At 41.6% G+C, this 144,179-nt stretch overlaps 2 protein-coding genes across 2 annotated transcripts; one reads left to right on the plus strand and one right to left on the minus strand.

The window, feature by feature from the left end:
• Nucleotides 1-8,769: 8,769 nt before the first annotated feature.
• Nucleotides 8,770-89,000, minus strand: LOC120032231 (protein phosphatase 1H-like). The gene is made up of 10 exons (XM_038978223.1): nt 88,771-89,000; nt 71,133-71,298; nt 68,214-68,570; nt 29,403-29,515; nt 27,369-27,453; nt 26,965-27,083; nt 11,940-12,003; nt 11,668-11,775; nt 9,117-9,268; nt 8,770-8,917 (listed from the first exon to the last, which is right to left on the minus strand). The coding sequence occupies exons 1-10, from the start codon at nt 88,998-89,000 to the stop codon at nt 8,770-8,772; spliced, it is 1,542 nt and encodes a 513-aa protein (XP_038834151.1).
• A 24,599-nt stretch (nt 89,001-113,599) lies between these two features.
• Nucleotides 113,600-127,937, plus strand: il17rel (interleukin 17 receptor E-like). The gene is made up of 10 exons (XM_038977597.1): nt 113,600-113,789; nt 120,031-120,140; nt 120,433-120,547; nt 121,180-121,224; nt 121,476-121,618; nt 125,213-125,284; nt 127,173-127,227; nt 127,345-127,508; nt 127,690-127,734; nt 127,863-127,937. The coding sequence occupies exons 1-10, from the start codon at nt 113,600-113,602 to the stop codon at nt 127,935-127,937; spliced, it is 1,014 nt and encodes a 337-aa protein (XP_038833525.1).
• Nucleotides 127,938-144,179: the final 16,242 nt, after the last annotated feature.

The following is a 144,179-nucleotide window of genomic DNA, read 5'->3' on the forward strand; positions in this document are numbered from 1 at the left end:
CCAGTGCATAGCATGGTCTCCGAGTAGACAAAACATAGCACATGTAAATCTGGGACACTCACCATAGTATGATATGTAACCATGCCAAATGACTGATGGTTACTTAAGGAAAAAATGGGGGGGGGGGACAGGTAAGACACACACACTTCAAGGTGCACAGTGTTTTCATATTCCAAATAGAGTAAGTAGGGGTCTCCAGTCTTTCTTGAAAAAACGAATCAGATGCATCTAAATGCATTTAAAGTAATACATATAACGAAGAAAACAAACTTTCTGTTTTAGGTGATATACCCGACATAAAATCATTTTCACTGTTTTGCTGCAGCAATCACTTACAGTGCCTTGCAAAAGTATTCATCCCCCTTGGTGTTTTTCTTATTTTATTGTATTACAACCTGTAATTTAAATGGATTTTTATTTGAATTTCATGTAATGGAATAGTCAAAAAAATATTTAAAAATAATGGAAAAGTGGTGTGTTGTATATGTATTCACCCACCTAGATTTCAGACAGGTGGACTTTATTTAACTAATTATGTGACTTCAGAATGTAATTGGTTGCACCAGATCTTATTTAGGGGCTTCAAAGTGTCACATAATCTGTCACATGATCTCAGTATATATACACCTGTTCTGAAAGGCCCCAGAGTCTGCATCACCACTAAGCAAGCGGCACCATGAAGACCAAGGAGCTCTCCAAACAGGTCAGGACAAAGTTGTGGGGAAGTACAGATCAGGGTTGGGTTATAAAAGAAATATCTGAAACTTTGAACATCCCACGGAGCACCATTTAAATCCATTATTAAAAAACTGAAAGAATATGGTACCACAAGAAACCTGCCAAGAGAGGGCTGCCCAACAAAACTCACAGGCCAGGCAAGGAGGGCATTAATCAGCGGCAACAAAGAGACCAAAGATAACCCTGAAGGCTCTGCAAAGATCCACAGCGGAGATTGGAGTATCTGTCCATAGGACCACTAAGCTGTACACGCCACAGAGCTGGGCTTTTCGGAAGAGTGGCCAGAAAAAAGCCATTGCTTAAAGAAAATAATAAGCAAACACGTTCGGTGTTTGCCAAAAGGCATGTGTAAGACTCCCCAAACATATGGAAGAAGGTACTCTGGTCAGATGAGACAAACATTTTGCTTTTTGGCCATCAAGGAAAACGCTATGTCTGGTGCAAACCCAACACCTTTCATCACCCCGAGAACACCATCCCCACAGTAAAGCATGTTGAAGCATCATGCTGTGGGGATGTTTTTCATTGGCAGGGCCTGGGAAACTGGTCAGAATTGAAGGAATGATGGATGGTGCTAAATACAGGGAAATTCTTGGGGAAAACCTGTTTGTCTTCCAGAGATTTGAGACTGGGACGGAGGTTCACCTTCCAGCAGGACAATGATCCTAAGCATACTGCTAAAGCAACACTCGAGTGGTTTAAGGGGAAACATTTAAATGTCTTGGAATGGCCTAGTCATAGCCCAGACCTCAATCCAATTGAGAATCTGTGGTATGACTTAAAGATTGCTGTACACCAGCGGAACCCATCCAACTTGAAGGAGCTGGAGCAGTTTTGCCTTGTAGAATGGGCAAAAATCCCAGTGGCTAGATGTGCCAAGCTTATAGAGACATACCCCAAGAGACTTGCAGCTGTAATTGCTGTAAAAGGTGGCTCTACAAAGTATTGACTTTGGGGGGGGTGAATAGTTATGCACGCTCAAGTTTTCAGTTTTGTTTGTGTTATTTCTTGTTTGTTTCACAAGAAAAAATATTTTGTAGCTTCAAAGTGGTAGTCATGTTGTGTAAATCAAATGATACAAATCCCCCCAAAAAAATCAATTTTAATTCCAGGTTGTAAGGCAAAGGAATAGGAAAAATGTGAAGGAGTGAATACTTTCATAAGCCACTGTACATTAAATCATCATCAGGACTGAACCCCCTCCATGTCCAAACCCCTCTGACAATTACCTGTTAGAGCAATATTGATTTGGTATGTTGATTTTACTCTCCTCAAGAAGAAGTGGGAATGCAAAGAGCAATGGCATTGATTTGTTTTTGTGCCTCAGCGCCATTTTAATGCCACTTCAGATTGATTGATTGGCCTCCAGATTTGGACTGAAACTTAATGCTTTCTGGAACTACTACTATTTCTGGCCAGGCCTGCTGACAGTCTCTGGTCCCAATAGAAGTCCTCTAATAATGCAAGATACAAGACACACATTTTGGGTTCAAGTGTTCACATACATTTAATTTTATTGTTTTTATTCTCTGAAAAAAAACACAAGGTAAAACATTTCCCCAAAGTCGTCATTGCACATAAATACATACCATAAAACATTTACAAATATTATTTGACTTAAATTACCTCTAGTTTACAAAATAAATGAAATGGGTAGGAGTGTAGAAGAAATTAGATTAGTCAAAAATTGTCATGAAAATGTATAGCGTTTCACCACTCTCCTTCATTTGTTCTGAGAAATACACAAAGACATTCCTCAATCTTCTCATCACCAGGGAATGGCCTAAATTCTAATCCCTTTCATTATCAGTCACATGGATGAGTTTGGGTTTGCGAGATGATTTGGAACAAAACAACAGCAATTGGTAGGCTACTAAAATATACAGCAACAGGAGAGGCAAATATAGCCTGGTACCAGCCCAGTTTGTGCTTTATAACCAACTCCACTGCCGTGTAAGCAACAGTTTATGGCATACAAAGACTAACAGAGGAGTTTGATAAAAAAAACATACAAATCTGCTACCAGGCTAGGTTAAATATATCTCCTGATACAGAGTAATAATGTCAAAATGCACTTTTCGTTTCATACCCTTTCTGTTTTACTTGTTGTTCTACTCTAGAAAATGTACAAATTCATAAACAAATACTTCATATCAAATAGTCCACTGCCTTCAGCAATGTATTAATTCCAGTACAGCTATTATATTTTTGACTTCCAAACTACCAAAAACTTGAGTTGGCCTCCATGTGCAGGTGTGGGTGGCACAGTCTTCATTCTTTCTTCACATATAGTAGTTAAGTAGTTAAGGCTTAACACATTAACTATAAATTCATACCACATAGTTAAGTATGAACAATCCATAAATAGGTTACAACGTAAGTTATATTACAGTACATTAGTCAGTCTTCTGGACACTTTGGGATAATAAATACAATACTGCATATCCAATTTCCTCACTTTCTTTGAAACCCCCATTCCTAGAAATACCCCCAAAAAACATACAGAAAAAAATATATATTGTGGATGATGTTTTAGTCACTCAAAATGATATTTTAAATGGGAATCAGAATGATTGTTCAGGACTTTAAATCATGTTTTGTATTGTAATGGTTTTGACTTGAGGTTAATTGTTTTTGTGGGGGTGCCAGGTAGGTTGTGCCTACCAGAGAAAATATAGATTTCTCCTTTTTGGTTGAGAGGTAATGTGTCCCATCTGGTCCATCAAGTCTACACCAAGACAATGGACTCATGTAAAAGTCAGTATGGACATACACTTTTCATAAACCCATAAAACATTGGAAATAACTTTAAAACAAATGTGTTCTTTTGCATTGGTTATATTACCAAAATAAATGATCGGTCACCCCTACAAACAATTAGTCAAAACCGTTACAATACAAAACATGATTTATGGTCCTGAACAATCATTCTGATTCCCATGTAAAATAGCCTTTTGAGTGACTGAAACATCACCCACAATATATATATATTTTTACAATAACAATGCTCAATATCTGAGTAAAAGTCATTTTTCTCTCATGTCAAACAACCAGGAAGCCTGAAAAGACACACTGAGTGGGCAGGGAGCTAATAGGCTGAGTGGGTGGGCAGCTCACCTTTACTGACAGTTCTTGGGAAAAAGCCTACAGTTGAAGTCGGAAGTTTAGATACACCTTAGCCAAATACATTAAACTCAATTTTTCACAATTCCTGACATTTAATCCTAGTAAAAATTCCCTGTCTTAGGTTAGTTAGGATCACCGCTTTATTTTAAGAATGTGAAATGTCAGAATAATATTAGAGAGAAGGATTTATTTCAGCTTTTATTTCTTTCATCACATTCCCAGTCGGTCAGAAGTTTACATACACTCAATTAGTATTTGGTAGCATTGCCTTTACATTGTTTAACCTGGGTCAAACGCTTCAGGTAGCCTTCCACAAGCTTCCCACAATAAGTTGGGTGAATTTCGGCCCATTCCTCCTGACAGAGGTGGTGTAACTGAGTCAGGTTTGTAGGCCTCCTTGCTCGCACAAGCTTTTTCAGTTCTGCCCACAAATGTTCTATTGGATTGAGGTCAGGGCTTTGTGATGGCCACTCCAATACCTTGACTTTGTTGTCCTTAAGCCATTTTGCCACAACTTTAGAAGTATGCTTGGGGTCATTGTCCATTTGAAAGACCCATTTGCGACCAAGCTTTAACTTCCTGACTGATGTTTGGAGATGTTGCTTCAATAAATCCACATAATTTCCCTGCCTCGTGATGCCATCTATTTTGTGAAGTGCACCAGTCCTTCCTGCAGCAAAGCACCCCCACAACATGATGCTGCCACCCCCATGCTTCACGGTTGGGATGGTGTTCTTCGGCTCGCAAGCATCCCCCTTTTTCCTCCAAACATAACGATGCTCATTATGGCCAAACAGTTCTATTTTTGTTTCATCAGACCAGAGGACATTTCTCCAAAAAGTACGATCTTTGTCCCCATGTGTAGTTGCAAACCGTAGTCTGGCTTTTTTATGGCGGTTTTGGAGCAGTGGCTTCTTCCTTGCTGAGCGGCCTTTCAGGTTATGTCGATATAGGACTCGTTTTACTGTGGATATAGATACTTTTGTACCTGTTTCCTCCAGCATCTTCACAAGGTTCGTTGCTGTTGTTCTGGGATTGGTTTGCACTTTTCGCACCAAAGTATGTTCATCTCTAGGAGACAGAACGCGTCTCCTTCCTAAGCGGTATGACAGCTGCGTGGTCCCATGGTGTTTATACTTGCGTACTATTGTTTGTACAAATGAACGTGGTACCTTCAGGAAATCGCTCCCAAGGATGAACCAGACTTGTGGAGGTCTAAAAAACAACAAATCGGAGGTCTTTGCTGATTTCTTTTGATTTTCCCATGATGTCAAGCAAAGAGGCACTGAGTTTGAAGGTAGACCTTGAAATACATCCTCAGATAAACCTCCAATTGACTCAAATGATGTCAATTAACCTATCAGAAGCTTCTAAAGCCATGACATAATTTTCTGGAATTTTCCAAGCTGGTTTAAGGCACAGTCAACTTAGTGTATGTAAACGTCTGACCCACTGGAATTGTGATACATTGAATTATAAGTGAAATAACACAAAGTAGATGTCCTAATCGACTTGCCAAAACTATAGTTTGTTAACAAGACATTTGTGGAGTGGTTGAAAAACAAGTTTTAATGACTCCAACCTAAGTGTATGTAAACTTCCGACTTCAACTGTATGTCAAGCAACATGGACGCAGTGTTGCGGTGAGATTATCTCAAGTAAATTTGCTGATACACAAAGCAATGGCACATGGTGACACAGACACTGAGTGACATGGCCGTGGCTTGCTATATAAAGTAGGCAGACAGGCATTGAGCCATTAAGTTTCTGTTCAATTGAACGTTAGAATGAGCAAAACAAGTGACCTATGCAACTTCGAGCGTGGTATGATCGTCTGTACCAGGCGCACCGGATCCAGTATCACAGAAACGGACGCCCTACGGAGCTTTTCACAAACGACAGTGTCTAGGGTTTACCGAGAATTTCGCAGCAAACAAAAAATATCCAGTCAGCGGCAGTCCTGTGTGCGAAAACAGCTTGTTGATGAGAGAGGTCAAAGGAGAATGGCAAGAATCGTACAAGCTTTCATGATGGCCACAAACAGACAAATAACGGCGCAGTACAACAGTAGCGTGCAGAACGGCATCTCGGAACGCACAACTCCTCAACTCACCATGTTCCACTCCTATCAGCTAAAAACAAGAAGCGGCTTCTCCAGTGGGCACGCGATCACCAACAGTGGACAATTGAGGAGTGGAAAAACATCCTCTGGTCCGAGGAATCCCAGTTCCTGTTGAGTCAGGAGTTGGCGTAAGCAGAATGGGTCTATGGACCTATCCTGCCTGGTGTCAACCGGTACAGGCTGGTGGTGTACTGGTGTGTGGAATTTTTTCCTGGCACACACTAGGTCCCTTGATACCAATTGAGCAATGATTGAACGCCACAGCGTATCTGAACATTGTCACTGACCAAACCTGTTCACAGCATGAACGTACCAAACGTTCCGCCGTCCAATCTGCTGCAACTGCGTGGTGCTGTGGAACATTTCCGACACCTTGTGGAATCCATGCCACAAGGAATTCAAACTGTTCTGGAGGCAAAGGGTGGTCTGACCCGGGACTAAATGAGTGTACCTAAAAAAAAAAAATGTCCGGTGAGTCAGGCAATGTCCATATATCATGACTATTAACGATAGTCAAGAAGTTTAGATGAATCTCCCGTTTGACATGTGTAAGTACTGGACAACTGTATCTGAGTTTTGGGCAACCCTTCCCCCGCTTTTGTTCCATGCTGGCTGAAGACCGAGCTAGCCAGTTCCTAGCTAACACCAGACACAGATGAAAGTACAAACCTAAGTATATTTGCCTTAGATGAATAGGGGAAACCTCATATTTGCAGACATGCTGCAGTCAAATTTTAGCACCACTAAACTAGCTACCTAAACCACTCCCCTCTGCGATATTGGTTACAAGGCGGTACCTATTTAAATTGGTGTATTAAAATGAGAGGATTTTGTGATGTCACAAAAAGCCCTTAATAATCCGCCTCCTGAATCCAAATGGGGGAATGGACCAGTAACTATATGATCAAACTTTTATCAATGTAGAAGCAATAGTCATTTTTCATACTTTGGCCATCCTACTTTGATCTGGTTTCATCCAAATATCATCAAATTTCATTAACATGATTTTGACTGTGCAAGACCTTTCAGGCCTATTCAATCAGTTTCAGTGTAAACCTGCCATGACCGACAACTGCATAGCAATTTCCTTGCTTTTGTTTAGGTGATGTCAGAGGTGTAACTGCATTGGAGCAGCTCTTGTCATCATGTCACCAAACCACACCCGTCTATAAAACCCACCCGCATTGGAAGTTCAGAATGAGAAAGTGGAGGCTATATAGAAAGTGACACTCAAATTGAAACTCATTAAACAAATTAATAAGGATTGATGTCAGCCTAATTGAGGTGTAGATTACAGCACACATTCCAATGTTTCAGCTTGAAACAACAAGGCTGCATGGGATTTATACTAATGCGACTCGTGCATCCAATGGCAATGTCTGCTATAGCTATAATGCCGGGAGTCACTTGCTGATTTGACAGCTCCAACGATGTTACACCTCTAAAATCCTCGAAATAAAAACACAACCTGCTATGCAGTTGTCGGTTATTGCGGGTTAAGGATTGGAAATAGCCCTAAATGTAGCACATGGTCTACTGATTGGTAGATAGCAGAGTCAAGAGCCAGAACTGAGTATCTTATGTTAGGAAAGCATCTTCGAGCACGGCATCTGTGAAAACTTCAGCCACCCTCAACAATACATCAAAGCTACCAATGTCACCAAAATATGTAATGTAACATGTAGGAAATGATATAGTATGTTTACATCAATTCATATGTTTTATCATGGTATGTATGAAAATAATAAAACAATGGTGCCGTATGACATATGTGGATTACTGGCACTGAATTGAAGGATCAAGTGTGACAATAGATCAGTCAGTATAAATAAATCCTCTTACAATATTGAAAAGTAAAAGACGCATAGAATGGCACAAACTGAAGTGGCAATGGTGTAGGCCAACATACTTAATAATCCATTGAGTATATGACACCTAAAAACATCCTTCAGCAAAGAGATCTCTTTTCTTTGGGTTCAGTCTGAACTACTAAAACTATTTCCCAAAGCAAGCAGCATTACATGCAAATAAACATATTGAACATTATCAGCCTAAAATAATGATCTAACAGAAATAAATATACAGCTACATCATACGATTTGTAACAGAACTTGGGTCTTGGTCTATGAATACATAAGATAGAACTCTTAACTTATTGTTTTTTTAATGACTATGACCATTTTTACACCAATGAGGAAAAACGAGATCAAGTCATACAGAAACAGTACCATAGTAAACTATTGCACCTTGCTCAGTCAGATTACGGTGAGGGATACAGAATCTATCTTCATTACATAGGCTACGTCAAGTCAAAAAATGTGATCTTCACTACGTTCAGCCTCCCTTTCCAGTTGAGATGAGTGACATGTTTTAGAAAACTACATACATAATAATTTTAGTAGAAACCATTTTGTGCCAGACAAACACCTGTCTGTACTGAACCTTGGTAGGTCTGAAAGAAATACTGTACTTCAGGAAGTGACTCCTCTGAAGCCACACTGTGGCAAAGCAGGAAACAAAGCTGCACAGGTCAGCACAGTCCAACATCACATGACTGGGATCTCAGGTCACATACCACAATCTGAAGCTCATACCCGTTTAGGGAAGAAGGGAACATTGTAACATCTTGAAGGATTAGTTTCTTGAATATCACTTATAGTACAGCACTGAGAGGGGGGTGATACACAGAGAGAGTCAAAAAGAGAGGAGTACAGTACTGCTGGTTGAGGAGGGAGCCTGCCATAGAGATGGGAGTCTGCTCCAATCATGGCCTGTAGGTGGTTCTAGGGCTGGCGGTTTCCGTACATCAGAGGGATGATGTAACAGGAGATGTCGTCTCCAGATCCCAGCCGTTCATTAGTGATCCGCCAGCCTCGGTCCTTCAGTACTCCTCGCGCTCTCATCACCAGATCCTGAGCAGCCATCGTGTACCTGGTCACAGACATGAAGTGGAGGGGTGTTATGGCAAAAATGGTCCACTGTCAATAGTTGTATTTACTTTGTAAGATGTTGGATGTTTACTCAATTTACAAAATTGCATAATACAATGTCAGAAGGATGTCATGGAAAACTATTGAAAAATGTACTTTTACACGCACGCAGGTCCACTTGCACACAGACACACACCTACCTGTATAAGTCGTCGGGGTCACAGTTGGCCAAGAAGGTGGAGACTGATTCGTTGACTTCCTTGTTGGACAGGACGTCCCAAAGGCCATCTGTTCCCATCACCAGGACGTCGTCAGCACCGTGCTCGTATTGGTTTAGGTTGTACACCGTCACCTAGAAAGAATAACAACAAAATGGGTCAGGTTGTGCACAATAACAGCAATAGCAGACTGAGTTAGCGCCATGCTCGTACTGAGTCAGGTTGTACACCAGGGATCATCAACTAGATTCAGCCATGGGCCGACTGCAAATTGACTGCAAGAAGCCCAAACATATATAAAACATAATCATCTCAAAACATGCTTAAATTTGTATACGATCACGTGTATCTCTATAATGCTTGGGAATACTTGGGAACAAATTTCCCAAATTAAAATCATCTGGAGCTAATTTCCTGGTGTTTTTAAAGTCTTATGTCCAACAATAAAAATTTGAAAACTTGGCGGTGCCAGATAAAACCACCTGCGGCCTGCCCACCAGTTAGAGAACCCTATTGTACACCTTCACCTGTAACAAACAACAGGGTCTTATTCAGGAGAGAACACCAATTACATATATAATCGAATAGGATCTCTGAGTCTGATATCAGACAACCTTGGTTTGACCATGACAGAGGAACTGTGGTACTGTACACCCTAAACCCGTAGTGTATGTGCTTTAGCCAACTCTTCTATCATCATACCATACAACAGTGTGGGAGCAGGCTACTGTAGACCCTGAAGCTAATTGCGCCAACAGTTGTTTAGAACTTCTTCCATTTTCTAATAATTGCGCCAACAGTTGTTGCCTTCTCACCAAGCTGCTTGCCTATTGTCCTGTAGCCCATCCCAGCCTTGTGCAGGTCTAGAATTTTACCCCTGATGTCCTTACACAACTCTCTGGTCTTGGCCATTGTGGAGAGGTTGGAGTCTGTTTGATTGAGTGTGTGGACAGGTGTCTTTTATACAGGTAACGAGTTCAAACAGGTGCAGTTAATACAGGTAATGAGTGGAGAACAGGAGGGCTTCTTAAAGAAAAACTAACAGGTCTGTGAGAGCCGGAATTCTTACTGGTTGGTAGGTGATCAAATACTTATGTCATGCAATAAAATGCTAATTAATTACTTAAAAATCATACAATGTGATTTTCTGGATTTTTGTTTTACATTCCGTCTCTCATAGTTGAAGTGTACCTATGATAAAAATTACAGACCTCTACATGCTTTGTAAGTAGGAAAACCTGCAAAATCGGCAGTGTGTCAAATACTTGTTCTCCCCACTGTATGTGAGTAACTTAATTGTTAAATGACAGTTAAATGACAGCTCTAAAATAAATCAAGGATAGAGTGTGGCTGTTACACATCCAGCTGGGTGTCCTCTTTAGTCAGGCAGAATGACAGACCAGGTAGCAGCAGGGTTTGGCCCTCAAATGATACTTTAGCCTAATTTGCTACATAGGTCATCTGCCTTTTTTCAATTATTTTCCATTAGACAAATGATTTAACCCACATGTTGGCTTAGTTTTTTTTTGCCACACTAACAATGTCTTACTGTATTTAAATTATTTTATTTTATTTCAACTAACTTATGTTTTAATTCAATTAAGTTACTTACTGAGAACCACTTTCCAGGTTTTTATTTTTTTAGAATTTTTTGAAACAAGTAATTTATTTCACCCAGTCGATTAGGACATCTACTTTGTGCATGACACAAGTCATTTTTCCAACAAATGTTTACGACAGATTATTTCACTTATAATTCAATGTATCACAATTCCAGTGGGTCAGACGTTTACATACACTAAGTTGACTGTGCCTTAAACCAGCTTGGAAAATTCCAGAAAATTATGTCATGGCTTTAGAAGCTTCTGATAGGTTAATTGACATCATTTGAGTCAATTGGAGGTTTATCTGAGGATGTATTTCAAGGTCTACCTTCAAACTCAGTGCCTCTTTGCTTGACATCATGGGAAAATCAAAAGAAATCAGCAAAGACCTCCGATTTGTTGTTTTTTAGACCTCCACAAGTCTGGTTCATCCTTGGGAGCGATTTCCAAACGCCTGAAGGTACCACGTTCATTTGTACAAACAATAGTACGCAAGTATAAACACCATGGGACCACGCAGCCGTCATACCGCTTAGGAAGGAGACGCGTTCTGTCTCCTAGAGATGAACATACTTTGGTGCGAAAAGTGCAAACCAATCCCAGAACAACAGCAACGAACCTTGTGAAGATGCTGGAGGAAACAGGTACAAAAGTATCTATATCCACAGTAAAACGAGTCCTATATCGACATAACCTGAAAGGCCGCTCAGCAAGGAAGAAGCCACTGCTCCAATTTGTACTATTTTGTGTATGTCCATTACATGAAATCCAAATAAAAATCTATTTAAATTACAGGTTGTAATGCAACAAAATAGGAAAAACGCCAAGGGGGACGAATACTTTTGCAAGACACTGTACAAGATAGTGTGTGTGTGTGTGGGTAGAATGGTGCCAGGATGCTACACACAGTGTGTCATAATTGGATTTACCTCTGGACAGCAGGACAGGAAAGGCTTGATGTAGATGTTGGAATCGTGGACTTTAAGATCATGGTCACCAAGGCCTCTGGTCACTCCTATAGTGGCCATTACTCTGGCCTGAGGAAAAGTTTTAAAGACACCAGTTAGTATACTATTAAACTAAGATATACATCAGTTTTTCCTATGTAATAAACTCTGTTATAAATTCTGTTCACATCCACATTTAAACACAGACACACACACTCTCTCGCATTCACGCACGTTACACACACACAAACAACCTTTTTCCCTTTGCCGTAGACCAGTGGGAACCTCAGGTCCTCATCTTCTATGGTTTTATACGCCCTGTGTGGAAAGAGGAGACAATAATGGGTTTTTATTTCATGGTTTATAGCGCTGAGCATTACACACTGTATTTGATGTTCCTCATTATACCTGTCGCTGAAGGGAGGAGAGGGAGAGCGAGGTGGAGAGAGAACGCGAGAGATGGAGCGAGATGACAGAGAACGAAAACAGTGAAAATCAGCTGAGAACGAGGGAAGCAGATGGAGACCTCAGAGAGCTCTTTCAATTATGTTAGAGTTCATGTAGTTTTAGCCAATATGGTTCTTCAGAGCCACAGTCAGCAAGTTTAATCATGACCCTTCCTCTAGTTTCACATACACACACTGTGGTCTAAGGCACTGGATCTCAGTGCAAGAGGCATCACTACAGTCCCTGGTTCGTATCCAGGCTGTATCACATCCGGCCGTGATTGGGAGTCCCATAGGGCGGCGCACAATTGGCCCAGCGTCGTCCGGGTTTGATCAGTGTAGGCCGTCATTGTAAATAAAAATTAGTTCTTCACTGACTTGCCTAGTTAAATAAAGGTTAAACAGGAGTTTGCGTGAATTTCACAGTAATTTCCAGGCGGCTCACTAGCAAGTAAGTTACTGTATTTCATATTGCAGTACACCTATTGTAATCTAAATACACTCAATGCAAGCACTGTGTAATGACACACATTACAATACCGTAGAATTGATTGTATTATGCTGTAAAAAGTAAATGTTACCATAATCCCCCCCCCCCCCCCCCCCCCATGGCAGAGAGAAACATTTGTTTTAAAGTTAATTTCCTGCAGTTCTACAAATTTTGCCATGGGGCAGAGACATTTTTTGCAGTTTTACAGCAAATTTCCTGCAATTCTGCCCATTTTACCATGGAGGGAGTGGAGATTTGTTTTTGCAGTTTTAATGGCTAATTGAGTGACTGTCAGTGACTGACATGAGATAAAAACTGCTGATGCACAACCGAATTTCAAAGTTGCACCCTGTATATTCTACTATTCTAACTCTCATCAATAAATTGAGACCTCGACTGACTTCCAAAAAACTGCCGGCGACCCCTTCACTTATGCCTGTGTTTCCATTGAATTACATTGTCCACTCTACCGATAGTTTTGTCACACAAACTTTTGCGATAAATGACAAACTTGCCCAAATTGGTTTTCGCACATGGTCTCTAGACAGCAGTTCGCTGATAAAGTGGACACGGGACAGATTATGAGATAGATAATTGTTTGTTAATGGCAGCTAAGCATCGATCATCATGTCACTAGCATACAAATTAAGACCCTTGATATTTATTGGAAAGGAGCATTGAGCTCATCACCGTGCACTTTCACCAACCTGTAGCCTAAACTGTGCATGCTTTTTCAATTCGCACACAACATAATATCGCATGACTGCACATTTACCTTGAAATGATTATGGTTCTATCAGCAATTGTGCATTTCGTTGCATTATTAATTTTACCTACACAAAAAGGTCATGTCGAACGAACAAATTGTCTGTCAACATTTATGAAATTGTACCGACACTTCCTGTTTCCATTACACGTCTTGATTTTTTTTCTTATACGCCAGGAATTTACTAGCATAAAAACTGTGGAGGAAACGTGGTTAGTGACTGATATGAAGGCTTGTTTACTACTGTGACTGTGACACAAAGAACGTTGCAGTAGTACACAATACCGAAGATGGAATAGAAATAGATTGTCATTCTATTCCTGTAACTGGAGTTACACTGGAAGGGCAGATCATGTTGACTACTCCAATAATAACAATATAATAACAATAAAATAACATTTAATGTGACCCATAGAGAAACTGTACCATCCAGAGCAATAGCTGTAAAAAATATCAGTACACATCCATATATTGGAGAGCGATACTGAACAAGTTCCCCCTCCTCATCTAGCCTCGATTGAACCTTCCTGAATCAGCTCACTGTGGTAATGATAATATACTGTACTCACATAACATCAAACAGCATATTTAAACAGACAGGCTCTGCCCAGCCCACATCTCTCCGTTATGTCTACCTTTCTCTCGTGCAAGACCCAAGGCTCTGGGTATACTACAGAGATGAAGGTGAAACACTGTCTCACTCATTATAACCACTCTGCCTTCCCAAGGACATTAATTAGTGAATGGAGTGCGTAGACGTATGCACATCCCAGCAGAATGCCGGATCTCTCTAAACCAACAAGATCTCACGATCTCACTTCAAAACTCAACAGTTAAATTAAGGCATTCATTCCGACTGGTTAAAGTAAGGGTTAAGGTTTGGGATAAGGTTAAAACAGAAAAAATACAAATTAGGGCCTCGCACTGGGAATGAACCCGTAATCCTCTGAGCTGTAGCTCATGGTTTAGAGACGGTTAAAAGAGGGATTTCACCCTGGGGGACCATGGGTTTGTTTTGATCATGACAGAGGGATTTCTATGTCAGTGATAGGGTGCATTGTTTGCACGCCAAACAATGCACCCTATGACGACTTTCAGTGTATTGGGATGGAAGGTGCAAGATCTGAAAATAAATCTAGTCATGCTTGTGGCATTTTGCGGAGTCTCTATTTCATACTGATCGCATGGTCATGGTCATGATATGAGAACTGAGGATGGATGAACAACATTGTAATTACTCCACAATACTAACCTAAATGACAGAGTGAAAAAAAGGAAGTCCGTACCGAATAAAAAAGATTCCAAAACATGCATTCTGTTTGCAACAAGTCACTTAAGAAATACTGCAAAAAATAGAAAACAAGGTTGTCCACTATCGGCATATCTATTTATTATTGGTATCAAAATGTTAGCTGTTAAAATTAGATCCAACAATAATATTAAGAGATTAGAAATCTGTGGCTGTACGCTGATGATTCATGTTTCTTTTTAAACCACAATTAGAATCCTTCCACAGGAGGGAATCTAGATAATTTTGCTAAACTTCCTGGATTAAAAGTGTACTTTATTACTTATTGTATCACAAAAAAAATTCAACTTTTACATTACCGTGTAGTTTACCAATAAAATGGTCTGACGGTGATGTGGACATACTCGGTATACATATCCCGAAAGAAAGAAATGATCTCACTCCAATAAATTTTAATAGAAAGTTAACAAAAATAGATAAGATCTTGCTACCATGGAAAGAAAAATACCTGTCTATTTGTGGAAAAATCACCATGATTAACTCTTTAGTCATATCACAGTTTATCTATTTGCTTATGGTTTTGCCTACACCTAGTGACCTGCTTTTTAAATTATATGAACAAAAAATATTCAACTTTATTTGGAATGGCAAGCCAGACAAAATTAAAAGGGCCTATTTATATAATGAATATGAATTCGGAGGGCATAAATTATGAAATATTAAAGCATTAGACCTCTCACTAAAGGCATCAGTCATACAAAAATTATACTTCAATCTGAAATGGTTCTCACCCCATGTTCAAGAATGGCCTTTTTCCTTTTATTCAGATTACAACTGCTCACTTTCGGTTATTAGAAAACGAAATCTCCAAAATATCGTTATTTTTAAACAAGCCTCAGAATTGGTTGCAATTTCAGTTTAATCCACCTGAAAAGATAGAACAAATATTACAACAAATATTGTGGTTAAACTCAAATATACTAATTGATAAAAAAAAAAACGATTTTTCAATAAAATGTTTAAAAAAGGTATAATTTTTGTAAATTATATCATAAATAGGACTGGTGGAGTTATGTCACACATGCAGGTAACACAGACATATGGAAATGTCTGCTCTACCCAAAATTACAACCAACAAATTGCAGCATTACCACAAAAATGGAAGAGGCAAGTAGAAGGGGGAAAAGTAAGGAACTTGTCTGTCGGAGACCATAAATGGTTAAAGAAAATTGTGATGAATAAAAATATATACCAATTTCCTTTAAGGACCAAAATATCGACAGCTGTGCCATATAAATCGCAAAACATTTGGGAAGAGATTTTCGATGTACCGATTCCACGGCACTGTGATAACATACAGGAACTCAAGTCCTTCTGTTCATCCGACCTAGAATATCTTCACAATCAAATTCCCGACTGTACTATCTCCCGAGATCATTTTCGTCAATAATAGCCACAGTGGTCTATCCCCCCTCAAGCCGATACCACGACGGCCCTCAAAGAACTTCACTGGACTTTATGCAAACTGGAAACCACATATCCTGAGGTTGCATTTATTGTAGCTGGGGATTTTAAGGAAAAGGCTCCCGAAATTCTATCAACATATTGATTGTTGTACTCACACTGCTAAAACTCTCGACCATTGTTATACTACCTTCCAGAATGCATATAAGGCCCTCCCCCACCCTCCATTCAGGTAAATTGGACCACGATTCCATCTTGCTCCTCCCCTCCTATAGGCAGAAACTCAAACAGGAAGCACCCGTGGTAAGGACTATTCAACGCTGGTCTGACCAATCGGAATCCACGCTTCTAGATTGTTTTGATCAAGCGGACTGGGATTAGTTCAGAGTAGCCTCAGAAAAAAATATATACCGATACGGTGAAATAGTTTATCAGGAAGTGCATAGGAGATGTTGTATCCACTGTGACTATTAAAACCTACCCCAACCAGAACCTGTGGATAGATGGGAGCATTCGCGCAAAACTGAAAGGGCAAACCACCGCATTTAATCAGGGTAAGAAGACTGGGAATATGGAAGAATACAAACAGTGTAGTTATTCCCTCCGCAAAGCAGTCAAGCAGGATAAACGTCGGTATAGTGACAAAGATGAGTCCCAGTTCAACGGCTCAGACACGAGACGTATTTGGCAAGGTCTACAGACAATCACGGATTATAAAAGGAAAAAGGACACCGACGTCTTGCTTCCAGACAGGCTTAACATCTTCTTCGCTCGCTTTGAGGATATAATACAGTGCCACCGACGCGGTCCGCTATCACGGACTGTGGGCTCTCCTTCTCTGTAGCCGACGTGAGAAAGACATTTAAGCATGTTAACCCTCGTAAGGCTGCCGGCCCAGATGGTATCCCTAGCCACATCCTCAGAGCATGCACAGACCAGCTGGCTGGTGTGTTTACAGATAAATTCAATCTCTCCCTATCCCAGTCTGTTGTCCCCACATGCTTCAAGATGGCCACCATTGTCCCTATACCTAAGTCATTTAGTTCAATTACCTTTGCTTTCTATCGCCCCGTAGCACTCACCTTTGTCATCATGAAGTGCTTTGAGAGACTAGTCGAGGATCATATCACCTCCACCTTACCTGCCACCTTAGACCCACTTCAATTTGCTTACCGCCCCAATAGATCCACAGACGATACAATCGCCACAACACTGCACACTGCCCTGTCCCATCTGGACAGGAGGCATATCTACGTCAGAATGCTGTTCATTGACTATAGCTCTGCATTCAACACCATAGTACCCTCCAAGCTCATCATCAAGCCTGAGGCCCTAGGTCTGAACCCCGCCCTGTGCAACTGGGTCCTGGACTTCCTGATGGGTCGCCCCCAGGTGGTGAAGGTAGGAAACAACACCTCCTCTTTACTGATCCTCAACACTGGGGCCTCATAAGGGTGCGTGCTCAGCCCCCTCCTGTACTCCCTGTTCACCCATGACTGCGTGGCCAAGTACGCCTCCAACTCAATGTCTAGTTTGAGAAACAGACGCCTCACAAGTCTTCAACTGGCAGCTTCATTAAATAGTACCTGCAAAACACCAGTCTCAACGTCAACAGTGAAGAGGCGACTCCGGGATGCTGGCCTTCTAGGCAGAGTATCAAAGAAAAAGACATATCTCAGACTGGCCAATAAAAATAAAAGATTAAGATGGGCAAAAGCACACAGACACTGGACAGAGGAACTCTGCCGAGAAGGCCAGCATCCCGGAGTCGCCTCTTCACTGTTGACGTTGAGACTGGTGTTTTTTATGAGTACTATTTAATGAAGCTGCCAGTTGAGGACATGTGAGGCGTCTGTTTCTCAAACTAGACAGTAATGTACTTGTCATCTTGCTCAGTTGTGCACCGGGGCCTCCCACTCCTCTTTCTATTCTGGTTAGAGCCAGTTTGCGCTGTTCTGTGAAGGGAGTAGTACACAGCGTTGTACGAGATATTCAGTTTCTTGCCAATTTCTCGCATGGAATAGCCTTAATTTCTCAGAACAAGAATAGACTGATGAGTTTCAGAAGAAAGGGCTTTGTTTCTGGCCATTTTGAGCCTGCAATCAAACCCACAAATGCTGATGCTCCAGATACTCAACTAGTCTGAAGAAGGACAGTTTTATTGCTTCTTTAAATCAGGACAACAGTTTTCAGCTGTGCTAACATCATTGCAAAGGGGTTTTCTAATGATCAATTAGCCTTTTAAAATTATAAACTTGGATTAGCTAACACAATGTGCCATTGGAACACAGGTGTGATGGTTGCTGATAATGGGCCTCTATACGCCTATGCAGATATTCCATTCAAAATCTGCAGTTTCCAGCTACAATAGTCATTTACTACATTAACAATGTCTACACTGTATTTCTGATCAATTTGATGCTATTTTAATGGACAAAAAAGGTGCTTTTCTTTCAAAAACAAGGACATTTCTAAGTAACTCCAAACTTTTGTAAGGTAGTGTATATATTTTCTATACATAAAGTACCATTCAAAAGTTTGGACACCTACTCATTCAAGGGTTTTCCTTTATTTTTACTATTTTCTACATTGTACAAGACACCAAAACCATGAAATAACACATACACTATGGAATCATGTCGTAACCAAAAAAGTGTTAAACAAATCAAAATATGTTTTATATTTGAGATGCTTCAAATATCACTGGAGGCTTCGTGCCATGGATCATCACTGGAGGCTTCGTGCCATGACTCCTCACTGGAGGCTTCGTGCCATGGATCATCACTGGAGGCTTCTTGCCATGGATCATCACTGGAGGCTTCTTGCCATGGATCATCACTGGAGGCTTCTTGCCATGGATCATCACTGGAGGCTTCGTGCAATGGATCATCACTGGAGGCTTTGTGCCATGGAGCATCACTGGAGGCTTCTTGCCATGGATCATCACTGGAGGCTTTGTGCCATGGATCATCACTGGAGGCTTTTTGCCATGGATCTTCACTAGAAGCTTCTTGCCATGGATCATCACTGGAGGCTTCGTGCCATGGATCATCACTGGAGGCTTCTTGCCATGGATCATCACTAGAGGCTTCGTGCCATGGACCATCACTGGAGGCTTCTTGCCATGGATCATTACTGGAGTGAGGAGACGTATGGGCAGTCTGGTACGTGGAGCTGCCACAGTGCTCACAAGGCTGGGGAGACACACAGGAGGATTAGTTATAGGCGCAGGCACAGGACTCACCAGGCTGGAGAGACATACAGGAGGCCCTGTCCTTCTGGGGACAGGCACAGGATACACTGGGCCGTGGAGGCGCACTGGAGGTCTTGAGCGTAGAGCCTGCACAACCCGTCCTGGCTGGATGGTTATTTTTGCCCTGCAGATGTGAGGCACTGGCACAGGACGCACTGGGCTGTGCAGATGCACAGTGGATATCCTGGGCCGTAGTGACGTACTGCCGGCATCCTCCAACCTGGCTGGATGCCCACTCTAGCCCGGCCGATTCGGGGAGCTGGAAGGTAGCGCACCGGGCGCTCTGCACGCGCACTGGAGACACTGTGCGCTCCACCGCATAACATGGTGCCTGACCAGTACGACGCTCGCCAAGGTAAGCATGGGGAGTTGGCTCAGGTCTCCAACCTGACTCAGCCACACTCCCCATGTGTGCCCCCCCCCCCCCCCCAATATATATATTTTTTTGGGAGCTGCCTCTCGGGCTTCCTTGCTAGCCGAGTCCCTTCGTAACGCTGCCGCTCTGCTCTTGCTGCCTCCAGTTCCTCCCGTGGACGGCGATACTCCCCAGCCTGCCTCCATGGTTCCTTACCGTCCAGGATCTCCTCCCAAGTCCATGAATCCTGGACACGCTGCTCCTCCTTACCACGCTGCTTGGTCCGTTGTTGGTGGGAAGTTCTGTCACGGCCGTCAACAGAAGCAGACCAAGGTGCAGCGTGGTGAGCATACATTATCCTTTTTATTATAAAAATTACGCCAACAAAACAATAAACAAAATAAACAACCGTGAAGCTTAAGGGCTATGTGCCACAAACAAAGTTAACTCCCCACAAACACAGGTGGGAAAAAGGGCAGCCTAAGTATGGTTCTCAATCAGAGACAACGATAGACAGCTGTCCCTGATTGAGAACCCTACCTGGCCAAAACATAGAACTACAAAACATAGAACATAGAATACCCACCCCAACTCACGCCCTGACCAAACCAAAATAGAGACATAAATAGGATCTCTAAGGTCAGGGCGTGACACTCGCATTTGTAACCTGTTAGCAAACATGTGTAACATCAACACCTGTAAATAATTTTACTAGCTAGCTATGGAACATAATTGACAAAGGTTGACATTGAAATGCATCCACTATCTTAATCATAACCAATCTAAAAACTATAAGCATCACACATGATAGCATTCCAAACAGATGTAAATAACAATTATTGGCTATCCAGCCAGCTAGGTTTACTAACAGTGAGGAGAAACAATAATGCAATAATTTACTGTTGTTGTCACGCCCTGACCATAGAGAGCTTTTATTCTCTATGTTGGTTAGGTCGGGGTGTGATTTAAGGGTGGGTTATCTAGGTGAATTATATTTCTATGTTGGCCTAGTATGGTTCCCAATCAGAGGCAGCTGTTTATCGTTGTCTCTGATTGGGGATCATATTTAGGTAGCCATTTCCCATTGTGCTTTGTGGGATCTTGTCTAGGTATAGTTGCCTGTGAGCACTACTCTGAGCTTCACGTGTCGTTTGTTTGCTTTATTGTTTTGTTCTTTAAGTTTTCTATTCCAAAATAAAGGATGGAAACATACCACGCTGCATCTTGGTCCGCTCATTTCAACGATCGTGACAGAAGATCCCACCACAAACGGACCAAGCAGCATGGCCAGGAGGAGAAGACATCCTGGACTTGGGAGGAGATAATGGCAGGAGACGAAAGCCTTCCATGGAAGCAGACGCAGGAGGCAGCAAAGGAGGATCAACGGCGACTCCGAAGTTCACGACCACGACGGAAGCCCGAGGTTGGTCGGCAAAGCCGAGGGACGCGTCTGAGAGCGAAGAGGAATATTGGGATAGACTGAGCGAGGAGTATTGTGAGATATTTGAGGGGAGTGATGAGGTAGAGTGGATGTTTTGGTGTCTGGAGCAAGACAGTCGCCGTGAGGAGCGTGGGACCAGTCAGGCACCATGTTTTGCGGAGATACGCAATGTGTCTCCAGTGCGCATCCACAGCCCGGTGCGTTCTGTGCCAGCTCCTCGCACTTGCCGTGCGAATGTGAGCATCCAGCCAGGACGGGTTGTGCCGGCTCAGCGCTCCTGGTCTCCAGTACCCCTCCTCGGTCCAGGATATCCTGCGCCGCCCCTACGCACTGTGTCGCCAGTGCGCCTTCACAGCCCAGTGCGTCCTGTGCCAGCGCCCCGCACTTGCCGGGCTAAAGTGAGCATCCAGCCAGGACGCGTTGTGCCAGCTCTACGCTCCAGACCTCCAGTGCGCCTCCACGGCCCAGTATATCCTGGGCCGGCCATACGTACTGTGTCTCCAGTGCGCCTTCACAGCCCAGTGCGTCCTGTGCCTCCTCCCCGCACTCGCCCTGAGGTGCGTGTCATCAGCCCGGTGCCACCTGTACCGGTCCCACGCATCAGGCCTCCAGTGCGCCTCCACAGTCCAGTACGTCCTGTGCCTCCTCCCCGCACTCGCCCTGAGGTGCGTGTCATCAGCCCGGTTCCACCTGTACAGGTCCCACGCATCAGGCCTCCAGTGCGCCTCCACAGTCCAGTACGTCCTGTGCCTCCTCCCCGCACTCGCCCTGAGGTGCGTGTTATCAGCCCGGTGCCACCTGTACCGGTCCCACGCATCAGGCCTCCAGTGCGCCTCCACAGTCCAGAGCTTCCGGCAACAGTTCCCAGTCCAGTGCTTCCGGCGACAGTTCCCAGTCCGGAACCTCCAACGACGGTCCACAGTCCGGAACCTCCAACGACGGTCCACAGTCCGGAACCTCTTACGACGGTCCACGGTCCGGAACCTCCTGAGACGGTCCGCGGTCTGGAGCCCGCAGCGACGGTCCGCGGTCCGGAGCCCACAGCGAGGGTTCTCAGTCCGGAGCCTCCGTCGTCGATCTACGTTCCGGAGTCCCCGGCGACGATCTACGGTCCGAAGTCCCCGGCGACGATCTATGGTCCGGAGTCCCCGGCGATGATCTACGGTCCGGTTCCTCCGGCGACGATCCACGGTCCGGAGCATCCGGCGATGATTCACGTTACGGTTCCCCTGGCGACGACCCACGTTCCGGTTCTTCCGGCGACGAGCCACGGTCTGGTTCCTCCGATGACGTGTCCACGAGCGGAGTGGGTACTTCACCCCGCACCGGAGCCGCCCCCGACGGTAGATGCCCACCCGGACCCTCCCCTATTGAGTCAGGTTTTGCGGCCGGAGTCCGCACCTTTGGGAGGGTACTGTTGCCGCCCTGACCATAGAGAGCTTTTATTCTCTATGTTGGTTAGGTCGGGGTGTGATTAAGGGTGGGTTATCTAGGTGAATTATATTTCTATGTTGGCCTAGTATGGTTCCCAATCAGAGGCAGCTGTTTATCGTTGTCTCTGATTGGGGATCATATTTAGGTAGCCATTTTCCCATTGTGCTTTGTGGGATCTTGTCTAGGTATAGTTGCCTGTGAGCACTACTCTGAGCTTCATGTGTCGTTTGTTCGCTTTATTGTTTTGTTCTTTAAGTTTTCTATTCCAAAATAAAGGATGGAAACATACCACGCTGCATCTTGGTCCGCTCATTTCAACGATCGTGACAGTTGTAAATCTATTTTTGTCTTACAGACAATACCATGTGGTACCTGGGCTTCTTCCTGGAGTGGATTCTAGATAGAGAGAAACATAATTCCTTTGCCTGTGTGTTTTCATTGGAGCAGAACTGTATCCCTCTCAATGGATTGGACATTATGCTAGATTTTAAGCAATAGATGACAAGAGGAGCTGAATGGCAGTTTAATCATGACAACACCCCTCCCATCATTTGCTAATCAACAGATGTCTGCACTTTACACCTCAAGACATATATTCCCTGCACTTTACTACATTGATCATACTGTATTTTCTTCCTGAATATTTCTTTGTGAATGGCAATTTCATCATGACCATCTCTCTCATCATCTGCTGATCCATCAGTTCTCATTTTGAGTTAGCATTAAATAGTGTACATTCCCCTGTATTTTAGAATTTGACAAATCTTTTTGGGGGGGATATCTGAATGTCTAAAGGCCAGTTTATACTCCGGTGGTGGAATGTCTGTAAACATGAAAAAAGTTTAAGTCTCTGCGACTGTCGCAATGTCCATTGACGTGGTTACCAGACTGCCACAGCAACCAAACCAAATCCTCCTGAGACCAGATGATGTAGGAGTTCTAAAATTGTCAGATAGAATGACCGACTTTTATTTCATCACACTGTGGCAGTAACCTATTTTCTGTAAGCTCGCCATTAGCTTGTAAATAATGATGTTGTGGGTTTATTTACCTGTAATAATGAATAAAAAGTAACTAAAGTCTAGACGTTTAGACACTAGCTAGCAACAAACCAAAATATTGTTTAGAAAATTGCTTTTAGTTGCCTGGCTTGATTGGTTGACATTTACTGAATATATTTTTAAACAAATGTGTTTAATCTCTATTATTAAAATAGAGAAAGTATGCTATTTGGAGCACCGGGCTGCTGATGTCATGCAGAGGCTGTCATTTTGTGTTTATACTTTTTCAGAACGACAACGACAAGTTTGATGTCGGACGACAATAGAATGTTCATGATGTTGCTACGACAATTGTCTACAGGCATGTCAATATACGGACTGTAAACCAGCCTTAACATCTGTTTGATGCTATAAAGCCCTGTATAACTTAAATACAAATATTGTGTGAATCCAATAAAGGCAGACACATTTTTAAGATTAATATAAAATATCTGTATTTATTTTATGGTGGTTCTACATGGTCTTATGTTGAGCCACACTGTCCTTTATCCGGCTTCGGTACACTGGCAATGGTGTTGTTTGGCATGGTGGGCTGGGGAAGCTAAGATTCTTTGTGCTTGTGGTGAATGGTCTTGTCCTGTCTGCGGTGTACAGCCAGCTGGATAAGACTCTGCCAGAAGTGGTGAGTGCAGGGCTCGTAGACGTTCTTAAACACCAACTGTTTGGATCTCTTGCAGAAGATTTGCTGGTACTGCACGTCTCCTGGAAAGACATGGTTGTGGTGTTAGCATTTTACACTCATTTGGGGGAAGGGACGTAGGGCACTACTTTATTGATAAAAGTGTCAACTGAATGGGACCTAAGTGTTCAGAGACAGGCTAGTGTATTGTTTGGGACAATTAGGGACATTGGGAGCTGCATTTAAGAGGAAAGGCTGCAATAGGTCTGAAAATTCTTAGGAGTGCAGTTCTTACACTGATTGAGGAGAAATGGCACCTCAATACCTCTCATACACAACAGTACATGTTCTGTCTCTAAACACAACCCTGCGCAACCAAAAAAAACTCCCTCATCTCAAAGACCTGTTTGTAAACTTCCCCCAGCCCATTGACTTTGACAGATCATTCTTGTCAATAGTTGCTCTTGGCAGGGGGATTTTTGTAGTAATGTTTTTGTATTGTGTTTTTTGAGAATCTGCCAACTTACCTTCACCTTGTGCAGAGCCAGCGGTTGGAAAAGCATCCTGGTGGAATCAGATTCTGTACCACCTAAAACAAAATGCATACCAATACACAATTAAACCACACCACTAACTGTATTGATCTGTATTAGACTGGCTAGCTTAGCACACCTAACATGGACATTTTAATATTGTCAGCTTGCTGTTAGCTAGTTAGCATCACTAAATTGGCAGCAAGATGTCTAGCCAGCTGAGAACCGACAAGCTAACCAACCGTAGACAATTGATACACATTCATCATTGCTAACAACACACAAACAGAGAGTGAGTTAGCTATGTTGGCAATTCTATTTTTAGTAACAAGTGTTTTCCAGACAAGAGTGAAAATTCTGGCTACAAGATTCACATACTCTTATTTGCAAATGTTAGCTAGCTTACATTAACGTTAGTCAAAGATGTTTAATCTGCTGAAGGTAGCTACCAGTCTAGCAGTGACTAGCATTGCTTAGGCTAAATTGATTGACAGTAGTGTGTATCCAAAAGATAGCGATTTAATTGATGGCTTTCAGAGTTCAATACAGCACTGTAGCGAGCTAGCTAATTTAGTCCAGCTAGGCTAGCAAGCTAGCTAATGGTAGGTTACCTTAAATTGAGAATATTCTGTTTTGTTGTGAAGGAAAAAAAGCTGGCGTCGAAATGAATTCCCCATCAGTTCAGCCTAAAAAATCCCTCTGATAATCTTTGGTCACCGTAAACTTCATTCTTCATAGCCACAAGCCACTGGAAGCATCAGGTTAAATCTCTGGTTGGTAGAACGGTGAAAGATAACTCATTTTTAATTAGCACAGCCAGGCACAGAGCAAACACCACACTGGCATGATGACAAACGTTATCAAACGTTTCCCTGTGGTGTTCTTTTGAGGTAACAACACTATCTAAATCCAAGTTTGTGGGCACGCCCCATCGACCTAGCGGTGCTGTATCTGCATTCGCTATGAATGTCGGACTTTGTGCTTCACTATGAGCAGACAAATACACAGGAAGTCAAAACTTCCTGACTACCAGTGAAATGCTTGTGGTATGGATAATTGTTTATGTTTATGACAAAAACTTAATGTTGTTAACATAGTAATGACTATATGCAGAGCCAGGGTGAAGTGTCCCTTTAAGTTAAACATGAATTCAAACTGGATAAGGTAAGGGACAGGGTTAAAAGAGAAAACATTTAAACAAGTGCCTAGCACCGGGATTGAACCCGTGATCCTCGGAGTCGTAGTGAGGTTTAAGCCATTCCTCTATGGTAATAGGTGCTTACGTTGCCCCTAGTGACCAGTATTGAAGGCATCTCCTGACATCCCGGGGACCCCGACACACGTTGAATACTGAAGTGGATTTGGTGTGACCTGGCTGCCTTAAACACAGAGGATTCGACATAACGCATTATGTGACATGGCCTGCTTCCCCACAGTGAGTTGTCTAGTCCATCCTGGTCCAATCTGAGCTGCATGCTGTGTCCCAGGAGAGCAGAGCTTCATCACTGTATAAAGGAGCTCCACACTGTAGCACCAGCCACATGCTCCCTCTGCCGTCATCCCCATCCCAGCCTCTCTCCTCCTCTCCCCTACCCATGCCTCTCTTTACCTCCCTCTGTCTCTCCCCCTGTTTCTCTCTCTCCCCTTCCTCCACGGTTCATCTAAAGAACAGGGAGGAAGGGTGTTTGTACATGCACTAGGCACACACCATCCATCCCTTTAACACACTGCAGAGACACAAAACAGAGAGAGCACCGCCCATCCTGCCTGGCGGGCCTAACAACCATGCTAGTACTGCACAGAGCACCCTGCCTGACACACACACCAGGGGAGTAAAGGGGGGGATAGAGGGAGAGATACTTAGGGTGAATTACGATGGAGTGAAAAAGGGGAGCAATAGTGATAGATACTTGGTATGAATGGAGATGGAGAGGGAGAGAAAAAAGGAGGGTGATAAGTATAGCTATATATAGTGATTAACAATGAAGGAGATAGGGTAGAGAGAACAGGCACACAATAACTATAGGTAGGCCTACATACAGTACAGTGGATAAAGATGATGGAAAGATACCCATACAGAGACTGCTTTTAGAAGGCTGTATTGTTCAGTTTACATGTGTTTTGTAACAGATTGGGAGGATTCAATCTGGTAGATGAAGTGTACTGACCATCCATTCATTGTGAAGTCTCTGTAGAGCATCCTCTTGCCCACCTCCTTCCTCTGTACTCTCCTGGGGAACTCCAGATGGGTGAACTCTCCTCCCAATAGGTGAGGCTGCATGAAGCCCTGCACACAGACAGAAAATGTTACATTACATTGGCTATGTTCAGACAGGGCAATCTATGCCCTGACAGCCAATGTAATCTGTCAAGACATTTCTAAAAGATCCTTGTTGAAAAAAATCAATAAGGGAGTCTCATGATATTGTATAGAATCACACACTGTAACCTTTCATGCAGAGAAAGGAGAGCAAGTCCAAGGTATCCTGACCTATAATCACAGCTAGCTATATATTATAAATGTAAATGACTGGTGTCCATGAAAAAAAGTGAGCCACGGTTCTCTTCTCACCAGGAACTGTAGCCGTTGTCTCTCTGACTCTGGAGTGAACTCTGTGGACATGGGTATGACCTTCCCGTCCCTTATAATGATCGCCCTGGGGATACACGCACAAACGCACGAGCACACACACACACACAAAATAAAGATATTAAAGGTCCAACCAATAAATAAAAAAATTCAAGCAGAATGGCGCAAATCCCCAATTGAGCTACATTCTGCCAGAAAATAATCATCAAAAGAAAATACAGATTGTGCACATTTCCTTTCATTTTTATTTTTATTTTATTTAACGCTTATTTAACTAGGCAAGTCAGTTTCCCTAGCAGCCAACCTGCTTGAACCAATCCCTTGTAATTATAGTAAAATACTGAAATACAAACCCCTCTTCTCTTAAGGTAGCATTGACTTTTTTACAGTATAATAAAGTAAATTTTATGGTATTGTACTGTGTCATTACACAGTACTTGCTTTGATACCGTATTTATATTACAGTAGGTGTAATGCAATATTAAATACTTAATTTTACTTGCCACTGAGCTGCCTGTAAATTACTGTCAAATTCATGGTAACCCCTTTACAGTGTGCATGTAGGAAGTTACAGTATATACCTGGATTTGACTGGTTTGACTGAGCATAATATTATGTTCACATCTCCTGGGTGCGTACAGTACGGTGTCAGTGGGCCCGAGGTATTTAGACATACTGTAACTGCCAGGCTTCTCCACACATACTCTTTCATTTACAACACAATATATTATGGTGCCTTCAACACTTAAGGGTACAATTAATAACGTACACACAGATTTTTTTCAGCAGGGGATGGCAAATGTAGCCAAATGCATGAAAATGTAATTATGTTGGACCACCTGAAATACGATACATGCCTCTGCACTTGTAGGGCACTCATTCGCGCCACTGTTCACTCTGTTTGCTAAAAATATACAGTACCAGAACAGCTAACTTCAAACTGCAAGCAGAGACATGAAAATGGTATCCATGAATTAATCTGACTCTGGGTAAGTAGGAAAAAAATATTGTACTAACCCATTAAAGTCTAAGCCCTATCTAAACTGGGGTGGGGGGGTGGGGGGGGGGGTTCTACTAAGCTACATGGAAGGTCATACCAAGGATCCTTTTGCTATTTGATTTTTAAGACTGCTTGAAGTATAAAAAAAAGATATACCAAAAATGACTTGATGAAAATGTTTTTGGGGGCCTTACTGCTATTAGCCCATACAAATACATTGCATAACAGATTCACTACATGGAATAACAGACAGTCCCCCCCAAAAAAATCTAGAGGGCGTTTGTTCTGAAGTGTCTGTCCTATATCAGAGATATAAGATTATATATATATATATATATATATATTTACATGTATCTAACCCCTTATTTTGGCACTAAACTGTCTCCATATATACTTCCATTGATTTTTTTTAACTGGTAGTGAGAACCTTCAGATGAGTCTTGTGAGGCCTGTGGGCATTAGCGTGTAACCCAAACTGTTTGGACGCTACAAACAGAAGTGTGCAGATTGGCTGTACCAATTCAGATGAGTCTCAAGACGCTTGTGGGGGTGAGATTCTCCCCTTTACATAGAGGGGTCATAATAGTTTGTAGTCCAAACCGTTCGAACACTACAGACGATTTTGTAAGAAGACAGATTTTTGGGATGTCTCATGGTCTGACAAACACTGCTCTAGCGCTGTCACAGATCCATGGATTGAGACTCATCCAATCCGCAAAAAAATAAAATATCTCTAGCTTAAACTGAGGGATTTTTATGGGGATTTTTGTATTATGCTAATTCGATTTCCGTGGAAGCGAGTACATTGACCTTAATTGCCAAAATCTAGTACTTATCCCTTTAAAAAGAGCCTCTTGGAAGAAATATTAACAACATGGAAAAAATGAATATAGGGGAAACACTGACACGTTAGATTAGCCTAGCGTACCACCAATATGTTAAGAGTAGGTTTGTGCATTTTTGGGACAAGGCAGCTCAGGATCAAATCAGGATAGATACAACACACACACACTAACCTGCTGTCTCCTGCGTTTCCCACATATAGCTTTCCAAGCAGATAAACAACACACAGTGCTGTGCATCCTCCAGTGATATTATACACATGCTTCTCCCTCTCTATCTGGGCATCCTGAAAACACACGCACACACACAGACACACACACATTAGTCAACCTAAAATTGGGTTTGTGAATACAGTGAATAACATGTATGTTTTGAATTTGACCCCCAAAAAATCTATGAAACTAATAGGTGACAGAATACAAATATAACATGCAATTAACACCTAGTTCAAGCAATAAGACTTCCTTCAGAGGTTTCTGAGGAAGAGAATAAACTAAAAGGCAAGAAACAGTGATCTGGGGCTAAGCAGGTGCCGTCTGTGCAGAAGGTGTCTGTGCGGGAGAGAGGAGCTATGGTGTGGTTTCTCTCCTACGCATTCTGCTTGTATGCTGATCGGCCATCTGATGACTCTGACCAGCACAGACAGGGGGCAGCTGAGGGCACTGCCAGGATAATGCCCTTCCACCCTCACCAGACCGGAGTTCAAAGAGTACATCATTTTTTGCTTGATCTTGCCTGGCGCAACGGAACCAATGGAACACTGGGAAACGCAGGACATTCTGAGACAAAGTAAAGATATGCAACAATAAATAGATCCTTTCAAACTCTGTGGGGGTTAGAAGACAGTTTAAGTCGGTATGAGTTTTTAAAAAACAGCCAACGCATACAGTAAGGTCAGCCGGAGTAAGCCTACAGTGTGCTCAGTCTAGAGAAAGGATATGTTCATAAATTCATCTCCCATACTACTGTACTATACATCCTTTCTGCCCTGATGGATAGTATAACTAAGCAGTGCAGCAGGTGATGCTCTTTAAAGGTTACAGTATCTTGCTCCTGGGTGATTGAGCCTCAGGCTCTTCAAAATGCAGGCAGTTTCACTGGCCTTAGCCTTACTAAATGTTAAGGGAACATGAGATGGGTTAAGCTTGAGTAAGGCAGATTAAATTTACATGGGAAGGAGCTCAGGGTGGGAGACTTGAGAGCATCCTATATTAACTTACATTGCCATCTAGAGGCCATATACAGTATACAATTTCTGAGAGATGACGAGCGTTGAGTCTGAATATGAAAAATACTATAAGTAAAGTCACAAGGAATAGACAGCTGCCTAGCTGCCTACAAAACAGCTGTTGGTAACTGACTGTAATCAGGGCTGGGCAAAAATGACAAAATACAATGACAAAATAATATTAAGATCAATGTCTCAAAATAAACTACAAAATACTTGTATTTTAAAATCTATTTAATAAAATAATTAGGCAGCGTTGTGGACGGAAGCTGACGTGTGTCTAGAAATAGGAGTGGGGACAGGTAAATGGCACATGACAGGTAAATAACTATATACAAAACAAATCTTCAACATTATCACGTCAGTGTATAGAGGCAACATGAAAAATGAAAAATGAAGGCAACATGAAAAATAGCACACAGGAATGTATACAAAGGACATGGGTAAAGAGATACTCTATCAGAGTTGCGTGCGTAAAAGACAGACTATGCACTGGTGCGTAAAATACATTGTACAAAAACACACACAGAAAGCACACCATGGCGATAATCAGAAACTCAACAGAGCAAGGAATTACACAAAAGGCTATATACTGGTCAGTATAGGAAAAACGATGTATACTAGAGAAAACAGTTCAGCTCTAGTTGTTGTTTAATCCGTAACGGTTACATAAACTTTTTACTTGCTATGACTGTGATATGTTGTTGTTAATCTACCTTAGTTGAATGTACTCTGGATAAGAGTGTCTGCTAAATGAACAAAATGTACATGTGAAAATAAACATACTTCTATTGGCCACGTTCCAGGCGGAGCTCACTAGAATAATTCCCAGCATGCTTTGCAATTGTTCATTTTTACATATACATTTAACAGGCGCTCTTATCACACCATAGTGCATTAGACCTCTGATACCAATGCAGGTTGAAAGGGGGCCACAAAAGTGTGAACCGTTATAAAAAACGGTATAGAGAAGTATTTTGTATGTTGTTACAAAATACATTGGGGTGTAGTTCAGCCAAGTGTATTACAAATTACAAAATACTTAGAAGTAACTGAAATACATATCTCAAATACATGCAACACAAATACTGCCCATCTCTGACTGTAATTATCTGCCACTTGGGATTTTATATGAATGTGTTGCATAAAATGCACTTAATCATTTGTGTTGTGTCATGAAGTTGCCCTGTTGGGTGAGGTTTATGACCCCCCATAAATACCTTTCCCCCATTTCTCTCCACTCTACAGAATGGACTCTTGGAAAGCCTTGTGTTACCACAGAGAAAGTACGGTAACATCAAAAGGCTGGGGAATGGAACAATATTTCACTTTCTCAACCAGTTGAAAGTGTCCGTTGGTACTTTTAAAGAATATGATGTCAGATCAGTTCGTGTCTGGGACATTATATCTGATGATTGGACGACATAAATTGTATCTTGGAAAGTCTACACATTCTAGTTATCAGATTCACATGGGATTGTTGTGCAATTTAAATGTTTAAATATGAAACTATTTGTGAAATGATGAAATGTAACTTTAGCCTCCTAAATAAGATTGTTTCATAGTAAAACGTAGGCCCAGTCAGTGGCCACACCCAAGTGAACAGACATCGGTTGAGAACTATGAAACACGCCCTTCTCTCCCCCAATACAAAAGCCCGTTGACGGATGTAAACCTCAGTTCCCGATGACGTGAGGACTGGTGTCCGTACGTTTAAAAGGGCTAATTTCAACTACACCCTAACAAAATTAACATTTAGTTCCAGAAATGTTAGGACTGCTGTCCTAACGTTTAAAAGGGCGAATTTCAACAAGGAGATGACCACGCTGGAATGGTGAATTTTGAATAGACCAGCCAGAATACAGCTCGAGCTGATTATGGCAACTTGGTATAAACTTTGAACTATTATTCACTAAAGAAGAAGTGATACCTCCTAGATGTTGAATTATCAGCTGCAGCTGTAAACGTACGTGGCCTAGGAAAGGACAGACAATCTCCTAAGAACAACAGGGAACTTTACGTATCCGCTCTACAACACTACGACCAGAAAGATTCTTCAAAAGGACAATGGTGATCTCTGCTGGGAAAACCAGTCTTCAATCTTCGACCCATCTATCGAAGTGCAGCTCAGAGTAAATATATATCTTGCATTTTCCTTTTCAGAAAGGGCGGTTATTAGAATGCATAATATTCTGTATTTACGGTAGCATAGCGTCTCAAGGTCCGATAGAGACCCAATCCCTTTGTCCCTCAGTCTTCCCGCTCTTTCATTCAAACCCAACCCCCTTCCTTTGTGTAACCAGCCGTCACATCGGGTTAGCCCACTAGGGGCTTTTCATGACATGATTAGTAATCGATGTATGATCTATCCTGTGTATATATATATGTGATTCTGTGTGATTATTTAGGTATTTAGTAAATAAATAATTAAGCCAATTTGTGTATTGCTGATTCAACTTGTTAGCTAGGGTTCATGCAGATAACCAAGTACTCAGAATGAGACCGATCGAGGTGACGATTAATAATTGACTGCTATTGATATAAAAGATCTTCAGGTCTTTAAGAGAGTTGATTCAGGAGATAACCGCTCTATATAAATGAATGCTTCCGTGGTGCCCCAAGTTATTAATGGTTTAATTGTTGCATGGTTTAATTCAATCACGTAATCAATTAAACGTTAGGTAATCGATTTGATAAAATAGCATGTCATAATTTAATCATAGTCAGAGACGACAGTTGTGTGCATTGGGATTAAAAAGGGGCAATCTGCGATAGATTTTCTAAAGAACATCATTTATAAATGCCTCATGAGCTTAGTTCAAATGTGCTAGGCCATCAGAACCCACAATATACGCTTGTTTTACTCCTTTGTTTGTAAACAAAGTAATTGTAAACTAACACTGTATAGCCTCAAAACATCGTTAAAACTATCATTTTGATCTTGTGAATGGTCCGTCCTTGCATCCATAGTCCTGTCTATGAATTTGAGAGTGGTTATATTTCTCCAGCCCCATCCCTCAGCTATTTACCAAGTCAGTGGTGGGGTGTTCGCTTTGCTATTGTTTGAACTGCAGATTTCTCCTTTAAGGATATGTAAACCACAAGTATGATAAAGAATAGATAAAGAAAGTAGAGATAAAGCCATATCCTCAGGAAGACAACAGGAGGAAACAATCTAGGAAGCTATCACATTTGAGTTGTTTTAAAGAAATACTGTACAGCGATTTAGATGGTTGATAACATGGTTCAATAATCAATTACTCTTTAAGTCAAACATACAGATGGAACTGAAGCTATCAATTTATTAGGTCTTAGTACACTCAGTGACAATCAGTTGTATTGTTAGGCTGAGCATTGTATGTACTGATACATATGTCACACTCAGGGGCGAAAATCTGATATCAACCTTGGAGGGGACAATTACATGAAATTTTCTCAGGAGCAATTCCTGAGGGGGACACCAAAAGTAGTGCTGTAACACAGCCTACGTTGTAATATGTTAAATGTATATTGAGGGACCATAATCACTACTACTGGATAATTGTAGGTACAGTAGTTAACTGAAGGGTTGTCCCAACTTGTTTAAATCATTATAATACTACTACTAATAATAGTTATAGCAGTGTTCCTTATCAGTCCAGTATGTATGCAGGTATTCGTACTTACAACCAGCAATATCAAGAAAGGCCAGTAGGCGGCAATGGTACTGTACACTGTATGGGAGCAGTTTTCATAAATACAATGAACATGGTGTGATCTCATCGTAAAGAATCTCCATTGAGAACCATCACAAAGTTGGTCTCCGTATTGAATTGACCTTTTAATTTGACTTTGTGATACATTTATATAGTCATTAAATATGTGCACCTGGCCTGAGTCTACTACAATATCTTTACAAGAACAAAAAGCTTAAAATAAGTACAGTTCTAAAAGCAAAATAACTACTTCAATGAAAAACCCAAATAAATCAAACAAAATATCCTTCAGTCAGTGTCTCAACTCTTCAAACAGCAGCTATGGACAAGTATGTCACACAAATTATGCAATTTTAAATAAAATAACATGAAATAAATAATTTGTAAGTGTACTGTCATGTACTAAAAACTGAAAACGACTAAACAAAAGAACAAATATCAATTACACCAGGGGTTCTCAAACAGGGGTCCATGGACTAATTGCAAGGTGTCCGTGAAATAAAAAAGTGTAATGAATGTAGTCAGTACCACAAGGTTTCCAGTAAGTTTACATATAATATAGAAGGGGTGGTGGTCCCTGAGGACCGCTGAAAACCTTGCCTGCCTTGCCTCAAAATATGCAGGGGTTCCAGTACCCAAAAAAGGTTGAGAACCACTGCTATACACACTACTGAACAAAAGAACCGAACATATGTTTGCGGGTTTCAATGGATCCAACAAATTGCTGGCAGATATTTTCCCTCTTGAGACTGTCCAGCCTGTCTCTATGTACATTACAGACAACTACACCGTTCAGTCTCTCTTGGCCCATGCTAGCCCGTAGCCAAGTCTTTAACCTGCGGAGTGCACTGAAACTCCTCTCAGCCTCACATGAAGACACTGGCACCACAAACAAAATTCTGATCAGCACCTCAACTTGGTCAAACAACCCCCGTACCTCCACTGGAAGCCTCCTAAGGACCTCTGCTGCCTCTCCACTGCTGCTACAGGGGTATTTGTTGTGAAAGAGAGGGATCTGCACTGAAAGAGAATCTATGTTCAGCTCAGGGTACTGATCTAGAGACTCATCCAACTCCCCCGTGAGAAGCGCTCTTTCCAACTTTTGCAGGACGTTTAGACTGTCCTGGTCAAAACGGTCGCCAAACTGAACCTCCACACCATCCAACACTTTAAAAAATTCTGCCCTATAGTGATCCACTGCTTTGCCAGCAAATCGTCTTGAGTGCGTCTCAATGGATTCAATAGAGTCAATCAAAGTTGTTGCTTTCTCATACAGTGCAAGGTAGCTTTCGTCATTTCTCTTGCCCCTAAGAGATGACCGCACACACTCGACTGCAGCCTGCATACCAGAGACAGTCTGAGTTTTCTTCTGCAGTGAAATGTTTCGACATTCAAGCTCTCCAAGAACAGCAGAGGCAAGTGTGAGGCCCAACACAGTCTTGTCTTTGCTGAAGTGCTCGAATAAGCCACTGGCAGTTGAAGCTGTCTTGGATGCAGTTTTTGCCATCTCCTCTAGGCTGCTGAGTACCCGCTCATACTGCCCTAGCACAGCTCTAATAGCAGTATTCCGCACAGTCCACCTTGTTGGACATAGGGGTTTCAGGGTGGTCAGATTTGTATCTTTGGACGTGGCAATTGATTCAAACATGCTCTTAAACTTTCCTGACTGGCCATAGAGGACACCTAACTGATGGACCCAAGAAAGGGAATCCCGGACCAGTGGGGAGGCTGAGCAGCCAGCCTGTGTAATCAGATTTACACAGTGTGCTCCACAATGGACATAGAGGGCTAATGGCTGCTGCCTCCTCACAATTGCCTGTGCACCTGTGTATTTTCCTGCCATGTTTGAGGCACCATCGTAACTCTGCCCACGTAAGCCAGACATGGGCAAATTGAGCCTCAACAACACATCAGTTGCCACTTTCGCAATGCCCTCGCCTGTTGTCTCCGACACCCTGTATAGCCCAATAAACTCCTCGTGAGGGACAAGGTCATGGTCAACATAACGCAGACAGACACTCTCCTGTTCAGCACCAGAGACATCTTGAGTACCATCAACAATTAATGAAAATTGTACAATCGGAAGAGACCTAATCTCAGCTGCAATGCCTCGAATGACTGTATTGGCCATGATGTTCAGAATTTCATTCTGTGCTTTGGGGCCTGTGTACATTGTGGTACGCTCTGTTAACCACTTCAGTAAAATGGGGTCATCCTCTTCTGCCCTGAGTTTCAAAAGCTGGTATAAATTCCCACTGTCATCCGTGTGGCCTCTAAAGGCTTGTCCCTGTCTTACTACATGCCACACCGAACTAACAATTTTCATCAAGCAATGCCTTGCGTCCTCCTGCTGTTTACCCCACGCGCTGGATAACTGGACACTGATTGGATTTAGCTGGTGTGCTGTTACAGTTACAAAGTGGCGGTGGGTTTGGCAGTTTTGATGTGCTGTGAATTTTTCAATGGCTTTTCTCCAGTTCCTAAATCCTGCACTAATGAAGGCAGCATCTGCTCTTTGGCCAAAAGATGGCTGGCTTAAAAACCCTTGGCTACAGTGAAAACACAACACTCCTTTTATTGATGGATTATAATGTAGCCAGGGGAAATCGCGAAACCATCTCTTGAAACGTCAACACTCTGTTTGCAAGAGTTTGCGGTTCTATAAATTGTGGGTGTGGCTGATATGGTTTTGTGCCATCACTGAGGTAACTGGACGATGCTGTGCCACTGTCCCCTATACTGGTGCTGCTGGCAACAAGGGTGACACCTGGTCCTGCCGTGGCTGTGACACTGTCCTCTGAAGTCTCTTTCCTTGGCTCTTTCCCTTTCACCACCCTCACAGTCTGTCTCCTAGAAAAGAAATAAGGTGTTTGCTGTACTCCTAACTACCGGTACCCAAAACTACACAATTAATCACAACAGCAATACCATTGCCTTAAACAAATCTTAGTTTAGTCACCAGTTTAAGTTGAGTGGGGGTATCCATGGCATTTTCCAATTATGTCCCTATTTTACAAATCAAAAAAATTGAGAACCTTTCATAATGTTGCCAAACAAAGACTCAACAAACTTACCTGAGACTCTGTCTCTGCCAATCTGTCCCTGCATATCTGTCCCCAGCTCTGCTGTCTGTGTGCCATCTGTTGCCTGCTCTGCCTAATGACATCATTGTGAAACATTTCCATTAGCATTTCACTTCTTTCTTATGAAAATTTTATCAACTCGTCTTTGAGATATTAGGCTACTAGAGTTCTTACTTTGCGTTTTGGTGTACTGAAAAATACTCTGATGTCCGTCTTTTAACTTTTTTCTGACATGTTTCTACCTGGCTGGCCGGTCTAGCTGCACACACACACATTTACACAACACATGCTGCAACGTTTTGAAATTTTAACATAGTTTGTTTCATATTGGCAGGTTTCCAACAATAGCTGAATTTGCAAAGCTAGCGAGCACCAATTCCGTTTCTGTGGTGTTTGCTATAATCTTTGCTACCTGGTTAAATAAAGGTGAAAAAAAAAAAAATTCACTAGCGACAATTTAGCTTTTGCAACGAGACCATTAAATATATTTAAGACAATGGTATAAGAGAGTGTAGTTCTGTTCAGTTTGGACTTCAGTTTATCGCTAACCTTATCACAGGGACTTTGAAGCACTACAGCTGCATGCTAATCTTGGAATAAACTGACGATAGCAAATATTCCATCTTTGACGACGCCACATAAATGGAATAGGTACTAGCTAGCTTGATAGTTAATGTTTGCTTTAGTTTGCGCGCTAGCTCTGCAAATTCAGCTAGTGTGTGAACCCTGCAACATTAAAAAAATATATACATTGCTATGGCGCGATTGACTGGATTACCTCACGTCAGTTACGTACATTGAGTGCCTTTCGGACAGTAGATACAAACCCTCTATTACCTTGCAAGCTAAAGAACTGGCAGTGGATCAAATCATTGAGAGGCAAAGGGCGGGGGGGTCGCAATCTTGTGAAACGTAAAAACGCGCTATTAAGTGTCTATAATCAGCACAAGTGCTTTCATTGCGTATTATTAATATTATTGAAATTACATAGTTATGTTTACAGTGATATATTGGGGGGGACAAATCATATTTTTCCCAGGATGGGGGGGTCGTGTCCCCCCCGTCCCCCCTGGGATTTCCGCCTATGGGACTCACACTGCACCAGATGGTGGGCAATTCTCTGTGTGGATTGAGACCTGGATGATGTGATGAGATGAATAGACATGGTGAAGAAATGATATGGAGAGGATAGAAAGAGGATTTGTGACTAGATAAGTTAGAAATGGGTGAAGGTGGTGGTGGGATGAGGGGTCGGGGTTGAGGAGGGAGGGAGAGGTCTGTGAGGAAAAATACCTACAAGGCACATCTAACCAGGACAGAGGCAACATCTCTGCAACTCTGATAGTCTCCCTCAAACAATAGCGCCTCATTGAGATTTACACAACACAACAGCCATGGTAGGTACTCACCATCTCCTTGAAGGCGTTCTCCATGGCTCCCATCACCAGGCTATCGTGCTGGATCTTCTTCTCTGTGAAGAACCTCTGTGGTGGAGGGGTGCAGGGGGTGCTGGGGGCGCCAGTGGCTCCACGGAGTGACGCGGCCCGGGTCAGGGTGGCCCGGTGGATCCCGGGGGTCATGTGGTGGTTAGACTCTTCACCGAAGATGGTGGGCGGTAAAACGGCATGGTTCCTTAGGACCTCGAGGACAGACTGGAGATGCTCAACGATGTGGTGTTGGAGGAGCTTGGAGGCCGCTACTGCAGCCCCGGAGCCGGCGTGGCCGTCGAACAATGCCCAGTAGTAGAATACCAGACTCTCTGAGTCCTGTAGCGTTGTGGGTGTGTGTGTGTGGGGGGGTACAATATAAATATGTTTGCTTAGAAATAGAATAGAATGGATACTTTGTAGTCTATTTTTCAATAGCCTTGATTTGCTATCAGAATAATAAATAAAAAATTTAACCTTTATTTAACTAGGCAAGTCAGTTACAGTGATGGCCTACACCGGCCAAAGCTGGGCCAATTGTGCGCCACCCTATGGGACTCCCAATCACGGCCGGTTATGATACAGTCTGGATTCAAACCAGGGTGTATGTAGTGACGCGATGCAGTGCCTTAGACCACTGCGCCACTCAGGAGGCTATTGTGTGTTTAATTTGATCAAATATTTTCCTGGAGGTGGCCGTCGGGAGCATGTCAGATTAATATGCTTAATCTCATTTAAAATGATTACGTTCATCGCTCTCTCTCTCTCTCTCAACTATGTCAGAAAAGATGAAGGGAATGTATTGCATGAGTGGATAAGAGCAATGAAAAACGAAGCTGAAATGTTGGTGTTAAGACATTTCGGTTTGTTTTGTAATTTTGTAGGAGTCATGTAACGAGCTCGCTCTGTAAGACAGCGATACTGGAGTAACGCATCATGACTCACTCTGACCAATCACATGTGTACGCTACAGAGGTCAAACCAACCACTGAGCAGCGCTGTGGTGTGCCTGCTGGCACTGGCTGAGTGACAGTCACCCCGGCCTGCTCAGGGCAATAGGCAACACAGGAAGCAGTAGATCAGAGACCACTGACATCCTCTCTGGAGAAGGTATAGGATTCTGAGAAAAAGAAAGGCCAGTGGATGTGCATGGCCTCTGGGTTAAATCTATCATGGATTAAAGGAAAGAGACAAGTGTGTCTGTGTGCTTACGCATCGATAGAGAGAATGGGTGGAAGAGAGAGAGAGAGAAAGAGAGACAAAGAGAGTGTGTGTGTATGTACAGAGCATTCGGAAAGTATTCAGACCACTAGACTTTTTCCATATTTTTTGGCGTTACAGCCTTATTTTAAAATGGACTAGTTTTTTCCCCCTCAATCTACACACAATGCCCCATAATGACAAAGCAAAAAACAGGTTTTTAGAAATGTCACATTTCCATAAGTGGTCAGACCCTTTACTCAGTACTTTGTTGAAGCACCTTTGGCAGCGATTACAATCTCAAGTCTTCTTGGATATGACGCTACAAGCTTGACACACCTGTATTTGGGGAGTTTCTCCCATTCTTCTCTGCAGATCCTCTCAAGCTCTGAGAGGTTGGATGGGGAGCGTCACAGCACAGCTATTTTCAGGTCTTTCCAGAGATGTTTGATCGTGGTTCAAGTCCGGGCTCTGGCTGGGCCACTCAAGGACATTAGGAGACTTGTCCTGAAGCCACTCCTGCATTGTCTTGGCTGTGCTTAGGGTCTTTGTCCTGTTGGGAGGTGAACCTTTGCCCCAGTCTAAGGTCCTGAGCGCTCTGGAGCAAGTTTTCATCCAGGATCTCGCTGTACTTTGCTCATCTTTCCCTCGATCCTGATTAGTCTCAAAGTCCTTGTCGCTGAAAAACATCCCCTAAGCATAATGCTGCAACCACCATGCTTCACAGTATGGTTGGTGAAGACGTGACGCTTGGCATTCAGGCCAAAGAGTTCAATCTTGGTTTCATCAGACCAGAGAATCTTGTTTCTCATGGTGATGAGAGTATTTAGGTGCCTTTTGGCAAACTCCAAGCAGGCTGTCATGTGCCTTTTACTGAGGAGCTGCTTCTGTCTGACCACATAAAGGCCTGATTGGTGGAGTGCTGCAGAGATTGTTATCTTTCTGGAAGGGTCTCCCTTCTCCACAGAGGAACTCTGGAGCTCTGTCAGAGTGACCATCGGGTTCTTGGTCACCTCCCTGACCAAGGCCCTTCTCCCCCGATTGCTCAGTTTGGCCTGGCGGCCAGCTCTAGGAAGAGTCTTGGTGGTTCCAAACTTCTTCCATTTAAGAATGATGGAAGATACTGTGTTCTTTGAGACCTTCTTTTGGACCTGCAGAAATGTTTTGGTACCCTTCCCCAGATCTGTGCCTCGACACAATCCTGTCTTGGAGCTCTACGGACAATTCCTTTGACCTCATGGCTTGGTTACTGCTTTGACATGCACTGTCAACTGTGAGACCTTATATAGACAGGTGTGTGCCTTTCCAAATCATGTTCAATCAAATTAATTTACCACAGGTGGACACCAATCAAATTGTAGAAACATCTTAAGGATGATCAATGGAAACAGTAGGCACCAGAGCTCAATTTTGAGTATCATAGCAAAGGCTCTGAATACTTATGCAAATAAGGTATTTCTGTTTTTTATTTTTAATACATTTGCAAAATTTCTAAAAAGCTGTTTTTGTTTTGTCATTATGGGGTATTGTGTGTAGATTGATGAGGGATATTTATTTATTTATTACATTTTAGAATAAGGCTGTTGCGTAACAAAATTTGGAAAAAGTCATGGGGTCTGAATACTTTCCGAATGCACTGTACATGTATGGGCACCCATGCGTGTGTCTGCCTGTGTGTGTTTGCCTCTGTCTCTCACAGCGCTGTTCTCCTTCAACCCCAGGCCTTCTCCGTTGGGCAGCGAGGATCTTCTCTTGGCGGTGGGGGTCTTAATGGGGGTGGTGGAGTCTCCTGGTCTCTTTCTCACCACCACCACCTCACAACACGCCTGGTCCTCATTCAGGGAACTCTTACCTGCGTTTATCACCCTGGAGGAGAGGGGAGCACATACCAAACACACAGGATTAGCTACTTACACTCTTAGAAATAAGGGTAAGGGGTCATTCTATTTAATTGTAATCACTTTTTGACCGCACCCCATTTGATTTGAACAAAACTTGCCATGCGTAGAATTGGTCAGAAAGTTACATTTTTTAACTGAATGACAAAACATTAAGGATATAGAGGTGCTCAAAGTTGAACCATTTTGCATTCCCCACCCTACCATTAGACGTTGATATAATTTAAAAGCTTACAAACAGGGTTTTCAAACAACTGAATAATTTATTGAAAAAAAGGGTTTTAATAAACATGCAATTTTTAAACCTTTAACATCAATTATCCAAAAACGCTTCAACTCCAATTTTTTTCACCCTACGGTTAGGCTACAAATAGTTCCCTTGGCCAAGTTTTCCAAAAGTTTTCTGATTTGGATTTCAGGAATTGGATAGGATTAAATGCATAGAAATATAATGAATAGAATGGGTGTCCCAATTCTAGTCAACGATATGCCCATTCTATTCATTGTATGTCTATGCATTTAATCCTATCCGAGTGCCGAATCCGATTAGATAATATTTTAAAAACTGAGCCCGGTTGTACAAAATACACATCATGTACCTTCAGAGGCACACAATGATCTCACAACGTTCTGTTTGGTATCCTTTTGGGTACTTGTATGGATAATCTAGTATAAATGGTACATTTCTGTGACCAATATTTTGAATATAAAAATGGAACAATCACACTCCAAGGTGAAGGTACATTTCTGTTTCCCAGGGTACAAACATATTTTGTGAACCCTCAATATCCATCATAAAGTACAACGAGGACTTTATTCCACTTAAAAGGAACTAACAGCTTTGTCACTGTGGCGATATCTTAAAAGGCAAATATGTATTTCCCAGCATGCTCTATATAAGGTAGATTTTTTATTTTTTGAATATCTGTGCTTTTGCATATACATTGATTAATCTTATGCTACACAAAGATAAATAACATACATTTTTCTCAACTAATCCAATCAGTTAGTCGGATATTTTGCACCCGTTACTTAAATAGTTCCAGTTTAAATGGCTTAGGTACTCTCCTGTATGTTTCTAACGCTGGCAGTCATACAAATTCCAACTGTTGGATAGCCTAACTCTGGCTGGAGTCCAATAGGAATTACACATCACTTTGTAATCCAGAATAATGTGACTTGCAGGTAGGGTAACTACTTACAAGCCTGATATGACCTGTAAACCATGAGTTTCAGGCCACTGAATTAGGGTAAAACTAGGCCTCAAAATAAGGCCTTATGAGCTATGTAATTTGTCATAAAGAGTTACATCTGAATGCTGTTTGTCTAGAAACTCACTCAGGCCACAGGACTGAAAATTAACGAATTAAGAACCGTCACAAAAAAACTGTTATGGGTGGAAATTAACAATTCACTTGAAAAGGCAAGGCACACTGGGAAATTATATTGGAGGCGTGGCTTTCAGTCAGTTATTTTTTGCCAACCGTTAGTGGAAGTGTTGTATCAGTTTAAGTGGTCTATGGTAGAGTGGTCACAGGTACATTTTTGCCATTTACAATAAATAAATGGCTCTTTCACTGTGGTGGTACCCTACAAAGGCAAAATGTACCTATTATAAAAGGCATTATTCTGTACCTGTGGACTATATGTAAGAAAGGAAATATCTGAAGTATTATGTACCTATAACTAAAGGTACAAAGGTGTATCTTACATGGTACCACTACAGTGACTAGTGTTTGTACCCCTTTAAGAACAAATCTAAACCTTTGTTTCTAGGAGTGTAGCAGGGGAAAAAATTAACTGGTCTTGGAAAAGCATCCAGAAGTTACAGCCGTACAGGCAACAGATGATAAACATGAGCGTGCAAACGCACAGCTCTGACTCATCCTTCCCCTATAGGGAGATGCCATCTAAGAGTTCTTTCATGAGTTTTCATCCTTTTACCTTAGCACATTTAATTGCAACTATGATGGTGATACGATATTGATTACAATTATCACCATGAATATTAAGGCTATACGCACTACATGTTACACACATAGACACTCAACCATGCAAATTGGCAGGGTTATTATTTATTTGGACAGCACACATTATAGTCTTACTCTTATACAGACATCGTACACACTCTCACTAAATCACATCCAATATCATACACATCAACTTACTCAGATTTACTACACACATAATATTTTGTCTCACTTTTCAAACATCTGTGGCATTGGCTTACAGGCAAACAGGCAAGGGAATAAAACATATTGCTAGAACCTATTTCTTGAGTTCTAAATATCAGACATTTGAAAGCTCTAGTTTTGAACTTCATAATACCTCTGATGGCAAGTAACTTTACAAGCACTAATTATGGTCAATTTAGACTGAAAATGTCACGAATCCCGCTTCCTGAGTCTGGGTTTGCCTGTGTGTCTGTCCTGGAGTGTGTTTCAGGTGTCCTGGAAAGCATCCTGTCTGGTTGCCGGGCGAATTAGCTCATTGGGAGATTGATTTCACCCGCACCTGTTTCCCGTCAGTAATCTGCACACCTGTCCTGATCATCATCTCTACCCTTCAAAGCTCTGACCTGACTTCCATTCCCTGCCGGATCGTTAGCCATGAACAGTATGTTGTGCCTGAGTACCAGACTCCAGTTGGATAGAATTTGTTTTGTTGTTTTCATTTACGTATTGCTTGCCTTGAACTTACCTCCGTTTGTTTTGTCTTCAGTTACTCACCTGGATCATTCACTCCATTCCCCGCCTGGTTGACAGAGGATTCTGCTACTACATTGGATTCACCTATTTCCTCTCATCTACTCACCACCGCTGCCCGCTACGCCATCTGGATATATCTACCTTTCACATTTCACTGTAAATAAATACTCACCTTCTTCCTACGCTCCTTGTCCGGGTCTGCTTCTGGGGTTCGATCTTGAAAGATCGTGACAGAAAAAAGTATCCTAGTTGTGGTACATCATTTTTTGCTTGATCTTGCCTGGCGCAACGGAACCAATGGAACACTGGGAAACGCAGGACATTCTGAGACAAAGTAAAGATATGCAACAATAAATAGATCCTTTCAAACTCTGTGGGGTTAGAAGACAGTTTAAGTCGGTATGAGTTTTTAAAAAACAGCCAACGCATACAGTAAGGTCAGCCGGAGTAAGCCTACAGTGTGCTCAGTCTAGAGAAAGGATATGTTCATAAATTCATCTCCCATACTACTGTTACTATACATCCTTTCTGCCCTGATGGATAGTATAACTAAGCAGTGCAGCAGGTGATGCTCTTTAAAGGTTACAGTATCTTGCTCCTGGGTGATTGAGCCTCAGGCTCTTCAAAATGCAGGCAGTTTCACTGGCCTTAGCCTTACTAAATGTTAAGGGAACATGAGATGGGTTAAGCTTGAGTAAGGCAGATTAAATTTACATGGGAAGGAGCTCAGGGTGGGAGACTTGAGAGCATCCTATATTAACTTACATTGCCATCTAGAGGCCATATACAGTATACAATTTCTGAGAGATGACGAGCGTTGAGTCTGAATATGAAAAATACTATAAGTAAAGTCACAAGGAATAGACAGCTGCCTAGCTGCCTACAAAACAGCTGTTGGTAACTGACTGTAATCAGGGCTGGGCAAAAATGACAAAATACAATGACAAAATAATATTAAGATCAATGTCTCAAAATAAACTACAAAATACTTGTATTTTAAAATCTATTTAATAAAATAATTAGGCAGCTGTTGTGGACGGAAGCTGACGTGTGTCTAGAAATAGGAGTGGGGACAGGTAAATGGCACATGACAGGTAAATAACTATATACAAAACAAATCTTCAACATTATCACGTCAGTGTATAGAGGCAACATGAAAAATGAAAAATGAAGGCAACATGAAAAATAGCACACAGGAATGTATACAAAGGACATGGGTAAAGAGATACTCTATCAGAGTTGCGTGCGTAAAAGACAGACTATGCACTGGTGCGTAAATACATTGTACAAAAACACACACAGAAAGCACACCATGGCGATAATCAGAAACTCAACAGAGCAAGGAATTACACAAAAGGCTATATACTGGTCAGTATAGGAAAAACGATGTATACTAGAGAAAACAGTTCAGCTCTAGTTGTTGTTTTAATCCGTAACGGTTACATAAACTTTTTACTTGCTATGACTGTGATATGTTGTTGTTAATCTACCTTAGTTGAATGTACTCTGGATAAGAGTGTCTGCTAAATGAACAAAATGTACATGTGAAAATAAACATACTTCTATTGGCCACGTTCCAGGCGGAGCTCACTAGAATAATTCCCAGCATGCTTTGCAATTGTTCATTTTTACATATACATTTAACAGGCGCTCTTATCACACCATAGTGCATTAGACCTCTGATACCAATGCAGGTTGAAAGGGGGCCACAAAAGTGTGAACCGTTATAAAAAACGGTATAGAGAAGTATTTTGTATGTTGTTACAAATACATTGGGGTGTAGTTCAGCCAAGTGTATTACAAATTACAAAATACTTAGAAGTAACTGAAATACATATCTCAAATACATGCAACACAAATACTGCCCATCTCTGACTGTAATTATCTGCCACTTGGGATTTTATATGAATGTGTTGCATAAAATGCACTTAATCATTTGTGTTGTGTCATGAAGTTGCCCTGTTGGGTGAGGTTTATGACCCCCCCATAAATACCTTTCCCCCATTTCTCTCCACTCTACAGAATGGACTCTTGGAAAGCCTTGTGTTACCACAGAGAAAGTACGGTAACATCAAAAGGCTGGGGAATGGAACAATATTTCACTTTCTCAACCAGTTGAAAGTGTCCGTTGGTACTTTTAAAGAATATGATGTCAGATCAGTTCGTGTCTGGGACATTATATCTGATGATTGGACGACATAAATTGTATCTTGGAAAGTCTACACATTCTAGTTATCAGATTCACATGGGATTGTTGTGCAATTTAAATGTTTAAATATGAAACTATTTGTGAAATGATGAAATGTAACTTTAGCCTCCTAAATAAGATTGTTTCATAGTAAAACGTAGGCCCAGTCAGTGGCCACACCCAAGTGAACAGACATCGGTTGAGAACTATGAAACACGCCCTTCTCTCCCCCAATACAAAAGCCCGTTGACGGATGTAAACCTCAGTTCCCGATGACGTGAGGACTGGTGTCCGTACGTTTAAAAGGGCTAATTTCAACTACACCCTAACAAAATTAACATTTAGTTCCAGAAATGTTAGGACTGCTGTCCTAACGTTTAAAAGGGCGAATTTCAACAAGGAGATGACCACGCTGGAATGGTGAATTTTGAATAGACCAGCCAGAATACAGCTCGAGCTGATTATGGCAACTTGGTATAAACTTTGAACTATTATTCACTAAAGAAGAAGTGATACCTCCTAGATGTTGAATTATCAGCTGCAGCTGTAAACGTACGTGGCCTAGGAAAGGACAGACAATCTCCTAAGAACAACAGGGAACTTTACGTATCCGCTCTACAACACTACGACCAGAAAGATTCTTCAAAAGGACAATGGTGATCTCTGCTGGGAAAACCAGTCTTCAATCTTCGACCCATCTATCGAAGTGCAGCTCAGAGTAAATATATATCTTGCATTTTCCTTTTCAGAAAGGGCGGTTATTAGAATGCATAATATTCTGTATTTACGGTAGCATAGCGTCTCAAGGTCCGATAGAGACCCAATCCCTTTGTCCCTCAGTCTTCCCGCTCTTTCATTCAAACCCAACCCCCTTCCTTTGTGTAACCAGCCGTCACATCGGGTTAGCCCACTAGGGGCTTTTCATGACATGATTAGTAATCGATGTATGATCTATCCTGTGTATATATATATGTGATTCTGTGTGATTATTTAGGTATTTAGTAAATAAATAATTAAGCCAATTTGTGTATTGCTGATTCAACTTGTTAGCTAGGGTTCATGCAGATAACCAAGTACTCAGAATGAGACCGATCGAGGTGACGATTAATAATTGACTGCTATTGATATAAAAGATCTTCAGGTCTTTAAGAGAGTTGATTCAGGAGATAACCGCTCTATATAAATGAATGCTTCCGTGGTGCCCCAAGTTATTAATGGTTTAATTGTTGCATGGTTTAATTCAATCACGTAATCAATTAAACGTTAGGTAATCGATTTGATAAAATAGCATGTCATAATTTAATCATAGTCAGAGACGACAGTTGTGTGCATTGGGATTAAAAAGGGGCAATCTGCGATAGATTTTCTAAAGAACATCATTTATAAATGCCTCATGAGCTTAGTTCAAATGTGCTAGGCCATCAGAACCCACAATATACGCTTGTTTTACTCCTTTGTTTGTAAACAAAGTAATTGTAAACTAACACTGTATAGCCTCAAAACATCGTTAAAACTATCATTTTGATCTTGTGAATGGTCCGTCCTTGCATCCATAGTCCTGTCTATGAATTTGAGAGTGGTTATATTTCTCCAGCCCCATCCCTCAGCTATTTACCAAGTCAGTGGTGGGGTGTTCGCTTTGCTATTGTTTGAACTGCAGATTTCTCCTTTAAGGATATGTAAACCACAAGTATGATAAAGAATAGATAAAGAAAGTAGAGATAAAGCCATATCCTCAGGAAGACAACAGGAGGAAACAATCTAGGAAGCTATCACATTTGAGTTGTTTTAAAGAAATACTGTACAGCGATTTAGATGGTTGATAACATGGTTCAATAATCAATTACTCTTTAAGTCAAACATACAGATGGAACTGAAGCTATCAATTTATTAGGTCTTAGTACACTCAGTGACAATCAGTTGTATTGTTAGGCTGAGCATTGTATGTACTGATACATATGTCACACTCAGGGGCGAAAATCTGATATCAACCTTGGAGGGGACAATTACATGAAATTTTCTCAGGAGCAATTCCTGAGGGGGACACCAAAAGTAGTGCTGTAACACAGCCTACGTTGTAATATGTTAAATGTATATTGAGGGACCATAATCACTACTACTGGATAATTGTAGGTACAGTAGTTAACTGAAGGGTTGTCCCAACTTGTTTAAATCATTATAATACTACTACTAATAATAGTTATAGCAGTGTTCCTTATCAGTCCAGTATGTATGCAGGTATTCGTACTTACAACCAGCAATATCAAGAAAGGCCAGTAGGCGGCAATGGTACTGTACACTGTATGGGAGCAGTTTTCATAAATACAATGAACATGGTGTGATCTCATCGTAAAGAATCTCCATTGAGAACCATCACAAAGTTGGTCTCCGTATTGAATTGACCTTTTAATTTGACTTTGTGATACATTTATATAGTCATTAAATATGTGCACCTGGCCTGAGTCTACTACAATATCTTTACAAGAACAAAAAGCTTAAAATAAGTACAGTTCTAAAAGCAAAATAACTACTTCAATGAAAAACCCAAATAAATCAAACAAAATATCCTTCAGTCAGTGTCTCAACTCTTCAAACAGCAGCTATGGACAAGTATGTCACACAAATTATGCAATTTTAAATAAAATAACATGAAATAAATAATTTGTAAGTGTACTGTCATGTACTAAAAACTGAAAACGACTAAACAAAAGAACAAATATCAATTACACCAGGGGTTCTCAAACAGGGGTCCATGGACTAATTGCAAGGTGTCCGTGAAATAAAAAAGTGTAATGAATGTAGTCAGTACCACAAGGTTTCCAGTAAGTTTACATATAATATAGAAGGGGTGGTGGTCCCTGAGGACCGCTGAAAACCTTGCCTGCCTTGCCTCAAAATATGCAGGGGTTCCAGTACCCAAAAAAGGTTGAGAACCACTGCTATACACACTACTGAACAAAAGAACCGAACATATGTTTGCGGGTTTCAATGGATCCAACAAATTGCTGGCAGATATTTTCCCTCTTGAGACTGTCCAGCCTGTCTCTATGTACATTACAGACAACTACACCGTTCAGTCTCTCTTGGCCCATGCTAGCCCGTAGCCAAGTCTTTAACCTGCGGAGTGCACTGAAACTCCTCTCAGCCTCACATGAAGACACTGGCACCACAAACAAAATTCTGATCAGCACCTCAACTTGGTCAAACAACCCCCGTACCTCCACTGGAAGCCTCCTAAGGACCTCTGCTGCCTCTCCACTGCTGCTACAGGGGTATTTGTTGTGAAAGAGAGGGATCTGCACTGAAAGAGAATCTATGTTCAGCTCAGGGTACTGATCTAGAGACTCATCCAACTCCCCCGTGAGAAGCGCTCTTTCCAACTTTTGCAGGACGTTTAGACTGTCCTGGTCAAAACGGTCGCCAAACTGAACCTCCACACCATCCAACACTTTAAAAAATTCTGCCCTATAGTGATCCACTGCTTTGCCAGCAAATCGTCTTGAGTGCGTCTCAATGGATTCAATAGAGTCAATCAAAGTTGTTGCTTTCTCATACAGTGCAAGGTAGCTTTCGTCATTTCTCTTGCCCCTAAGAGATGACCGCACACACTCGACTGCAGCCTGCATACCAGAGACAGTCTGAGTTTTCTTCTGCAGTGAAATGTTTCGACATTCAAGCTCTCCAAGAACAGCAGAGGCAAGTGTGAGGCCCAACACAGTCTTGTCTTTGCTGAAGTGCTCGAATAAGCCACTGGCAGTTGAAGCTGTCTTGGATGCAGTTTTTGCCATCTCCTCTAGGCTGCTGAGTACCCGCTCATACTGCCCTAGCACAGCTCTAATAGCAGTATTCCGCACAGTCCACCTTGTTGGACATAGGGGTTTCAGGGTGGTCAGATTTGTATCTTTGGACGTGGCAATTGATTCAAACATGCTCTTAAACTTTCCTGACTGGCCATAGAGGACACCTAACTGATGGACCCAAGAAAGGGAATCCCGGACCAGTGGGGAGGCTGAGCAGCCAGCCTGTGTAATCAGATTTACACAGTGTGCTCCACAATGGACATAGAGGGCTAATGGCTGCTGCCTCCTCACAATTGCCTGTGCACCTGTGTATTTTCCTGCCATGTTTGAGGCACCATCGTAACTCTGCCCACGTAAGCCAGACATGGGCAAATTGAGCCTCAACAACACATCAGTTGCCACTTTCGCAATGCCCTCGCCTGTTGTCTCCGACACCCTGTATAGCCCAATAAACTCCTCGTGAGGGACAAGGTCATGGTCAACATAACGCAGACAGACACTCTCCTGTTCAGCACCAGAGACATCTTGAGTACCATCAACAATTAATGAAAATTGTACAATCGGAAGAGACCTAATCTCAGCTGCAATGCCTCGAATGACTGTATTGGCCATGATGTTCAGAATTTCATTCTGTGCTTTGGGGCCTGTGTACATTGTGGTACGCTCTGTTAACCACTTCAGTAAAATGGGGTCATCCTCTTCTGCCCTGAGTTTCAAAAGCTGGTATAAATTCCCACTGTCATCCGTGTGGCCTCTAAAGGCTTGTCCCTGTCTTACTACATGCCACACCGAACTAACAATTTTCATCAAGCAATGCCTTGCGTCCTCCTGCTGTTTACCCCACGCGCTGGATAACTGGACACTGATTGGATTTAGCTGGTGTGCTGTTACAGTTACAAAGTGGCGGTGGGTTTGGCAGTTTTGATGTGCTGTGAATTTTTCAATGGCTTTTCTCCAGTTCCTAAATCCTGCACTAATGAAGGCAGCATCTGCTCTTTGGCCAAAAGATGGCTGGCTTAAAAACCCTTGGCTACAGTGAAAACACAACACTCCTTTTATTGATGGATTATAATGTAGCCAGGGGAAATCGCGAAACCATCTCTTGAAACGTCAACACTCTGTTTGCAAGAGTTTGCGGTTCTATAAATTGTGGGTGTGGCTGATATGGTTTTGTGCCATCACTGAGGTAACTGGACGATGCTGTGCCACTGTCCCCTATACTGGTGCTGCTGGCAACAAGGGTGACACCTGGTCCTGCCGTGGCTGTGACACTGTCCTCTGAAGTCTCTTTCCTTGGCTCTTTCCCTTTCACCACCCTCACAGTCTGTCTCCTAGAAAAGAAATAAGGTGTTTGCTGTACTCCTAACTACCGGTACCCAAAACTACACAATTAATCACAACAGCAATACCATTGCCTTAAACAAATCTTAGTTTAGTCACCAGTTTAAGTTGAGTGGGGGTATCCATGGCATTTTCCAATTATGTCCCTATTTTACAAATCAAAAAAATTGAGAACCTTTCATAATGTTGCCAAACAAAGACTCAACAAACTTACCTGAGACTCTGTCTCTGCCAATCTGTCCCTGCATATCTGTCCCCAGCTCTGCTGTCTGTGTGCCATCTGTTGCCTGCTCTGCCTAATGACATCATTGTGAAACATTTCCATTAGCATTTCACTTCTTTCTTATGAAAATTTTATCAACTCGTCTTTGAGATATTAGGCTACTAGAGTTCTTACTTTGCGTTTTGGTGTACTGAAAAATACTCTGATGTCCGTCTTTTAACTTTTTTCTGACATGTTTCTACCTGGCTGGCCGGTCTAGCTGCACACACACACATTTACACAACACATGCTGCAACGTTTTGAAATTTTAACATAGTTTGTTTCATATTGGCAGGTTTCCAACAATAGCTGAATTTGCAAAGCTAGCGAGCACCAATTCCGTTTCTGTGGTGTTTGCTATAATCTTTGCTACCTGGTTAAATAAAGGTGAAAAAAAAAAAAATTCACTAGCGACAATTTAGCTTTTGCAACGAGACCATTAAATATATTTAAGACAATGGTATAAGAGAGTGTAGTTCTGTTCAGTTTGGACTTCAGTTTATCGCTAACCTTATCACAGGGACTTTGAAGCACTACAGCTGCATGCTAATCTTGGAATAAACTGACGATAGCAAATATTCCATCTTTGACGACGCCACATAAATGGAATAGGTACTAGCTAGCTTGATAGTTAATGTTTGCTTTAGTTTGCGCGCTAGCTCTGCAAATTCAGCTAGTGTGTGAACCCTGCAACATTAAAAAAATATATACATTGCTATGGCGCGATTGACTGGATTACCTCACGTCAGTTACGTACATTGAGTGCCTTTCGGACAGTAGATACAAACCCTCTATTACCTTGCAAGCTAAAGAACTGGCAGTGGATCAAATCATTGAGAGGCAAAGGGCGGGGGGGGTCGCAATCTTGTGAAACGTAAAAACGCGCTATTAAGTGTCTATAATCAGCACAAGTGCTTTCATTGCGTATTATTAATATTATTGAAATTACATAGTTATGTTTACAGTGATATATTGGGGGGGACAAATCATATTTTTCCCAGGATGGGGGGGTCGTGTCCCCCCCGTCCCCCCTGGGATTTCCGCCTATGGGACTCACACTGCACCAGATGGTGGGCAATTCTCTGTGTGGATTGAGACCTGGATGATGTGATGAGATGAATAGACATGGTGAAGAAATGATATGGAGAGGATAGAAAGAGGATTTGTGACTAGATAAGTTAGAAATGGGTGAAGGTGGTGGTGGGATGAGGGGTCGGGGTTGAGGAGGGAGGGAGAGGTCTGTGAGGAAAAATACCTACAAGGCACATCTAACCAGGACAGAGGCAACATCTCTGCAACTCTGATAGTCTCCCTCAAACAATAGCGCCTCATTGAGATTTACACAACACAACAGCCATGGTAGGTACTCACCATCTCCTTGAAGGCGTTCTCCATGGCTCCCATCACCAGGCTATCGTGCTGGATCTTCTTCTCTGTGAAGAACCTCTGTGGTGGAGGGGTGCAGGGGGTGCTGGGGGCGCCAGTGGCTCCACGGAGTGACGCGGCCCGGGTCAGGGTGGCCCGGTGGATCCCGGGGGTCATGTGGTGGTTAGACTCTTCACCGAAGATGGTGGGCGGTAAAACGGCATGGTTCCTTAGGACCTCGAGGACAGACTGGAGATGCTCAACGATGTGGTGTTGGAGGAGCTTGGAGGCCGCTACTGCAGCCCCGGAGCCGGCGTGGCCGTCGAACAATGCCCAGTAGTAGAATACCAGACTCTCTGAGTCCTGTAGCGTTGTGGGTGTGTGTGTGTGGGGGGGTACAATATAAATATGTTTGCTTAGAAATAGAATAGAATGGATACTTTGTAGTCTATTTTTCAATAGCCTTGATTTGCTATCAGAATAATAAATAAAAAATTTAACCTTTATTTAACTAGGCAAGTCAGTTACAGTGATGGCCTACACCGGCCAAAGCTGGGCCAATTGTGCGCCACCCTATGGGACTCCCAATCACGGCCGGTTATGATACAGTCTGGATTCAAACCAGGGTGTATGTAGTGACGCGATGCAGTGCCTTAGACCACTGCGCCACTCAGGAGGCTATTGTGTGTTTAATTTGATCAAATATTTTCCTGGAGGTGGCCGTCGGGAGCATGTCAGATTAATATGCTTAATCTCATTTAAAATGATTACGTTCATCGCTCTCTCTCTCTCTCTCAACTATGTCAGAAAAGATGAAGGGAATGTATTGCATGAGTGGATAAGAGCAATGAAAAACGAAGCTGAAATGTTGGTGTTAAGACATTTCGGTTTGTTTTGTAATTTTGTAGGAGTCATGTAACGAGCTCGCTCTGTAAGACAGCGATACTGGAGTAACGCATCATGACTCACTCTGACCAATCACATGTGTACGCTACAGAGGTCAAACCAACCACTGAGCAGCGCTGTGGTGTGCCTGCTGGCACTGGCTGAGTGACAGTCACCCCGGCCTGCTCAGGGCAATAGGCAACACAGGAAGCAGTAGATCAGAGACCACTGACATCCTCTCTGGAGAAGGTATAGGATTCTGAGAAAAAGAAAGGCCAGTGGATGTGCATGGCCTCTGGGTTAAATCTATCATGGATTAAAGGAAAGAGACAAGTGTGTCTGTGTGCTTACGCATCGATAGAGAGAATGGGTGGAAGAGAGAGAGAGAGAAAGAGAGACAAAGAGAGTGTGTGTGTATGTACAGAGCATTCGGAAAGTATTCAGACCACTAGACTTTTTCCATATTTTTTTGGCGTTACAGCCTTATTTTAAAATGGACTAGTTTTTTCCCCCTCAATCTACACACAATGCCCCATAATGACAAAGCAAAAAACAGGTTTTTAGAAATGTCACATTTCCATAAGTGGTCAGACCCTTTACTCAGTACTTTGTTGAAGCACCTTTGGCAGCGATTACAATCTCAAGTCTTCTTGGATATGACGCTACAAGCTTGACACACCTGTATTTGGGGAGTTTCTCCCATTCTTCTCTGCAGATCCTCTCAAGCTCTGAGAGGTTGGATGGGGAGCGTCACAGCACAGCTATTTTCAGGTCTTTCCAGAGATGTTTGATCGTGGTTCAAGTCCGGGCTCTGGCTGGGCCACTCAAGGACATTAGGAGACTTGTCCTGAAGCCACTCCTGCATTGTCTTGGCTGTGCTTAGGGTCTTTGTCCTGTTGGGAGGTGAACCTTTGCCCCAGTCTAAGGTCCTGAGCGCTCTGGAGCAAGTTTTCATCCAGGATCTCGCTGTACTTTGCTCATCTTTCCCTCGATCCTGATTAGTCTCAAAGTCCTTGTCGCTGAAAAACATCCCCTAAGCATAATGCTGCAACCACCATGCTTCACAGTATGGTTGGTGAAGACGTGACGCTTGGCATTCAGGCCAAAGAGTTCAATCTTGGTTTCATCAGACCAGAGAATCTTGTTTCTCATGGTGATGAGAGTATTTAGGTGCCTTTTGGCAAACTCCAAGCAGGCTGTCATGTGCCTTTTACTGAGGAGCTGCTTCTGTCTGACCACATAAAGGCCTGATTGGTGGAGTGCTGCAGAGATTGTTATCTTTCTGGAAGGGTCTCCCTTCTCCACAGAGGAACTCTGGAGCTCTGTCAGAGTGACCATCGGGTTCTTGGTCACCTCCCTGACCAAGGCCCTTCTCCCCCGATTGCTCAGTTTGGCCTGGCGGCCAGCTCTAGGAAGAGTCTTGGTGGTTCCAAACTTCTTCCATTTAAGAATGATGGAAGATACTGTGTTCTTTGAGACCTTCTTTTGGACCTGCAGAAATGTTTTGGTACCCTTCCCCAGATCTGTGCCTCGACACAATCCTGTCTTGGAGCTCTACGGACAATTCCTTTGACCTCATGGCTTGGTTACTGCTTTGACATGCACTGTCAACTGTGAGACCTTATATAGACAGGTGTGTGCCTTTCCAAATCATGTTCAATCAAATTAATTTACCACAGGTGGACACCAATCAAATTGTAGAAACATCTTAAGGATGATCAATGGAAACAGTAGGCACCAGAGCTCAATTTTGAGTATCATAGCAAAGGCTCTGAATACTTATGCAAATAAGGTATTTCTGTTTTTTATTTTTAATACATTTGCAAAATTTCTAAAAAGCTGTTTTTGTTTTGTCATTATGGGGTATTGTGTGTAGATTGATGAGGGATATTTATTTATTTATTACATTTTAGAATAAGGCTGTTGCGTAACAAAATTTGGAAAAAGTCATGGGGTCTGAATACTTTCCGAATGCACTGTACATGTATGGGCACCCATGCGTGTGTCTGCCTGTGTGTGTTTGCCTCTGTCTCTCACAGCGCTGTTCTCCTTCAACCCCAGGCCTTCTCCGTTGGGCAGCGAGGATCTTCTCTTGGCGGTGGGGGTCTTAATGGGGGTGGTGGAGTCTCCTGGTCTCTTTCTCACCACCACCACCTCACAACACGCCTGGTCCTCATTCAGGGAACTCTTACCTGCGTTTATCACCCTGGAGGAGAGGGGAGCACATACCAAACACACAGGATTAGCTACTTACACTCTTAGAAATAAGGGTAAGGGGTCATTCTATTTAATTGTAATCACTTTTTGACCGCACCCCATTTGATTTGAACAAAACTTGCCATGCGTAGAATTGGTCAGAAAGTTACATTTTTTAACTGAATGACAAAACATTAAGGATATAGAGGTGCTCAAAGTTGAACCATTTTGCATTCCCCACCCTACCATTAGACGTTGATATAATTTAAAAGCTTACAAACAGGGTTTTCAAACAACTGAATAATTTATTGAAAAAAAGGGTTTTAATAAACATGCAATTTTTAAACCTTTAACATCAATTATCCAAAAACGCTTCAACTCCAATTTTTTTCACCCTACGGTTAGGCTACAAATAGTTCCCTTGGCCAAGTTTTCCAAAAGTTTTCTGATTTGGATTTCAGGAATTGGATAGGATTAAATGCATAGAAATATAATGAATAGAATGGGTGTCCCAATTCTAGTCAACGATATGCCCATTCTATTCATTGTATGTCTATGCATTTAATCCTATCCGAGTGCCGAATCCGATTAGATAATATTTTAAAAACTGAGCCCGGTTGTACAAAATACACATCATGTACCTTCAGAGGCACACAATGATCTCACAACGTTCTGTTTGGTATCCTTTTGGGTACTTGTATGGATAATCTAGTATAAATGGTACATTTCTGTGACCAATATTTTGAATATAAAAATGGAACAATCACACTCCAAGGTGAAGGTACATTTCTGTTTCCCAGGGTACAAACATATTTTGTGAACCCTCAATATCCATCATAAAGTACAACGAGGACTTTATTCCACTTAAAAGGAACTAACAGCTTTGTCACTGTGGCGATATCTTAAAAGGCAAATATGTATTTCCCAGCATGCTCTATATAAGGTAGATTTTTTATTTTTTGAATATCTGTGCTTTTGCATATACATTGATTAATCTTATGCTACACAAAGATAAATAACATACATTTTTCTCAACTAATCCAATCAGTTAGTCGGATATTTTGCACCCGTTACTTAAATAGTTCCAGTTTAAATGGCTTAGGTACTCTCCTGTATGTTTCTAACGCTGGCAGTCATACAAATTCCAACTGTTGGATAGCCTAACTCTGGCTGGAGTCCAATAGGAATTACACATCACTTTGTAATCCAGAATAATGTGACTTGCAGGTAGGGTAACTACTTACAAGCCTGATATGACCTGTAAACCATGAGTTTCAGGCCACTGAATTAGGGTAAAACTAGGCCTCAAAATAAGGCCTTATGAGCTATGTAATTTGTCATAAAGAGTTACATCTGAATGCTGTTTGTCTAGAAACTCACTCAGGCCACAGGACTGAAAATTAACGAATTAAGAACCGTCACAAAAAAACTGTTATGGGTGGAAATTAACAATTCACTTGAAAAGGCAAGGCACACTGGGAAATTATATTGGAGGCGTGGCTTTCAGTCAGTTATTTTTTGCCAACCGTTAGTGGAAGTGTTGTATCAGTTTAAGTGGTCTATGGTAGAGTGGTCACAGGTACATTTTTGCCATTTACAATAAATAAATGGCTCTTTCACTGTGGTGGTACCCTACAAAGGCAAAATGTACCTATTATAAAAGGCATTATTCTGTACCTGTGGACTATATGTAAGAAAGGAAATATCTGAAGTATTATGTACCTATAACTAAAGGTACAAAGGTGTATCTTACATGGTACCACTACAGTGACTAGTGTTTGTACCCCTTTAAGAACAAATCTAAACCTTTGTTTCTAGGAGTGTAGCAGGGGAAAAAATTAACTGGTCTTGGAAAAGCATCCAGAAGTTACAGCCGTACAGGCAACAGATGATAAACATGAGCGTGCAAACGCACAGCTCTGACTCATCCTTCCCCTATAGGGAGATGCCATCTAAGAGTTCTTTCATGAGTTTTCATCCTTTTACCTTAGCACATTTAATTGCAACTATGATGGTGATACGATATTGATTACAATTATCACCATGAATATTAAGGCTATACGCACTACATGTTACACACATAGACACTCAACCATGCAAATTGGCAGGGTTATTATTTATTTGGACAGCACACATTATAGTCTTACTCTTATACAGACATCGTACACACTCTCACTAAATCACATCCAATATCATACACATCAACTTACTCAGATTTACTACACACATAATATTTTGTCTCACTTTTCAAACATCTGTGGCATTGGCTTACAGGCAAACAGGCAAGGGAATAAAACATATTGCTAGAACCTATTTCTTGAGTTCTAAATATCAGACATTTGAAAGCTCTAGTTTTGAACTTCATAATACCTCTGATGGCAGTAACTTTACAAGCACTAATTATGGTCAATTTAGACTGAAAATGTCACGAATCCCGCTTCCTGAGTCTGGGTTTGCCTGTGTGTCTGTCCTGGAGTGTGTTTCAGGTGTCCTGGAACGCATCCTGTCTGGTTGCCGGGCGAATTAGCTCATTGGGAGATTGATTTCACCCGCACCTGTTTCCCGTCAGTAATCTGCACACCTGTCCTGATCATCATCTCTACCCTTCAAAAGCTCTGACCTGACTTCCATTCCCTGCCGGATCGTTAGCCATGAACAGTATGTTGTGCCTGAGTACCAGACTCCAGTTGGATAGAATTTGTTTTGTTGTTTTCATTTACGTATTGCTTGCCTTGAACTTACCTCCGTTTGTTTTGTCTTCAGTTACTCACCTGGATCATTCACTCCATTCCCGCCTGGTTGACAGAGGATTCTGCTACTACATTGGATTCACCTATTTCCTCTCATCTACTCACCACCGCTGCCCGCTACGCCATCTGGATATATCTACCTTTTCACATTTCACTGTAAATAAATACTCACCTTCTTCCTACGCTCCTTGTCCGGGTCTGCTTCTGGGTTCGATCTTGAAAGATCGTGACAGAAAAAAGTATCTAGTTGTGGTACATCATTTTTTGCTTGATCTTGCCTGGCGCAACGGAACCAATGGAACACTGGGAAACGCAGGACATTCTGAGACAAAGTAAAGATATGCAACAATAAATAGATCCTTTCAAACTCTGTGGGGGTTAGAAGACAGTTTAAGTCGGTATGAGTTTTTAAAAAACAGCCAACGCATACAGTAAGGTCAGCCGGAGTAAGCCTACAGTGTGCTCAGTCTAGAGAAAGGATATGTTCATAAATTCATCTCCCATACTACTGTACTATACATCCTTTCTGCCCTGATGGATAGTATAACTAAGCAGTGCAGCAGGTGATGCTCTTTAAAGGTTACAGTATCTTGCTCCTGGGTGATTGAGCCTCAGGCTCTTCAAAATGCAGGCAGTTTCACTGGCCTTAGCCTTACTAAATGTTAAGGGAACATGAGATGGGTTAAGCTTGAGTAAGGCAGATTAAATTTACATGGGAAGGAGCTCAGGGTGGGAGACTTGAGAGCATCCTATATTAACTTACATTGCCATCTAGAGGCCATATACAGTATACAATTTCTGAGAGATGACGAGCGTTGAGTCTGAATATGAAAAATACTATAAGTAAAGTCACAAGGAATAGACAGCTGCCTAGCTGCCTACAAAACAGCTGTTGGTAACTGACTGTAATCAGGGCTGGGCAAAAATGACAAAATACAATGACAAAATAATATTAAGATCAATGTCTCAAAATAAACTACAAAATACTTGTATTTTAAAATCTATTTAATAAAATAATTAGGCAGTGTTGTGGACGGAAGCTGACGTGTGTCTAGAAATAGGAGTGGGGACAGGTAAATGGCACATGACAGGTAAATAACTATATACAAAACAAATCTTCAACATTATCACGTCAGTGTATAGAGGCAACATGAAAAATGAAAAATGAAGGCAACATGAAAAATAGCACACAGGAATGTATACAAAGGACATGGGTAAAGAGATACTCTATCAGAGTTGCGTGCGTAAAAGACAGACTATGCACTGGTGCGTAAAATACATTGTACAAAAACACACACAGAAAGCACACCATGGCGATAATCAGAAACTCAACAGAGCAAGGAATTACACAAAAGGCTATATACTGGTCAGTATAGGAAAAACGATGTATACTAGAGAAAACAGTTCAGCTCTAGTTGTTGTTTAATCCGTAACGGTTACATAAACTTTTTACTTGCTATGACTGTGATATGTTGTTGTTAATCTACCTTAGTTGAATGTACTCTGGATAAGAGTGTCTGCTAAATGAACAAAATGTACATGTGAAAATAAACATACTTCTATTGGCCACGTTCCAGGCGGAGCTCACTAGAATAATTCCCAGCATGCTTTGCAATTGTTCATTTTTACATATACATTTAACAGGCGCTCTTATCACACCATAGTGCATTAGACCTCTGATACCAATGCAGGTTGAAAGGGGGCCACAAAAGTGTGAACCGTTATAAAAAACGGTATAGAGAAGTATTTTGTATGTTGTTACAAAATACATTGGGGTGTAGTTCAGCCAAGTGTATTACAAATTACAAAATACTTAGAAGTAACTGAAATACATATCTCAAATACATGCAACACAAATACTGCCCATCTCTGACTGTAATTATCTGCCACTTGGGATTTTATATGAATGTGTTGCATAAAATGCACTTAATCATTTGTGTTGTGTCATGAAGTTGCCCTGTTGGGTGAGGTTTATGACCCCCCATAAATACCTTTCCCCCATTTCTCTCCACTCTACAGAATGGACTCTTGGAAAGCCTTGTGTTACCACAGAGAAAGTACGGTAACATCAAAAGGCTGGGGAATGGAACAATATTTCACTTTCTCAACCAGTTGAAAGTGTCCGTTGGTACTTTTAAAGAATATGATGTCAGATCAGTTCGTGTCTGGGACATTATATCTGATGATTGGACGACATAAATTGTATCTTGGAAAGTCTACACATTCTAGTTATCAGATTCACATGGGATTGTTGTGCAATTTAAATGTTTAAATATGAAACTATTTGTGAAATGATGAAATGTAACTTTAGCCTCCTAAATAAGATTGTTTCATAGTAAAACGTAGGCCCAGTCAGTGGCCACACCCAAGTGAACAGACATCGGTTGAGAACTATGAAACACGCCCTTCTCTCCCCCAATACAAAAGCCCGTTGACGGATGTAAACCTCAGTTCCCGATGACGTGAGGACTGGTGTCCGTACGTTTAAAAGGGCTAATTTCAACTACACCCTAACAAAATTAACATTTAGTTCCAGAAATGTTAGGACTGCTGTCCTAACGTTTAAAAGGGCGAATTTCAACAAGGAGATGACCACGCTGGAATGGTGAATTTTGAATAGACCAGCCAGAATACAGCTCGAGCTGATTATGGCAACTTGGTATAAACTTTGAACTATTATTCACTAAAGAAGAAGTGATACCTCCTAGATGTTGAATTATCAGCTGCAGCTGTAAACGTACGTGGCCTAGGAAAGGACAGACAATCTCCTAAGAACAACAGGGAACTTTACGTATCCGCTCTACAACACTACGACCAGAAAGATTCTTCAAAAGGACAATGGTGATCTCTGCTGGGAAAACCAGTCTTCAATCTTCGACCCATCTATCGAAGTGCAGCTCAGAGTAAATATATATCTTGCATTTTCCTTTTCAGAAAGGGCGGTTATTAGAATGCATAATATTCTGTATTTACGGTAGCATAGCGTCTCAAGGTCCGATAGAGACCCAATCCCTTTGTCCCTCAGTCTTCCCGCTCTTTCATTCAAACCCAACCCCCTTCCTTTGTGTAACCAGCCGTCACATCGGGTTAGCCCACTAGGGGCTTTTCATGACATGATTAGTAATCGATGTATGATCTATCCTGTGTATATATATATGTGATTCTGTGTGATTATTTAGGTATTTAGTAAATAAATAATTAAGCCAATTTGTGTATTGCTGATTCAACTTGTTAGCTAGGGTTCATGCAGATAACCAAGTACTCAGAATGAGACCGATCGAGGTGACGATTAATAATTGACTGCTATTGATATAAAAGATCTTCAGGTCTTTAAGAGAGTTGATTCAGGAGATAACCGCTCTATATAAATGAATGCTTCCGTGGTGCCCCAAGTTATTAATGGTTTAATTGTTGCATGGTTTAATTCAATCACGTAATCAATTAAACGTTAGGTAATCGATTTGATAAAATAGCATGTCATAATTTAATCATAGTCAGAGACGACAGTTGTGTGCATTGGGATTAAAAAGGGGCAATCTGCGATAGATTTTCTAAAGAACATCATTTATAAATGCCTCATGAGCTTAGTTCAAATGTGCTAGGCCATCAGAACCCACAATATACGCTTGTTTTACTCCTTTGTTTGTAAACAAAGTAATTGTAAACTAACACTGTATAGCCTCAAAACATCGTTAAAACTATCATTTTGATCTTGTGAATGGTCCGTCCTTGCATCCATAGTCCTGTCTATGAATTTGAGAGTGGTTATATTTCTCCAGCCCCATCCCTCAGCTATTTACCAAGTCAGTGGTGGGGTGTTCGCTTTGCTATTGTTTGAACTGCAGATTTCTCCTTTAAGGATATGTAAACCACAAGTATGATAAAGAATAGATAAAGAAAGTAGAGATAAAGCCATATCCTCAGGAAGACAACAGGAGGAAACAATCTAGGAAGCTATCACATTTGAGTTGTTTTAAAGAAATACTGTACAGCGATTTAGATGGTTGATAACATGGTTCAATAATCAATTACTCTTTAAGTCAAACATACAGATGGAACTGAAGCTATCAATTTATTAGGTCTTAGTACACTCAGTGACAATCAGTTGTATTGTTAGGCTGAGCATTGTATGTACTGATACATATGTCACACTCAGGGGCGAAAATCTGATATCAACCTTGGAGGGGACAATTACATGAAATTTTCTCAGGAGCAATTCCTGAGGGGGACACCAAAAGTAGTGCTGTAACACAGCCTACGTTGTAATATGTTAAATGTATATTGAGGGACCATAATCACTACTACTGGATAATTGTAGGTACAGTAGTTAACTGAAGGGTTGTCCCAACTTGTTTAAATCATTATAATACTACTACTAATAATAGTTATAGCAGTGTTCCTTATCAGTCCAGTATGTATGCAGGTATTCGTACTTACAACCAGCAATATCAAGAAAGGCCAGTAGGCGGCAATGGTACTGTACACTGTATGGGAGCAGTTTTCATAAATACAATGAACATGGTGTGATCTCATCGTAAAGAATCTCCATTGAGAACCATCACAAAGTTGGTCTCCGTATTGAATTGACCTTTTAATTTGACTTTGTGATACATTTATATAGTCATTAAATATGTGCACCTGGCCTGAGTCTACTACAATATCTTTACAAGAACAAAAAGCTTAAAATAAGTACAGTTCTAAAAGCAAAATAACTACTTCAATGAAAAACCCAAATAAATCAAACAAAATATCCTTCAGTCAGTGTCTCAACTCTTCAAACAGCAGCTATGGACAAGTATGTCACACAAATTATGCAATTTTAAATAAAATAACATGAAATAAATAATTTGTAAGTGTACTGTCATGTACTAAAAACTGAAAACGACTAAACAAAAGAACAAATATCAATTACACCAGGGGTTCTCAAACAGGGGTCCATGGACTAATTGCAAGGTGTCCGTGAAATAAAAAAGTGTAATGAATGTAGTCAGTACCACAAGGTTTCCAGTAAGTTTACATATAATATAGAAGGGGTGGTGGTCCCTGAGGACCGCTGAAAACCTTGCCTGCCTTGCCTCAAAATATGCAGGGGTTCCAGTACCCAAAAAAGGTTGAGAACCACTGCTATACACACTACTGAACAAAAGAACCGAACATATGTTTGCGGGTTTCAATGGATCCAACAAATTGCTGGCAGATATTTTCCCTCTTGAGACTGTCCAGCCTGTCTCTATGTACATTACAGACAACTACACCGTTCAGTCTCTCTTGGCCCATGCTAGCCCGTAGCCAAGTCTTTAACCTGCGGAGTGCACTGAAACTCCTCTCAGCCTCACATGAAGACACTGGCACCACAAACAAAATTCTGATCAGCACCTCAACTTGGTCAAACAACCCCCGTACCTCCACTGGAAGCCTCCTAAGGACCTCTGCTGCCTCTCCACTGCTGCTACAGGGGTATTTGTTGTGAAAGAGAGGGATCTGCACTGAAAGAGAATCTATGTTCAGCTCAGGGTACTGATCTAGAGACTCATCCAACTCCCCCGTGAGAAGCGCTCTTTCCAACTTTTGCAGGACGTTTAGACTGTCCTGGTCAAAACGGTCGCCAAACTGAACCTCCACACCATCCAACACTTTAAAAAATTCTGCCCTATAGTGATCCACTGCTTTGCCAGCAAATCGTCTTGAGTGCGTCTCAATGGATTCAATAGAGTCAATCAAAGTTGTTGCTTTCTCATACAGTGCAAGGTAGCTTTCGTCATTTCTCTTGCCCCTAAGAGATGACCGCACACACTCGACTGCAGCCTGCATACCAGAGACAGTCTGAGTTTTCTTCTGCAGTGAAATGTTTCGACATTCAAGCTCTCCAAGAACAGCAGAGGCAAGTGTGAGGCCCAACACAGTCTTGTCTTTGCTGAAGTGCTCGAATAAGCCACTGGCAGTTGAAGCTGTCTTGGATGCAGTTTTTGCCATCTCCTCTAGGCTGCTGAGTACCCGCTCATACTGCCCTAGCACAGCTCTAATAGCAGTATTCCGCACAGTCCACCTTGTTGGACATAGGGGTTTCAGGGTGGTCAGATTTGTATCTTTGGACGTGGCAATTGATTCAAACATGCTCTTAAACTTTCCTGACTGGCCATAGAGGACACCTAACTGATGGACCCAAGAAAGGGAATCCCGGACCAGTGGGGAGGCTGAGCAGCCAGCCTGTGTAATCAGATTTACACAGTGTGCTCCACAATGGACATAGAGGGCTAATGGCTGCTGCCTCCTCACAATTGCCTGTGCACCTGTGTATTTTCCTGCCATGTTTGAGGCACCATCGTAACTCTGCCCACGTAAGCCAGACATGGGCAAATTGAGCCTCAACAACACATCAGTTGCCACTTTCGCAATGCCCTCGCCTGTTGTCTCCGACACCCTGTATAGCCCAATAAACTCCTCGTGAGGGACAAGGTCATGGTCAACATAACGCAGACAGACACTCTCCTGTTCAGCACCAGAGACATCTTGAGTACCATCAACAATTAATGAAAATTGTACAATCGGAAGAGACCTAATCTCAGCTGCAATGCCTCGAATGACTGTATTGGCCATGATGTTCAGAATTTCATTCTGTGCTTTGGGGCCTGTGTACATTGTGGTACGCTCTGTTAACCACTTCAGTAAAATGGGGTCATCCTCTTCTGCCCTGAGTTTCAAAAGCTGGTATAAATTCCCACTGTCATCCGTGTGGCCTCTAAAGGCTTGTCCCTGTCTTACTACATGCCACACCGAACTAACAATTTTCATCAAGCAATGCCTTGCGTCCTCCTGCTGTTTACCCCACGCGCTGGATAACTGGACACTGATTGGATTTAGCTGGTGTGCTGTTACAGTTACAAAGTGGCGGTGGGTTTGGCAGTTTTGATGTGCTGTGAATTTTTCAATGGCTTTTCTCCAGTTCCTAAATCCTGCACTAATGAAGGCAGCATCTGCTCTTTGGCCAAAAGATGGCTGGCTTAAAAACCCTTGGCTACAGTGAAAACACAACACTCCTTTTATTGATGGATTATAATGTAGCCAGGGGAAATCGCGAAACCATCTCTTGAAACGTCAACACTCTGTTTGCAAGAGTTTGCGGTTCTATAAATTGTGGGTGTGGCTGATATGGTTTTGTGCCATCACTGAGGTAACTGGACGATGCTGTGCCACTGTCCCCTATACTGGTGCTGCTGGCAACAAGGGTGACACCTGGTCCTGCCGTGGCTGTGACACTGTCCTCTGAAGTCTCTTTCCTTGGCTCTTTCCCTTTCACCACCCTCACAGTCTGTCTCCTAGAAAAGAAATAAGGTGTTTGCTGTACTCCTAACTACCGGTACCCAAAACTACACAATTAATCACAACAGCAATACCATTGCCTTAAACAAATCTTAGTTTAGTCACCAGTTTAAGTTGAGTGGGGGTATCCATGGCATTTTCCAATTATGTCCCTATTTTACAAATCAAAAAAATTGAGAACCTTTCATAATGTTGCCAAACAAAGACTCAACAAACTTACCTGAGACTCTGTCTCTGCCAATCTGTCCCTGCATATCTGTCCCCAGCTCTGCTGTCTGTGTGCCATCTGTTGCCTGCTCTGCCTAATGACATCATTGTGAAACATTTCCATTAGCATTTCACTTCTTTCTTATGAAAATTTTATCAACTCGTCTTTGAGATATTAGGCTACTAGAGTTCTTACTTTGCGTTTTGGTGTACTGAAAAATACTCTGATGTCCGTCTTTTAACTTTTTTCTGACATGTTTCTACCTGGCTGGCCGGTCTAGCTGCACACACACACATTTACACAACACATGCTGCAACGTTTTGAAATTTTAACATAGTTTGTTTCATATTGGCAGGTTTCCAACAATAGCTGAATTTGCAAAGCTAGCGAGCACCAATTCCGTTTCTGTGGTGTTTGCTATAATCTTTGCTACCTGGTTAAATAAAGGTGAAAAAAAAAAAAATTCACTAGCGACAATTTAGCTTTTGCAACGAGACCATTAAATATATTTAAGACAATGGTATAAGAGAGTGTAGTTCTGTTCAGTTTGGACTTCAGTTTATCGCTAACCTTATCACAGGGACTTTGAAGCACTACAGCTGCATGCTAATCTTGGAATAAACTGACGATAGCAAATATTCCATCTTTGACGACGCCACATAAATGGAATAGGTACTAGCTAGCTTGATAGTTAATGTTTGCTTTAGTTTGCGCGCTAGCTCTGCAAATTCAGCTAGTGTGTGAACCCTGCAACATTAAAAAAATATATACATTGCTATGGCGCGATTGACTGGATTACCTCACGTCAGTTACGTACATTGAGTGCCTTTCGGACAGTAGATACAAACCCTCTATTACCTTGCAAGCTAAAGAACTGGCAGTGGATCAAATCATTGAGAGGCAAAGGGCGGGGGGGTCGCAATCTTGTGAAACGTAAAAACGCGCTATTAAGTGTCTATAATCAGCACAAGTGCTTTCATTGCGTATTATTAATATTATTGAAATTACATAGTTATGTTTACAGTGATATATTGGGGGGGACAAATCATATTTTTCCCAGGATGGGGGGGTCGTGTCCCCCCCGTCCCCCCTGGGATTTCCGCCTATGGGACTCACACTGCACCAGATGGTGGGCAATTCTCTGTGTGGATTGAGACCTGGATGATGTGATGAGATGAATAGACATGGTGAAGAAATGATATGGAGAGGATAGAAAGAGGATTTGTGACTAGATAAGTTAGAAATGGGTGAAGGTGGTGGTGGGATGAGGGGTCGGGGTTGAGGAGGGAGGGAGAGGTCTGTGAGGAAAAATACCTACAAGGCACATCTAACCAGGACAGAGGCAACATCTCTGCAACTCTGATAGTCTCCCTCAAACAATAGCGCCTCATTGAGATTTACACAACACAACAGCCATGGTAGGTACTCACCATCTCCTTGAAGGCGTTCTCCATGGCTCCCATCACCAGGCTATCGTGCTGGATCTTCTTCTCTGTGAAGAACCTCTGTGGTGGAGGGGTGCAGGGGGTGCTGGGGGCGCCAGTGGCTCCACGGAGTGACGCGGCCCGGGTCAGGGTGGCCCGGTGGATCCCGGGGGTCATGTGGTGGTTAGACTCTTCACCGAAGATGGTGGGCGGTAAAACGGCATGGTTCCTTAGGACCTCGAGGACAGACTGGAGATGCTCAACGATGTGGTGTTGGAGGAGCTTGGAGGCCGCTACTGCAGCCCCGGAGCCGGCGTGGCCGTCGAACAATGCCCAGTAGTAGAATACCAGACTCTCTGAGTCCTGTAGCGTTGTGGGTGTGTGTGTGTGGGGGGGTACAATATAAATATGTTTGCTTAGAAATAGAATAGAATGGATACTTTGTAGTCTATTTTTCAATAGCCTTGATTTGCTATCAGAATAATAAATAAAAAATTTAACCTTTATTTAACTAGGCAAGTCAGTTACAGTGATGGCCTACACCGGCCAAAGCTGGGCCAATTGTGCGCCACCCTATGGGACTCCCAATCACGGCCGGTTATGATACAGTCTGGATTCAAACCAGGGTGTATGTAGTGACGCGATGCAGTGCCTTAGACCACTGCGCCACTCAGGAGGCTATTGTGTGTTTAATTTGATCAAATATTTTCCTGGAGGTGGCCGTCGGGAGCATGTCAGATTAATATGCTTAATCTCATTTAAAATGATTACGTTCATCGCTCTCTCTCTCTCTCTCAACTATGTCAGAAAAGATGAAGGGAATGTATTGCATGAGTGGATAAGAGCAATGAAAAACGAAGCTGAAATGTTGGTGTTAAGACATTTCGGTTTGTTTTGTAATTTTGTAGGAGTCATGTAACGAGCTCGCTCTGTAAGACAGCGATACTGGAGTAACGCATCATGACTCACTCTGACCAATCACATGTGTACGCTACAGAGGTCAAACCAACCACTGAGCAGCGCTGTGGTGTGCCTGCTGGCACTGGCTGAGTGACAGTCACCCCGGCCTGCTCAGGGCAATAGGCAACACAGGAAGCAGTAGATCAGAGACCACTGACATCCTCTCTGGAGAAGGTATAGGATTCTGAGAAAAAGAAAGGCCAGTGGATGTGCATGGCCTCTGGGTTAAATCTATCATGGATTAAAGGAAAGAGACAAGTGTGTCTGTGTGCTTACGCATCGATAGAGAGAATGGGTGGAAGAGAGAGAGAGAGAAAGAGAGACAAAGAGAGTGTGTGTGTATGTACAGAGCATTCGGAAAGTATTCAGACCACTAGACTTTTTCCATATTTTTTTGGCGTTACAGCCTTATTTTAAAATGGACTAGTTTTTTCCCCCTCAATCTACACACAATGCCCCATAATGACAAAGCAAAAAACAGGTTTTTAGAAATGTCACATTTCCATAAGTGGTCAGACCCTTTACTCAGTACTTTGTTGAAGCACCTTTGGCAGCGATTACAATCTCAAGTCTTCTTGGATATGACGCTACAAGCTTGACACACCTGTATTTGGGGAGTTTCTCCCATTCTTCTCTGCAGATCCTCTCAAGCTCTGAGAGGTTGGATGGGGAGCGTCACAGCACAGCTATTTTCAGGTCTTTCCAGAGATGTTTGATCGTGGTTCAAGTCCGGGCTCTGGCTGGGCCACTCAAGGACATTAGGAGACTTGTCCTGAAGCCACTCCTGCATTGTCTTGGCTGTGCTTAGGGTCTTTGTCCTGTTGGGAGGTGAACCTTTGCCCCAGTCTAAGGTCCTGAGCGCTCTGGAGCAAGTTTTCATCCAGGATCTCGCTGTACTTTGCTCATCTTTCCCTCGATCCTGATTAGTCTCAAAGTCCTTGTCGCTGAAAAACATCCCCTAAGCATAATGCTGCAACCACCATGCTTCACAGTATGGTTGGTGAAGACGTGACGCTTGGCATTCAGGCCAAAGAGTTCAATCTTGGTTTCATCAGACCAGAGAATCTTGTTTCTCATGGTGATGAGAGTATTTAGGTGCCTTTTGGCAAACTCCAAGCAGGCTGTCATGTGCCTTTTACTGAGGAGCTGCTTCTGTCTGACCACATAAAGGCCTGATTGGTGGAGTGCTGCAGAGATTGTTATCTTTCTGGAAGGGTCTCCCTTCTCCACAGAGGAACTCTGGAGCTCTGTCAGAGTGACCATCGGGTTCTTGGTCACCTCCCTGACCAAGGCCCTTCTCCCCCGATTGCTCAGTTTGGCCTGGCGGCCAGCTCTAGGAAGAGTCTTGGTGGTTCCAAACTTCTTCCATTTAAGAATGATGGAAGATACTGTGTTCTTTGAGACCTTCTTTTGGACCTGCAGAAATGTTTTGGTACCCTTCCCCAGATCTGTGCCTCGACACAATCCTGTCTTGGAGCTCTACGGACAATTCCTTTGACCTCATGGCTTGGTTACTGCTTTGACATGCACTGTCAACTGTGAGACCTTATATAGACAGGTGTGTGCCTTTCCAAATCATGTTCAATCAAATTAATTTACCACAGGTGGACACCAATCAAATTGTAGAAACATCTTAAGGATGATCAATGGAAACAGTAGGCACCAGAGCTCAATTTTGAGTATCATAGCAAAGGCTCTGAATACTTATGCAAATAAGGTATTTCTGTTTTTTATTTTTAATACATTTGCAAAATTTCTAAAAAGCTGTTTTTGTTTTGTCATTATGGGGTATTGTGTGTAGATTGATGAGGGATATTTATTTATTTATTACATTTTAGAATAAGGCTGTTGCGTAACAAAATTTGGAAAAAGTCATGGGGTCTGAATACTTTCCGAATGCACTGTACATGTATGGGCACCCATGCGTGTGTCTGCCTGTGTGTGTTTGCCTCTGTCTCTCACAGCGCTGTTCTCCTTCAACCCCAGGCCTTCTCCGTTGGGCAGCGAGGATCTTCTCTTGGCGGTGGGGGTCTTAATGGGGGTGGTGGAGTCTCCTGGTCTCTTTCTCACCACCACCACCTCACAACACGCCTGGTCCTCATTCAGGGAACTCTTACCTGCGTTTATCACCCTGGAGGAGAGGGGAGCACATACCAAACACACAGGATTAGCTACTTACACTCTTAGAAATAAGGGTAAGGGGTCATTCTATTTAATTGTAATCACTTTTTGACCGCACCCCATTTGATTTGAACAAAACTTGCCATGCGTAGAATTGGTCAGAAAGTTACATTTTTTAACTGAATGACAAAACATTAAGGATATAGAGGTGCTCAAAGTTGAACCATTTTGCATTCCCCACCCTACCATTAGACGTTGATATAATTTAAAAGCTTACAAACAGGGTTTTCAAACAACTGAATAATTTATTGAAAAAAAGGGTTTTAATAAACATGCAATTTTTAAACCTTTAACATCAATTATCCAAAAACGCTTCAACTCCAATTTTTTTCACCCTACGGTTAGGCTACAAATAGTTCCCTTGGCCAAGTTTTCCAAAAGTTTTCTGATTTGGATTTCAGGAATTGGATAGGATTAAATGCATAGAAATATAATGAATAGAATGGGTGTCCCAATTCTAGTCAACGATATGCCCATTCTATTCATTGTATGTCTATGCATTTAATCCTATCCGAGTGCCGAATCCGATTAGATAATATTTTAAAAACTGAGCCCGGTTGTACAAAATACACATCATGTACCTTCAGAGGCACACAATGATCTCACAACGTTCTGTTTGGTATCCTTTTGGGTACTTGTATGGATAATCTAGTATAAATGGTACATTTCTGTGACCAATATTTTGAATATAAAAATGGAACAATCACACTCCAAGGTGAAGGTACATTTCTGTTTCCCAGGGTACAAACATATTTTGTGAACCCTCAATATCCATCATAAAGTACAACGAGGACTTTATTCCACTTAAAAGGAACTAACAGCTTTGTCACTGTGGCGATATCTTAAAAGGCAAATATGTATTTCCCAGCATGCTCTATATAAGGTAGATTTTTTATTTTTTGAATATCTGTGCTTTTGCATATACATTGATTAATCTTATGCTACACAAAGATAAATAACATACATTTTTCTCAACTAATCCAATCAGTTAGTCGGATATTTTGCACCCGTTACTTAAATAGTTCCAGTTTAAATGGCTTAGGTACTCTCCTGTATGTTTCTAACGCTGGCAGTCATACAAATTCCAACTGTTGGATAGCCTAACTCTGGCTGGAGTCCAATAGGAATTACACATCACTTTGTAATCCAGAATAATGTGACTTGCAGGTAGGGTAACTACTTACAAGCCTGATATGACCTGTAAACCATGAGTTTCAGGCCACTGAATTAGGGTAAAACTAGGCCTCAAAATAAGGCCTTATGAGCTATGTAATTTGTCATAAAGAGTTACATCTGAATGCTGTTTGTCTAGAAACTCACTCAGGCCACAGGACTGAAAATTAACGAATTAAGAACCGTCACAAAAAAACTGTTATGGGTGGAAATTAACAATTCACTTGAAAAGGCAAGGCACACTGGGAAATTATATTGGAGGCGTGGCTTTCAGTCAGTTATTTTTTGCCAACCGTTAGTGGAAGTGTTGTATCAGTTTAAGTGGTCTATGGTAGAGTGGTCACAGGTACATTTTTGCCATTTACAATAAATAAATGGCTCTTTCACTGTGGTGGTACCCTACAAAGGCAAAATGTACCTATTATAAAAGGCATTATTCTGTACCTGTGGACTATATGTAAGAAAGGAAATATCTGAAGTATTATGTACCTATAACTAAAGGTACAAAGGTGTATCTTACATGGTACCACTACAGTGACTAGTGTTTGTACCCCTTTAAGAACAAATCTAAACCTTTGTTTCTAGGAGTGTAGCAGGGGAAAAAATTAACTGGTCTTGGAAAAGCATCCAGAAGTTACAGCCGTACAGGCAACAGATGATAAACATGAGCGTGCAAACGCACAGCTCTGACTCATCCTTCCCCTATAGGGAGATGCCATCTAAGAGTTCTTTCATGAGTTTTCATCCTTTTACCTTAGCACATTTAATTGCAACTATGATGGTGATACGATATTGATTACAATTATCACCATGAATATTAAGGCTATACGCACTACATGTTACACACATAGACACTCAACCATGCAAATTGGCAGGGTTATTATTTATTTGGACAGCACACATTATAGTCTTACTCTTATACAGACATCGTACACACTCTCACTAAATCACATCCAATATCATACACATCAACTTACTCAGATTTACTACACACATAATATTTTGTCTCACTTTTCAAACATCTGTGGCATTGGCTTACAGGCAAACAGGCAAGGGAATAAAACATATTGCTAGAACCTATTTCTTGAGTTCTAAATATCAGACATTTGAAAGCTCTAGTTTTGAACTTCATAATACCTCTGATGGCAGTAACTTTACAAGCACTAATTATGGTCAATTTAGACTGAAAAAAGTATCTAGTTGTGGTAAGGGGTGAAATAAGTATAGCCAGTTATAATTGTAACGGTTTAGCAGATTATAGAAAAAGAAGTTCAGTCTTTACATGGCTAAAGGAAAAGGAATATAACATATACTGTTTACAGGAAACTAACTCTACATCCTTAGATGAAGTTGCGTGGGAAAAGGAATGGGATGGTGAAATAATTTTCTGTCATGGACAAACGAACTCAAAAGGTGTGATGAAATTAATTAACATAAACTTCGATCTGAACGTACAAATAGTTAGGAATGATCTTTTTGAATATGAAAGTCATCGAAAAATAGATTTGGCTCATTAATCTATATGGTCCAAATCAGGATGATCCATACTTCTTCGAAAATATTTATACCAATTTATTGAACCTACAGGCAACAAATTATCAAATAATTATGGTAGGATGTTAAGCACCTTAATGGACCATATGTCACGTTCCTGACCTGTTTTCCGTTGTTTTTGTATTTTGTTTAGTATGGTCAGGGCGTGAGTTGGGGTGGGCATTCTATGTTATGTGTTTCTATGTTGGGTTCATGTTAACTAGCCTTATATGGTTCTCAATCAGGGACAGGTGTTTTACGTTTCCTCTGATTGAGAACCATATTTAGGTAGGCTGTTCACACTGTTTGTTTGTGGGTGATTGTCGCTGTGTCTGTGTTTTGTTGCGCCACACGGTACTGTCTCGTTCGTTCATTCGTTTTTCCTGTTCGTTTTATGTAGTTCTCATGTTCAGGTCTGTTTAACGTTGTTTTATAGTTTATTCAAGTGTATTTCGTGTCAGTGTTCGTCTTGCCAATTAAATTCATTATGTATTCATCACCCGCTGCGCCTTGGTCCACTCATTGTCCTCAAGACGATCGTTACACCACAAAGGAAATCACTCTACAAACTATCATCACCGTGCCCTTAACGAAATCATAAATATTATGGACACATTAGAAATAGTGGATATTTGGAGACTAAAAAAACCAGACATAGTGAGATATACATGGAGGAGACTTAATTAAGCTAGTCGTCTTGACTACTTTCTTGTCTCTTTCTCTCTTGCATCAAAGGTTAAAAAAGTTTCAATAGGAGACAGAATGCGATCGGACCATCATCTAATTGGCCCTCACATAACTCTTATAGAATTTCCATGTGGACGGGGATATTGGAAATTCAATCAAAGTTTACTGGAGGACAATTTATTTTTAAATTAGACAAAAAATGTATAACTGAATTTTTCCAGTATAATATAGGAACAGCAAATCCACTTATTGTTTGGGATATCTTCAAATGTACCTTCCGAGGTCATTCAATTCAATATTCATCAATAATAAAAAATAAGTTTCTGGCTAAAGAGACAAGACTAACAAGGGAAATACATGAACTAATAGCACTGGTAGATAGCAATAAAAAGGATACTACAGAGATACAAAATAAGTCAGAAGAAAAACAAAAAGAACTTGAGGAACTTATTCAAGAACGATCTAAATGTAATCTATTACAAAAATAAAGCAAACTGGAGGGAATATGGAGAAAAATACACAACATTCTTCCTGAATCTCCAACACAGGAACGCTAACAAAAATAATTTGCAGAAACTCGTTACTGAAGACGGAGTCATCTATGATTGTCCAAATTATATTTTAAAAGAGGAAGCAAAATATTTTAAGCAGATGTTCTCTTTTCCATCTCATCCTCTCCCATTGAATGAAGATTACAGTAAAAAATGATTTCCAAATAATACTAAAATATTGAAAAATAACAAATGTACAGAAAGATCAGTGCGAAGGCCAAATTACAGAGGAAAAACTTTGAGGCTATTAAATCCTTACAATCTGGAAAAACCCCAGGGCTTGATGGCATACCAGTAACAGTCTACATTAACTTTTTTATTGCTGTGACTGTGATATGTTGTTATTTATCTATCTTAGTTGAATGCACTCTGGAAAAGAGTGTCTGCTAAATGACCAAGATGTAAATGTATATGTGAAAATGAAGATACCTAAATGAACAGCAATGTACACTGGGTATTATTATTGGCCTTGTTTGAGGGTGGAGCTCATTAGAATAATACTCAGCATGCTTTGCAATTGTTCAATTTTACATATACTTTTTTTATTTAGTTCATTTAGGAGACACTCTTATCATACCATAGTGCCATCAGACTTCTGATACCAATGCAGGGTGAAAGGGAGCCACAAAATATGAACTGCTATATATAAAAGAAATTACAGCTACCGAAAGTATCATGTTATAAAATACATTGAAGTGTTGTTCAGCCCAATGTTACTCAAATTACAAAATACGTAGAAGTAATTTAAATACATATTTCAAATACATGTAAAATACTAAAATAGAAATACTGCCAATGTATGATCAGAAGAGGAGGATTAGTTGAGACAGACAGGAAGAAGGGGCAGGTTAGTTGACACAGACAGGGAGAAGGGAGAGGTTGGTTGACACAGACAGGGAGAAGGGAGAGGTTGGTTGAAACAGACAGGGAGAAGGGAGAGGTTGGTTGACACAGACAGGGAGAAGGGAGAGGTTGGTTGAAACAGACAGGGAGAAGGGGGAAAAGTGTGAGGTTGGAGAAGAGGGAGGTTAGTAGAGACAATGATCAATGAGGAGTGAGAAAGTTACAAACCATGTTTCCATCCACAGTTTTTATGCGAGTAAAGTCATACCGTATATAAAAAACAAATATTATGACAGCTGTGATGGAAACAGGAAATTTCGGTCCATTTGATCGTTAGACATGGTGGGATCTTTTTGTGTCAGTAAAATGAATTATGCGAGAAATGGCGGTGAAAATGCCTTTATAGGCAAATATGGATATAATAACCATCATATTGAAATAAACTTGGAGTCATGTGATGATATGGTGTGTGGTCCTCCCACTACAACTCAGAAAATCATGCAGTTTATTATGCTACAGATGAAAGTGATGAAAGATGAAAGTGCACGGTGATGTTGATGCTCCTTTCCAATAAATATTGAGGGTCTTATTCTGGTGACATATTGATCGATGCTTGACTGCCATTTGACAAAAACAAACATTTTCTCTCTTATCCATAATAAATCTCATCATGTAGGCTAGCCTATCCGCACAGCCTTCACACACTGTATCTGCGAGCTGTTGGCAAGAGTGCACGTGTCAACACCAGAGTAGACACATTTGCTATTTAAAGCAACAGTTTCTGTGACAAATGCGATGGAAACACATTGAACTTTAGATTTGTATTCGGCATATGAAAACTTAAGCAAAAAAGTACATTTTGTGTGGACTATGTCATCACACACTGACTTTTATCTGCAACAAGTCGGTTTGCTGGAAACACCCCACTGGTGGGAAAAATTGCATATCTTCTTCATGTGGATTTTAGAATATTCACATGAAAATCTAGCTACAGAGGCATACATATTGTATCATATCCCCCCCCCCCAAAATGCTATCCTAGCATGTCTTGGGGGTATGATCTTTGTGCCTCTAACTTTCTCACTCATCAAAATTCACAATTCATTCAGGATTATCCAGAATCATGGTAGCATCCACATTAACGTAGAAGTGTTCAGAAACATATTCTATTCTTATTTACAATAAAAGTGACTCAAAAATGACACAATACATTATTTACTATTGGGCAGAAAATATTCTGAAACACAACCTAAACAAATCACAAATGCATCCAATAAATTTGTACAGTCACAAGCCTGATGTAGTCATTGCGTGCTAGGAATATGGGACCAAATAATAAACTTTTGACTAAGTTTATTATGTGGGCTCGCGAGGGGCGCAGCTGTCTAAGGCACTGCATCTCAGTGCAAGAGGCCTCACTGCAGTCCCTGGTTTGAATCCAGACTGCATCACATCCGGCTGTGATTGGTAGTCCCATAGGGCTGTGCACAATTGGCCCAGCATGTTCGGGGTAGGCCGTCATTGTAAATAAGAATTTGTCCTTAACTGACTTGCCTAGTTAAATCTATATATTTTTTATATGTATACGTGAATTTGACCAAATACTTTTGGTTCCCTAAAATGGGGGGACTATGAAAAAAAAGTGCTGTATATTTTTATGGTTCACCCGATATGGATGGAAATACCCTCAAATTAAAGCTGACAGTCTGCACTTATAGTTATACTCATTGTATAATTTCAAATCCAAAGTGCTGGGGTAGAAAGCCAAAACAACAACAAAAAACTGTCACTGTTCAAATACTTTTGCACCTCACTGTAGCACCAGTCTGTGGGTGTCTGCTCTGCAAATGTAGCAGCATCACCCATACTCATGATCTACTGCTCAGAGCAGAAACCTTGTTCACTGTGTGTGAGTGTGAGTGTGTGTGTGTGTGTCTTTGTGTGTGTGAAAATCACCCAAGGGTCAGACAGAGCGAGAGAGAGCGAGAGAGATAGTGTCACCTCTGTCAGTCAAACACTTCTCTCCTCTTCAATGAGTCTTAGGGATGCTATGCCACAATGTGATTACTCTAGTGGCTGTTCTCCAAGAAGGACACAGGGAGAAAAACAATGGTATGGAGTAGTCTGGATGAACCCCACAGTTTCTTCCAGATCAGACAGTCAAATTGTCATATTACTCATTACTGCCGATTATCAGCCCTCCTCCCATTACATAATTTAGCAGACGCTCTTGTCCAAATCAATTTACAATCAGTGCATTACACTAAGGTTGATTAAAAAGACATCACAATAGTGTAAAATTATCCTACTATACTTTTAGAAATTAAATGCTACTGTAAACTTAATATTAGTATTTAACAGTAGTTGACTGTAATTACATGGGATTGGTGCAAGCAGGTTAGATATTAGGCATTTGTATATTACAGAATATTTTGTTTTACTATCACTTGCAGTTATAGAGGCCTAAACAAAGCCAAACTGGCTGTGATTACAGAGCAAACCACTCAACTTAAAGGTTTTAAACCTTGCTGACATTTCGATCTGTCCCCTATAACCATACAAAAGTGTTAGGGCACTACTACTATATATAATTAAAATTGGTACATGATTCTTACTAATGGTTGCAACAAATAGCGCCACTTACAAGGCACGCCTCGAAATAGGTTAATGAGCCAGCAATTCTTTACCCTCTCACAAAATGTGTCCACTGTGCACTGTAATTTACAGAATGCTACAGTAAATATACACCAAAACAGCAATACAGTACTTTGTTAAATTGTCATGTAAAAAAATTACAGCAATTGCTAACAGTGAATATGTAATCATATATTACAGCATACCAATAATATGTGGTGCTTTATATCACTTGCACTTGTAAAGGTCTTAACAAAGGCTTCTAAAGTGGCAGGGACTAAACACTCAAACCATTAAAGATTTGAGTCTTGCTGCCACTCTGATATGTCCCTTATACACATTACATTGTTAGAGAACTACTACCACATTTCAGTTCAATTGGTACAACACTCTCACTAAAAGCGCAACAAATATAGCCTCTTACAAGGCACGCCTCAAAACATATTAATGAGGCAGAAACAACAATATCATGCACCCACAAAATGTTTTTGGCACTCAGAAAATACAGTATGGTACTGTATTCTGTGTGGTGCTATTGAATTAGAGCAAATTACTGGCAGCACAGTAGCCAGGAAGTTACTGTAGATTTGCAGATCAAAGATTTTAGATTAGAAAAAATATGGTATTGCTCTGTATTCTGTGGGGTACAGCATTCACACTAACGGGTACAACAAATATAGCCTCATACAAAGCACGCCACAAAATATGTTACAGAGGAGTAGCGGAATGCCATTGAGCCCCCACAATGCATTGCTCTTTACAGTACTGTAATATATAATTACAGTAGCTAACTACATTTTTTGTTAGAAATGTACAGCAATTTGTTAGTGTAAGCTTTCTAGATGGTGTCTGCCTAAGTATTCAGACCCCTTGACTTTTTCCACATCCACGTTACAGCCTTATTCTAAAATGTATTCAATCGTTTTTTTCTTCTCACAATACTCCATAATGACAAAGCAAAAACAGGTTTTTAGAAATCTTTGTTCATTTATTTAAAAACAGAATATCACATTTACGTAACTATTCAGACCCTTTACTCAGTAATTAGTTGAAGCACCTTTGGCAGCAATTACAGCATCGAGACTTCTTGGGTATGAAGCTACAAACTTGTCTTAATCGAATAAATATAGATGGGTGCCAGCCCCACCCATCTCTTTAAGGATTCACACCCATTCAGCATAGTTCACACTCTCTTATGCCAGCCCCACCCATCTCTTTAAGGATTCACATGTGAGGTCATGTGCTAAACAGTGAGTAGTGTAGTAAAGATTAAGACTAAAAGTGGTAAAAGTAGTAGCCTACAATAAGGGAAAATTACAGGTAAACAGAAATTGTCCGGATATAAATATTTTATAGTTATTAGATGACACTTACCCAGACACACTTGTCTAAATTGATGGGTCACGTGAAAGAAACGCTATCACCCCCAGCCACATCCAGTCGTGGAAAAAGTACTAAATTCTCATACTTGAGTAAAAGTAAATAAATAATTTCAAATTCCTTATATTAAACCAGACGGTACAATTTTTTGTTATTTTTATTGATGGATAGCCAGGGGCACACTCCAACACGCTAGCCAGCGGCTCGCCGACCCTAAGCACACAGCCAAGACAACACAGGAGTGGCTTCTGAAAATAGCTGTGCAGCAACGCTCCCCATCCAACCTGACAGCGCTTGAGAGGATCTGCAGAGAAGAATGGGAGAAACTCCCCAAATACAGGTGTGCCAAGTTTGTAGCTTCATACCCAAGAAGTCTCGATGCGGTAATCACTGCCAAAGGTGTTTCAACTAATTACTGAGTAACGGGTCTGAATACTTATTTAAATGTGATATTCTTTTTTTAATAAATTAACTTCTCTGGGATATGTGGGACGCTAACGTCCCACTTGGCCAAAAGCCAGTAAAAATGCAGCGCGCCATAATTTACAAACAAAGCATTTGTGTTTAGTGAGTCTGCCAGATCAGATGCAGTAGAGATGACCAGGGATGTTCTCTTGATAAGTGTGTGAATTAGACAATTTTCCTGTCAAAATGTATATGAGTACTTTTGGGTGTAAGAGAAAATGTATAGAGTAAAGAGTACATTATTTTATTTTGGAATGTAGTGAAGTAAAAGTTGCCAAAAGTATAAATAGTAAAGTAATGTACAGATATCCCCCAAAAAATACTTAAGTAGTACTTTAAAGTATTTTCACTGAAGTACTTTACACCACTTCCCAAATGCATTCACACCAAACATTAGCATACTTTGGATACGGTTACACATGCACTTATCACATAGTATTCCATACATAAGTTAACTTCTACTTGGTCACAATCCCGGATCCGGGAGCACCCTCATCAGTAAAAAAGCTGACTAGCATAGCCTAGCATAGCGCCACAAGTAAATACTAGCATCTAAATATCATGAAATCACAAGTCCAAGACACCAGATGAAAGATACACATCTTGTGAATCCAGCCATCATTTCCGATTTTTAAAATGTTTTACAGGGAAAACACAATATGTATTTCTATTAGCTAACCACGATAGCAAAAGACCCAACCGCATATTTTCACAATTTTTTTACTGCATAGGTAGCTATCACAAATTCGACCAAATAAAGATATAAATAGTCACTAACCAAGAAACAACTTCATCAGATGACAGTCTGATAACATATTTATTGTATAGCATATGTTTTGTTCGAAAGATTTGCATATTTCAGGTATAAATCATAGTTTTACATTGCAGTAGTCTCACCAAAGCAGCTAGAATAACTACATAAACCAACGTGAAATTCCTAAATACTCATCATAAAACATTTATGAAAAATACACGGTGTACAGCAAATGAAAGACAAACATCTTGTGAATCCAGCCAATATTTCAGATTTTTTAAGTGTTTTACAGCGAAAACACAATATAGCATTATATTAGCTTACTACAATAGCCTACCACACAGCCGCATTCATTCAAGACACGTTAGCGATAGCGAATAAACCAGCAAAAGATATTAATTTTTTCACTAACCTTCTCAAATTTCATCAGATGACAGTCCTATAACATCATATTACACAATACATATATGGTTTGTTCGAAAATGTGCATATTTAGCGGCACAAATCGTGGTTGAACAATGTGAATACGTAGTGAAAATGCAGAAATATTGTCCGGAGAAATCTTGGAGAGGCACCTATTCTAATCAAATAACTAATCATAAGCTTTACTAAAAAATACATGTTGGACAGCAAATTAAAGATCCACTAGTTCTTAATGCAACCGCTGTGTTAGATTTTTAAAATTAACTTTAGTACGACTTACAGCTTACGTTATAGCGATACAGCACCCAAAATCAGCGCCCAAATTACGTCTAAACATTTGACAGAAATACGAAAAAACATCATAAATCGTTCCTACTATTTGATGAGCTTCCATCAGAATCTTGTACAAGTTGTCCTTTGTCCAGAATAATCGTTGCTCGGTTGTAGAATGTCGTCTTCATCTGTAGAACGCTAGCCAACGTTAGCCATGCGGCACAGAAGTGTCCAAATCCCCAGAACGCATCACAAAGAAAATACCGAAAATCGGAATAAACTTATATAAACTGATATAAGTCGGTTTAATATAACTAGTTGATGATGTTTTTAACACATATATCGAATAAAATCAGAGCCGGATATATCTAAGGCCTATAACGACAGCTTTTCAGAACGCAATCCAGGTGACCGATTCGCGCCATGGTGAAGAAATGAAAGAGTGGTCGCGTCATTCCAACAGGTCTTATTCGGCCTCAGATAGAGCTATACACCCCATTCCAATCTCACTGCCTACTGACATCTAGGGGAAGGCGTATGCAGTGCATGTAGACCCATAGATTCCATGCAAATTAATAAACTGACCCTGGAACAGAGCCCTCGATTTCAGATTTCTCACTTCCTGACAGGAAGTTTGCTGCAAAATGAGTTCTGTTTTACTCACAGATATAATTCAAACGGTTTTAGAAACTAGAGAGTGTTTTCTATCCAATAGTAATAATAATATGCATATTGTACGAGCAAGAATTGAGTACGAGGCAGTTTAATTTGGGAACGATTTTTTACAAAGTGAGAACAGCGCCCCCCTATTGAGAAAAGGTTTTAAGGCTATGCAACCTGAGTTGAAAGCTGAGTGAGGTGTACATGTAACAGTACATAAACAGATGCATGTTCCATATACACTACCGTTCAAAAGTTTGGGGTCACTTAGAAATGTTCTTGTTGTCCATGAAAACATACATGAAATGAGTTGCAAAACGAATAGGAAATATAGTCAAGACGTTGACAAGGTTGTAAAATAATGATTTTCAGTTGAGATAATAATTGTATCCTTCAAACTTTGCTTTCGTCAAAGAATCCTCCATTTGCAACAATTACAGCCTTGCAGACGTTTGGCATTCTAGTTGTCAATTTGTTGAGGTAATCTGAAGAGATTTCACCACATGCTTCCTGAAGCACCTCCCACAAATTGGATTGGCTTGATGGGCACTTCAACGTAACATACGGTCAAGCTGCTCCCACAACAGCTCAATAGGATTGCGATTCGGTGACTGTGCTGGCCAGTCCGTTATTGACAGAATACCAGCTGACTACTTCTTCCCTAAATACTTAATGCATAGTTTGGAGCTGTGCTTTTGGTTATTGTCCTGTTGTAGGAGGAAATTGGCTCCAATTAAGCGCTGTCCACAGGGTATAGCATGGTGTTGCAAAATGGAGTGATAGCCATCCTTCTTCAAGATCCCTTTTACCCTGTACAAATCTCCCACTTTACCAGCACCAAAGCACCCCCAGACCATCACATTGCCTCCACCATGCTTGACAGATGGCGTCAAGCACTCCTACAGCATCTTTTCACTTTTTCTGCATCTCACGAATGTTCTTCTCTATGATCCGAACACCTCAAACTTAGATTTGTCTGTCCATAACACTTTTTTCCAATCTTCCTCTGTCCAGTGTCTGTGTTCTTTTGCCCATCTTAATCTTTTCTTTTTATCGGCCAGTCTGAGATATGGCTTGTGCTGCTCTGTGAAGGGAGTAGTACACAGCGTTGTACAAGATTTTCAATTTCTTGGCAATTTCTCGCATGGAATAGCCTTCAATTCTCAGAACAAGAATAGACTGACGAGTTTCAGAAGAAAGTTATTTGTTTCTGGCCATTTTGAGCCTGTAATCGAACCCACAAATGCTGACGCTCCAGATACTCAACTAGTCTAAAGATGCCAGTTTTACAGCTTCTTTAAATCAGAACAACAGTTTTCAGCTATGCTAACATAATTGCAAAAGGGTTATCTAATGATCAATTAGCCTTTTAAAATGATAAACTTGGATTAGCTAACACAATTTGCCATTTCAACACAGGAGTGATGGTTGCTTATAATGGCCCTCTATAAGCCTATGTAGATATTCCATAACAAATCTGCCGTTTCCAGCTACAATAGTCATTTACAACATTAACAGTGTCTACACTGTATTTCTGATCAATTTGATGTTATTTTAATGGACAAAAAATAGCTTTTCTTTCAAAACCAACGACATTTCTAAATGACCCCAAAGTTTTGAACGGTAGTGTATTTACAGTTGAAGTCGGAAGTTTACGTACACCTTAGCCAAATACATTTAAACTCTGTTTTTCACAATTCCTGACATTCAATCCAAGTAAAAATTCCCTGTCATAGGTCAGTTAGGATCACCACTTTATTTTAAGAATGTGAAATGTCAGAATAATAGTAGAGAGAATGATTTTCACACACTTTTTTTGAGGTAAGGGCTTTGTGATGGCCACTCCAATACCTTGACTTTGTTGTCCTTAAGCCATTTTGCCACAACTTTGGAAGTATGCTTGGGGTCATTGTCCATTTGGAAGACCCATTTGCGACCAAGCTTAAACTTCCTGACTGATGTCTTGAGATGTTGCTTCAATATATCCACATAATTTTCCTATCTTATGATGCCATCTATTTTGTGAAGTGCACCAGTCCCTCCTGCAGCAAAGCACCCCCACAACATGATGCTGCCACCCCCGCGCTTCACGGTTGGGATGGTGTTCTTCGGCTTGCAAGCCTCTCCCTTTTTCCTCCAAGTATAATGATGCTCATTATGCCCAAACAGTTCTATTATTGCTTCATCAGACCAGAGGACATTTCTCCAAAAAGTATGATCTTTGTCCCCATGTGCAGTTGCAAACCGTAGTCTGGCTTTTTTATGGCGGATTTGGAGCAGTGGCATCTTCCTTGCTGAGCGGGCTTTCAGGTTATGTCGATATAGGACTTGTTTTACTGTGGATATAGATACTTTTTTACCTGTTTCCTTCAGCATCTTCACAAGGTCCTTTGCTGTTGTTCTGGGATTGATTTGCACTTTTCGCACCAAAGTACGTTCATCTCTAAGCGACAGAATGCGTCTCCTTCCTGAGAGGTATGACGGCTGAGTGGTCCCATGGTGTTTATACTTGCGTACTATTGTTTGAACAGATGAACGTGGTACCTTCAGGCATTTGGAAATCGCTCCCAAGGATGAACCAGACTTGTGGAGGTCTACAATTTTTTTTTCTGAGGTCTTTGCTGATTTCTTTTGATTTGCCCATGATGTCCAGCAAAGAGGGACTGAGTTTGAAGTTAGGCCTTGAAATACATCCACAGGTACACCTCTAATTGACTCAAATGATGTCAATTAGCCTATCAGAAGCTTCTAAAGCCATGACATCATTTTCTGGAATTTTCCAAGCTGTTTAAAGGCACAGTCAATTTAGTGTATGTAAACTTCTGAAATAATCTGTCTGTAAACAATTGTTGGAAAAATTACCTGTGTCATGCACAAAGTAGATGTCCTAACCGACTTGCCAAAACTATAGTTTGTTAACAAGAAATTTGTGGAGTGGTTGAAAAACGAGTTTTAATGACTCCAACCTAAGTGTATGTAAACTTCCGACTTCAACTACACTGCTCAAAAAAATAAAGGGAACACTTAAACAACACAATGTAACTCCAAGTCAATCACACTTCTGTGAAATTAAACTGTCCACTTAGGAAGCAACACTGATTGACAATAAATTTCACATGCTGTTGTGCAAATGGAATAGACAACAGGTGGATATTATAGGCACTTAGCAAGACACCCCCAATAAAGGAGTGGTTCTGCAGGTGGTGACCACAGACCACTTCTCAGTTCCTATGCTTCCTGGCTGATGTTTTGGTCACTTTTGAATGCTGGCGGTGCTTTCACTCTAGTGGTAGCATGAGACGGAGTCTACAACCCACACAAGTGGCTCAGGTAGTGCAGCTCATCCAGGATGGCACATCAATGCGAGCTGTGGCAAGAAGGTTTGCTGTGTCTGTCAGCGTAGTGTCCAGAGCATGGAGGCGCTACCAGGAGACAGGCCAGTACATCAGGAGACGTGGAGGAGGCCGTAGGAGGGCAACAACCCAGCAGCAGGACCGCTACCCCCGCCTTTGTGCAAGGAGGAGCAGGAGGAGCACTGCCAGAGCCCTGCAAAATGACCTCCAGCAGGCCACAAATGTGCATGTGTCTGCTCAAACGGTCAGCAACAGACTCCATGAGGGTGGTATGAGGGCCCGACGTCCACAGGTGGGGGTTGTGCTTACAGCCCAACACCGTGCAGGACGTTTGGCATTTGCCAGAGAACACCAAGATTGGCAAATTCGCCACTGGCGCCCTGTGCTCTTCACAGATGAAAGCAGGTTCACACTGAGCACATGTGACAGACGTGACAGAGTCTGGAGACGCCGTGGAGAACGTTCTGCTGCCTGCAACATCCTCCAGCATGACCGGTTTGGCGGTGGGTCAGTCATGGTGTGGGGTGGCATTTCTTTGGGGGGCCGCACAGCCCTCCATGTGCTCGCCAGAGGTAGCCTGACTGCCATTAGGTACCGAGATGAGATCCTCAGACCCCTTGTGAGACAATATGCTGGTGCAGTTGGCCCTGGGTTCCTCCTAATGCAAGACAATGCTAGACCTCATGTGGCTGGAGTGTGTCAGCAGTTCCTGCAAGAGGAAGGCATTGATGCTATGGACTGGCCCGCCCGTTCCCCAGACCTGAATCCAATTGAGCACATCTGGGACATCATGTCTCGCTCCATCCACCAACGCCACGTTGCACCACAGACTGTCCAGGAGTTGGCGGATGCTTTAGTCCAGGTCTGGGAGGAGATCCCTCAGGAGACCATCCGCCACCTCATCAGGAGCATGCCCAGGCGTTGTAGGGAGGTCATACAGGCACGTGGAGGCCACACACACTACTGAGCCTCATTTTGACTTGTTTTAAGGACATTACATCAAAGTTGGATCAGCCTGTAGTGTGGTTTTCCACTTTAATTTTGAGTGTGACAAATCCATACCTCCATGGGTTGATCAATTTGATTTCCATTGATACATTTTGTGTGATTTTGTTGTCAGCATATTCAACTATGTAAAGAAAAAAGTATTTAATAAGAATATTTCATTCATTCAGATCTAGGATGTTTTATTTTAGTGTTCCCTTTATTTTTTTGAGCAGTGTATATATATATATATTTTTTTTTTGCTAAAAATGTGGGGCTCAATGACGGGTCGCCACTGCATAGGAGATTTGATGATGATGCTCCTGTTTTCTTTGCGCCTTGCGGTAACTCTCCATGGTTCTAAATCAATAGATGTTTCGTAGTCTGAAAATTTCAGAAATATGAACTTGCTTGACCATTCTGTAGGTCATGTAACTGTTTGTTACATGCAATATGGTTGGTGGATTTCACCAACCAGAGGTTGCTCTCCAGTTTTGTGATGAAACAAAGGTGTGGTTGAATTTATTCTGCCACTGTGTCTTCTTCTTGTCTTTTTTATTTAACTAGGCAAGTCAGTTAAGAACACATTTTAATTTACAATGACAGCCTAACCCGGCCAAACCCGGACGACGCTCTGCTAATTGTGCGCCCCCCTATGGGACTCCCAATCACGGCCAGATGTGATACAGTCTGGATTCAAACCAGGGACTGTAGTGACGCCTCTTGCACTGAGATGCAGTGCCTTAGACCACTGCGCCACTCGCGAGCCCAATATAATAAATATATATAAAATAAATATATATCATGGTCACAAGGCATATGAACTAACAGGTTATAAAGCAAACAATGCAATTGTCACAACACATAGGTTGTAACCAAATTATGGCTATTTTTGGGGGTTTGGCTACCCCAGTGATTTTACTCACACTAGCTGATGAGAGCTAGCCCCCTTTTCTGAAGTGGAAAACTGCTGCATATTGGATGATGTAACTGAGTGAGCTCTGATGGAATTTCGCCCTGTTGATGTTGACTTGCGGAGAACAGGTGATGAATGGGAGAATGAAACATGTAAGGCCATTAAAATCAGCATAATAGTGTGCAGTATAAAACAACCGCATATAGACAAAGGATTAGCCTATTTCAATGAGCTGTTATGGCAAAAATGTTGCTATTATCACACATTTAAGTTAGGACTTCAGGATTGTTTTCGTTTCCAATAAATGCATGGGTCTACACAAGGAATGTCTATTTGGCCTACATCTATCTACAGATGAGCAGGCTACATTGGAAGGTTTATTCTCGTGCGTCTGAGCTGAGCTGTGCGTGGGAGCAGGCAGGCAAGGAGCTGTCAGTGGCACGCAAACTCCATGGCCATAAATAACATTCCCAGATGCTATCTTCTCTCCTTCTCTCCATCTTCATACATGCATACACTCTCTCTCTCTCTCTCTCTCTGTTTCATGCGAATAACATATTGGACTGTGACACACAACACAAATCTATGATAGAATGAAACATGTAGGCTATTGCCTAGTATGTGGCACGCATTTGAATCTAGTTCCAAAACCGTTATCTGTAAAAGGCAGCGGATGCTGAGGCAGAGAGATGGGCTATGGGTGCAGCCTTTCAATGAAACTAAAGAAAGGGTTGACAAATCTTGGAAGATGGACGTATCTATAGGCTACATCAGTTTAGGCTACTGTACTCACTCTGCGTAACCAGTGGCCCACGGCAATCTCTTCGTCTCTTTGAGGATGAGAATCGGCCGCCCTATGTGATCTGCGGAGCATTCGATTTCATCCTGGGTCAGTCCTAGGAACTCGGGTCTCGTGTAGGGGAATTTCAGCGGCAGTTCTGATCCGGAAGAGTCACCTTCGGCGCCACCAGCCACAACGCCTCCCATGAAATTGGCCACCGCAGATTTAACCCGAGTGAGCATGTTCGTGCCGCGTCGTGGGTCAGTGCTGTGCGGTGCGCCAGCGCGGCTCCCCTTTCCCGAATTTCCTCCCAGCTCGGCGACACGTTTCGACGACAGCGCGATGGATGAAAAAAATACCTCCTCCGATTCAGGATTTTATTCAAAGCCGCTGGAGAGAGAGCTAAAGCCCTCTTGTGGACGCGGAAATACACTCGCGATTAACAGAGTCATGTGATTTCAGCCTATCAAGCTGCTGGATTTGGTCGCCAGGGCCACCGCACGAGCACTGAGCTATAGGGTTCATTAACAGTTGGGGGTCAAAGGTATCACTTATCCTGGGATCTTGAGCATTGTAGACAAAGTCTACAATCTGTCAGGGACAACCCCTGGACCTACACGCATCTTGGAGTTTCCCCAGAGGTGTGTGTTATCAGGGGGCAACTTTTGTTTAGGAAGTGGATGGGGGGGGGGGGGGGGGGGGGCATTTATATATCTATATCTTTTTTGATTTATAAATGTTTTATCCAGTCGGATAAACACTTCAAAACACCCTACCTGACCGTTCTGAGGGTCTTGAAATGTAACATCCAAACAAAATCTTGGCCCATATTTAAACTATTTTTGCAATACAAAATTCTCCAGACCTCCCACGTCCATGTACGTTTTGTTATTTTAATTACCGAGTCAAAAAAGGGAAAGGAAAAACAGAAAACAGCTCATTTTCGTTTTTGTTGCTGAATTTGAAAAATGAAATTCAGATAGGACTTGTTTTCTCATTTATATTTTTGAAATTGGTTGGACATGAAATATTTGTTCCATTTGTTTTTCTATCTTGAATATTCACGGGGCTTAGGGTGTGTGTTTACAGTCTGGGTTGGCAGCACAAACAAATGATTAGACTGTGTGAGTGTGACAGGAAGATAAAAATACTTATGTTAGCTAAGATGCAGAACTTAATATTAAGTTAGCATGCCGATATAATAAACTCAACAACAGCTGAACAAAGTTGGTGTCATGGATCCCTCTGGACCTTTCATTGTGCACACCTGGCCCCTATTCCCACTGATTAGCATGTTATATATGTGCTCTGTTCCCTCTGTCGGTTATTGTTCCCATGTCTGTTGGTGGTGTGAGTACCTAGGCGTTGGTTCAGCTGTTATGCTGTGTGCTATATATATTGTGTATTATGGGTATCGTCCCATGGCGTTCAACGAGGTTTACCCTCACTCTTTTGTTTGGGTACAGCCCAGTGTTATTGTATACGTGTTTGTTTTGGGTATATTAAAAACCCCTATTGTGTATTCCTGTGTCTGTCTCCAAAATTCTTTATACCAGCGTGACAGTTGGCTTGCACTAGCTAGCAGGCTGCTATCTAGCCCCACCTGCTTACTGACTATAGACATGCTAGCTAGTGGAAGTAAGTTAGTCCCTCAACCTGCTACAAGATGATGCCCGGCCAGAGCTACCTGCTGCAGAAAGGACAGATTTCTCCATTACTTTCTGAAGCCAATTTAGCTAGATCTTCTGTCAGCTGATGGTGTTTATTGACTGAATAATAATGAACAGCAGATATTGTAAATGGTTACCTATCTGGCACTTTGCATAGCTAACTTAGCTATTGCTCACACATACAACAATATCCAATCAAGCAATAGTCAGAGCTGATGTGTGTGTTTGTGTGTGAGAGAGTTCTGAATGTTCCCGCAGCAGAAAATCACAGTATGGCATCTCATGTGATCATCATGAACTTCATATAATTACATCAGCCAATACAGTAAGTTAAAATAAGCATTTTTATTGGTATGGGTATAGGTCACCTACATCCGTTCCTGCTCACTGAAAGGCAGACATAGGCTATACTCTTCAGCTGTGAACACGACTATTGTTGCAACAATTTGCCTACTTCTCTGAATGTACACAGAGTATACCAAACATTAGGAAAACTTCAGAACAGCCTCAATTCATGGCATGGCATGACTCTACAAGGTGTCAAAATCGTTCCACATGGATGCTGGATTCACCTGGTCAGTCTATTTCATGGAAAGAGTATGTGTTCCTAATGTTTTGTATACTCAGTGTATCTAGGTGTAGGATCTTAATTTGATCACCCTGTTGCAGGAAATTGAGATGCAGACCATTCAATGAGAGACTCTGTGAATACACACTTAGATCTTTCTTGAATTGTATGTGTGTAAGTAAGTGGGGACGGGGAGAAGAGTGTACAGGAGGAGTGCATAAACATAAGTTAGTTGAAATAAAATAAAATAATTTAAATACAGTAAGACATTGTTAGTTTGGCAAAAAAAACCTTAGCCAACATTTGGGTTAAATCATTTGTCTAATGGAAAATAATTGCAAAAAATGCAGATGACCTATGTAGCAAATTAGGCTTAAGTATCATTTGAGGGCTCACTAATGCAGTAAAGTCTGACTGGTCATTTGTTCGTGGGCTGTAGCCTCAAGCCTGATATGAATAATAATACAGCCAGTGTCACATTTTTGATACTTTATCCAAAGTGCTTTACCTTAAAATGTGCAAACAGGCTTAAAAACAGGAAGTGGATGGTGACTGCATTTTGCCTGTAGTAAATAGATACAGTGGGGCAAAAAAGTGTTTAGTCAGCCACCAATTGTGCAAGTTCTCCCACTTAAAAAGATGAGAGAGGCCTGTAATTTTCATCATAGGTACACTTCAACTATGACAGACAAAATGAGAAAAAAAAAATCCAGAAAATCACATTGTAGGATGTGCAAATTATGGTGGAAAATAAGTATTTGGTCACCTACAAACAAGCAAGATTTCTGGCTCTCACAGACCTGTAACTTCTTCTTTAATTAAGAGGCTCCTCTGTCCTCCACTCGTTACCTGTATTAATGGCACCTGTTTGAACTTGTTATCAGTATAAAAGACACCTGTCCACAACCTCAAACAGTCACACTCCAAACTCCACTATGGCCAAGACCAAAGAGCTGTCAAAGGACACCAGAAACAAAATTGTAGACCTGCACCAGGCTGGGAAGACTGAATCTGCAATAGGTAAGCAGCTTGGTTTGAAGAAATCAACTGTGGGAGCAATTATTAGGAAATGGAAGACATACAAGATCACTGATAATCTCCCTTGATCTGGGACTCCACGCAAGATCTCACCCCATGGGGTCAAAATGATCACAAGAACGGTGAGCAAAAATCCCAGAACCACACGGGGGGACCTAGTGATTGACCTGCAGAGAGCTGGGACCAAAGTAACAAAGCCTACCATCAGTAACACACTACGCCGCCAGGGACTCAAATCCTGCAGTGCCAGACGTGTCCCCCTGCTTAAGCCAGTACATGTCCAGGCCCGTCTGAAGTTTGCTAGAGAGCATTTGGATGATCCAGAAGAAGATTGGGAGAATGTCATATGGTCAGATGAAACCAAAATAGAACTTTTTGGTAAAAACTCAACTCGTCGTGTTTGGAGGACAAAGAATGCTGAGTTGCATCCAAAGAACACCATACCTACTGTGAAGCATGGCGGTGGAAATATCATGCTTTGGGGCTGTTTTTCTGCAAAGGGACCAGGACGACTGATCCGTGTAAAGGAAAGAATGAATGGGGCCATGTATTGTGAGATTTTGAGTGAAAACCTCCTTCCATCAGCAAGGGCATTGAAGATGAAACGTGGCTGGGTCTTTCAGCATGACAATGATCCCAAACACACCGCCCGGGCAACGAAGGAGTGGCTTCGTAAGAAGCATTTCAAGGTCCTGGAGTGGCCTAGCCAGTCTCCAGATCTCAACCCCATAGAAAATCTTTGGAGGGAGTTGAAAGTCCGTATTGCCCAGCAACAGCCCCAAAACATCACTGCTCTAGAGGAGATCTGCATGGAGGAATGGGCCAAAATACCAGCAACAGTGTGTGAAAACTTTGTGAAGACTTACAGAAAACGTTTGACCTCTGTCATTGCCAACAAAGGGTATATAACAAAGTATTGAGATAAACTTTTGTTATTGACCAAATACTTATTTTCCACCATAATTTGCAAATAAATTCATTAAAAATCCTACAATGTGATTTTCTGGATTTTTTTTTCTCATTTTGTCTGTCATAGTTGAAGTGTACCTATGATGAAAATTACAGGCCTCTCTCATCTTTTTAAGTGGGAGAACTTGCACAATTGGTGGCTGACTAAATACTTTTTTGCCCCACTGTATGTAATCAAATTTTGTCTTACCTTGTAACGTATAAAATATTTGATTTGATTTTGGATCCCAGGTTTAATGCAGCAATTTCATTGACTTTTATTACTTATCAAGAGATGGGAGGTAGGGGGAAAGGGAGATTCTTCAACCAATCCCATCTACACCCATCTATCCACTCTTATGGGTGTTTTCTGTTAAGAGAATGTGTTTCTTGTTAAAAGGTTAATTGGCACTAAAGGAAGTAAGCAAAGCCACTATGTGTAATCCTGGGATTAAGTGTACTTATTGGTATAATTCTATAATGGCCTATAGTTATCTCTACTTAATCCTATAATGGCCCGTAGTAATATTATAGTCCGATAATGGCATGTAGCAATCTTATAATTGCTTACAGTAATCTGCACTTATTACTTTCTGGAAATAATGTATAGGTGTGCCACCACTATAATTGATCCAAGGAACTAGAGGGGAGGGGAAACCCCGCCTAGAGGAAAGAACTTAGATTTGGAAACAATCGTGGAGTAAAGCCGAGGGAATATGGTTATTAGCATAAAGTGTAGGGACTATGAAACTTGTATAAGCATGAAACTGTATAAAAGGAGTGGACTGAGACTGAGTCCGGCAGTTGGTCCATGGGCCAGCTCGGCTTGTTACTTTGTAATAAAGTCTATTTGAATTCACAAGTTCTGGTATCTGAGAAATATGATTGAGCGAATATTTCCACGACACTCTCTCCCCCCACACCTACATCCCTCCATCTGTCAACGATCAGTAGAAATCACACTTGAACATTGAATTAAACTGATTTAATCAAAGGGCAGTTGAGCAAGAGTGAGCAAAGTTTAGTATGAGGGGGATAAAGTAGTTGACTTGGCAGCCTGTCAGCATGGGATTGGTGCCAACAGAAAAACAACTTCCCCTAATGTATCCTGGAGAGAAAGAGAGAGTGAGCTAATACCCCACGACATGAGAGAAATGGAGAGACAAACTTTGAGAGCATCATGCTTAACAGGAAGTGTAAATTAGGGTCTTTCTTTGAAGGATGGGGAAGGAGAGGAGGGTCTCAGCTGAAGTCCAAGAATACTGATATATTTAAAGTGGAAATTTCAGCCTTTTTAAACCTTGAATACACTACAAGTTTGCATTTCCTGCTGTGCAGGACATTTCCTGCAACAACAGGGTGATCCTACACATGTATACATTCAGAGAAGTAGGCCAATTATCACAGCAATAGTCGTGTTCACAACTGAAGAGTATAGCCTACATCTGCTTTCAGTGAGTAGGAAAAGACGTTGGTTTAGTATACCCATACCAATTAAAAATGTTATTTTAACTTACTGTATTGGCTGATGACTACATGAAGTTCATGATGATCAGCTCAGATGCCATACTGTGCTTTTCTCCTGCGGGAACATTCAGCACACACACACACACACACACACACTAGCATGTGTCAAAGTAATACCATGGAGGGCCGAGTGTCTGCAAGTTCTCCCTTCCTTGTACTTGATTGATGAATTAAGGTCACTAATTATTAAAGAACTCCCCTCACCTGGTTGTCTAGGTCTTAATTTAAAGGAAAGAAACTAAAACTGCAGACACTAGGGCCTCCACGGTATGCGTTTGACACCCCTTGGCTATAGCTTGACTGGATATTGTTGTATGTGTAAGCAATTGCTAAGTTAGCTATGCAAACTCCCAGATATGTAACCATTTACAGTAACTGTGGTTCATTATTTCTCAGTCAATTAACACCATCAGCTGACAGAAGATCTAGCTAAGTATTCTACATAAAGTAATGGAGAAATCTTACCTTTCTGCAGCAGGTAGCTCTAGTCGGGCAGCGTCATCAAGTCGATATGATATGGATTTGACGTTTAAAATTAAGAAGCTAAGATTTAAAGTCGTCTGTTTCTACAGAAACAGATCGTGCCTTTCTCTATGCAGTAGGAAGCCGATTATGCAGTGAACCTTTATCTGTTCTTGATTACGGTGATATTATTTATCAAAGTGCTTCTGATGCTTCTCTTAAACCTTTGGATGCCATCTACCACCGTGCCCTTCGTTTTGTTACAGGTGACACTTTTGATATTCATCACTGCACCTTGTATCGAAAGGTTGGCTGGACTTCGCGAAAGAACCGTAGAGCTCAATATTACTCCCTTTATGTTTACAAGGCCCTAACTTTGCTGTTGAAGTATAGACACCCGAGTTGCCTAACCCGTTAACAGGATTGGTTAACTCTTGAGTTTCCTAGGGTCTCCACTGGGCTAGATAAATCTGCTTTTAGTTTTAATGCACCGTATTGCTGGAACAAAATTCGAAATATATTTCATCTTGATATTCCTGGTGCCCCTCGGGCAATTGAAAGTATTAATGGGGGACTTATTTGTGGAAGAATGTAACTGTTTTCCTGGGCGATTTGGGATGTTTTATTTGTGCTTCCCATGACTGTGTTTTTGTATTTTAATGTGGGTATATATTTACTGTAGGTCACGGGGGGTTGGTGGAACCTTAATTGGAGAGAACGGGCTCGTGGTAACGGCTGGAGCGGAATTGGTGGAATGTTTTCAAATACTTCAAACACAAGGTTCCATGTGTTTGATGTCCTTCCATTTTTATGAGCAGTCCTTCCCTCAGCAGCCTTCACTGCTGTACAACATTACAACATTAACAATGTCTACACTGTATTTCTGATCAATTTAATGTTTTTTTTAAATGGACAAAAAAGGTGCTTTTCTTTCAAAAACAAGGACATTTCTAAGTGACCCCAAACTTTTGAACGGTAGTGTATATTTTTTTTACATTGTTGGCAAACTGATATCTGACACTTATTCATGCCAAAATAACATGCAAAAGGGTGAGGCTTTTTTCCTAAACAGGTGGGGCTCAAAACAGCCTCTGCCCCACCTGCCCTGAATGACAGGTTGACGCTGACCAACATACTGTACCTCTTACTGTACCTTTCTAGAAACACAATGTAATACACAGTCATATCCAGTAGATGGAGGCATTACACAGAGAGACAAGACTGATTAAGGTACTTTGGGTCACTAGCTTTTCAATATGTTCACAAAATATTTGCTTTCATGAAATACTTACATCACTACAAATCATTTTGTATACCCTAGGGGATGATATTGCGCCAAGCACCATGACCAAACATGCTTAAATCTATAGAAAATATGTGCTACTTCCAGTAAGACATCCATTACGCCTGAAGAATTTCCCCTTGTCCCTTGCAGCCTTCAGATTATTATGGGTTCAATGATCTCACACATGCAATTTTCCCATTCACAGTCATGGAACCATAGTTATATGAGATCATAAAACAAGGACCTGTCTGACAACCTCTTATCTGTCTCTCTTCCCAACATCATTACATGCTATTAATTACGTCACTACATGGTTCTAAAGAACTTAGGGCAAAGGTTGCTTTCCAGAGAGACATCCGGGATTGTAACATACTCTGTTTCACGGAAACATGGCTCTCTGGGGACATGCTGTTGGAGTCGATAAGGCCACCGGGATTCTTTGTTCGTCGCGCCGACAGGAATAAACATCTCTCTGGGAAGAAGAAGGGCGGGGGTGTATGTTTCATGATTAATGGCTCATGGTGTAATTGTAACAACATACAGGAATTTATGTTCACCTAACCTAGAATTCCTTACAATTAAAAGCTGACCGTATTATCTCCCAAGATAATTCTTGTCGGTTATTGTCACAGCCATGTATATCTCCCCTCAAGCTGATACCACGACGACCCTCAATGAACTACACTGGACTTTATGAAAACTGGAAACCATATATCCTGAGGCAGCATTTATTGTAGCTGGGGATTTTAACAATGCAAATTTGAGAACAAAGCTATCTAAATTCTATCAGCATATTAATTGTAGTACCCGGGCTGGCAAAACACTGGATCACTGCTACTCTAACTTTCACAATGCATACAAGGCCCTCCCCCGCCCTCCATTCGGCAAATCTGACCACTAGTCCATTTTGCTTCTCCCTTCTATAGGTAGAAACTCAAACAGGATGTACCAGTGACAATGACCATTCAACGCTGGTCTGACCAATTGGAATCCATGCTTCAAGATTGTTTTGATCAGATCATTCGGACTGGGACATGTTCAGGGTAGCCTCAGAGAATAATATAGATTTATATGCTGATTCAGTGAGTGAGTTGATAAGGATGTGCATAGGAAATGTTGTACCCACTGTACATATTAAAACCTACCCTAACCAGAAACTGTGGATAGATGGCAGCATTCGCGCAAAACTGAAAGCGCGAACCACCGCATTTAACCATGGAAAGAGGACCGGGAATATGGCCGAATACAAACAGTGCAGTTTTCCCTCCGCAAGGCAATCAAACAAGCGAAATGTCAGTACAGGAACAAGGTGGAGTCGCAATTCAATGGCTCAGACACGAGACGTATGTGTCTACAGACACGTATGTGTCTACAGTTCTACAGACAATCACGGACTACAAAAAGAAAATCAGTCACAGACTCCGACGTCTCGCTTCCAGACAAACTAAACACCTTTTTTGCCCGCTTTGAGGATAACACAGTGCCACCGACATGGCCCGCTACCTTCCTGGCCGACGTGAGTAAGACATTTAAGCGTGTTAACCCTCGCAAGGCTGCCGGCCTAGACGGCATCCCTAGCCGCGTCCTCAGAGCATGCTCAGACCAGCTGGCTGGTGTGTTTACGGACATATTCAATCTCTCCCTATCCCGGTCTGCTGTCCCTACATGCTTCAAAATGGCCACCATTATTCTTGTACCCAAGAAGGCAAAGGTAACTGAACTGAATGACTTTCGCCCCGTAGCACTCACCTCTGTCATCATGAAGTGCTTTGAGAGACTAGGGAAGGATCAAATCACCTCCACCTTACCTGTCACACTAGACTCACCGCAATTTGCATACCGCCCCAATAGGTCCACAGACGATGCAATCGCCATCACACTGCACACTACCCTATCCCATCTGGAAAAGAGGAATACCTACATAAGAAAGCTGTTGATTGACTACAGCTCAGCATTCAACACCATAGTACACTGCAACCTCATCATCAAGCTTGAGGCCCTGGGTCTCAAACCCGCCCTGCGCGATTGGGTTCTGGACCTCCTGACAGGCCGCCCCCAGGTGGTGAAGGTAGGAAACAACATCCCCACTTTGCTGATCCTCAACATTGGGGCCCCACAAGGGTGCATGCTCAGCCCCCTCCTGTACTCCCTGTTCACTCGGCCATGCACACCTCCAACTCGATCATCAAGTTTGCAGACGACACAAGAGTAGTAGGCTCGATCACCAACAATGACGAGACAGCCTATAGCGAGGAGGTGAGTGCACTCAGAGTGTGGTGTCAGGAAAACAACCTCTCACTCATTGTCAACAAAACAAAGGAGATGATCGTGGACTTCAGCAAACAGGAGAGGGAGCACCCCCCTATCCACATCGACGGGACAGCAGTGGAGAAGGTGAAAAGATTTCAGTTCCTCGGCGTACACATCATGGACAAACTGAAATGGTCCACCCACACAGACAGTGTGGTGAAGAAGGCGCAACTGCGCCTCTTCAAACTCAGGAGGCTGAAGAAATGTGTCACTTTAAACCCTCACAAACTTTTAGAGATGCACAATTGAGAGCATCCTGTCGAGCTGTATCACCACCTGGTATGGCAACTGCACCACCCACAACCGCAGGGCTCTCCAGAGAGTAGTGCGGTCTGCACAACGCATCACCAGGGGCAAACTACCTGCCCTCCAGGACACCTACACCACCCGATATCACAGGAAGGAAAAAAAGATCATCAAGGACAACAACCACCTCAGCCACTGCCTGTTCACCCCGCTTACAATCCAGAAGGCGAGGTCAGTACAGGTGTATCAAAGCTGGGACAGAGAGACTGAAAAATAGCTTCAAGGCCATCAAAGGCCATTCAAGGCCATCAAACAGCCATCACTAACAGAGAGAGGCTGCTGCCTACGTACAGACTTGAAATCATTGCCCAATCTAACAAATTGATCACTTGTCACTTTATTTAATGCCACTTTAATAATGATGTCAGAGGAAGGCCCTAAAAATTGTCAAAAACTCCAGCCACCCTAGTCATACTGTTCTCTCTGCTACCGCATGGCAAGCGGTACCAGAGAAGCCAAGGCTTCTTAACAGCTTCTACCCCCAAACCATAAGACTCCTGAACAGCTAATCAAAGGGCTACGCAGACCCCTCTTTTACGCTGCTGCTACTCTCTGTTTATAATCTATACATAGTCACTCTAACTCTACCTACATGTACATATTACCTCAATTACCTCGACCTACTGGTGCCCCTGCACATTGACTCTGTACCGGTACTACCTGCATATTGCCTCGCTTGTTATTTTACTGCTGCGGTTGAATTATTTGTTACTTTTATTTTCTGTTTTCTACTTAGTTTTTACTTAACACTTATTTTATTTTATTTTTTCGGAACTTCTTAAAGCATTGTTGGTTAAGGGCTTGTAAGTGAGCATTTGACAAATACAATTTGATTTGATTTGTATTTTATACCATCTATTGCATCTTGCCTCTGTCATTGCTCATCCATATATTTATATGTACATATTCTTATTCCATCCCTTTACTTAGATTTGTGTGTATTAGGTATTTGTTGTGGAATTGTTAGATTACTTGCTGATATTGCTGCACTGTCGGAACTAGAAGCACAAGCATTTCGCTACCCTCGCAATAACACCTGCTAACCATGTGTACGTGACCAATAAAATTGGATTTGATTTTAAGGCTAGAGAAGAACATTGCTCCTGGGTACATAGCCCATACAACTACACCTGTGAGGACATGTCAACATCTTATCTCTTTCCCCAGCATCAGAAACATGGGATTTCCGTCAGAATTTCAAAGAGGGTCCCTTCTTTTTTTTTCTCTTTCTCTTTTTTCCTTCTTTTTTTTTTACCTGTATGGCTGCACTAAAACTATGCTACAGATGTTTGAATATAGCCCGGGTGCATCTTCTGCAGGTACTTCGAAATGTTTTCATTTCTGTCAGCCGTTGCCATGGGGGCTTTATGGTTGAATAAAGAAAATGCATCATTCTCACCATGGCTACAGGCACACATCGACATGTTGTTTATTGAGAAATGTTCCTTTTTTAAATGGTTTGATTGTGAATGCGTTATGAGAACATTTGTATGACTGCAATCACTGTCTGAGATAAATAGGGGAACATGTCTGTGTTTCCTTTTCCAGTTTATCTCATCAAAGCCTTCAATGACGTTGAAGCTTCAGGTGTAAATCAGTGGTAGCCAGAGCCATATTTCTCTGTATATGGTTCTGATTGATGGTGGCATTTAAATAATGGAAGATAATTGGTTTGCTCTTTACAAACTTCACAGTTTTTCAGTGGTCTTTCCTGTCAGGTTGCACACAGCAACCAATACAGTCCTGTGTACTAGGACCATCTTTTGCTCTCTTTTCTTTAATACATTTTTACATTTTATTTACCCCTTTTTCTCCCCAGTTGGTAGTTACGGTCTTGTCCCATCGCTGCAACTCCCGTATGGACTCGGGAGAGATGAAGGTCGAGAGCCATGCATCCTCCGAAACACAACCCTGCCAAGCCACACTGCTTCTTGACACACTGCTCGCTTAACCCGGAAGTCAGCTGCACCAATGTGTCGGAGGAAACACTGTACCACTGGTGACCATGTCAGCATGCGCCCGGCCCACCACAAGAGTTGCTAGAGCACGATGGGACAAGAACATCCCAGCTGGCCAAACCCTCCCCTAACCCGGACGACGCTGGGCCAATTTTGCACCGCTTCATGGGTCTCCCGGTCTCGGACAGCTACGACACAGCCCAGGATCGAACCAGGGTCTGTAGTGACGCCTCAAGCACTGCGATGCAGTGTGTTAGACAGCTGCGCCACTCGGGAGGACCTTTTCGCGCTCTTTTCTATAAACGTGGTCTATACTAAACCTACAGTGAAAACAGATGTCTCAGGATGTAACAGGCATTTTCCTCTATGATACAAACATTTGTTGTGAAATGGCAAAATGGCACTGCAGACAATCTCTCGTGGACAGAATACGTAAACATAAATGGTACAAATGACGCAACATTTTTGTTCTGGGTTAACTGAGATTACTGTGGACATAGCAACATTGATCCAGTGCAGTGTAGGTACTGTATGTGTACTGTGTGGGATGTTTCCACACTCCTCAGATCACTTCCTTCACAAACATTACAAATTCCTCACGTGCAGATTATGTCACCTGTCTATTCATAACGGCAATGCATAAACATTACATTTCATGGACAAATTACAATCTATATTTTTGTTGTATGATGAGTTACTGTATGTTTGATTTTCTTACAATAGCAATACTGTAACATCTTTTGGACTAAGTACACATAGCAGTACTAATACTAGCTACTGCATGTAGCCCATAAAATATCTGACTCTGAAGGCAATACTTTCTTTAGGACCCCGAAGGCAATAATTCTGCTGACAGAAAAAAAACCTAAAAGCTGCCCCACCTTGATACATTGCACAATATTGTCTTACGCTTTCGCCAATATACCTGGACAATGTCTAGAGTGTCTTGAAATGTTTCTAAGAAATCAGATTTCAAACAAATAAGTGGTTGAGAATACCTGAGCGTGAGAGAGCGAGAGAGAGTGAGAGAGAAAGAGAAAGGGAGAGGGAGAGGGAGAGGGAGAGGGAGAGGGAGAGAGCCTTGTGGGCAGGCTCTAGGTTTCCCTCTATTTAAAATGCAATCATCACCCTACTTGTCATCTGTGGGGCTTCTGTCTCTCTTGTCTGTCTCTCTTGTCTACTACACTACAACCATCACTTACTGGAACAGGCACAGTGACAGACAGGGTCAGCTACAGACAAGCCACCTGCCTCACACAGCTAGAGTACAAAACCAAACCAGCATACCTGAAAGAAGACTTTGAAACTTTGAAACAGACTTCAGAACTATAGTGAGGTCGCAGGACTGGGAGTGAAGAAGATGATTTCAACTATTATATTGATGGTGTCTCTCTATGGGCTCTCCCTGGCCCAAGGGGAAGGAATGGAGAGGATCCAGGACTGTAAAACAAGATGCTCCAAGGTAGGAAATCACTCTTCCTGTATCTTTCTGAGGAAAAACTTTTTAATTTTCAAACACTTCTCAAGTGTCTATAAGCAGCATAGCTGCTATCACTTTGAATACTACTGCTAATATTATTACTATTGCTTCTAAACACGGACTATAGCTTAACTACAAACAGAGCATACTGTGCTGTTAACAATAGTCCGAAGTGAGAGTAGTGTTTGTCATATCATGACCAATAGGTTGTAGTGTCAGTGTATCATATTTACTCTCTTGCACATAATAGAACCTTGATATCATATTCCCCATATATTCTGAGCAACCATGGCAACCAAACAAAGTAAAGGATTATAATGATTCTGTAGAGTTGTTACACCATTAGAGTTTATCACTTCAATTGGCAGTGGCTCTGACTATACTATGACTGAACTTTCACATTTAATACAGTGAACACAGTGGCTGAGTGTAGGACACGAAGAGTTATCACTTAGGTGTGTTGACCGTTTGAAACTTCAATATTGTGATGTAGTGTAAATATTACAAAACGACCCTATATCACCCACTGGATAGATTCTCAACTGGTGGTTGGAGACCCAAATTGGGTTGCGGGAGGCTTTGAAAGGGTAGCTGTGTTTTTAAAAATCTTTATATAATATATTTATATGAAATATATACTCCATTCTGAACTTTAATGATTAAACCCAGAATCAGATATAAAGTGTATAAAATTATAAAAAAAATATTTAACTTTGAAAAATCACATACAGTATTTTAAGAGCTACAAAATGTAGGATCTTAATTTGATCCCTCTTCTGTTGCTGAGAACGTTCCATGAAATGCAGACTTGTAGTGTATTCAAGGTTTAAAAAGAATCCTAAATTTAACAATTTCCACTTTAAAATGTCAGACTGGTTTTGCCCAAATGAAAAATGTATCAACCGCTACAAAAAATGTCCATGAATTACAATCCATATAATAATTAAAATTTCCTGTTGCTGCAGGACTATTTTCCTGCTGTACTGTAGCAAACTGGATCAAATTAAGATCCTACATCTGTATTAGCACCGCTAACAAATTTGGTTGATTTTGTGATCCCAACATTCATCATCAAGAATATGAGCTATAAAATAGTTATTTCTGGTTGCTTGTCAATGTTATCTGGCTAACTCATTGATCCTGCTTTGTAGTATACTCCTCTGTTAGCTTGATACTTTCTGTCTATGTTTGCGTCAGAGGCTGATGGGAGGAGCTATAGGAGGACAGGCTCATTGCAATGGCTTGAATGGTATAAATGGAACACTATCAAACACATCAAACATATGGAAACCACATTTGACTCCGTTCCATTAATTCCATTCGTTACAATGAGACCAACCTCCTATATCCCCTCCCACCAGCCTCCTCTGGAACCATTAAGCTATTAAAAAAATATTGAAAACAATAATTCAAGGAAATGTTGAATTTGGTCAGCTACCTTCAGACTAGTCTCGGAGCGAAACAACCGACATGTATGTGTTCGTGAGAGACTTACCTTTCAATAGAGGGGTCATATTAGTGTGTAGCCCAAACTGTTCGGACGCTACAGACAGAAGTATGCAGATCGGCTGTACCGACTTCAGACGAGTCCCGTGATACTAGTGGGAGTTGTAAACCAAAACGGAGAACACCATCGTGTTCGTGAGAGTCTCATCGTTCCATAGAGGGGTATTTCCATTCGGATGCTACAGACGTTTTCGTGGGAAGACCGAGTTTCGGGATGTCTCATGGTCTGAAAAACACAACTTTAGCACTGCCAACTTTCACAGCAGATGCTGGTCTCAGAGCATTTCGTATTATTATATTATGTAAATCTGAGCGACCTCATTTAGTATGATATGTTACATTTCAAATGTTATGTATTAATGAGCAAATGTCCATCAACCATTTTGTATGATATGTTACGAATTACAATTTGCAAAATGTACAATACTTTACTAATTTGCAAAACGTATGATATGTTACGAATTCTAGCTAGATGGCTAAAGTTAGCTAGTTGGCTCACATTGGCTAGGGTTGAGGGTTAGGGGTTAGAGTTAAGGTTAGAGTTTAGAAGTTAGGTTAAAGGGTTAGGGGAAGGGTTAGCTAACAAGCTAAGTAAATTCAGCAAAAAAAGAAACGTCCTCTGACTGTCAACTGCGTTTATTTTCAGCAAACTTAACATGTGTAAATATTTGTATGAACATAACAAGATTCAACAACTGAGACATAAACTGAACAAGTTCCACAGACATGTGACTAACAGAAATTTAAAAATATGTCCCTGATAAAAGGAGGGGTCAAAATCAAAAGTAACAGTCAGTATCTGGTGTGGCCACCAGCTGCATTAAGTACTGCAGTGCATCTCCTCCTCATGGACTGCACCAGATTTGACAGTTCTTGCTGTGAGATGTTACCCCACTCTTCCACCAAGGCACCTGCAAGTTCCCCAACATTTCTGGGGGGAATGGCCCTAGCCCTCACCCTCCGATCCAACAGGTCCCAGACGTGCTCAATGGGATTGAGATCCGGGCTCTTCGTTGGCCATGGCAGTACACTGACATTCCTGTCTTGCAGGAAATCACACACAGAACGAGCAGTATGGCTGGTGGCATTGTCATGCTGGAGGGCCATGTCAGGATGAGCCTGCAGGAAGGGTACCACATGAGGGAGGAGGATGTCTTCCCTGTAACGCACAGCGTTGAGATTGCCTGCAATGAAAACCAGCTCACTCAGATGCTGTGACACACCGTTTCAGACCATGGACACTCCACCTCCAAATCGATCCCGCTCCAGAGTACAGGCCTCGGTGTAACGCTCATTCCTTTGACGATAAACGTGAATCCGAGATAAAACCGTGACTCGTCAGTGAAGGGCACTTTTTGCCAGTCCGGTCTGGTCCTGCGACGGTGGGTTTGTGCCAATAGGCGACGTTGTTGCCGGTGATGTCTGGTGAGGACCTGCATTACAACAGGCCTACAAGCCCTCAGTCCAGCCTCTCTCAGCATATTGCGGACAGTCTGAGCACTGATGGAGGGATTGTGCGTTACTGGTGTGACTCGGGCAGTTGTTGTTGCCATCCTGTACCTGTCCCACAGGAGTGATGTTCGGATGTACAGATCCTGTCCAGGTGTTGTTACACGTGGTCTGCCACTGTGAGGACAATCATCTGTCCGTCCTATCTCCCTGTAGCGCTGTCTTAGGCATCTCACAGTACGGACATTGCAATTTATTGCCCTGGCCACATCTGCAGTCCTCATGCCTCCTTGCAGCATGACTAAGGCACGTTCACGCAGATGAGCAGGGACCCTGGGCATTTTTATTTTGGTGTTCTTCAGAGTCAGTAGAAAGAACTCTTTAGTGTCCTAAGTTTTCATAACTGTGATCTTAATTGCCTACCGTCTGTAAGCTGTTAGTGTCTTAACGACCGTTCCACAGGTGCATGTTCATTAATTTTAATTAATTAATTAATGTTTATGGTTCATTGAACAAGCATGGGAAACAGTGTTTAAACCCTTTACAATGAATATCTTTGAAGTTATTTGGATTTGTACGAATTATCTTTGAAAAACAGGGTCCTGAAAAAGGGACCAAAAGACTCTCTGGTCTGATCAAACCAAAATTGAACTCCTTGGCCTGAATGCCAAGCGTCACGTCTGGAGGAAACCTGGCACCATTCCTACGGTGAAGCATGGTGGTGGCAGCATCATGCTGTGGGGATGTTTTTGAGCAACAGGGACTGAGAGACGAGTCAGGATCGAGGGAAAGATGAAGGGAGCAAAGTACAGCGAGATCCTTGATGAAAACCTGCTCCAGAGCGCTCAGGACCTCAGACTGAGGTGAAGGTTCACCTTCCAACAGGACAACGACCCTAAGCCCACAGCCAAGGCAACGCAGGAGTGGCTTCGGGACAAGTTTCTGAATGTCCTTGAGTGGCCCCGCCAGAGCCCGGACTTGAACCCGATCAAATATCTCTGGAGAGACCTGAAAATAGCTGTGCAGCAACGCTCCCCATCCAACCTGACAGAGCTTGATATTATCTGCAGAGAAGAATGGGAGAAACTCCCCAAAAACAGGTGTGTCAAGCTTGTAGAGTCATAACTACAACTCAAGGCTGTAATCGCAGCCAAAGATGCTTCAAACGAAGTAGTGGGTAAAGGCTCTGAATACTTATGTAAATGTGAAATGTATTTTTGCCCAAAAATGTTAACCTGTTTTTGCTTTGTCATTACGGAGTATTAGGTGTAGATTGACGAGGGTAAAAAAACAACCGTTTAATACATTTTTGAATAAGGATGTAACGTAACAAAATGTGGAAAAAGTCAAGGGTCTGAATACTTTCCGAATGCACTGTATGTGTCCCCCCCCCAAAAATGCATATCTTCTTACTTTTGCCAAGCCAATCAAGACCCTGATTGATGAACAACTGATCCATTCACAGTTCTTTGTCTGTTGGCAAGGGATACTTACACACAGTGCTTTTAAATACATGATCACATCGTTCATGTGTAATTATTATTCAACACATTTGAGTGTAATTTTAACAGAGCTGAGATTTACTTCAACATGCATTCACCCAATTGCTTACACCTATCAAGTTGTTTTTGATCTACCCTAGTGCCTAGGGAGTCTGGGTTAGAGTTTCATCTGGACAGGGCCTAACTATACTGGCCCAATAAGCACAGACACCCTAGAGAAATCCCTTATTGGGACAGTGGTTAGGGCGTTCGTCATTGACGCCGCTGACCTGGGTTTTAGACCCTCTAGGGGAGTCACCCCACTGTCACATTCTTAGCCATATACTTTATGTTAATGTCATTACTTGGCAACAGTTACAGCATACTTATCTGATCTTATTAAAATGAGTTTCTCATTGAAAGATGGGAATATGTAGGATTACCCCTTGAGCATGAATTTTATATAGCGGAGCATTTTACCAAGATGGCATAGCAGTCAGACGTCCTTTGTCCTCGTCTTGTCGTGTCCCGTATATATATATATATTTACACCTTTCTTCGCATATCTTTTATATATTTTTATTTTCCAAAAACTCAACTTCAGAACACTTTCCTGCAACCCGCCTCACCAATTAAAAAAAAAGTACCTCAAATCTGAAATCCACAATAGAAGCTAGCCAGAAGCTAACCAGAAGCTAACCAGAAGCTAACCAGAAGCTAGCCAGAAGCTAACCAGAAGCTAGCCAGTTTACTACTCACTGGACCCTTATGATCACTCGACTAAGCATGCCTCTCCCTAATGTCAATATGCCTTGTCCATTGCTGTTCTGGTTAGTGTTTATTGGCTTATTTCACCGTAGAGCCTCTAGCCCTGCTCACTATACCTTATCCAACCTTTCAGTTCCACCACCCACACATGCGATGACATCACCTGGTTTCAATGATGTTTCTAGAGACAATATCTCTCTCATCATCACTCAAAACCTAGGTTTACCTCCACTGTATTCACATCCTACCATACCTTTGTCTGTACATTATACCTTGAAGCTATTTTATCGCCCCCAGAAACTTCCTTTTACTCTCTGTTCTAGACATTCTAGACGACCAATTCTCATAGCTTTTAGCCGTACCCTTATCCTACTCCTCCTCTGTTCCTCTGGTGATATAGAGGTGAATCCAGCCCCTGCAGTGCCTAGCTCCACTCCTATTCCCGAGGCCCTCTCTTTTGATGACTTCTGTAACCGTAATAGCCTTGGTTTCATGCATGAAGCCTCCTCCCTAAGTTTGTTTTATTCACTGCTTTAGCACATTCTGCCAACCCGGATGTTCTAGCCGTGTCTGAATCCTGGCTTAGGAAGACCACCAAAAATTCTGACATTTTCATCCCTAACTACAACATTTTCAGACAAGATAGAACGGCCAAAGGGGGCGGTGTTGCAATCTACTGCAAAGATAGCCTGCAGAGTTCTGTCCTACTATCCAGGTCTGTACCCAAACAATTTGAACTTCTACTTTTAAAAATCCACCTCTCTAAAAACAAGTCTCTCACAGTTGCCGCCTGCTATATACCACCTTCTGCCCCCAGCTGTGCTCTGGACACCATATGTGAACTGATTGCCCCCCATCTATCTTCAGAGCTCGTGCTGCTAGGCGACCTAAACTGGAACATGCTTAACACCCCAGCCATCCTACAATCTAAGCTTGATGCCCTCAATCTCACACAAATTATCAATGAACCTACCAGGTACCACCCCAAAGCCGTAAACACAGAAACCCTCATAGATATTATCCTAACCAACTTGCCCTCTAAATACACCTCTGCTGTTTTCAACCAAGATCTCAGCGATTACTGCCTCATTGCCTGCATCCATAATGGGTCAGCGGTCAAACAACCTCCACTCATCACTGTCAAACGCTCCCTGAAACACTTCAGCGAGCAGGCCTTTCTAATCGACCTGGCCGGGGTATCCTGGAAGGATATTGATCTCTTCCCGTTATGCCTTGTTATTTTTTTTAAATGCCTTCCTCACCATCTTAAATAAGCATGCCCCATTCAAGAAATTTAGAACCAGGAACAGATATAGCCCTTGGTTCTCTCCAGACCTGACTGCCCTTAACCAGCACAAAAACATCCTATGGCGTTCTGCATTAGCATCGAACAGCCCCCGTGATATGCAACTTTTCAGGGAAGCTAGAAACCAATATACACAGGCAGTTAGAAAAGCCAAGGCTAGCTTTTTCAAGCAGAAATTTGCTTCCTGCATCACAAACTCAAAAGTTCTGGGACACTGTAAAGTCCATGGAGAATAAGAACATCTCCTCCCAGCTGCCCACTGCACTGAAGATAGGAAACACTGTCACCACTGATAAATCCACTATAATTGAGAATTTCAATAAGCATTTTTCTACGGCTGGCCATGCTTTCCACCTGGCTACCCCTACCCCAGTCAATAGCACTGCACCCCCCACAGCTACTCGCCCAAGCCTTCCCCATTTCTCCTTCTCCCAAATCCAGTCAGCTGATGTTCTGAAAGAGCTGCAAAATCTGGACCCCTACAAATCAGCCGGGCTAGATAATCTGGACCCTTTCTTTCAAAAATTATCTGCTGAAATTGTTGCCACCCCTATTACTAGCCTGTTCAACCTCTCTTTCGTGTCGTCTGAGATTCCCAAAGATTGGAAAGCAGCTGCGGTCATCCCCCTCTTCAAAGGGGGGGACACTCTTGACCCAAACTGCTACAGACCTATATCTATCCTACCCTGCCTTTCTAAGGTCTTTGAAAGCCAAGTCAAGAAACAGATTACCGACCATTTCGAATCTCACCATACCTTCTCCGCTATGCAACCTGGTTTCAGAGCTGGTCATGGGTGCACCTCAGCCACGCTCAAGGTCCTAAACGATATCTTAACCGCCATCGATAAGAAACAATACTGTGCAGCCGTATTCATTGACCTGGCCAAGGCTTTCGACTCTGTCAATCACCACATCCTCATCGGCAGACTCGACAGCCTTGGTTTCTCAAATGATTGCCTCGCCTGGTTCACCAACTACTTCTCTGATAGAGTTCAGTGTGTCAAATCGGAGGGTCTGTTGTCCGGGCCTCTGGCATTCTCTATGGGGGTGCCACAGGGTTCAATTCTTGGACCGACTCTCTTCTCTGTATACATCAATGATGTCGCTCTTGCTGCTGGTGAGTCTCTGATCCACCTCTAAGCAGACGACACCATTCTGTATACTTCTGGCCCTTCTTTGGACACTGTGTTTTAACAACCCTCCAAACGAGCTTCAATGCCATACAACTCTCCTTCCGTGGCCTCCAATTGCTCTTAAATACAAGTAAAACTAAATGCATGCTCTTCAACCGATCGCTGCCTGCACCTGCCCGCCTGTCCAACATCACTACTCTGGACGGCTCTGACTTAGAATATGTGGACAACTACAAATACCTAGGTGTCTGGTTAGACTGTAAACTCTCCTTCCAGACTCACATCAAACATCTCCAATCCAAAGTTAAATCTAGAATTTAGCATCCTTCACTCACGCTGCCAAACATACCCTTGTAAAACTGACCATCCTACCAATCCCCGACTTCGGTGATGTCATTTACAAAATAGCCTCCAATACCCTACTCAATAAATTGGATGCAGTCTATCACAGTGCCATCCGTTTTGTCACCAAAGCCCCATATACTACCCAACACTGCGACCTGTACGCTCTCGTTGGCTGGCCCTCGCTTCATACTCGTCGCCAAACCCACTGGCTCCAGGTCATCTACAAGACCTTGCTAGGTAAAGTCCCCCCTTATCTCAGCTCGCTGGTCACCATAGCAGCACCCACCTGTAGCACACACTCCAGCAGGTATATCTCTGGTCACCCCCAAAACCAATTCTTCCTTTGGCCGCCTCTCCTTCCAGTTCTCTGCTGCCAATGACTGGAACGAACTACAAAAATCTCTGAAACTGGAAACACTTATCTCCCTCACTAAGTTTAAGCACCAGCTGTCAGAGCAGCTTACAGATTACTGCACCTGTACATAGCCCATCTATAATTTAGCCCAAACAACTACCTCTTTCCCTACTGTATTTATTTATTTTGCTCCTTTGCACCCCATTATTTCTATCTCTACTTTGCACATTCTTCCACTGCAAATCAACCATTCCAGTGTTTTACTTGCTATATTGTATTTACTTCGCCACCATGGCCTTTTTTTTGCCTTCACCTCCCTTATCTCACCTCACTTGCTCACATTGTATATAGACTTATTTTTCTACTGTATTATTGACTGTATGTTTGTTTTACTCCATGTGTAACTATGTTGTATGTGTCGAACTGCTTTGCTTTATCTTGGCCAGGTCGCAATTGTAAATGAGAACTTGTTCTCAACTTGCCTACCTGGTTAAATAAAGGTGAAATAAAAATAAATAAATAAAATCTCTCCATTGTCTTCTTGATATCCACAACATATACCATGTATATCATTAATTTAAAAGTTCAAGAATGGATGCAGCGATTGCGGATGGCCCCTTTAACATATTGTGATTTTTGTGATTTGTAGTATTCTGCAGCAATTTGTCTGTTTTTCCACATAAAAATTTGGAGATGGAATAGTTGTATATGTTTTGGGTATAACTGGTATCATCATTGCTTAAAATGGCAAATGTGAGAAAGTACAGACATGCTACTGTAAATAAACATTTCTGAGAGTATGGCAACCATGTTCTGGGTACGTTTCTGTTAGAAGCAACACTACCACCTAGGCCTTGTTTCGGCAACAAATTCGGAATGCTACAGCTAGAAATGCAATGATGAAAGCTGATGTGGTTCCTAATCAGACACGTTTGTTCCACATGTGGTGTGGATTTCAAAAAGACAAGAGTTTTCTTTCAGATGCTCATCTATCTAGAATGAGAAACCCATTTTAATTAGATCAGATAGGTGTGTTGTAACTGTTGCCAAATGATGACATTAACATATATTGCTAAGAATGTGAGAGTAGGTTGACTCCCCTGACTTCAAAGTATGTTTCTTTCTGGACAGACCGCAATTTCTGATACCATGATGTATTCTGATCAACTGGCTTGTTCTTGTCAGGAAACTAAATACCACATTTATCAGATAATATACTGTACCTGGCCAATACAACAGATCAAAGATTTTAAAACCAAATTCCTAGTTACTGCACTTTGCCTTGGTAGGGCAGAATAGAGAAAGCCCTTAAATTGTTGGAAATAAGTAAAAGATGAGAGAATAGTCAAATTAACTGATGACTGACACAGGCATGGTGGCGTAAAAAAGATATGAATGGTGTGAACTGATAAGTTATGAGTTCAAATCCCAGGTGAGAACATGTTAAATAATAATGACTGTGTAAATGAACATGCACAATGTAATCATGTTTGTCAAATTTGTAAGTGAAAAGCATTGTGTGTGTCAGTATCCATAACCTTGCCAATAGACAAAAAGAGCTGTGAATGGATCAGTGGTTCACCAATCAGGGAATTGATGGGCTTGGCAACAGCAACAATGTGTAATTACATTTTTTGGGGGGGGGAGACTTTTCTTTGGGACAATCAGGCGATGTCCTGACAACTGATACACAAATGTTCCTGCAATTCTCTCCTAACCCTTAGAAAACTGGACTCAAATGTTCTTGAAACTTCCCACGAAACACGTCAAGAACATTGTTGTATATTCTGAGAACATTGTAACCACATTCTAGAGAAGTTCTGTTTGACATTGAGGGAATGTTCTAAAAAAAACATTCTAAAAAGGTTCTCAGAAGGTTTTTGCTTACATAATGTACCCCTAACTAATGGAAAACTGGACACTCAAACATTAGGGGTAACGTTACAGAAACGTATTCTCTCCCTAGAATTGTTAGCTGGAATAGTGGCCAGCTGGGCTTGTTTGTTTGTACTGTACAGCTGGGGTTGTGAGTACTCTGTTAAGTGTATAATGTGTATAAGTAGTATAAAGTGTATATCAAGTGCATAAATAAACATCTTACAGTGTCTTTCATCTTCTCTCTGCAGGGCCTCCAATGCAAAAGTAAAACCCACTGTGAGTGCATTACAATATACCCATTACAAACAATGTTGTTATACTCTGTGTGTGTGCTTGATTGTGTTGACAATGACACTATGGTAAATCTTTGATGATCCTGTGATCAGATATAAATTGATGTCTGAAATACATTTACAATACAGGGATCCAGTTCCAATGTTTGTGGTATGTGTGGTCTGAGTGATACAACTTTTGCAGGTTTGTTCATTGAAGCATGGACCCCCCGTACAGTACAATAGTCATAGTCCAAGTAGACGCCTCGAGCTGGAGTGAACAGAAGCAGCGTGTCCACAATAATACATAACAAAAGTCAGATTAATCAGTGGCTAACTTCAACAGCAGCTCACCACAACTCTATCTTCCACAAGTTAAAGAAAGAGCATAACAGCTCAGGCAGGAAGGGAGAAAGAAAGAGATATATCTCGCTATTGTTATTCTACTGCTGCTCTTTAGTTACTTGTTACTTTCATTTCTTACTCATATTCATTTTTAAACATGCTTTGTTGGTTAGGGGCTCGTAAAAAAGCATTTAACTGTAAGGTCTACCTACACCTGTTGTATTCGGCGCATGTGACTAATACAATTTGATTTGATGTCTATCATCTGATAAAGTAGTAGTCAGGGCTTTAGCATGAAGAATGAGTAGAGTTGACTCCTTTCTTGTCATTACATTGCTGACTATTGGATATTGCTGGTTGTTGTATATTTGTATACATTTGTCCTGAAAGTTTTGCTCTTTTGAATGTGAGTAAGATTTCCAATGAATTTATTATGGAAAAAAGCTTGAACATGAATAAATCCACTGACTTTAACCTCCTGTTTCCCCATACAGATTCCTTTGCCCCGTGCAGGACACAGAAAGCAGGCCTCAACACCAGTGGTGTCTTCCACAATGTCAGCCTGTCCACAGTGATGAGGTGTGAGGGGAAACAGAAGTGCTCTCTTCACTTTCGAGTTCACACTGCTCTTCAGCTCAGTGGTAGGTTGGGCTCTCTATTTTTAGATTTCATGTTTAAATATTTTCTGCCTTGTGAACGTCAAGGATTTACGGGAAGTCCAGAGAGGACATATTCAAAAAATGGGTCCCTCGTTATGTCAAGATAATAACTTATTTATCTCATTATCACTACATACTGATTATCACTACATGTCGAGATCACGAGATAATCAAAAGTATCATGCATTATCCATGAATTTGTTCATGTGCACAATAATCACTTCATCAAGGAGCCCTGTGGCTGCATTGATCGCAATGCGGGGCATATAAGCCCTGAACAATGCCCGAGCCAGGTCTGTCTCCTGGGCTGCATGCTGCCCCAAAGACCAGAGCCATTGCATGCAAAGAACCACGCAGCTAACTTGGCTAGTCTTGTGAGTTAGCTAGGTAGTCTTGTTAGCTAGTAAGCTAGCTTGTTATCTATGCTGGTTGTTAGCTTGCATAACAGATATGTGTATTTTAAGCGACACCGTGTTTTGTGGATAATTCGAATTTACAGTGGGTGAGCTCCATTCCTGATAGGCTGATCAGATTACATTTTAGCCTTAGAGGCTGATAAATCAGGATGCTGCCTTGTAGGCTGTTTCATAAGTAATGCTCCTTGCAGGCAGATTAGCTGTCAAAGTAATTTATAGGCAGATACACATCTAATCCAGGGGGTGAGCTCTATTCCTTGCAGGGTGATCTGATTCAATAGTAGCCTCAGAGGCTGATATCAGGATTCTGCCCTGTAGGCTGTCCGCAGAGCCTTTCATATGAAACAGCCTACAAGGCAGCATCCTGCTTTGTAGGTCGACTGATTGACTGATAACCTGAACCAGGTTACAGTTTGAAGCTTTCTCTTGAGTGGGCAGCCTGATGAAAGCCAGTCAACATTTAAATCGGCCAGAAAATATACCTCTCTGTTGATATCACATACATTATCAAGCATTACACACGTTATCCAGATACTGACTGTTAGCACTTGGTGGTCTATAGCAGCTTCCCACCAGAATAGGCTTTCGGTGAGGCAGATGAACCTGTAGCCATATTACTTCAACAGTATTTAACATGAGATCCCCTCTAAGCTTTATAGGAATATTGTTCTGAAGATAAACCGCCACAACTCCACCTTTGGCATTTCTGTCTTTTCTGTAGATCTCATAACCATGTATTGCTACCACTGTAACATCAAAGGTATTATCGAAGTGAGTTTCAGAGGGTGTCAGAATATGAATGTCATCTGTTGCTAGTAAATTACTGATTTCATTAACCCTGTTTCCTAAGCTACATGTGCTAACGTGGGCTATTTGTAGCACTTTTCTGGGATGCTTGATTGGTTTTATTGCTTTACTAGGAAGCGTAGCAGAGGTAGACATGCTCATGTTATTTATGTTAGTGCAGGGTGAGCTTCACACAGTGGACTTCCTAGTAGGGCACACCGCCTCAGTGCTAACAGTATCACTCTGGTTCATAGGCACATGATTACTGCATACAATAGCTGTGGGATCAGCAGAGGGATTCAGGGCATTAAGAGGGACATCAAGTAGGTTACTTAAATTATGTCTTCCAACACCGCTGGGATAATGTACATTTGCTGACGCATTATGACAACTCAGCGGCACAATGGTAGGCATTAACAGGGGCAGTATTGAGTAGCTTGGATGAAAGGTGCACAGAGGTGCCCATAGTAAACTGCCTGCTCCTCAGTCCCAGTTGCTAATATATGCATATTATTATTCGTATTGGATAGAAAACACTCTGAAGTTTCTAAAACTGTTTGAATGATGTCTGTGAGTATAACAGAACTCATATGGCAGGCAAAGACCTGAGAAAAAATCCAAACAGGAAGTGGGAATTCTGAGGTTGGTTGATTTTCAACACAGCCCCTACAGAACACACAGTGGGATATGGATGAGTTTGCACTTCCTACGGCTTCCACTAGATGTCAACAGTCTGTAGAACCTTGTCTGATGCCTCTACTGTGTAGTGGGGCTGAAGAAGACAGGAAATAGTCTACCATGACCTGGCCATGCTCTGACCATGCACGTTCACATGAGAGGGAGCTCTGTTCCATCGCACATCTGAAGTCAATGTAATTATCCGGTGGAACGTTACTGAAGATTTATGTTAAAAACATTCTAAAGATTGATTCAATACATCGTTTGACATGTTTCTACTGACTGTTACGGAACTTTTTGACATTGTCAGCTTTTAGTGAACGCGCTTTCTGACTTTGGATTTGTTTACCAAACACGCAAACAAAAATAGCTATTTGGACATAAATGATGGACATTACCGAACAAAACAAACATTTCTTGTGGAAGTGGGAGTCCTGGGAGTGCATTCCGACGAAGATCAGCAAAGGTAAGTGAAGATTTATAATGCTTTTTATGAGTTTTGTTGACTGCTTTTGCCGTAAAGCTTTTGAAATCTGACACAGCGGTTGCATTAAGAACAAGTGTATCTTTAATTCTATGTAAAACATGTATCTTTCATCAAAGTTTATGATGAGTATTTCTGTTATTTGACGTGGCTCTCTGCAATTTCTCAGGATATTTTGGAGGCATTTCTGAACATGGCGCCAATGTAAACTGAGGTTTTTGGATATAGATATGAGCTTTATCAAACAAAACATATATGTATTGTGTAACATGAGGTCCTATGAGTGTCATCTGATGAAGATCATCAAAGGTTAGTGATACATTTTCTCTATTTCTGCTTTTTGTGACTCCTGTCTTTGGCTGGAAAAATGACTGTGTTTTTCTGTGATTTTGCGGTGACCTAACATAATTGTTTGTGGTGCTTTCGTTGTAAAGCCTATTTGAAATCGGACACTTGGGTGGGATTAACAACAAGATTACCTTTAAAATGGTATAAGATACATGTATATTTGAGGAATTTTAATTATGAGATTTCTGTTGTTTGAATTTGGCGCCCTGCACTTTCACTGGCTGTTGTCATATCATCCCGTTAACGGGATTGCAGCCATAAGAAGTTAAATGAGCTGGGCTTGGATCATTGAAAAGTAATTGTCTGAACGCAGCCTTATAATGCTATGGAAGGATCCGGGATCTGAATGATTTGGGTGGATCCCATCCTATTTACAACATGAGCTTTGTTCCCAGAAGGTATCAAAATTGTCAATAAATGTTACACCCACAGAGCTGCAATAGTCTTGTAGTCAGTTATGGAGGGTTAAAGGTCTGCTGAACCGTTCAATGCCACAATTTGGGGAGGGCAGAGGGACAGATATTATGGGGCGTTTGTTGGTGTCAAGAAGTGACCCAATCAGTTTTTTAAAATCCATCTTCAGCTGTTCTGAGTTGCCCTTCATAATGTCATTGAATCCCACATGAACTTTGATATACTAAATTTCCTGATGCTGACTTAAAATGTTTGGGATCAGCTTATTGATGTCCTGTACTTGTGCTCCTTGATAGCGCGCAGTTTTTGCTCCAGGGATTGAGACATTTCTCACCATTGAACTGCCCAATACAATTGCCGGAGAAGGGAATGGCGAAATCCGCCCATTCCCACCCCGCACACAATTTGTTGAGTCTTTCACGGGCCCATGTACCCCAAGGATAGTGTACCCCAAACTTGACGACAAAGCCACTGCTGGCAATCCCAGCGGTGATTGCGCAGGTAGGTCAGGCACCAGTGCAGCGAAGCTATTCTTTATGTCAATCTGCTCCGAACCTCTCACAGTCACCCTCATCCTCTTAGCAGCATGCCACTGCCTTCAGTTTCCACGACTTGTGACATGGGACCAGCATTGACTGGAACATTCTGCTTGCTGATTGGAACATTCTGCTTCACTACAGGATGGAGGAGGAGAAGCAGATGGAGATGATTTCCTTGGCAGGCAAGTTCCAGGTAGCACAGGCCATTGGGATAGGGACAGATGGCAATGCCGGGAAACATCCATCAGGCCCGAGCGGTGTCCAGTCATAGGAGTTGAGAAAAAGAATTGCCTCATTGGAACCCCGGATTGTGAATATTGTCCCGGATAAGAGCATAATAAACTGGAAATGTTTGCTTGCTATTCCAGCAAAGCGGGCTCCATTGCAACCTAGCTAGCTAGCTGACTAGTTGGTAGCAGGTGTTGACACAGGTATCCGAGTTCTTGAGTTCCAAAGTTTTTGGCGTCGAGTTGGTCCCCCCCGACAACAGCCTGTTTCCGGTTAATGACAGCAGCCATGCGAATACGACAACAGGTTGTTAACAAGTTCATTTTGCGTTATTGACACAGATATAGGGTGTGTTTGCTCTCGGAGCGTTCAGAGTGCACACTGGACGCTCTGGCCAAGGATTGATCCGAGCTTTCTGTTCATTTGGATCGGGGGGGATTTATGCCTTTCAATCTAATTTGAGTGTTAGAACTTGTAACGCAGCTGCATAAATTTCTAACGTGGCGACATGGGATTTTTCAGATTATAGTTGGTGTGGTGGTGTTGCATCCAACGGCAGTGTCTGCAAAGGTAACGCAACGATCTGCTTGTGGATTTGAAAGCTCTAACGTAGTTACACCGCCAAAATAACATTATGCGGATGTCAATGTGATTGACTCTAACCCTTAATTTCTGTTTGCTTATCAAATGACACCCTATTTTCCATGAAGTAGTGCGCTATATGGCGAATATGGTCTCATTTGAAGCTACCCTCTGCAGTGAGACTTGGTGTTTTCCTGGCAATTCTTTGATTTATAAGATTGGGGTGCTCACATGCACCGAATACAACAGGTGTAGACTTTACAGTGAAATAGTAACTTACGAGCCCTTAACTAACAATGCAGTTAAACATTTTTAAATACGAAATAAAAGTAACAAATAATTAAGGAGCAGCAGTAAAATAACAATAGCGAGAATGTGTGGGGGCACCGGTTAGTCGAGGTAATTGAGATAATATGTAGGTAGAGTTAAAGTGACTATGCATAGATAATAGAGAGTAGCAGCAGAGTAAAGGGGTGTGGGGGGGTTAATGCAAATAGTCTGGGTAGCCATTTGATTAGATCTTCAGGAGTCTTATGGCTTGGGGGTAGAAGCTGTTTAGAAGCCTCTTGGACCTAGACTTGGAGCTCTGGTACCGCTTGCCATGTGGTAGCAGAGAGAACAGTCAATTAGCCTTAGTTTTTAATGGAGTTTGCGAGTGAATAATGATGTACACTTCGGGGCCTGACACGCCCCATATTTCAAACCGCGATGTTTGTACATCCGCTAATTAAAGTCAGCCAAAACGTAAAACCCCAATGTCAATATGGAGTCAACATTCAAGTGTAAGTAAAAACAAATGTAAATAAGTTAGAAATTGTGCTACTAATGCACAATCACTTCTCGTAAAAGTAATCATGTTTTTGTTTGGTTAGCTTTTGGAAATTGTAGAAATAAAACATTTTCCTTCTTCAGAAGTTCCAGGCAGGCAGGCTAACGTGAGTCAGCTAATTCATTTTCTAGCTATCATACAGTAGGCGTATATGAAAAAATATATAGTTAATATAAGTAGACATGCAATCATTATTGACTGTAGCGCATAAAAATCACCCACAAGCTACCGGTGGCTGAAAACACAATCGTCGGGGGACAAACGAGTGACAAATTTCCGGCCGAAGGTGGTCCATTTTAAAAATCATTTCTTCCTCCCTCGCACCTTGCCCTGCAAGTGTAAACTCGTCAGATGTCATGGAAGTGTCCACTTAATTTGAGGGCTGAGGGGAGAGGTGTGTTTGTTAAGTTTTTAGAATGCAACCTATGTGAAAACAGCATACCACTGAAACCAGATAGACCACTATGAACAGAGCCACAGTATGTACTTCCATAGTCAGTTCTGTACAGGTGAGAGCGAGATGGGGGCCTGAGGGGGGAAACCCCTGCGATAATATCTTATATGGCCCTTTGATTCAGGGTCACACTGCTTCCTGTAGCGCATGTGACACGCACGTACGCTCACACACACGCACACACACAGGTTGAAGGCAGCCAATTCAGGAAGTGATCAAATTTAAACATGAAACATTTCTGACATTTAAAAGGTTTTGAAATAAATAGCTTCTACTTTTCAATTTATTGAGAATAACTGTTTTTGATTATTGAATTGTCAATTTTGTTTACTTCCTGAATTGACTGCATTCTATTTGAATTGAGCCCAACCCTGACACACACGCAGATACACACTGTAATTACGGTACTTGTACTGACCCTGTATAGCTTGCATTCTCGTGATTTTTAATGCTACTTTTCCTCAGAGCACATCCATGGTGTCTCCATATGCACTGTTACCGCAGGGATGATGTTGGAAATCTGTACGCTCGTCAGCTTCCCCAGAGTAGCCAGAGAGAGACTGGAGGGACAGCAGGTACAGTAGTACATTAGCACACCATGCACCCTACCATACTACAAACTACTACACTACACACTACTACAGAGAGACTGGAGGGACAACAGGTACAGTCAGATAAATATTTTTTTGGTGAACATTACACTTAGTCAATCAAAGCCAAGCAAAACATGTCTGTACATTATGTGTGCTTGCGGCAACAAAACCACTTCTCTATTGATAGGAACAGATGTGGATCTAGCTTAAGAACACCTGTAATGGTTGGTGTGTCTATTTGTTTATTTTCCTTCTCTCCTTCTCTCTCATCAAGTTGGAGGTTCAGAATGACTGCTCTGAAGTGTGGCCAGGTCAATACGTTCACGTCACTCTCAAGACAAATCCAAGCTACTGTGGAGTCGCCTGGACAAGCACTTACCAAGTCCCAGGTGAGGATGAGGACCGTGATCAATGGTGAATAATAATACGAATAATAATGGATTGGATTTATATAGAGCCTTTCTACCAACTGAGGTACTCAAAGCGCTTCACATAATACGGGGGGCTCGCCTCTTCCAGCAACAATGTGTGGCACTCACGAGTGATTCACTGCAGCCATCTTGTGCCAGAACGCTCATTACACATCAGCTAGCATGGTGTAGAGGTGAGGATATATGCCAATTAGGAATGAGGGAGACGATTAGGTGGCCATAATATCAACCGATTGATTGAAATCGCCATTTCAGCATCTTGCACACACAGATTCCCAGTGGATCATTTTGGTTAAACCTGACTGTACTTGACTTTGATTATTTAAGAGCTATTGAGTTGAGTGAGTAAACTGAGACTGCAGGCGATCATAAGCATAACTATTGAGTCAGCAAATGTCTAATGGAGAAACACTTAAATATCATAACACCCTCATTTCCTAACCGAATGTCACCTGCTACCCTGCTGAACAAAACAGCATAGACCAGCTTGATCAGCAGGGTAGTCATGCTCTTACTCAATGTGCAGACACAATGATCATATGTCGAAGCACAGAGAACAAACCTTAACTTGGTTTTAAACTATATTTCAGAATGTAACAGCAGAGATCTTCGGAGTAACATTCCAGAATGCATCAGTAAGTTTAATAGATTTTATTTCTCTATTGTTCTATAGTTCACAACAATTGAATCACTCTAGATATCCCTTAGCATGGGTTACAATGACCGACTATTTCTGCCTTCATCAAGGCTACATTTTTTGCCTTGCCAAACCCGACAACAATATACTCATTCTGTATTTCCTTGTGTACAAATCGGCCTAAAGATATTGGCAGTGCATCCATTTCCCTTGACTGTGTGATTACTGACTGACTGTGCCCGATGACAGCTGGGAGGCTAGTGTACACTGTGGACGCAGACAGAAAGGAGCTGGCTGTGTCTGTCTCAGACATGTTGGAGGATAAAGACTATCACCTGAGACTGTGTCACAGAAAAGCCTACACCTGTAGAGACACAGGGGCCAACACACTGGTAAGATTACAGGAGATGGAGACCTTAAAGAGTAAATGTTAATTTTCAAATTGTGAGACCCTGGTTAGCCTGGAATCCATAATGTATATTTCACTGTTGTTTCACTCAGTGAAATGAAAGCATTGTGTGGATTCCAGGCTAGGCACTGATAATGTAGAGGCACTCCACCCACTTTCACTTTCCTAGCATAATAATAATAACCTCCCAGTGACAAGTGTGTTTACAACTACTGCTTGCCAGGAAGTGTTGTAAAACGGTGATGGTCAACCCTATACTTTGTGTATACTCTGATAATAACCCAGGTAAGAGGAAGGTCATAGAAATGACTCAATCAGATGGTATGAGACAGGCATCATAAATCAGTTGTGTTATACTCGATCAGACCCTGGATTGAAATGCCATTTGAAATTATTTCAAGTACTTTACCTGGGCTTGATTGAGCTTGCCTAGCACAATGGAACCAATATACAGTTGAAATCGGAAGTTTACATACACCTTAGCCAAATACATTTAAACTCAGTTTTTCACAATTCATGACATTTTATCCTAGTAAAGTTAGGATCACCACCTGGTCAGGGCTTTGTGATGGTCACTCCAATACCTTGACTTTGTTGTCCTTAAGCCATTTTGACACAACTTTGGAAGTATGCTTGGGGTCATTGTCCATTTCGAAGACCCATTTGCGACTAAGCTTTAACTTCCTGACTGATGTCTTGAGATGTTGCTTCAATATATCCACATCATTTTCATTCCTCATGAAGTCATCTATTTTGTGAAGTGCACTAGTCCCTCCTGCAGCAAAGCACCCCCACAACATGATGCTGCCACCCCCGTGCTTCACGGTTGGGATGGTGTTCTTCGGCTTGCAAGCCTCCCCCTTTTCCCTCCAAACATAACATTGGTCATTATGGCAAAACAGTTTTATTTTTGTTTCATCAGACCAGAGGACATTTTTCCAAAAAGTACGATCTTTGTCCCCATGTGCAGTTGCAAACCGTAGTCTGGCTTTTTTATGGCGGTTTTGGAGCAGTGGCTTCTTCCTTGCTGAGCGGCCTTTCACGTTATGTCGATATAGGACTCGTATTACTGTGGATATAGATACTTTTGTACCTATTTCCTCCAGCATCTTCACAAGATCCTTTGCTGTTGTTCTGGGATTGATTTGCACTTTTTGCACCAAAGTATGTTCATCTCTAGGAGACAGAACGCGTCTCCTTCCTGAGCGGTATGATGGCTGTGTGGTCCCATGGTGTTTATACTTGGGTACTATTGTTTGTACAGATGAACGTGGGACCTTCAGGTGTTTGGAAATTGCTCCCAAGGATGAACCAGACTTTTTGGTTCAACCAATTTTTTTTGTGAGGTCTTGGCTGATTTCTTTTGATTTTCCCATGATGTCAAGCAATGAGGCACTGAGTTTGATGGTAGGCCTTGAAATACATCCACAGGTACATCTCCAATTGACTCAAATGATGTCAATTAGCCTATCAGAAGCTTCTAAAGCCATGACATAATTTTCTGGAATTTTCCAAGCTGTTTAAAGGCACAGACAATTTAGAGTATGTAAACGTCTGACCCACTTGTGATACAGTGAATTATAAGTGAAATAATCTGTCTGTAAACAATTGTTTGAAAAATTACCTGTGTCATGCACAAAGTAGATGTTCTAACCGACTTGCTATAGTTTGTTAAAACCTCTCTTGGGTAACGTAAACTCACCCCATTCCGTACAAATGTGCGTAACCGCGACATTCAAACGAGGCAACAAAGAAAACGAATGGGACTGTAGCGACTGTGTTCACTTCAAAATCGGGGGTGTGATCTAGGTTTCTATTCAAGCGTTGATTGACATGGTAATGGCTCTATAGTATTGGAGAAAAGTTGAAAAAACTGACCCTCCGTTACATCTTGACGTGTTATGTCGTAACGTACAGCACACACAAATCAACTATTTCTGTCTTACAATCTCTCTCCACCAGGTGTAGCACTTCTCTCATCGTTTAAAAACAAGAAATGGACAGTGACGGGGGTAAGGGGTGGATACCTAGTCATTTTTTTTGTCATCATTGCATGCGATCATCATTCTCAAAGCCGCTGTTTACTTCTAAGATCACTTTAGCACCGCCCTAAAAACCCGATTCAAATTCGACACAAACCTTCAAATAGGTATGTAATGACACATTATATAAACTCTTTATAGTGTTTTATTTACATTTTAGAGGCGATAAGGTGATAAGTTGGACAGATCGAGTGAAAAAAGCAATTTTCCCACACGACATCTGTCCTTCTCACTATAACGCATTAGTTTCGCTTCCCCACCCGCCATTTTTAAAAAGACTCGAAGGAGCTCATTGCCTTCTTGAATTATGCAGAAACGGGCAGCGTGCAGGTCTCGGCATAAATTCTGTTGGAAAGGGGAGAAATTGTGCTTTACAATGGTATTGAAATTACAGTTGATCTGGAAGTATTACGTTTTTGGGGCGCTAAAATAAGGTCAATTGTACGTTACGTGAGACGTTAGCGTCTCACCTCTTCAACAGCCAGTGAAACTGCTGGGCGCCAAATTCAAATACAGAAATACTCATTATAAAAATTCAGAAAACAAAACATATTTTACATAGGTTTAAAGATTAACTTCTTGTGAATCCAACCACGGTGTCAGATTTAAAAAATGCTTTACGACGAAAGCATACCTTACGATTATTTGAGAACATAGCCCACTAGACAAATCATTACAAACAGTAACCAGCCAAGTAGAAGAGTTACACAAGTCAGAAATAGAGATACAATTAATCCCTTACCTTTGATGATCTTCATATGGTTGCACTCATCAGACATTAATTTACTCAATAAATATTCCTTTTGTTCGATAAAGTCTCTTTATATCCAAAAACCTTGTTTTCTTCAGTAATCCACAGGCTCAAACGCAGTCAAAACAGGAAGACAAAAAAAATCCAAATTGTATCCGTAAAGTTCATAGAAACATGTCAAACGATATTTATATTCAATCCTCAGGTTGTTTTTAGCATAAATAATCGGTAATATTTCAACCGGACAATAACGTTGTCAATTTAAAAGGTAAACAAGAAACGCACTCTCGGTCTCGCGCATGAAAAAGCTATGTGACACTTTAGGGTCCACTCATTCAGACTGCTCTTACTTCTTCATTTTTCAGAATACAAGCCTGAAACAATTTCTAAAGACTGTTGACATCTAGTGGAAGGCATAGAAACTGCAATTTTTCGCCTGCCAATTCAGTTCTATTATACGCACAGACACTATTTTAACAGTTTTGGAAACTTTAGAGTGTTTTCTATCCGAATCTACCAGTTATATGCATATCATATATTCTGGGCCCGAGAAGCAGGCAGTTTAATTTGGGCATGCATTTCATCGAAAATTCAGAATGCTGCCCCCTAACCTAGAAAAGTTAATAAGAAATTTGTGGAGTGGTTGAGTTAATGACTCCAACCTAAGTGTATGGAAACTTCCGACTTCATTTGTAATAGTGGCAAATTTGTAAAGCAGGCCCATCTGGCACTCCAGTTAGACTAGTATGTCAAATAATGTTTGACCCTTGTTCCCTCTCCGCAGATCAGAAAGGAGGATGTGCTGAAGAATACTACTCTGCAGTATTCTACACCTATGCCCTGTCTCTGTATCGAGGTAAAGATTCTTAACTGATCATTATCTAGTTAGGTCAATCTTTATCTACTTTTTTAGCTTCTTGTTAGATAATTTTGTTTGACCTTTATGTAATCAAATGTCTATGACGATCTGGATTGTCTTCTGGAAATTGTGGTGTTACAGTGCATTCGAAAGACCCCTGGACTTTTTTCACATTTTGATACGTTACAGCCTTATTCTAAAATTGATTACATTGATGTTTTCCCTCATCCATCTAGACACAATACCCCAAAATAACAAAGCAAAAAAAGGTTTTTAGAAATTGTTGCAAATTTATTTAAAAAAACTAGTATTCAGACCCTTTACTCAGTACTTTGTTGAAGCACCTTTGGCAGTGATTACAGCCTCGAGTGTTCTTGGGTATGATGCTACAAGCTTGGCACACCTGTATTTGGGGAGTTTCTCCCATTCTTCTCTGCAGATAATCTCAAGCTCTGTCAGGTTGGATGGGGAGCGTTGCTTCATAGCTATTTTCAGGTCTCTCAAGAGATGTTAGATCGGCTTCAAGTCCGGGCTCTGGCTGGACCACTCAAGGACATTAAGAGACTTGTCCCGAAGCCACTCCTGCATTGCCTTGGCTTTGTGCTTAGGGTCTTTGTCCTGTTGGAAGTTCGCCCCAGTCTGAGGTCTTGAGCGCTCTGGAGCAAGTTTTCATCAAGGATCTCACTGTACTTTGCTCTGCTCATCTTTCCCTCGATCCTGATTAGTCTCAAAGTCATTGTTGCTGAAAAACATCCCCTAAGCATAATGCTGCAACCACCATGCTTCACCGTAGGGATGATGAAGACGTGACGCTTGGCATTCAGGCCAAAGAGTTCAATCTTGGTTTCATCAGACCAGAGAATCTTGTTTCTCATGGCGAGGAGAGTCTTTTGGTGCGTTTTGGAAAACTCCAAGTGGGCACTTCATATGCTTTTTCTTCTGGCCACTCTACCATAAAGGCCTGACTGGTGGAGTGCTGCAGAGATTGTTGTCCTTCTGAAAGGTTTTCCCATCTCCACAGAGGCTCTGTCAGAGTGACCATCAGGTTCTTGGTCACCTCCCTGACCAAGGCCCTTCTCCCCCGATTGCTCAGTTTGGCTGGGCAGCCAGCTCTAGGAAGAGTCTTGGTGGTTCCAAATGTCTTCCATTTAAGAATGATGGAGGCCACTGTGTTCTCGGGGACCTTCAATGCTGCAGAACATTTTTTATACCTTTCCCCAGATCTGTGCCTCGGCACAATCCTGTCTCGGAGCTCTACGGACAATTCCTTCGACCTCATGGCTTTGTTTTTGCTCTGACATGGACTGTCAACTGTGGGACCTTATATAGACAGGTGTGTGCCTTTCCAAATCATGTAAAATCAATTGATTTTACCACAGGTGTACTCCAATCAAGTTGTAGAAACATCTCAAGGATGATTTTTTAAATTTAACCTTTATTTAACTAGGCAAATCAGTTTAGAACCAATTCTTATTTACATTGACGGCCAAACAACAGTGGGCCAATTGTGCGCCGCCCTATGGGACTCCCAATCACGGCCGGATGTGATGCAGCATGGATTCGAACCAGGGACTGCAGTAACACCTCTTGCACTGAGATGCTGCGCCACTCGGTAACATGATCAATGGAAACAGGATGCGCCTGAGCTCAATTTCGAGACTCATAGCAAAGGGTCTGAATACTTATACAAATAAGTTTATATTTTTTATACATTTGCAAACATTTCTAAAAACCTGTTTTCGCTTTGTCATTATGGGGTATTGTGTGTAGATTGATGAGGATGTTTTATTTAATCAATTTTATAATAAGGCTGTAACGTAACAATGTGGAAAAAGTCAAGGGTTCTGAATACTTTCTGAATGCACTGTATATATTTATCCCACAGGGCTGGTCTGCCACCTCTGATGCACCCAGAGTTCAAGTCTTTCCCTTCAGAGACCGTGAGTGTCCGTCAACTTCTGTTACACTGCATGTTTTATTAATTGGTTGGTTGGTTGATTGTGAAATTTGCAAGATTGTCAGTGCATTGCTTTTGACCGCATCTCTTTTCTCCAAAGATCTGGAGGAGTTGTGGTCCGGCATTAACTTTGACCCGGTGGAGGAGTTGTTGTCATGGGAACCGGTGTGTCCTGTTGCTGCGGTGATCTCACTGTGCCAAAAACAAGGGGACGATGAGTGTGACGATCTGGCTGGTTCATCACAGACCCTCAACAGTGAAAAGGTTAGGTGCCTCTATCAATCAGCCTCACATCTGTACCTCTGAACTCCTTCACAGTTAAAAGGCTGTTTCAAAGACAAAAGACTGATATGACATAGAAACAGTCAGGCACCAAGGCTATATCACCAGATGACTGTTTTACAATAACTATTATAGTTAAGTCCCCATTTAACTTTCCTTTCAGATAACATTCTCCACAGTGGATCCACACCCACAGCTTTGCATGAAGGTACGACACCACCTTTGCCTGTGGTTTCTTCAATGACTGAATGCACTTACTATCTAAACTTTCCGGTACATATCCCCTTTGAGTGTGCAGAACAAATGTATCTAACAAATGCATGCTCCTGGCTGTAGTTTACCACAGATTCTGGATCCTGGATCCGGTGCCCCTTTGCAGATGGGAATTTCCAAGGTAATAGCTCTCTGTAAATAGTGTGCATATAATTATCATGAGTGATCCATCTGAAGTTGTGAATGACAGACTTTTAAGTGGAAAAGGGTACCACAGTTTGTACATCAGCCAAACCCATAACACCCAATGATAAGAAACCACCCACACTAGTATCAGTCTTTACACGAATGCAATATTATGGCACACCTGGATTCAAATAGCATTTAAAAAAAAACTTGTCTGACACAATGGACCAATGGAATAGTACCAGAAGTGCAAACCCCATCCATAGGGCACTCCAGGTATGCTGACTCAAACTCTCAAACGTTTTTGAAAGAAAACAAATACTATTTGAACCCAGGTCCGTTATCTAGTATTACCAATATAGAGTCGTTTTTACACAATTCTTTTTTCCCATAGGGATTTTATAAACTTAAAATAAGAGCTGCGTTTCGTGTAGGCTCACCCTGGTGTGATGTTTTGATAACCGTGTAAATCTCTCTAGGACAAGGTGACTTTTTTCAGTATATTTGCCTGTATTGACCATTTACCCCAAAATGAAATGCTCATTTGCTATCATAATGAACTACAAATGCCATGATGATCTGGATGAGACTGCCGAATTGAGGCAAAGGTAAGAATCTCTCGATTAACTATTTAATGTTAGCTAAATGTAGTAATTGTAACAGCTCTCGTGTGTAGAATGACCGGACCAAGGCGCAGCGTGGTAGGCGTACATCGTAACTTTTATTGATGACACCAAACAAAATAACAAAGTCAAAAAAACAAAAGCGCACAGTTCTGTAAGGCTAAGAAACTATACAGAAAACAAGATCCCACAAAACCCAAAAGGAAAATGACAACTTATATATGATCCCCAATCAGAGACAACGATAGACAGCTGCCTCTGATTGGGAACCACACACGGCCAAAAACAAAGAAATATAAAATATAGACTTTCCCACCCGAGTCACACCCTGACCTAACCAAACATAGAGAATAATAAGGATCTGTAAGGTCAGGGCGTGACAGTAATGAATAAATAGGGTACATTTATTTAAATGGACAATTCTGTGAATGGTCTTGTGCAAGTTTTAAATTGACACAATACCTGTTAATAAAGGTATCGGCCAGAGATGACGTGCAGGAGCTTGCAGGGATTTGTAGTTTTGTATGATGTCTACTTTGACGCTAATTACCATTTTCAAGTCTGAGTAAATCGAGCCGAATATATTGATAAAAGTCACCTTGTCCGAGAGAGATTTACATGGTTATCAATACGCCACGCCAGGGTAAGCCTACATGAAACACAGCCCTTATTTTAAGTGTTTCTAAAATCCCCTATGGGAAAAAATGAATGGTGGAAAAACTATTGAATGTTTCCCTGTTTGACCGCTAGGTTTTATGGGTATTATGACACCTCCACTGTGGGGCTCTATACTGCAGGTGATCATACAGTAAGTAATGTTGAATGATGCTATTGCCTTGCTCTCCAGCTTGGGACCTGGGTGTCGACCAGATGCGGCTGGTTTTAACGTCACGGGTCAGAGCACCCCTCTCTCTTCATGTGTGTGTGAAGACGGGGACCTCTGCATGCCACCCAGAACACACACTCCCTGTACATGTGGTAAATACATGTCTATCTGCACCTAATTCTTATCATAGGCAACAGTACATTTTTTTTTTTTTTTTTTTAAATAAGGGTGTTTGCTTACTATGAAGTCTGCTGTATGACTTACTTCCCCAATAACCAACCAAAAATCATCACTCAACATAAAGAGGGAACTAACAGATGAGTCACTGACAACCAAAACTAAACCAGGAGGGGTTTTAAAATAGGTTCTGAAAGGCATCAATGGGGGTGCCTACTGAGTGCTAGCCAAGCTCGAGTAGGGTCTTAACACCCACCATGGATGCCCATTAGAGTTGCCTGATACAGTCAAACTAAAAGAAAAGAACCCCCAACTTAAGTTGAGAGGGAGGGGGGGTAGGAAAGAGAAGGAGAGAGACGGGGGGAGTGGGAGGGAGAAGGGAGAGAGGGAGGGGTTAGGAAAGAGGAGGGAGGACAGGGAAGTTTCTCTACCATTAACCTTCTTCTGAACACCTCCAAAACAAAGGTCATGTGGTTTGGTAAGAAGAATGCCCCTCTTCCCATAGGTGTTATTACGACCTCTGAGGGTTTAGAGCTTTAGGTAATTACCGCATACAAGTACTTGGGAGTATGGCTAGACGGAGCACTGTCCTTCTCTCGGCACATATCAAAACTGCAGGCTAAAGTTAAATCTAGACTTGGTTTCCTCTATCGTAATCGCTCCTCTTTCACCCCAGCTGCCACACTAACCCTGATTCAAATGGCCATCCTACTCATGCTAAATTAAGGAGACATAATTTATAGATCGGAAGGTAGGGGTGCTCTCGAGTGTCTAGATGTTCTTTACCATTCGGCCATCAGATTTGCCACCAATGCTCCTTATAGGACACATCACTGCACTCTATACTCCTCGGTAAACTGGTCATCTCTTTATACCCATCGCACGACCCACTGGTTGATGCTTATTTATAAAACCCTCTTAGGCCTCACTCCCCCCTATCTGAGATAACTACCGCAGCCCTCATCCTCCACATACAACACCCGTTCTGCCAGTCACATTCTGTTAAAGGTCCCCAAAGCACACACATCCCTGGGTCGCTCCTCTTTTCAGTTCGCTGCAGCTAGCGACTGGAATGAGCTGCAACAAACACTCAAACTGGACAGTTTTTTATTTCAATCTCTTCATTCAAAGACTCAGTCATGGACATTCTTACTGACAGTTGTGGCTGCTTTGCATGATGTATTGTTGTCTCTACCTTCTTGACCTTTGTGCTGTTGACTTTTCCCAATGATGTTTGTACCATGTTTTTGTGCTGCTACCATGTTGTATTGCTACCATGTTGTTGCTACCATGCTGTGTTGTTGTCTTAGGTCTCTCTTTATGTAGTGTTGTGTCTCTCTTGTTGTGATGTGTGTTTTGTCCTATATTTATATTGTATTTATTTGTAATTATTTTTTATCCCAGGCCCCATCCCCGCAGGAGGCCTTTTGCCTTTTGGTAGGCAGTCGTTGTAAATAAGAATTTGTTCTTAACTGACGTGCCTAGTTAAATAATATAAAAGTTAGAGAGTGAACGTAAACATGGAGCAAACCAAACAGGTAGATCAAAAATATAAGTCTTTCTAGTCATACATTTTTGAGAGTTAAACTACAGCCTAGCTCTTCCAACATCTCTCATGCCAACTGGAGCATTGGCTCTGCAGCTCTTAAATATCACCTGTGCCAGCACAGATGAAACTTAACGAGGCGACAGGTGCAACACACCCTGACCACCGAGGATGACTCCAATCAGCGTGCATGATCAACTTAAAGGGGAACTACACCCGCTGATTTGGCCTTGTTTTTTTGGTTGCTCCTCAAGAAATACTGGCGGCCATGACAGGCCATGCAAAACGAATTTGCTCCTTACCACCACCAAGACACACCAATCTGTCAGAACCTTTCCCACAGCTGTTTCCCACCACTCAATCACAACAAAGAAACCTCCTGCAGGTTGAGTTCAATAACTACAGTATGGTGAGATTCTGGAGGAAGCTTGAATAGGTCAGTAGCCTACAGAACAATATGAGAAGAATGAAATTGCTGAATTTGTGTAGATATTCTAAACTACATGTTTTGACAACATTCAGGTCCATGTAGAATAAACAACCCTTTCCATAATACAATAGCATCAGTGTTCTGCTAATGTAACAATGCACCTTTCATGTGATTCCCAGCTGGTACAGATACTGTGCCTATCAGCATTTAGTCTGGTGGTAATGGGGCTACCTTGTCAAACATGTCAGAGTGGTCATATCTTCCTGTGTGGTGTCCCGTATACACCAGGAGTTCACTGATCCTGGTGGAGAATACACAGGGGTTTCTCCCTCCCTATATTGACTGATACATTCAAATCAATAATAAAAAAGACAATACAGGTAAAAGTTGTCTCGTAAAATGTTCATGCCGAGTGCCAGGTCTTTCTCCATTCAGATACATCAGTATCAAGCCCGTTTGTCAGTCTGGACTTCATCTTCAATGTCTCCATAGTCACTCTAATATTACCAATGGCAGTGAGGATAGGTAATATCTGACACACAAACAGGTACTATGTCGAAGTTTGAATAGGTCAAGTGACTGAGGCTTCCGTCTGGCAAAAGCATATCCAGTCCATCTGTAGAAATAGGCGGAGTTGAGGCAGAGTTGACACATGGAATGAAAAGGGTGTTGCTATTACAAGACATTTGTGCTGTACTGTATTATCAGTAATCACCTCATGGTGGATGTGTTGAGTGCCAGGTCTCTCTGAATCTCATGCATCTGTCAACAAATACACACAGTCACTGTTCTGATAAGACCTATCTCTAACTATGGCAGTTAGAGATAGTATATGTTTGTGTCAGACATGACCTATGTTGAAGTCAGACTAAACCTACCAAATTCTGATTTCGATGACCGTCGGTGAGCAGGCAAGAGGTGAGGTCTTTGCCAGAGCCCCACTGATGGGCATAGCAACGTAGATCAGCTCCTGACCCTTCATCAAAGATACTGGTCGGTCTCACACACACACATGGTGGGTTATGATTTGCCTGGTGAAACCAACCTGATCGTGAGGTCATGTGCTAAACAGTGAGTAGTGTAGTAAAGATTAAGACTAAAAGTGGTAAAAGTAGTAGCCTACAATAAGGAAAAATTACAGGTTAACAAAGTGTCCAGATAAAAATATTTTATAAATATTAGATGACGCTTACACAGACACACTTGTCTAAATTGATGGGTCACGTGAAAGAAACGCTATAACCCCCAGCCACATATTGCCAAGTGGATGGGTCTCTACAGAAGGTGTAAATGGTACAGCCAAATGGTTACTTGCGTAGTAGCAATATTATAAATAGTGTAAATATAAATAAGATATACAGTATGTACAAGAATAATAACAATATCAGTGATAGAGGAGGTAGTTATATGCATACAATCAGGGGTAAAGTGACTGAGCTGCAGGATAAATAAAACAAATAGTTGGAGAAATGAATGGCGTGTGTGTTAGGAGAGAATCATTTGAATAGAGGCACTGCAGATAGTGCTGATGACTGGTCTGTCCGAACCACGCATGATCAAGGGAAGCTATATTCGGAGAGCCTGTTTCTGTCCTATCCTTGACTTTGGTGCAGGGCATGTGATGTCAGGTGTTGTTGCCAGTCATAGCTTTCCACCAGCACCGTACCACCCTCCAGTTCAACCAGCTGTGGGATGTTGACCTCCGTCACAGTGCTGTTCTTCACAACACCAGCAATCTCAGACAAAGTCTTCACTCTGGTCTTTCTGAAGCGCTGCTTCATGAGGCCGAAGCACCAGTCGGGGGCAAACTCGGTGTTGCCTGCGATCAGGAAGTGAAGGTCCAGACTGTGGTGGAGCGTGTGCATGGTCCGCCAGGCACAATACCAGAGCACAGCCTTGTTCTTGTTTTGGCCACTGCAGTTATCACAATTCAGGTCCACATGTGTTTCCCCAACTCCGTAGTTGGTGAAGAAATGGTGCATGTAGTTGATGACTGCGCTGCTGCCTTTGCTGGATGACATGCCTTCATCAATCAAGTAGTTGACTTGTTGTGGTATTCCTTTACAACAGACACCAAACAAGCCACACTTACGAGGAGTTAAAAAGTAGATGGGACCTGGCTGCATAGGGTCAGAAGGATAGTGCCCCTGCAAACAACAAAATAACATTAAGATATGTTAATGAAAAGATAATGTAACGTAAAACTTAATTTTTTAAATGCATGGTTATCAGGTAAGTTTCACTTACCTACAAATGTGCAGAGCAGCAGCACTGCTTAAAGAAACATAATCTTGGAAAGTAAAAAATTTTTTTTTAAAATGATGACACAGTACACATACCTCTGGAAAATACAGAAATAATGTGAGATCAATAAAAGTAGTGCCAATCATGTTGGAGGTCAATGAAATAATCAAAAAGTGTTGTTTTCACATACCAAGTGTTGCCATCGATTCCTAAACAATGAACCATAATCCCAGTCCATTGAGTATTAGCAATACAAACCGATTGTCATAGCTAGCTAAAGTTAACCAAATAGGTTCAATGTTAGCTAGTTAACAGTATGCTTTAACTTGCAATGAAAACAACTTTCAGACGAAATTTGAAAAGTATAATATCTGAAACTGTAGCTAGACTCTTACCAGTATACATGGATGAATTCTTTAAGGCAGACTGAAACCCCTTTCATTAAATAAGACGTCCTGTGTCGTTTCCGTTGCTTGGCCCGTTGTTGTGTCAAGTCACTCTGGTTCACACTGACCGTGTGTAATGCCATAAGAATCATCTTAAGCTTTAGCCCCCATCCAAACTCTGACCAATTCACTCGCCCTAGCAGTGCTGGTTAGGCTGTTTTCATCCCAGCTAGCAATGAGGGATCGGCTCAGAAGCGGGTGTCAGACTCGGCCCGGAATCAAAATGAATGACTGCCCAGAATTGGCCTAAGTACAGTGGCTTGCGAAAGTATTCACCTCCCTTCACATTTTTCCTATTTTGTTGCCTTACAACCTGGAATTAAAATATATTTTGGGGAAAATTACTGAGGATAACAACAGATGATTTTGCCACTCCTATTTGCCACATATTCAATTTAAGCCTACTAGAGAGCGTGTGCCCTCAGGCCTGGAGGGAAGCTAAATTCATTCCGCTACCTAAGAATAGTAAAGCCCCCTTTACTGGCTCAAATAGCTGACCAATCAGCCTGTTACCAACCTTTAGTAAACTTCTGGAAAAAATAGTGTTTGACCAGATACAATGCTATTTTACAGTAAACAAATTGACAACAGAATATCAGCATGCTTATAGGGATGGACACTCAACAAGCACAGCACTTACACAAATGACTGATGATTGGCTGAGATACATTGATGATAACATGATTGTGGGGGTTGTCTTGTTAGACTTCAGTGCAGCTTTTGACATTATTGATCATAGTCTGCTGCTGGAAAAACGAATGTGTTATGGCTTTACACCCGCTGCTATAATGTGGATAAAGAGTTACTTGTCTAACATAACACAGAGGCTGTTCTTTAATGGAAGCCTATCGAATATAATCCAGTTCGAATTAGGAATTCTCCAGGGTAGCTGTTTAGGCCCCTTGCTCTTTTCAATGTAACTAACGACATGCCACTGACTTTGGGTAAAGCCAGAGTTTCTATGTATGCGGATGACTCAACACTATACACGTCAGCTACTACAGCGACTGAAATGACTGCAACACTCAACAAAGAACTGCAGTTAGTTTCAGAGTGGGTGGCAAGGAATACGTTAGTCTTAAATATTTCTTAAACTAAAAGTATTGTATTTGGAACAAAACACTCACTAAACCATAAGCATCAAATAAATCTTGTAATAAATAATGTGGAAATTGAGAAAGTTGAGATGACTAAACAATTTAAGTACGCTTTTTTGCCGATGTCACGTTCTGACCTTAGTTCCTTTTTTATGTCTTTGTGTTAGGTTGGTCAGGGCGTGAGTTGGGGTGGGTAGTCTATGTTCTTTTTTCTATGTTGTTATATTTCTATGTGTTTGGCCTAGTATGGTTCTCAATCAGAGGCAGGTGTCGTTCGTTGTCTCTGATTGAGAATCATACTTAGGTAGCCTGTTTTCCCCATTTTGGTTGTGGGTGTTTGTTTTATGTTTAGTGTATGTTCACCTGGCAGAACTGTTTCATTTTCGTTTTTTCCTCGTTGTTGTTTTGTGTAGTGTTCAGTTTCAATTAAATATGATGAACACTTACCACGCTGCATTTTGGTCCTCCTCTCCTTCCACCAACGAAAGCCGTTACAGACGTTTACTGACACCGGCCATTTTCAACTGGTATTGAGCTTTTGTAAATTCATCATTCATTTGTTTATTTTTTGTTGTTGTAGTAAATTCATCAGTTATTCTGCGTTCTGGCACACTCAGACGAGAGTGCTCTGAAACAGTTGTTGCAGTGAAATTCTATTGAAATTGATACTTGCATAGTCAAGTTTTTGTTAAGTTTTAATACGCAATTCATTTCATAAAAAGACAGGATTATCTCCCGACCAGCTCAAATCGACAGAAGCAAGCTATTAGGCAGACCAATCCAAACTCATCTCTTGGCATGTCCAGCCCACTCATTATCTCAGCCAATCATGGCTAGCGGGAAGGTTTCCTCTTTTTCTGTGGCTTAACCAAAAAGGCTCGTTATTTACAATTATATTTGTATTTACAGATGGCATACACGTTTGTTATTAAGGCGCATGAAAGCTCACATGTTCGAGAAGGCATTATGCCAAAAAAACTATTTTAACTAAGGCTCTCCTCATTGAAAAACTGAGTTTAAATGTATTTGGCTAAGGTGCATGTAAATTTCCGACTTCAACTGTACATATTACCTCAACTATCCGGTGCCCCCGCACATTGACTCTGTGCCCGTACCCCCTGTATATAGCCTCGCTATTGTTATTTTACTGCTACTGTTTAATTATTTGTTACTCTTATTTTCTATGTTTTACTTAACACGCTTTTCTTCTTACCTTCTTAAAGCATTGTTGGTTAAGGGCTTGTAAGTAAGAATTTCACTGTTGTATTCAGTACATGTGACAAATACAATTTGATTTGACGCACTGAGGTTTCAAATGAAAATTTAGATGAAACAGACATTATGACCAAAATGATCCTATTTAGACTTTGCAGTCAATTTTGACACTATAATATATGTTTCTGACTCATATTGACGCCACATAGGCCATTTTCAAAGGGATTAGTTGGTTTTTAGGGGCAGTCGCTCTATAAAGGCATAACTAACTAATATAAACATGGCGTCTATTGGCGGTTTATTGTACAAAACAAAACAGCCACCTCTTTTCTCTTTTTGTTTTATTTCATCATATCCTTAAACATTTTCTACAAAAGAAAATAGCTGCATAAAACTCAGAAGTTTTGACAAAAGAGGGAAAATCTCGATCTGTGTACCTTCCTAGTATTCCCATTTCCTTGGGGGCTACACACTAGCTAAGCACAACAAAAACCTATTGACTGCCCAATCTTGAAAGAAAATCAGCAACCAAGTTGTCCTTACTACGGACATGTCTGATTTCAAGAGGAAACTCCTGCATTATGATACTCCAGTGAAAGAGTCTGCAAATCGTGGAGCTTGTCTTTTACAGGAAAACGAGAGGGTTACAATCACTAAAGACCACAAGAGGTGTAGAGACCGAAACATAAACCTTGATCTGCTGAAAAGCCAGGGTTAATGTGTGTTTCTTTCTCAATGGTGGAGTAGTGTTTCTGATAGGAGGCCAACTTCTTCGAAAAGTACTCCACTGGATGCTCAACATTGATGTTGTCTTCCTGCAGGAGTGCCTGCTCCTACATCACTGGCATCTGCGTACATAGAGAATGGATGACGGAAATCTGGAGTAGCAGGCACTGGTGCGGAGACCATCAGGGTCTTTGTCTTCTCAACAGCCGCCTGACAGTCTGGGCTCCAATGGAAAATATCTTTGGGACTGGTAAAATCCTTAAGTGGGGCAACAACCTGTGCAAAGTTCTTGCAAAATGCCTGGTAGTAGCCAGCCATCTTCAATAATTGGCGCAGTTCCTGGCGAAAAGTTGGCACAGGAAGGCTATTAATGGCCTCCACTTTTGCCATAACCGGTCAGAATTATCCTTGGTCCACCGCCTTCCAGAGATACTTCACTGTTGCTTGGGCGATTTCACTCTTTGACAGTTTAACATTCAAGTTGGCAGATGCAGAACTAAAATAAACTAAGGTGTTCTGTCCAGGTGGCATAAATACCACCACATTGTCCAAATATGCCTCAGCATTTTTCCAGACCACGTAGCACGATGTGCATGAGCCTTTGAAACGTGGCTCCGGCATTTCGTAACCCGAACAGAAGATGAAGGTAGGAAAACAAACCATCAGGAGTGAGAAAAGCAGACAGCTCTTTTGCACGCTCAGTTAGAGGGACCTGCCAGCATCCCTTCAGCAGATCGAACTTGCTAACGTACTTAGTAGCACCAACACGGTCCACACAATCATTGACCCTGGGAAAAGGGTACAAGTCTGACTCAGTAACAGCAATGAGTTTGAGAAAATTGGAACAAAAGCGCGGAGACCCATCCAGCTGATGTACCAATATGCAGGGTGAACGCCACGGACTGTTGCCATGTTGTGCAATGCCGTGCTCAGCATGAATTCTACCTCACTACAGAGTTTCTCTCTCTTTTCAGGATTCACTCGAGTCCCCAACGTGTCATGCTCTAGTAAATTTGACTGAGTTGGCACATCTGAAACTAAACCCTGATATTCTAAAAGCAGTACAACAATTTCGCCTTTCAAATCAAAATGTATTGGTCACATACACATGTTTAGCAGATGTTATTGCGGGTATAGCGCAAAGGGCACACTTCACTACACATCCGGAGACAAGTGTGCCAAAAAGCCCTCCAGGTTTTCCAGAATCTCTGCTTTACTCAACCGTCCCACAGGCACAGGGTGTATTAGGCTTTCCTCGTGCTCTCAAGGAAATACTGGGCTTTCCTCATGCTCTTGAGGAAGACTATAGTCCACGGTGGCTACCGGTTTCCACCGACTTCTCCGCCCGATCACAGCAGGCGAAGTATGGTTTCAACATGTTGACATGACACAGTAGTTTTTCCCCCCTACGCTCGGGTGTGGCGATGATAATCCAGATATTTTTGAAAATATCTTTATAGGGGTAAGGGCCTGAAAAGTGAGCTTACAACGGTGACCCCAAATTCTTGAACAACGTGCTACAAATAGCACCAGAGGGACCCTTTCATCCCAGTCTTTCTCGAACTCAAAGCCGTAAGCTCTCAACATAGACTTCAAAGTCTGATGAAATCTCTCCAGCACCTTGAGACTCTGGGTGGTAGGCACAAGAGGGGCAATGGGTAACACCCAACTGCTGTAGCACTTGCTGGAAGACCTTTGACATGAAATTAGAACCTTGGCCCGATTGGACTACATGCGCCCTCCAAAATGAAGGATAGGCCACCCCAGTGTCTCACAGTATCTTCACAGGCTGTTTAACAGCATCACCACTCAGCATCACCTTTGTTTCAGACATGAACCTGTCTGAAACAAAGGGTTCATACACATCTGATCCAAGACTTAACGGGCTTGAGTGCTCCCACAAAAAGAAAGCTTTTTCTGTGTAATTTTTCTGTTTCAATTTAGGACACAGAGACAGTGGCTGTGTCCGAATACCCATACTAGCGTACTGCATACTTAAACTGCATACTCTTTACTCATCGTTGCATATAATTTAGCATGTACCGTTTAGCTAAAAGTATGCAGTATGCCACAGCCGCAACGCAGTAGCGGCTCCTGATTGGCTGAGTAGGTGGGGTGGGGACGATTTTTCAAAATTCAACAGACATACATCCCATTAACCAGCCTGATAATAGCTCGTTTCCAATTTCATGAATGTGTACGAATACATGGGTGTAATCATTTTAAAGTGGTCCCTGCAGCGTAGGCTCAAACCGGTGTAATTAAAACACTTCATTAGAAAGTCTATTTATGATTGTCGGCGTTTGAGTAGGCCACACTTTTTTCACAAACAGTCTTTATAATGTTATGTCCTCAATGTGAACTTTCTGTTACTGGCCCAATGTTCTTAACCGCTAGTCTAATACTGTGAAGAACTGACAAACACAATACCAGGTAGTGTAGTGTAGTGAGAGAGTGAGAGTGAGAGTGAGAGTGAGAGTGAGACAGAGAGAGAGAGAGAAAGAACACACCTGAACAGAAGCCGTAAGGGAATCTGTTTCTTCTTCTAAAGCTAACTGACATGTTTTTGTATTCTGTTTCCTTTTACAGGAGAGTGTTTTGAAGTATAATAAAATGTTTTATGTCTTCCTTTTGCAGGAGAAATCTGCTAATCTCAACCTGACTGTGGACGTATGCCTACCAAACACCTGCGTCCAGGTAAGATGAATACTGTTCATGTAAATGTTTGTACATGTATAGATTTCACAGGCATTTTGATATTGATTGATAGATGCATATTCTATTTCGACAGGTGAAGAGGCTTAACGTAAAGTATGCTGTCACCATCCTTCATTGCCATATACGATGCTGTGAGTGTTGTGTGACTTTTTGACCTATTGTACAGGGGTTTATTAAGAAGAAGTGAGCTCATTCAAAACTCTTGAGTTCAGCCTTGTGTGACCATTCAGCCTTGAGTGACCGACTGGGTTCCTAAAGGGTCTCCGACAAGACCATGTTAGCCCACAAAACCGTGTTAGCCCAATGAGCTGAAGCCAAGGTATTGGCAATGGTAGCTAATGCAAGTCTTCAGGAAATCTAGCAAGCCTCAGGCAAGGTTACTCATCATGCTTGTGTGGTTCACCTTATCTCTTTCATTACATTAACTCATTCAAAATTCTCAAGGAGGCAGGCATTCTCTTATTCAGCTGCGCTCCACCTTCTTTAAACTGTAATCCTGGCATGCACACCTTGCCTTGGCCCCTATCTGATACAAACACTGTTGACTTCACAGCCTAAGTATCTTTTGTTTGAGGCTGTGTGTGTGTGTGTGTGTGTGTGTGTGTGTGGGTGTGTTGAACGAGACTGAACACGCCAAATGTACAGTGCCTTCAGAAAGTATTCATAACCTTTGACTTATTCCCCATTTTGTTGTTACAGCCTGAATTCAAAATGGATTACAAAAAAAAAATCTCACTAATCTACACACAATACCCCATAATGGGACACGTGAAAACCTGTTTTTAGACATTTTTGCTAAGTTATTGAAAATTAAATACAGAAAAATATAATTTACACAAGAATCCACACCCCTGAGCCAATACATGTTAGAATCACCTTTGGCAGTGATTACAGCTGTGAGGGTTTCTGGGTAAATCTCTAAGAGTTTTGAACACCTGGATTGTACAATATCTGCAGACTGAACCAGGTTTTATCTAGGATTTTGCCTGCGCTTAGCTCTATTCCATTTATTTTTATCGTAAAGATCTCCCTAGTCCATGCTGATGACAAGCATAAACATAACATGAAAGAGACACCACCATGCTTGAAAATATGGAGAGTGGTACTCAGTAATATGTGGATTGGATTTGCCCCAAACATAATTATTTGTATTCAGGACATAAAGTTTATTTCTTTACCACATTTTTTGCAGTTTTACTTTAGTGTTATTGCAAACAGGATGCATGTTTTGGAATATTTGTATGCTGCACAAGCTTCCTTATTTTCACTGTCATTTAGGTTAGTATTGTGGAGTAACTACAATGTTGTTGATCCATCCTCAGTTTTCTCCTATCACAGCTATTAAACTCTGTTTTAAAGTCACCATTGGCCTCATGGTGAAATCCCTGAGTGGTTTCCTTCCTCTCTGTCCAAAGTGTAATGAATAACTTCACCATGTTCATGTTTAACACTATGAAAGTTATTATCTGACTTGTTAAGCACATTTAGGCTTGCCATAACAAAGGGGTTGAATACTTATTGACTCAAGACATTTCACCTTTTAAATTGTAATTAATTTGTAAAAAAGTTGAAAAACATAATTCCACTGACATTATGGGGTATTGTGTGTAGGCCAGTGACACAAAATCTAAATGTAATCGATTTTAAATTCAGGCTGTAACACAACAACATGTGAAAAAAGTCAAAGGGTGTGAATACTTTCTGAAGGCACTGTAGCTAAATGCTTCCACTCTATTTGACTGGCTTCATGGAAAGGTTTCAGTATAACACTGCTAACATGATGGAATTCCTCATACCAACAAAAATGATTTATTTTCAACACATTCACGAACCACTTCAGGTTTCAAACGGAAAATAGGTTGCGTTAGGAAATATGACACAGAAAGACATAAAGATACAAACATCCTATGGCTTTGAAAAGGTGCTTGAAGTCAAAGTGTATGACCGCTGTTTATATAAAACACACTGAAGTATACATTGAAGAGTCCTCCTTTTCTTTTGTCTGAAATCCACCTTGGAAAGAGCTTTGATTCTGACTGCTGCTTCTCTCTCTTTGCTTTTCAAAGTGGACCAAGCTGATGCCCGTGGCCGTGGCCGTGCCCGTGCCCCTGCCATGGTTGGGCAAACCTCGGCCTTGCAAGGCTACTTGGAGCTGATCTGCGTAGTGGTGCCAGCTGTGGCCTGTCTCACTGCTGCTGTCATAGTGGCAGCTCTAGTCGTCAAAGCCCTACTAACTGGTATGTATCCACCTCTCCCTAACTGAGTGAACGATAACTACCCCTTTCACAGTCATCTAAAGCAGAGCCGGGATGTTCTGCGCTGGCCTGGTTAGGCAGCATCAATCTGGAACTGTGCTGAAAATAATACATTCGAGCTAGCACAGTACACTATTGTCCCAGGTTTAAATGGGGTGCTGACTGATTGTGTATACTGTCTGTCTGTCTGTCTGTCTGTCTGTCTGTCTGTCTGTCTGTCTGTCTGTCTGTCTGTCTGTCTGTCTGTCTGTCTGTCTGTCTGTCTGCAGTTCACCAGAGGAGGCACAGAAAGGGACGGCATGGGGTCTGTACATCGAAACAACAAACAGGTAAGACCATTCTACCGTGCATCCACTAACCATAGCCCCAACTCTAGCTTTATGTCCACATACCGGTTCAACCCACATGAAAAAATACTATAGTATACTATGGTATGAATACTTTAGTATTCACTGTAGTGTTGTTTTTAGACTTTACTGTAGTATTCACTGCAGTATTTACTGTAGTATTTACTGTTAACTATTGTATAAATACTGTTGTAAAAAAATGCTATTATATACTGTAGTAATGTAGTGTTTTTGCTGACTGTATTATACTGTAATATTTAGTGTAGTCGGGAGAACGCCTCAATCTGGGCCAATTCATTTTTTCCCCTTCGCCTTCTAATAATTTGGCCAGGTAAAAAAAACATTGACCGAGCATTTCACAATCTGACATAATGGTAGCCTACCATTTGAGATTTACATTGTAGATTTATTTATTTATTTCCTGGTTCTAGGCCAATTTAGAAGCATTTTGAATGAAAAGCCATTTGGAAGCCAAATGTGCCAGCTCACAGAAATTAATTTTTAATGCCCATTACTACTAAAAGAGCACATTTTCCACAACCTGTAGGTAGGATTGAGGTCAGATCTAATATTTCAGAGCTTCTACTATATTCTATAAGCTGTAGGGAACAGGGGGTCTATACTTGGCATGTAGGTTTCTCACTCATGGGTGGCACAAATTGCGATATGGGGAGGGGAATGGGTATATGCAAATGCAATAGTATTTACTATAGTATTCTTCACGATACTACAACATTCTACTATATATTATAAGTACTACACGTGATTTAGGAATACTACAGTGTGTAGTATAGTATTTTACAGTATACTACAGTTTACTATAGAATTAAATAGTATGTATTGTAGGATTCTATAGTAAACTAGTATTTTTTCATGTAGGAACCATTACCTTAGCCTCAAACAAAACCATTACCCTAGCCCTAGCTTACCGATTTGTGTCAAGAACAGCCCAACAGTTTCCTGTGTGTATCAGCAATGGTCCACCACCCAAAGGACATCCAGACAACTTGACACAACTGTGGGGAGCATTGGAGTCAACATGGGCCAGCATCCCTGTGGAACACTTTCGACACGTTGTAGAGTTCATGCCCTGGCGAAGTGAGGATGTGGGGTTCAACTCAATATTAGGAAGGTGTTCCTAATGTTTGGTATACTCAGTGTTTATCGCCATGGTTAATAATACTGCATGCTTTTCAGAATCTCATGCTGTTGCTGTTGACCGCACCACCCCAGGACTCCAAGACCAGACTACTCTCCATAAAGAGATACCCATACCTTACACCCTTCAGTTTGAAAACTGCGAAAGGGCTAACTTACTGCAGTTTTAACTTTGTCTTAGATTTAGTCTTAAATTAGATTTTAGTCTTCGTTACATTTTTGTCATTTAATCTTTTGTTAATTTTTGTTATTTTCAGTCAACGAAAACCCGGAACAATTTCAGTCTAGTTTTAGTCACATTTTAGTCTTCATATTTACTTCTTACTTGCATCATGTGCACACTTAGCTCTCAAAAGCCCTTCTCTGTAGGATATTCAGCGGTTAACTTCGGTCACGACTGGCTCCATGTGAACTACAATACTGGCGCTGTGTTTTAACTTTTAGAA

The sequence above is a fragment of the Salvelinus namaycush genome, chromosome 38 (assembly GCF_016432855.1).
Source record: "Salvelinus namaycush isolate Seneca chromosome 38, SaNama_1.0, whole genome shotgun sequence".
Classification (NCBI taxonomy): domain Eukaryota; kingdom Metazoa; phylum Chordata; class Actinopteri; order Salmoniformes; family Salmonidae; genus Salvelinus; species Salvelinus namaycush.

Coding starts and splice junctions, on each gene's coding strand:
- LOC120032231 (XM_038978223.1), bottom strand. CDS start 89,000: ATGCTCACTCGGGTTAAATCTGCGGTGGCCAATTTCATGGGAGGCGTT. Junction 11,776..11,939: donor TCTACGGCAAAGGGAAAAAG/GTTGTTTGTGTG, acceptor ACTTTTCCTCAG/GCCAGAGTAATGGCCACTAT. Junction 9,269..11,667: donor TCCTGTCCTGCTGTCCAGAG/GTAAATCCAATT, acceptor TATTCTTTCTAG/GTGACGGTGTACAACCTAAA.
- il17rel (XM_038977597.1), top strand. CDS start 113,600: ATGAATAAATCCACTGACTTTAACCTCCTGTTTCCCCATACAGATTCC. Junction 121,225..121,475: donor TAACATTCCAGAATGCATCA/GTAAGTTTAATA, acceptor GCCCGATGACAG/CTGGGAGGCTAGTGTACACT. Junction 127,735..127,862: donor ACCCACAGCTTTGCATGAAG/GTACGACACCAC, acceptor TCCTGGCTGTAG/TTTACCACAGATTCTGGATC.